Here is a 144,179-nt window from a genome sequence, read left to right on the forward strand (position 1 = left end):
GATTCAGTGCTTCTGCGCATGTGCAGCTGCCGAAACCCGGAAGTAACCTGTTCCGGTACTTCCGGGTTTCGGCGGTCCATAACCCGAAAAAACGCAACCTGAAGCGGCTGTAACCCGAGGTATGACTGTATCCAGAAACACTTCTGAATCTATCCAAGTCTGGCCTGCGAGTGGTTGCAGACCAGATCCAGTCACTTTGGGAAGAAATGGATTTTCTGGATCCATTTCAATCAGGGTTTTATGCCCAGGTTTGGAGATGCCTTCAGGAAGGCCCCAAGGAAGGCATGAAAACCCAGCCTCTCTTACACATGCGTGCACCCATGGACACACATGGCTTAGCATAAATGTGCGAGCCTCCAGACTCCCAGAGAAGGGATTATGGCCACTGCACTCCTCCTGCTGAGCTCCACTGAGGACACACCAGAGGTGGAGTTGAGAGAGCTGTTGCTGTTATTGATAATAATAATAATAATAATAATAATAATAATAATAATAATAATTTATTATTTATACCCCGCCCATCTGGCTGGGCCTCCCCAGCCACTCTGGGCGGCTTCCATAAAAACCAAAAATACAGTAAAATACTGTATTGTTGTATCTTTAGTTTTAGTTTTAATTATTTTTAAAATTGTGATTGTATTCTATTTTATGATATGTGACCCCCGAGGTCGGTTAAGGTGATTTGGCACTGGCTGTGGCTCTCCAGAAAGGGAGTTGTCCTCAGCCTTTCATGGAGATGCTGAGGACTGAACTGGGGACATTTTTCAAGTAAGGGGGTCCGGGGGGGGGACACAAAAACACACACCCAAAAGCAAGGATCTCCCCCCTCCATTGCCCTTCCCCATTGCAGGATTCCTGTCATTAACCTATACTGCTATTTTTCCTTCAGCAGTCTTAGCATGTGGGCCACATCTCACCTGCCTAGAAATATATTTTGCCCCTTAGGTTCCATCCCCTTATGGTGAGGCATCTAATCATAAGCTTGCATTTTTATTAAAGCTTATATGTTTAATCAGGGCTTGAATTTTAAAAATGAGCTTAAAATGTTTCATGCCAGGCAGAAGAGCAGCTGCCTAGAAGAACCTTGGCAAGATGTTTTTCTCCTAGACAAGGGGCCCCCCTGATTTATAGCAGAAAACAATTCTCAAAGTTGTAAAAAGGGAATTACAGGCTGACAGCCAAGGTTACACTGACCCTACAAATTAAGGGTGGATAAATAGTAAAATGAGCCATATCTTCTTCCTAAGGTTAAGAAGGTCAAGAGCAGTGAAAAAAGACAACTGGTCTGGCTGGCAGAAACAGAGCATTTTTGGGAAGTCTTTTCTAAAGCTGTTTCTTTCTTAAACTAAGATCCTTTTAAGATTTCTTTTCCTTTTAAAAGGTTATTTATGTATTAAATATATTAGTTTAAATATAATTATGCAAAGGATTTAAGAAATGCTAGATTCTTATTTCATATAGTTGGAAGAGATCACAGGGGCCATCAGGCACCAGCCCCCCCTTGCCAAGACAGAAGACGCCATCGAGCACTCCTGATATATGGTTGTCAGGCCTTTTGTTTAGAAACCTTCAAATGAAGGAGATCTCTCAATGTTGATGTGAACTCAAAATCCTTGACAGATGCTTAAGATAAAAATTCAAGATTAACCATCTGTTTTGGAAGGCAATAGGGCAAGGAGGGCAAGAGGTGAGCTGGTAATTAAGATTCCTTGTTGAGACACATGTAAGATATATTACTACTTATTTGTCATTTATAGATAGAAGAATATATAGCTTTTTGATTTCCATAAAAGGGCAAGAGGAAATGGGTGTATCTTTTGTGATTGGTTCTAGCAAACAGCCAATAGGAATTTCAACCAGGCTGATTGGACAGAGGCAGCCACAGGAGGAGCAAGGGGGCTGGATTAAGGAAATATAAGTGCTGGCCAGAATGGCAAGAGGCCAGGCCAGAGCTTGGTAACCATATACCACTGTGCCTCATATTTATTTGTCTGACAAATAAATTACTATTTTAATTTCTCTATTGCTGCGTTGAATATTTCATTCCAGCTAAGTGTTAACCACAAGCAGGGTGCTACAGTGGTAGAGCTGCATATTCCTGCACTGCAGAGGGTTGGGCTAGATGATCCTCAGGGTCCCTCCCAGCTCTGCAATGCTACGATTCTATGACTGTGTGCCATCCACACCATTACTGGCTCCACCACTCTCTGCACACAAAGCGGGTGCTCTCCCACCTTCCCCTAAATTTGATATACAGTGGTACCTCTGGTTACAGACGCTTCAAGTTACAGATACTTCAGGTTACAGACTCCGCTAACCCAGAAATAGTACCTCAGGTTAAGAACTTTACCTCAGGATGAGAACAGAAACGGTGCGGCAGCAGCAGGAGGCCCCCTTAGCTAAAGTGGTGCTTCAGGTTAAGAACAGTTTCAGGTTAAGAACGGACACCTGGAACAAATTAAGTACTTAACCCGAGGTACCGCTGTATATGAGATTGAAATGGGAACAGTTTTGATATTGCATTTTCAAGTATCTTCATGTTTTGTGTGGTTTATTACCATTTCCCCCCCCTTTTTTTTGGGGGGGGGAACAAAGCCTCCAAGAAAAGAACTGTTTTGTCCCGCAATAAAAAGTGCACTGGCTGCTTCCCGTTTTATATTATTGTGTTTCTTGTGTGTGAAGCCATTGCTGATGGCCACATTCAGACTGACAGGCGACTGTGCAAGTACAGAAGTAGATAAAAAGGGCACCTGTCACTCCCAGGATTATTTTATTTAAAAAAAACCCACCCATCTTCCTTTGGGTCCAGCATCAATTCCCCAGCCTGAGCCACCTGCCCACGGCCCACTTTCTGCTAAGACCTGGAGCTCACATCTCCGAACTCATCCCTGCGACATCTGGGGCCAGCTGCCAGCCTGAGACACTCCCCTCTCATTACCAGAGCCAGCGGGGAATACAAGACCCCTGTTTCCCTTCACTCTCCCTTTATGAATGGGTTGTCGGGGCGGGAGGAACACTTGATGGGCAGGTGGGGGAGGCAGGAAGAGGAGGCGTCCCACCCAGAGCATCATTTTCTCAATGGAGGGATGAAAAGGCCTGCAGGCTGCTATTCATCCCGACTCTTGTCTCGTCCCCTCCCCATTCTTTAGGGCTGCCATTCCAGCTGTTATTGCTGTCTAACCCCGCTGACCTCTGGTGTGTCCTCAACCATGGGAGGAACTCGGCCGAGGGAGACGGGAGTCTGCTCCTCCTACTGTTTCAACGCCAGTCTTATTTGCTACCCATCGACTTGGCTGCCCAGGGTTCTATCCTGACCCACAGTTCGGTTGCCAAGGTAGCTTGGCCATGGGTGCCCGGCCAGTCTGTGAAGCCTGGTTGCAACCGTGATGGATGGGTTGGTTTTTTTTTTGGGGGGGGGAATAAATCTATTTGCTTATTTAAAGGTACAGTGGTACCTCAGGTTACATACACTTCAGGTTACATACGCTTCAGGTTACAAACTCTGCTAACCCAGAAATAGTGCTTCAAGTTAAGAACTTTGCTTCAGGATGGGAACAGAAATCGTGCTCCGGCAGCACGGCAGCAGCAGGAGGCCCCATTAGCTAAAGTGGTGCTTCAGGTTAAGAACAGTTTCGGGTTAAGAATGGACCTCCGGAACGAATTAAGTACTTAACCCGAGGTACCACTGTAAAGGTAAAGGGGCCCCTGACCATTAGGTCCAGTCGTGACCGACTCTGGAGTTGCGGCGCTCATCTCGCTTTATTGGCCAAGGGAGCCAGCGTACAGCTTCCGGGTCATGTGGCCAGCAGGACTAAGCCGCTTCTGGTGAACCAGAGCAGTGCACAGAAACGCCGTTTACCTTCCCGCCGGAGCAGTACCTATTTATCTACTTGCACTTTTGACATGCTTTCAAACTGCTAGGTTGGCAGGAATAGGGACTGAGCAACGGGAGCTCACCTCGTTGCGGGGTTCGAACCGCCGACCTTCTGATTGGCAAGTCCTAGGCTCTGTGGTTTAACCCACAGCGCCACCCGTGTCCCTATTTGCTTATTTACATGTGCACAAATCTCCCTTTGTGTACTTTGTAACTCATGGAGATTCACCAGTGCCGAAGCAATGATTCTTCAACATCAACTTCGTTGGACTGGTCATGTTGTGTGCATGCCTGATTATTGTCTTCCAAAGCAACTACTCTATTCCAAACTTAAAAATGGAAAGCGTAAGGCTGGTGGTCAACAAAAGAGTTTAAAGACTCTCTCAAGGCAAATCTTAAAAAATTGTAGTATAAACACCAACTATTGGGAAACACTTGCCTGCGAGTGCTCCAACTGGAGGACAGCCTTTACCATAGGCTTTGAAGACATTTGAACTCAGGATGCAAGGGAGAAACGTGCTAAGAGGAAGGCACGCTTGGCAAATCCTCACTGTGATCAACTCCTGCCCAAAAACCAATGTCCCCACTGTGGAAGGATATGTGGGTCCAGAACTGGACTCCATAGTCACATGGGCTCACTGTTAAGACAGTGTTTATGGAAGACAATCTTACTCGGCCACGAGTGATTGCCAAAAAGAGAAGAGAGACAAATGTACCGTAAAAAAGACAACCCACTAATAAAGAGTGAACTCCATCTTTGGACTGGCAAGCTCCTGTGACAGCTGGGTCCATCTAGCTTACTATCTGTGAACCACTCTGAGACCTGCGGGCATAGGATGGTATACAAATAATAATAATAATAATAATAATAATAATAATAATAGAACATGGAGCCTTCTGCATGCAAAGCAGGGGTGCTCTGTCACTGAGCTAGGGTTATTCTCTTGCATGGAAGGGTTGTGTACCTTGTCTGGGGGCTGGGGGTGGGGGCTGGGGGCAGGGCAGGGGCTGGAGAAGGCAGTGGCGTAGCGTGGGGGTGCAGGGGGGGCCGGCCGCACCGGGCGCAACATCGGGGGGGGGCGCCAGGAGACCCTCTAGGGAAATAGCATGGGTAGGTTCTGATCTCTCAGCACCAGCAATTCCTAACCGTGGTGGAATACCTGATTCCAGGCCACAGGGAATTCAACTCGGGGGCCTTATTTCCCTCTTTTAACATTTTGACATTATCATTTTTTTTTGTTTCCCCCCCAAAGCAATATTTTAACTCCAAAGTTCACCTGCTAATCCTTAAAGCTGTTGAGACACCAGAATCAATAGGATGGGATTTTGCGATTCTCATTATTGTTATGTATTGTTCTTGCTGAGCATTCTGTATTAATATTTATAAATGCTTGGGAAGTTATATATATGAAATTTATATGAATAGAAATGAGAGGGGGGCGGCGGCTTCCTTTCTACAGAGAACTATTGTATCCAATATACTTGATTACCTTTTTGGACAATGGCAAGGAAATGAAATGATTTGCTAAACAATCTACTTGATGCTAGGCGGGGTTGCTGAACTGGGAATGTGTTTGGGTGCGGAGGAAATGAATCAAAATGCTTCAGGTAGGTTGATATGATAAGTAGAGACCTGTAGCCCAGTTAGGGTGGCTATATATGCATCACCCAAAACAAAGGCAAGGCACATTTTCATAACATTTAGATATGCTAATTTCTGCAAACTGATTTCTGTAAATTAACTGGGTGGGGATCTCACCCTACTGGGGAGCGTGACGCTGCCCAAGAGATCTGTGTGTGCCTTCTCAGCCTGTAGGTCAGGTGTTCACAAGTTGATCGGCAACTTGAATAGCTCCTGCGGGTCTCTAACAACAACAACAACAACAACAACAACAACAATTTATTTATACCCCGCCCTTCCCGGTTCAATAACCAGGCTCAGGACGGCTAACAACACATTTAAAACACTTTAAAACACTTAATTATAAAAGCAGCATAAAATACAGTATACAAACATGAATAACAATAAAATTCAAAAATCAAAATCAGACAATCCCCAGGGCTAGCTGGCTGAATTGGTCCTGCTTGGGCCAGCGAGGAGGCCAGGGGAGAATTAGCTGTGGGGTCTCAGAGCGGGTGATCTTCATAAAAGGGGAGGGGGAGGGAAGCAAAGGGAAATAAAAGATCAGGCTGAATTCAAATTAAAGGCCAGGTGGAATAGCTCTGTCTTACAGGCCCTGCGGAAGGAGATTAAATCCTGCAGGGCCCTGGTCTCATGGGACACAGCATTCCACCAGGTCAGAGCCATCACTGAAAAGGCCCTGGCCCTGGTGGAGGATAGTCTGACTTCCTTAGGGCCCGGGACCTCTAAACTATGGTTATTCGTGGACCTTAAGATCTTCTGTGGGGCATACCAGGAGAGGCAGTCCCGTAGATACGAGGGCCCAAAGCCATGGTTATTTCTATTTATATATCAGACTTGGACCAGGCAGCGCTTCATATAGAGAACTGTCCTCAGTAAAGTGGAATATAGGACAAGACTGCAGATGCACAGAAAAATCACCCTAACCACCAACCCCATCACATCAGTTTGGCTTCCTTCTGCCACAATAAAACGAACCAATAAATAAAACAGTAGGGCTGTGTCCCAGATATGGCCGGATCCTGCACTCAGGGGCGGATTTGGGTAATATTTCCTAACATGACACCCTGCGTGGCAAGGCAAAAAATTAGACCTTATCAGTTATGGATCTTCTCAATGTTGCACCCCCTCAACTTGGCACCCTGTGTGGCAGAACCGCCAGCACTGACCTAAATCATGCACTGCATTATTTAGAGCCAGTATGGTGTAGTGGTTAAGAGCAGTAGTCTCGTTATCTGGGGAACCGGGTTCGCGTCTCCACTCCTCCGCATGCAGCTGCAGGGTGACCTTGGGCCAGTCACACTTCTTTGAAGTCTCTCAGCCCCACTCACCTCACAGAGTGCTTGTTGGGGGGGAGGAAGGGAAAGGAGAATGTTAGCCGCTTTGAGACTCCTTAAAGGAAGTGAAAGGCAGGATATCAAATCCAAACTCTTCTTCTTCTTCTACTGCATTTTCAGATCAACTCAGGATTTGGCCAGATCAGGTTAAGGCAGGCCCAGATCCCCCTGGGTCAGATTGTGTCCAATCTGGTGCCCTCCATATATTCTTGAATTATAACTCCCATCAATCCCAGTCATTGGGCATCTTGGCTGCAGGTGATGGGAATGGGATACTTACAGCATCTAGAAGACACCAGTATTGCCTATCGTGGCCAATGCAATATGCATGAACAAATCGAAAGACTTACTGCTGCATTTTGTTGATTCTGGCTTCCTTTACCCACCCCAAGCCTTTGGGGGTGGGAGGGCTACCAATCTAAACAAATAAATCCCGAGCCACCTAAGCCTATGTGGAATGATGGCCTCTTTATGAATATCTGGAAAGCGACCAAGTCCTTTCCGTTGCGGCTACTTCTGCAAATAAATAATAATTAGAAAAGAGATTGAATTTCTGCCGCGAGCACCTTCGCAGTACATGCAAGAAAGAGAATACCTGAATAGTTTAAGCAATAACACACAAGATGGGCTTCGTTTTAGTGTTTTGCCGCCACCGCAGGGGCTGCTAATCTGAAATGATTTTATCCGGAGGAAAATGGGGTTTACCAATGGCTTTGGCCAAGAGCCCGCGATAGGAAATGCCACTCCTCTGGATGGTGGAACAACAAAAGGGGCGGTGGAATTAACTGCCCAAGTGTGTTTTTGTTCTCTTCCATCAACACATTTCCCGTGTTGTCCCTTTTTTTCAGAGGGAAAATTATATAAAACAAAGAAAACACTCTAAAGGAGCTCTTCGTGTTCAAGCTACTTATTTGTTGGGCATACGGCGGCATCGTCAAAGTGATGTTTTCTTTTTTCCAAACCTTTGTGCTTTTCTCCTCTGGTTCAGCGCAGGTAGAGCTTTCCTGCTCACTGAGTCAGAAAACTGGGTAATCAAACCTGGAGTCCTGCCCTGAAGCACTAACCAATACCTGATACTTTAAGCACATTCGTTTCCCAATAACAGCGCCCAGTGATGAGGTCTCTCACTGGGAGCATCGGTTTACCCCCCGAAGCAAAGGGGCTTGATTGCCTTCATTATCGGACTTTGGCGAACTGCAAAAACATTGTTCCTGGCCACCAATGAACCCAGCCCTGCTTTCAAGCCAAATCATCCTCGTTTTGTCTTGAAAGCTGAGTTGTATTGGCTTTCGAGGTGGAGATAACAGACACTCAAATGGGCAGCATCATGCAATGAACTTTTTTTAAAAAATGTTTATTTTGTGGGCGAGGGAGGATTAGCTGTGCTGGAATTCTAAATGGATATTCAACTTGTAAGTTGCATCATTAAATATATATACCGTATTTTTCGCCCTGTAGGACGCACTTTTCCCCCTCCAAAAATGAAGGGGAAATGTGTGTGCGTCCTATGGGGCGAATGCAGGCTTTCGCTGAAGCCTGGAGAGCGAGAGGGGTCGGTGCGCACCGACCCCTCTCGCTCTCCAGGCTTCAGGAAGCTATCCGCAAGCCTTGCAAGCCCGGCGGGAGGTCCCGCGGGCTCGCAAGGCATGCGGGCAGCAGCCTGCAGCCCACAAGCTCGGGGGACAGCGGGGAGGCGCAGCGCTGCCACCCCGCTGTCCCCCGAGCTTGTGGGGCTGCTGATGGGGAGAAGCAAGCTTGCTTCTCCCCATTGCCAGCCCCACAAGCTCGGGGCATAGCGGGGAGGCGGAGCGCCGCCACCCCGCTATTCCCGGACCTGGTCTGGAGGCTGGGGGGGGGGAGCAAGCTTGCTTCTCCCCATCGGCAGCCCCACAAGCTCGGGGGACAGCGGGGCAAGCCGCTGCCCCACGGAGGATAGAGAGGCTGTCCCTGAAGGCAGAAGAGGGAGACGGAGCGCTCCATCTCCCTCTTCTAGCTTGGGGATGGCTGCGCAAACCTGGGGGGGAAATAAAAATTTTTTCCTTGATTTCCCCCCCAAAATACTAGGTGCGTCCTATAGGGCGAAAAATACGGTATATCAACCCACCCTATTCCCTTTATGACATTAAAGCTGGGGGGGGGGGAACTACTTTGGAAAGAGAGCATCATGCCCAATACTTTTTCTTCTTTTTTCTTTGGCTGTGGTGATCTTTGTTTTCGTGTGTGAGTGGGGTGGGTGGGTGTTTTGGATCAGGTTAGCCATATTGATTTGTATGCTGTTTGTGGATTATTGTCATTGTCTTGTTGGGCTGTGTATGTGATAAAGGGGAAGGCATCTTCTTCTGTTCGTCCCCATGTCAGTTTCAGTTTATTGGTTAATTTTTCTAGTAGGGCTGTTTCCCATGCTATTTGGTGCCATTGGTCCATGCTTACTCCTGACAGGTCTCTCCAGTGTCTGGTTATGGTGTTTCTGGCTGCTGAAAGTAGGTGGGTTATGAGTTCTTTGTGGTGTAAATGGGCATTGTTGTCTTGGAAGATGCTTAGCAGGGCCAATTCTGGGGTGATGTCTAATACTTGCTTAGTTATTTTACATATTTCTCGTGTGGCTGTTGTCCAAAATAGTTGGATTTTGGGACACTCCCACCACATGTGGAGGTATGTGCCTGTGGAGGTGCACCCTCTCCAGCATTTTGGTGAGGTTCCTGGGTGTTTTAGCGCTAGTTTTCTTGGTGTTAGGTACCACCTGTAGGTGAGTTTCAGAGTGAGTTCTTTTCTTTTCATTGATATGGATTTAAAGGGGGGGGGTAGACCACATTCTGGTCCATTGAGTGGGGTTAATCTCATAGCCTATGTCATTCTCCCATTGTTTTTTGATTGCGTCTAGGGGGTTTGTGGGATTTTGGAGTAGTATTTTGTATATTGCGGATACCGTCCCTTTACCATTTCCCTTTGTTGTTAGGAGGTTTTTGAAGGTTGTCAGGGGCTTAGACACAGATGTGCTTGGGACAAAGTAGGCTTTGAAATGCTAATATTTAAGAGTTGGTATGTACAGGCAAACAGCCTCCACATGGTAGCAGCTGACACCACCCTCCTTCTTTTTAAAAATATTTTTATTAGTTTTTTAACATATCATTTTCAAGAATAATTAAACATACTTTTATATCTTACACAATTTTTTTATGACTTCCATCAATCACATCTGAAAATTTTCCAATCTTTTGACTTAATTTACATTTCTTACTTTCACTATTACATTTAAGTCTCATAACTAATATCTCTCTTCTTTCTCTACTTTGCAAGGTTTCATATATTCCTCCTTACAAAACTTATTGTAGTCCTACTAGCCTAATTTGTTGATTACAGTTGCTCTTCAAATAATTCGTGTATTTCTTCCAATCTTCTATAAATCTCTGGTCCCGCAGGTTTCGAATCCTTCCTGCCATTTTATCCAATTCTGCATAGTCCATTAGTTTTGTCTGCCATTCTTCTTTCGTCGGTATTTCTTCTTGTTTCCATTTTTGGGCTAAAAATACTCTTGCTGCTGTTGTTGCATATAGAAATAATTTAACATCTTGTCTCTTAATATCCTCACCTATAATACCAAGTAAAAACATTTCTGGTTTTTTTAAAAAATGTATATTTCAACATCTTTTTCATCTCATTATATATTGTTTCCCAGAAGTTTTTGACACCACCCTCCTTCTTATGGGCACCCCAGTGCCTGAGCTTAGCATCGCACACACCCTTTGTTCTTCCAGGACTTTTCCTGAGCTCCCTCCAAGCCCCCCATGTCCTGGGACCTCCTGACTCAGCTCAGGCCACTGCTACACTCAAACTAATGGTAGGGCCGGCCCTGGAAAACATCACAGTTTGAAACCATTGATAGCACCTGGTATTCTGGATCTGTTCTTCTGATATCACCTTTCAAAATGGCTTTTGTTACTCTTTGAGAACCGTTACAGGTGAAAAACAGTATGTGATAAGAAATCTCCGTTGGAAAAATGAAGCGCTCCCCGAGATTACAGATCAGCAGATACTCATGTTAGAATATCTACAATTAGCAAAACTGACGGGATCAGTTAGAGGAATATCGAAACGAAAAAACAACTAGAGAATGGATAATATTTTTTTTTCTTTTGTCTTCTTTCTTCCTTTTCTTTTTTGTAAGCTTTAAAAGTAATAAATATTAATTATTTTTTTTAAAAAAAGAGAGAATGGATAATATTTAAGAATCACGTAAAACTTTATTGCACAAATAACTCCACATTAGCAGAAATTGAGTGATATTTGGAAAGAAAAAGATCAAAGGAATGTATACAAAGCAGAAAGAAATGATATTATATAATGTAAACCTGTAAAAAAGAATGTTATATCAAACAGTATAATTAGAAGGATGGGAAGGATTGTGTCGATGAGTACTTTTACTATGGAAATAATTTTGTCTTTTTTTAGTTCTTTGTTTCTTATCTTTGCTACTTCTTTATTTTTTATTTCTTTATACATTTTCTATTTTATATAGTTTTCTTTTTTAAAACCTGTTAAGAGATAGTACATAATGTTTGTATAGACATGCAATTTTTTTAATCAATAAAGAATATTAATAATAATAAAAAAGAAATCTCCAGGCATCTCACAGAATTACAGAATCTCAGAATTGGGAGGGACCCTCAAGGACCATCTACTCTGACCCTCTCCAATGCAGGAATCTCAGCTAAAGCATCCACGACAGATAGCCATCCAACTTCTGCTTAAAAACCTCCAAGGAAGGAGAACTTCTCCAGTGCAACTTCTGTGCATCGCAGTCGCTTCTGAGGGGAATGTGCTTCTGAGGCCCTCCTTCGTTTGCCTCCTCCTCAAGAGGTCCAGAAGATGAAGACACAAGAACAGGGCCTTCTCTGCAGTGGCTCCCTGTCTGTGGAGTGTTCTCCCCAGGGAAGTCCGCCTGGTGCCTTCATTATACACCTTTAGGTGCCAGGCAAAAAGGTTCCTTTTTAACCAGGCCTTTGGTTGATCTTATTGACATCCAACACCCTTTTAGAATGTGGCTTTGGGGGGGGAAGGTTATTGGGTTATTGCTTTTGGTTTGATTTTATATGTTGTGGTCTTGTTGTCAACCGCCCTGAGACCTCCGGGTATAGGGCGGTGTATAAGTTGAATTAATAATAATAATAATAATAAGGTGAAGAGTTGGTGGAAGAAGATTGGAAAAAATTTAAAGTTTATTTACAGAAACATTGCAAAATTAAGGAATGTTAGAAGGTTGTTGGAATGAAGTAATGTGGTTTTAGCAGAAATGATATAAAGGATTAGGTTAAAATTGATTTATTAATTGGTGAAAGACGAGAATTACAGTATATTAAGATAAATTATTAGGATAAAAACAAAGCTGGAAAGGATTTGCTGAAACATCTAATGGAACTAGAATACAAAAAAGGGAGGTGTGAGGAAGTCAAGGAAATAAGTAAAGGAAAGAAAGCTATGCAAGGGTTTGATCTGGGGTTTTTTTTAATTGTTTGTATTTTTTATGTATTTTTTATTTTTATTTTTTATTGTCTCTCTTTGTAATTTTTAAAATTTGAATAAATACTATTTTAAAAAAAGAAATAATAATAATAATAGAGGCAATGCTCACCTCACACAAGAGAGTGATTAAAAGCTGCTGAACTTAGCAGTTGGTCTCTGAATAGCGAGGAAAAGTTCTGGTGGCTAAACTACAAAAATCGCAGGAGTGACGTCATATGGACACTGGGATCAATTCCTTGGGATGCAGGTCTAGGAGGCTGTCTTAGCAGATCACAAGCTTAACTCGAGTCAACAGTGTGATGCAGCAGCAAAAGAAAGCTAATGCTCTTCTAGGCAGCATCAACGGAAGTATAGTGTCCCCATCAAGGGAAGTAATAGTACCACTGTATTCTGCCACGCGGGTGGCGCTGTGGTCTAAACCACAGAGCCTAGGGCTTGCCGATCAGAAGGTCGGCGGTTCGAATCCCCATGACGGGGTGAGCTCCCGTTGCTTGGTCCCTGCTCCTGCCAACCTAGCAGTTCGAAAGCACGTCAAAGTGCAAGTAGATAAATAAGTACCACTCTGGTGGGAAGGTAAACGGCGTTTCTGTTCGCCAGAAGCAGCTTAGTCATGCTGGCCACATGACCTGGAAGCTGTACGCTGGCTCCCTCGGCCAATAAAGCGAGATGAGCACCGCAACCCCAGAGTCGGTCACGACTGCACCTAAGAGTCAGGGGTCCCTTTACCTTTTATCAGTTCCTTGATAAGTAAGTCGACAAAGTCCATCCGTCAAGAATGAGGAAATGGCCTTTGCCATTTAGGTTGCCCGCTGCGCCCTGGGGCTATAATTTGCCAAGTAATTTCCCTTGAACATCTGCCAGTGCTCTGTGTGGTAAGCAACAGTTAGCCAGCTAGGGATGTTCAACCATACTGGTACATCCCAGTCTACGAGAGGAGCATTTTCTCTCCTCCTCCTCCTCCTCCTCCTCCTCTTCTCTTTCAGTGCTCCTCGCATCTAAAATGAGCTTGTGGTAAATCCTGTCAACTCAACACCTGACAAAAGCGCTTCGACGTCAGATGTAAAGAATGCCACCTACGGCTTAATGTCTGGCTTTAGAAAATACAACTGAGAGAGAGAGAGAGAGAGAGAGAGAGAGAGAGAGAGAGAGAGTCAGAGTGGGGTTGGGGGGGGGGGAGAGACTATCAAACCACTCCCGAACGTTGCAAACAATGAGTCCTTTTGTCTTCCTCAAGCCCAGTTAAGTCAACCGAGTGGAAATGCTACTTCCATCCTTAATCGACAAATGAAATTAAAGTTGTTGAAAGATGCCTGTGAAACCAGGAAGGCCTCGCTTCTTGCTGAGAGCAGAAGAAAAGCTGAAACCCACCAAATATTTTAGCAGCTTTATTAAATTTCCAATTATATCTGGGATCGTTGCTAAGCGCATGCTTGCAGACGCACCGCAAGCATGAGACGCGCAGGTTGGCTCGCAGGAGGGAGATTTAGAGGTTTAAAGGTTTCTTCGGCGCAAAGAAAAAGAAAAAGAGAAAGGAGTGTTAATGAAGGAGGCTTGACAATCCGTGACGTTTGTGCGGAGCCAAGGAAGTCAGAGCGGCGTTTCCATGTGGTTAGAGGAGGAGATCCCAGGACCCCAGCAGCGGAAAGAGATGACAGAACTGGAATGGACATTGCAGTCTGCAGCAGGAGGGAGTCACATATATACTAGGCAAGCAAGAGGCCCTTTAGCTATCTTTGGCACCAAGGTCTGCCTGCAATCTCCTTTCAACCAAGAAGGGGAGAATGAATAACAATAATAATAATAATAATAATAATAATAATAATAATAATAATAATAATTTATACCCCACCCATCTGGCTGAGTTTCCCCAGCCACTCTGGCGGCTCCCAATCGAATATTAAAAACACAATACAGCATTAAACATTAAAAACTTCCATAAACAGGGCTGCCTTCAGATGTCTTTTAAAGATAGGATAGCTGCTTATTTCCTTCACATCTGAAGGGAGGGCGTTCCACAGGGAAGGCCCTCTGTCTGGTTCCCTGTGACCTCACTTCTCGCAATGAGGGAACCACCAGAAGGCCCTCGGTGCTGGATCTCAGTGTCCAGGCTGAATGATAGGGGTGGAGATGCTCCTTCAGGTCTACTGGACCAAGGCCGTTTAGGGCTTTACAGGTCAGCGCCAACATGTTGAATTGTGCTCGGAAACGTACTGGGAGCCAATGCAGATTTCTCAGGTCCCAGTGGCCACATGGGATGTAATGTCCCACGTGGCAAAGGTTATCTCGTAAGTAGTGAATCTTCAGAGCGCTGGCTTGTTCTCATGAGAAACTGGGACAGAGTTGGTTTGGGGCAGGTGGGACAGAGGACTGAGATGAAAAGGGGAAAGCAGATTCTGATAACAACAGCAGCAAAGATTCTTTATTCACAAAAATGGAAGGAAGAAGAAGCTTCCGCTGAAGAAGAATGGATAAACAAGGTGATGGACTGTGCAGAATTGGCAAAGTTAGAGAACCTAAATGATGATAGTTTTGTGGAAGGGTGGAAAGATCCTGGTTTCACAGGCATCTTTCAACAACTTTAATTTCATCTGTCGATTAAGGATGGAAGTAGCATTTCCACTCGGTTGACTCCCTGGGCTTGAGGAAGACAAAAAGACTCATTCGGGTAACTTAAAGAAATAACTACAGTATGATGAATTCGCAAGCAGGATTTGAACTATGAGCAGCAGAAGGAATTAGAGATTATAGTAATGGTGTAAGAGACAGAGGGATGCAGGTGGTGCTCTTGGGCTTGCGATTCAGAAGGTGCAAGTAGATAAATAGGTACCACTCCAGTGGGAAGGTAAACAGTATTTTTCCGTGCACTGCTCTGGTTCACCAGAAGCGGCTTAAGTTAGTCATGCTGGCCACATGACCCAGAAGCTGTACGCCAGCTCCCTTGGCCAATAAAGTGAGATGAGCGCCGCAACCCCAGAGTTGGCCATGACTGGACCTAATGGTCACGGGTCCCTTTACCTTTACCTTTAAGAGACAGAAGATAGGGTGCAGCAAAGGGGGAGAAATGAAAAAAATACCATGGAAAACGGGGTGGAAAGTCAACAAAACGAAAGAAAAAGTTATTGCGGATTGGAGTGTATATGTGAAACTTCTGAAATTTAATAAAATATAACTAAAAAGAGAAAGGGACGCAGGTGGCGCTGTGGGTTAAACCATAGAGCCTAGGACTTGCCGATCAGAAGGTCGGCAGTTCGAATCCCCACGCACGGGGTGAGCTCCCGTTGCTCAGTCCCTGCTCCTGCCAACCTAGAAGTTCGAAAGCACATAAAAGTGCAAGTAGATAAGTAGGTACTGCTCTGGCAGGAAGGTAAACGGAGTTTCCATGCGCTGCTCCGGTTCGCCAGCAGCGGCTTAGTCATGCTGGCCACATGACCCAGAAGCTGTACGCCTCCCTCAGCCAGTAAAGCGAGATGAGTGCTGCAACCCTAGAGTTGCCCACGACCGGACCTAATGGTCAGTGGACTCTTTACCTAAAAAGAGAAAGAAAAACAAATTCCTCTCTACATTTGTTGAGAGGTGGTTTTCTCATCAAGGCATGTCGTTTGCAGAGGACCACTGCATCTTTCATCCCGATTGCCCTTCTGTTGCTAGAAAAACTGTCCTGTGAGCATCACTGCCACATTTTCGAAAAGGCCTGTGAAATCAGCGCCTTGACATCAAATGGAACCCCCTTCATTCTTTGTCCATGCAAGGTTTTTTGTTTGTTTGTTTGTTTGCTGTTATCTGACAGGGAGCCTGCATTTCCAAAATTCAAAGTTGGCATTCCTGCCTCCACCTCTGCAGGAACTGTGGTCGAGGCTGGAACCAGACATCTAGCTGGTTGAGGCCAAGGAGAAGATTGTACCCACTTGTCAATGTTTTTTGTGTTGACTATATGCTATAAGGTAACTGATGGACCTAATAGGTATCTAGAGCCCTCCCACCAGATGTCAACAACTACCAGACTTTTAGAAGACATCTGAAGGCAGCCCTGTTTAAAGAAGCTTTTAATGTTTGATGTATTACGGTATTTTAATATTTTGTTGGAAGCCGGCCAGAGTGGCTGGGAAAGCCCAGCCAGATGGGCGGGGTTTAAATAATAAATTATTATTACTATTATTATTATTATTATTATTATTATTATTATTATTATTAACCTGTGATCACCAGTGGCTGGCATTCAGAAGCATTTTGCATCTGATAGTGAAAGTGGGACATAGCCAGGGCTGGAGTTAGGTTTTATGAGGCCCTAAGCTACTGAAGGTAATGGGGCCCTTTATATGTCCAGCTGTCCTTGGCCAACAACAAATTGTCACTTTTTTGTGTGCTGAATATATGGTATACAGTAATTGATGGACCTAATAGGTATCTAAAGCCATTTGCACATGTTGCCATGGAACCCATCCATGCAGAATGTAGGCACCCTATATATAGAAATGAGCAAACCAGTGATATTTTAGGGAGCAGGCTAGCAGGAAGGGCCCGTTACTTACATCATAAAAGGTAAAGGTACCCCTGCCCATACGGGCCAGTCTTGACAGACTCTGGGGTTGTGCGCCCATCTCACTTAAGAGGCCAGGGGCCAGCGCTGTCCGGAGACACTTCCGGGTCACGTGGCCAGCGTGACATCGCTGCTCTGGCGAGCCAGAGCCGCACACGGAAACGCCGTTTACCTTCCCGCTGGTAAGCGGTCCCTATTTATCTACTTGCACCCGGAGGTGCTTTCGAACTGCTAGGTTGGCAGGCGCTGGGACCGAGCAGCGGGAGCGCACCCCGCCGCAGGAATTTGAACCGCTGACCTTTCGATCGGCAAGTCCTAGGCGCTGAGGCTTTAACCCACAGCGCCACCTGCGTCCCATAGGAGCCTACAGAACACAAAACACTGTTGCTGTATGGAGGTTTCATTTTATTTGTTTTTTATCTTATATTTTGGAAATGTACATCCAGTTCTTTTTCCTTTAAATTTTTTTGGGGGCCCCAAGAGAGCGGGGCCCTGAGCTATAGCTTGTTTATCTTATACGTGAATCCGGCACTGGTCATAGCCATGGGGGCTTATAGCCATTGGTAGCGCTGTCCAGAAGGAGCCATCGCAGGTAAGAGAAACTGACTGCTCTGGCAGTCCAAGTTGACTTCAGCACTGCTAGACCGGACAGCATCCCCATCAGCACAACTGAGGGCAGCAGGGAAAGTAAGACCAGCACACAAAGCTCTGCTTCTCAGGAGGATCATCACAGAGGCTGTTGCCGTTACCCCAGTGCCACCCCAGCTGCCTCACTCTGCTTAATGCAGGGGTTTAAGGGACGCAGGTGGTGCTGTGGGACGCAGGTGGCGCTGTGGGTTAAAGCCTCAGCGCCTAGGACTTGCCGATCGAAAGGTCGGCGGTTCGAATCCCTGCGGCGGGGTGCGCTCCCGCTGCTCGGTCCCAGCGCCTGCCAACCTAGCAGTTCGAAAGCACCTCCGGGTGCAAGTAGATAAATAGGGACCGCTTACCAGCGGGAAGGTAAACGGCGTTTCCGTGTGCGGCTCTGGCTCGCCAGAGCAGCGATGTCACGCTGGCCACGTGACCCGGAAGTGTCTCCGGACAGCGCTGGCCCCTGGCCTCTTAAGTGAGATGGGCGCACAACCCCAGAGTCTGCCAAGACTGGCCCGTACGGGCAGGGGTACCTTTACCTTTACCTAAGTTTAAGATCTTACACCAAGACTTATACAACAGAAACTGCTATTAAGAATCTATTGGACTCCCTTAAAAGGTAAAGGGGGGTGCGGGTGGCGCTGTGGGTTAAACCACAGAGCCTAGGGCTTGCCGATCAGAAGGTCAGCAGTTCGAATCCCCGTGACGGGGTGAGCTCCCATTGCTCGGTCCCTGCTCCTGCCAACCTAGCAGTTTGAAAGCACGTCAAAGGGCAAGTAGATAAATAGGTACCTAACTAATTGAATAATTGAAATAGGTACCTAACTAATTGAATAAGATTTAAGAATACAAATAAGATGATAAATTGCTGGAAAAAATTTATAATGATGTAAGTGGGAGCGGGAGACGTGAGGGAGTCCAAAGAAGTTTTGAAAAATGTGTTATGATACATGTTATATTGTTTATTATTTTTGCATTTTGTATTTAAAAAAATCTCAATAAATATTTATATATATATAAAAAAGATAAATAGGTACCGCTCCGGCGGGAAGGTAAATGGTGTTTCCATGCGCTGCTCTGGTTCGCCAGAAGCGGCTTAGTCATGCTGGCCACATGACCCGGAAGCTGTACGCCGGCTCCCTTGGCCAATAAAGCGAGATGAGCGCTGCAACCCCAGAGTCTGCCACGACTGGACCTAATGGTCAGGGGTCCCTTCACCTTTTTATAGGGAAAAATTAAGATTTTCAGAGGTGAATATGCTCTTGAACTATACAGTGGTACCTCGGGTTACATACGCTTCAGGTTACATGCGCTTCAGGTTACAGACTCTGCTAACGCAGAAATAGTGCTTCAGGTTAAGAACTTTGCTTCAGGATGAGAACAGAAATCGGGCTCTGGCGGCGCGGCAGCAGCAGGAGGCCCCATTAGCTAAAGTGGTGCTTTAGGTTAAGAACAGGTTCAAGTTAAGTACGGACCCCCGGAATGAATTAAGTACTTAACCCGAGGTACCACTGTATACCCATTGTATGGGAATTGACAACAGGGCAGTGAAAATGGATTCTGTGTGCTGAGGCTGAAACTGATGAACTGGAAGAATAGAGAGATGATTCCCCTTCATTGATGGCTTGACAACATGGCAACAGCTTATAGACCCAGACTTTCTTTGGATAAATGCAATGATATTTGGAATGAGTTTACACATTAGGTTATTGGCAATTATATGTGTATTATTAGGATACACATGTATGGTAAGGGGGGGAGTCCTCCCCCCTTTTTGTCATTCTCACTCACTTTTTTTTCTTTCGTTCTCTCTCTCCTACCCCCACCCCTCTTTTTATGAATGGTATTCTCTTAATGAAATATTAATACTTAATGCAGCAGTGATGAACCTCATTCCTAGCAGCTGAATTCAGCCTCCTGGGCCTCTCAGTCTGGACCCTGGGACTCTCCCTAGCCAAACCCCTTCTCCACAGGCCACAACAACCCTGTGAGGTAGGTCAGGTCAGGATGTGGCCATTGTTGGTCCTTTCAACAGCTTTAGATACCATCGGCAATTGTATCCTACTGGAGTGGCTCTGTGGATTGGGAATTCGAGGCAAATAGTTTGATTGATTGTCTCACGGTTTATTCATCATCATCATCAAACCTTTTATTGGTATCACATACAAACATCCATAGCAAATCAATGCAGAATTCCCGCCTTCCTAGTGACACAAAACATTTGTGAAATGAAAGAGGCAAAGCAGTCTAACATGAACTCATGGTTTATTGGCTGCAGACTATGGTTAAGCTGTGGTCCGAAGCCATGGTTTGTGGCTGGCTGAGGAACCTTTGATTTGTTCCCACAATGGCTTGGCATTCTGGGCAAGCCCAGGGTCCTTTGTGAATGATCCCCAACTCAAATCTCACTTCCGTCACGAACTCGGCAGGTAACCTTAGGTTAGCCTTTGTTATCTCTCAGCCTCAGTTATCCCCATCTGTAACATGGGGATAATAAGAAACACGTAATTTATTTCAAAAGAACTGAAAGTGGTACTTTGCATGAATGTACACTGCAGTCTTGCAGTGACTTTCAGGAAAGTAGAAATCGCTGGTTTTTGAATTGCACAAAACTTTGACTAAATAGAGGCAAAAGTAGAACGAGTGCACACAAACATTTCTTTCAAAACACCTTCAGCTCTAAAAGGGAGAAGCTATCTCCAGGCTAATATGGACTGACCTTACAGGGCTATTGTGTCATTCTTGTCTCAGTCTTCAGGCAACGCAGATGAACAAACTAAACGCCTGTATTCTAAAGAGACAGTGAGGTGCAGTGGTTAGGGTGTCAGGTTAGGCCTAGAACCCTCGTACCTACGGGACCACCTCTCCTGGTATGTCCCACAGAGGACCTTACGGTCTTCAAATAAAAACATCTTGGAGGTCCCGGGCCACAGGGAGGTTAGGCTGGCCTCAACCAGAGCCAGAGCTTTTTCGGCTGTGGCCCCGACTTGGTGGAACGCTCTGTCACAAGAGACTAGGGCCCTGAGGGACTTGACATCTTTCCGCAGGGCCTGCAAGACGGAGCCTTTGGCCAGGGCACAGTCTGACCCCCTCCTTCTGTAATCCTCACAGAACTCTAGCCCAATGGTTGCCATTAATTTGATTCTGAATTGGTTTTAAAATGTATTTCAATTAATTGACTGTGATTTTATGTAAGTTGTGCTATTTTTACTGTTGTTAGCCACTCTGAGCCCGGCTTTGGCTGGGGAGAGCAGGATATAAATAAAAAAATTTTATTATTAAAAAGGTTCAGATTCACACTCAGCCCTGTTGCTCGCTACGCTGAGCTTGGGCCTGTCACAACATCCCATCCTAACGCACCTCACAGGGTTGTTATGAGGATAAAATGGGGAGTGGAAGAACCATGTACACGCCATCCTCTGCTTCTTTGGACCTGGGAAACCAGGGTTTGAAACACTACTCAGCCACAAAGGACTGACCTTGGCCAGTTGCGCTCACTCAGCCCAATCTATCCCACACAATTATTGTGTGGATCAGATGAAGAGGGGGAGACCCATGTATTCCACCTTGGAAGAGGAGGAGGAAGATGAAGATGAAGATGAAGATGAAGATGAAGATGAAGATGAAGAAGAAGAAGAGTTTGGATTTGATATCCCGCTTTATCACTACCCGAAGGAGTCTCAAAGCGGCTAACATTCTCCTTTCCCTTCCTCCCCAACAACAAACACTCTGTGAGGTGAGTGAGGCTGAGAGACTTCAGAGAAGTGTGACTGGCCCAAGGTCACCCAGCAGCTGCATGTGGAGGAGCGGGGAAGCGAACCCGGTTCACCAGATTACGAGTCCACCGCTCTTAACCACTACACCACACTGGTGAAAGGAGAAGAAAGATGGCATATCATATCACAGAATCCTAGTTGGAAGGGACCCCAAGGGTCATTGAGTCCAACCCCCAACAATGCAGGAATCCTGCCCACAGTTGTCTCTGGGTGGGCTTGAACCACCAACCTTCTGCTTAACAGCCAGATGCACCAACCCACTGAGCAGAAAAAACTTTCTGACAGTAAGAGTTGGAGGGTAGGACTCGAACCCATGGCTTCAAGTTACAGGAGATTCCTGCAAAACTTCAGGAAGAACTTTCTGACAGTAAGAGCTGTTCGACAGTGGAAGAGTCTCCCATGAGAGGTGGTGGACTCTCCTTCCTTGGAGGTTTCTAAGCAGAGGTTGGATGGTCATCTGTCATGGCTGCTTTAGCTGAAATTCCTGCATTTCAGCGGGCTGGACTAGATGACCCCTGAGGTCCTTTGCAACTCTACGATTCTATGAGCCATGATGGGCTGGAGGACAGCAACCATTAAATAGAATGGCAACAATTAAAATAAAAGAAATAATAACTTGGAGAAAAGCAGGGGGAATAACTGCAGTCATAAATAAATGCATAAAATCTAAACGCCAAGTTTCATTACGCATATATCTAGTTGGGTCAGGGCCAGATTTAGGTTGGATGAGGCCCTAAGCTACTGAAGGTATTGGGGCCCTTGATATGTCCAGCTCCTCTGTCAACAACAAATTGTCCCTGTTTTTTGTGTTGAATATATGCTATATGGTAATACAGTGGTGGCCAAACTTGGCCCTCCAGCTGTTTGGGGACTACAACTCCCATCATCCCTAGCTAACAGGACCAGTGGTCAGGGATGATAGGAACTGTAGTCCCAAAACAGCTGGAGGGCCAAGTTTGGCCATCACTGACCTAATAGGTATGTATCTAAAGCCATTTGCACATGTTGCTATGCAACGCGTCCATGCAGAATGTAGGCACCCTTTATATAAAAATGAGCAAACCAGTGGTATTTTAGGGAGCAGGCTAGCTGGCAGGGCCCATGACTTACATCATAGGAGCCTAGGTAAAGGTAAAGGGACCCCTGACCATTAGGTCCAGTCTTGGCCGACTCTGGGGTTGCGGCACTCATCTCGCTTTATTGGCCGAGGGAGCCGACATACAGCTTCCAGGTCATGTGGCCAACATGAATAAGCCGCTTCTGGCAAACCAGAGCAGCACACGGAAACGCTGTTTACCTTCCCGCCGGAGTGGTACCTATTTATCTACTTGCACTTTGACATGCTTTCAAACTGCTAGGTTGGCAGGAGCAGGGACCGAGCAACAGGAGCTCACTCTATCGTGGGGATTCGAACCACCGACCTTCTGATCAGCAAGTCCTAGGCTCAGTGGTTTAACCCACAGTGCCACCGCGTCCCTTAGTAACTGTATAGCAAACAAGAACTAGGGACTCCTGTGGAGAAACCAACATGGATACTTGGCGTAAGGAAAGCAGCATAGCATACTTGGTGCTCATTTGACTTCTTTTCTTTGTATTGTGGTGTTTCTGGTGGGGAATCTGTACAGTTGGAAAATCTGCTTTAAAAAACAACAAAAAATAACCTATCAAAAAATAACCTATTTATCTACATGCACTTTGACGTGCTTTCAAACTGCTAGGTTGGCAGGAGCAGGGACCAAGCAACGGGAGCTCACTCTGTCGTGGGGATTCTAACCGTCGACCTTCTGATCGGCAATTCCTAGGCTCTGCGGTTTAACCCACAGCGCCACCCGTGTCCCTTCATTGGAGCCTACACAATACCAAAAACACTGTTGTTTTATTTTATTTTTTATCTTATATTTTGGAAATGTACATCCAGGTTTTTTCCTTTAATTTTTTTGGGAGCTCCTAAGAGAGTGGGGCCTTAAACATTAGCTTGTTTTAGCTTATACGTAAATCCAGCCCTGAGTTGGGTATTTGATAAAAACCAAGGAACTACCTTGAGAGTCCCATGGACTGCAAGAAGATCAAACCTCTCCATTCTGAAGGAAATCAGCCCTGAGTGCTCACTGGAAGGACAGATCCTGAAGCTGAGGCTCCAGTACTTTGGCCCCCTCATGAGAAGAGAAGACTCCCTGGAAAAGACCCTGATGTTGGAGAAGATGGAGGGCAGAAGGAGAAGGTGACGACAGAGGACGAGATGGTGGGACAGTGTTCTTGAAGCTACCAGCATGAGTCTGTCCAAACTGCGGGAGGCAGTGGAAGACAGGAGTGCCTGGCGTGCTCTGGTCCATGGGGTCACGAAGAGTCGGACACGACTAAACGACAAAACAACAACAACAACAAAGGAACTACCGGCGTGTCTGTGTGTGTGGATTGACATTTCTGCTTCCCCTTGCCTTCCTGGGTCTTTAAAAGGTGGTCTATTCCCTTTCCCGGTTCTCACCATTAGAAAAAGAAAAAGAAAAATCGGGCGAAGAAGGAGATGCAAGAGCTCGTTCTAGTGTGACAATTAAATCCAACCATTTAGCAACTTGCATCTGTAAACAGAGGAGAGCGCGCCTCCAAAGGCGTCTCCAGCGTGCCGGCGAGGAGAAGGGAAGTTTTAAATCTGACGCCCGCATTCTGAAACACATTCCAAAATGTAAATACGCACACGCAAGCATGCGGCTACATATTTTGAAGGAAACAATTGCAAGGCTGCCTCTGTCAAAGATGCCCCCACTTTTTTTTTTTTTTTTGCAAACGGAGAGAGATGCTCCCCAGGTCTTCTCTGGCCTGCCCTCTGCTGGAGAGAAGCCGCAAGCACAGGCCACGCTGCCTCCAATTAAAATTTGGCAGCTTCCGCTCGCATCTGCTTTAGGAATCCAAAGCGTGAAATTTGGAGTAGCAGGTTTAATATTTGATCCAGCCAAATAAATTTTGCTACAAGGACTTACCTATGGTAGGGGTTTTTGGGGGGGGGGCGAGGGGGGGGAGTTATTATTCTTGGTTCTCTGCGGTTTTTTGTTTTTTGCTTTTTTGTTCCCTTGCCACACAGCCTGTCCAAACTAAAAAAAAAATCTGTCACCAAAGTAAATACGTGGCAGGCATAATTTCATGGCTGTGCAAAAATTTGTTTAATTTCCCATCCGGTACAAATAATTACTTAGCATAATACCACTTAAAATGTGGGCTCTTATCAGGAAACCGCTGATGGCACATTAGGGGGAAAAAGAGAGAAAAGAAACAAAAAATATATAACTTGAGAAATAATTATGGTATCTTGGCAGGGCGGGGGGGGGGTGAGGTTTGCACTGATCTCCTACAGCGAGGGTCAACCTGACAGCGGACACCAAGTAATATGCAGCTAGCACGCCGGCCCAGGTTTGACCAAAACAACCATGGAGTCATAGAATTGTAGATAGTTGGAAGGGACCCCCAAAGGCCATTTAGTCCAACCCTCTGCAGTGCAGGAATCACAGCTAGATGGCCATCCAGTTTCTGTTTAGGAAACTCCAGCGGAGGAGAGTCCACCACCTTCCGAGGTGATCCATTCCACTGTCAAACTGCTCTTGCTGTCAGAAAGATCTTCCTAATCTCTTTTCTTGTAATTTGAATCCTTTGATTCAGGCCCTACTCTCTGCAGCAGTTGAAAACAAGCTTGCTCCATCACCCGTGTTCTTCAGATATTTGAAGACAGCTATCACAGCTCCTCTTTTCCAGGCTAAACATACCCAGCTCCTTCAACCGTTCCTCATATGGCTTGGTTTCCAGACCCTTGATCATCTTGGTCGCTCTCCTCTGCACATATTCTAGCTTGTCAACATCCTTCTTGAATTGTGGCACCCAGAATTGGATACAGGACTCCAGGTGTGGTCTGACCAAGGCAGAATAAAAAGGTAAAGGTACCCCTGACCATTAGGTCCAGTCGCGGACGACTCTGGGGTTGCGCGCTCATCTCACTTTATTGGCCAAGGGAGCCAGCGTACAGCTTCTGGGTCATGTGGCCAGCAAGACTAAGCCGCTTCTGGGAAACCAAAGCAGCTCATGGAAACGTCGTTTACCTTCCCGTCGGAGCAGTACCTATTTATCTACTTTGACGTGCTTTTGAACTGCAAGGTTGGCAGGAGCAGGGACCAAGCAACGGGAGCTCACTCCGTCGTGGGGATTCGAACCGCCGACCTTCTGAGCGGCAAGCCCTAGGCTCTGTGGTTTAGACCACAGTGCCACCCGCGTGGCGGAATAGAGTGGTACTATTACTTCCCTTGATGGGGACACTATACTTCCGTTGATGCTGCCTAGAAGAGCATTAACTTTCTTTTGCTGCTGCATCACACTGTTGACTCAAGTTAAGCTTGTGATCTGCTAAGACAGCCTCCTATATCCTTTTTCACGTTGTGTTCAACCCACATCTGATGGTCTCCAGCTATTGAGCATTTGCCTGGTTGTTCTTTGAGCACGTGGTTGCTCACTGCTTTGAGCCATGGGGAAGATATTGAGTAGGATCCAGACAAAGGCTGCAATCCTAGCCCCACTTACTATGGAGGAAGCCCTATTGAATTGAATAAAGCTTACTTCTGAGTAGAATCACACTGTACGTTGCTTCCACTGAGGTCCCACTGAAATCAATGGGGACTGAGGTTGATTCACGACTGACTTGTCCCATTGTAAAAATTCTGTAGTTCAAGAAAGTTTGGGTCTAGCTCATGGCAAATGGATAAATGCTACAGTCTAAAGAGCCCTGTGGGAAAAGACTGTAGCTGCCAGTCAGTCTACTTTGATGTTGCATAAATTTCTCCAAGCAGATATTATTTCCAGGTCCTGCTATTCAAGATCTTTCCACCTGGAGACACTGGGGAACAAACCAGTGATCTCCTCCATGTTGGCTGGTACCCAGGGGAACTGGTAGGGCAGGAGGCAGGGAGCCCAACAGCAGGGGGCGCCAGAGCCAATGGCAGGCTGAGTCAGCTATTTCTAGCTTTGTCCCCATCCGTGTCATGGACTGGTTGGGTGTAGAGGAATGGTGGGAGGAACCAGCTGGAGAACCCAAAAGGAAAGATGGCTCAGCATGGTGGTGGGACAATGATGAACGGTCAGAAGGAGAATACTGGGAAGAGGAGGAGTCAGAAGCAGAAGATGTAACAGGGCTTAGTGAGCAAGGAGAATCCATGGCAGAGAGAAGTTCGGAATCAGAGGCAGAAGCTGAAGCAGGAGAGGAGAAGGAGAATACTGGGAAGAGGAGGAGTCAGAATCAGAAGATGTAACAGGGCTTAGTGAGCAAGGAGAATCCATGGCAGAGAGAAGTTCAGAATCAGAGGCAGAAGCTGAAGCAGGAGAGAAGGGAGGCCAAGAGGCAGAGATGAGTCAGGCTGGTGAAGAGGCACAGGTGTCTCCCCCTCCTGCTGCGACAGGCTCCCCGTCCCCGGTCTCCCCAGGACCAGAAGAGGCATGAAGAGAGCAGAGAAATGTCGGAGGAGTCTCAGATTGCTTGGGAAGGACCAGGTGGAGCAGGAGGCTTAGGCAGTGGACCTTTAGTCTTGGCAACTGCTTCATAGGGTCAAGACCTGAGTAGCAGCGTTGACTAGGCCTGACACTCCTGTGCAGATCCCGATTTTACCCACTGGATAAAGGAAGCTGCCTTATAAGAGTTGGCCCTTTTCCTTTTAGACATTGCCCAACCAAGTACATAAGAAGAACCTGCTGCACATCAGATGCCAGCCAGGTGCTCGTGGGAAGCTCTTAAGTTGGAGCTGAACACAACAGCCCTCTCCCCTCCCTCCTATTTCTAGCAACTGGTATTCAGTCTTGTCCAGTCTCAGATAGTGCTGGCAGAACATATACATTGTGGCTGCAGCCAGTGCTGGCCTCATTCTCCTCCTCTTCTAAAGTCATCCAAGTTGGTGACCATTCCATAGTCATGGTGAGTCTTCCAACATTCAGCTTCCCTGGATTCCCCCCGAGTTCTGATATTAGAGACAGGAAGAACAACTTTTCTCTGTTCACTTTTCCTACATACAATGAATAATTTTACACACCTCTGTCACATTGCGTTGATTTAGCAGGTGGCAGGTGTAAACCTTTCTCCTAAGGCATCCTTTAATCTATCAAGCAGTCTGCTTTTCAAATGCTGTCGCTGGAGATTTTACTTTGGCTCAATAAGCAGTTGAGAAATATCTTAAATAGAAAGATCAGTGAGAATTTAAGTGCAAATACTTTTTTTACACACACACACACACTTACGATCTAGATGCCAGAATTGTGACTGTACTGTCATAATTATGTACGCTAAGGATCAACTATTAAGACATTGTGTGAATTATATTATATATTTATACTCTCAATGTAAAATAGTTTTTAAACATTTGAAAATAGTGTTTTATACGGCAGGCCCCTTATATTGTCTAATTAGTTTAACAAGATAATAAAGTTGATGAGACTTTTTTACGTAGACGTTTACATTATATACTATGTTTTAGAATAGTATTCTATTACAAAGAAAAATGAGCAAAATAATCTAACAGCTTGCCCAGTGGTGAGTTTATATGCTGAATATTGAAAAATGTGACAACAGTACATTTACGTAGAGCAGATTTTCACAGCATCCTGAAAAATCACAGAGATTGGTGGTTCTTAATTGTACTCGAAAAAAACGCAAGACATTTTGTCAGGAGGGAAATGAACATAATTATCTTGGTGCCAGATTTATTTGTGTTCCATTTCCATAAAAGAAGGGCACCTGTTTTTATCTTCTGAATCAATATTGGGTCCTAAAATGGCCACCCCAGCATGCTTACTCGTGAGCATGTCTGCCCAAACTCCTTGGGACTGAGCAACTGTGAAGGCTGTGGAACAGCACCACTGCCTTTTAAAAGTAGGTGTCTTTAAAGGCAAACAAACGGTTGCTTAACTTCGCATTAAAAAAAAAATTATTACCAAGTACTAAGCAAGCTCTCTCTTTCTGTCTTTCTCTCTCTCCCCCTCCGATAATGCTTTTGTAGACAAGAGCGAAGGGGTGGGGAAGAGGAACGACTTGTGATTTCTTCTTGGCCCCTTCCCATGGAGAAGTTACTTTCAAGTCAGCGAAAGTCCTTAGCCTATGATTAAAAGTCTTTGCCAATTAGCGCTCGACAACTCCTATTCATCCCCTACCGGTTCAAGATGAGTAGGAGACTAATAAGGCCGTGTGATAAAAGGGCAAAAGGCACCGAGACAGCCAAAAAAGGTCTTAATGAGCCCTCCTTCGTTTATTTGTCCCCCTAACAGCTGAACTGTTGCGCCCATTGATGCTGTTCAAAAGGCCGTGCTCTGAGCCCGGCAGGCTCCAGTGGGCATCTTCAAACCGCCAGAGAAAGGGAGCGCAGGATTGTCTCCCTTGGTGTCACGCCAAGACCAATAAAGCCCTGGCCGATCAGTCAACGAAACTCCAGCCCCCACCATTAGCCCCACTGCCACCACCCTCTCCCAGCCCGCCCCCCTCCCCTCTCATCCATCCCCCTTTGAGATTTATTTCCTGGCTGCAGCGGACAAGGAGGCAGATGGAGGGTTTGGGGATTGTGCAGTAGTCAAGACCTCGTCAACGGCTGTCACAGGAACCCTTGTTGCAGAGCAAACTTGGTGACGGGCACCTCTTGGTCTCAAGAGAAAAAAAGCTCCCTATCCCATCATACAAACCTCAACGGCTTATGACATCACAAAGGACACTCCAAAACAGGGGCCCGCAATGGCATCCTGTAGCACTTTTAAAAGAGAATTAGTGGTTTTAATTATGGCCGTCGTCTGAAAGGGAGCCCAGTGGAGTTCACCAGGAGGCCTTTTTGATCAAGGACCTTGGCTAGAACAATGGTGCGGAACTGTGACTATTCCTCGTACGGAGGAATAGTCGGGGTGGGGTGGGGGGGCTCTCTCCCCCCTCCGCCCCTGAATAGCTCGCCAGTGATCTTTGAATGCCAAGCGAGCTCCTAAAACCTTCCCTCTTCATTAAGCGGACATTTCTATACAGGGGCCTGCGTAAGTGCTCTAGAGTCTAGCGGCTACACAATTGGAGCAGGGTGCAGGGGGGCCGAGAATCCCTACAGATTCTGGCTACTACTTACCCAAGTGCTGAAGGGCCCTGAGTGACTTAATTCATTAAAACAGGTTGCTATTAATTAACTGTCATAATCAAATAAAGAGCCATTATTTGCATTTCTTAACGCCATTCCCTTTTAGTCCGCAAGCGAGGAGGCGGTGCGTGGAGTGGGGGGAGATTCTTTTAACAAAAAATAAAATAAAATCAGGGGGGGAGGGTTTAAGAAAAACCCAGCACACGCACACAAGAGAGAGAAAAAAAGAGGGTGAAAAGAAAAACACTCTCCCCCTATTCGCTTTCCACAAATTCTCCTTTTCAACATGTGAGCAGCAGGACCGGCAGCTAATTACAAGGACCAGATCTGCAAAAGGAACAAACAGGGGAGGCAAAACGCAAATAGGAAAGTAATTAGGAAAATGCAGAAATGTGTTTACTTGGCAACCGGTTTGTGCAACTGAGACGAAGGGAACAAGGACGGCCCCTGGTTGTTTGAGAAACTCGGGGAGGCCGGTGGCCCCAGGAGGACCGCAGGAATTAAACTTCTGCCCATTGGCTTCCTTCGAGCACCGCGGCCGCTGCAAGGAATGAGGAGGCCTCACTCTGGACGCGCTGGGTGGATGTTTGGTGGCAAGCGGAGCTTTGCTTTCCAGAGGGCAACCAGGGTCGGGCAATCAGTTCGGTAACGAAATAAGGGTGGGGTTACTGGGAGACTCAGGCACCTGGTGACATTCTACAGGGAACCAGACAGAGGGTCTTCTCGGTAGTGGCACCTGCCTTGCAGAACACCCTTCTGTCAGATGTCAAACAGATAAACAACTACAGATGCTTCAGGCTGCATTTTTTCGGGTTATGGACCGCCGAAACCCAGAAATACCGGAACAGGTTACTTCCGGGTTTCAGCGGTCACGCATGCACAGAAGCGCTAAATCGTGCTTTGCGCATACACGCCGAATCGCAACCTGTGCGTGTGCAGATGCAACGCTGCGGGTTGCGAACACTGCGAGTTGCGAATGTGCATCCCGCACGGATCACGCTTGCAACCCGAGCGTCCATTGTATTTGACTTTTAGGAGACATCTGAAGGCAGCCCTGTTCAAGGAAGTTTTTAATGGCTGGTGTTTTAATATGGTTTTAATATTTTGTTGGGAGCTGCCCAGAGTGGCTGGGGCAACCCAGTCATAAGGGGGGGGGCATATTATTATTATTATTATTATTATTATTATTATTAACCCTGTTTCAAGAGACTCTGGCCCTTTCCCTGCAGGCAGTGTTTTGGGAGCAGGACACTTTGCCCCAAGGATGGAGTTTCCAGGTGTGGGTAAGAGGGCGAGGGGCTGTTCAGGTGGGCCTTTTGTCCTTGCACCAGAATTGTCCCTGGACTCCCAACTCGCATCAGCTCCAGCATGCATGGGCAACAGGCAGGGACAAAGATGGCGGTCATTCCCCCTCTGGTCGATGCTATGGATAATCAACCTGTTTGCAGGCACTGCAACTGTCTATTCACTCTAAGCGATTTTGCAGCGGCAAGAGGATGCTACAAAACAGGCAGGAAAACAGGGTAATTTATCTGTTTATTCGATGAACAATCGTGCACCCACAGGTTAAGAAAAACACCTCCCAGAGCAGCTAACACAATGAAAAACGAAAACAAAATGGCAATATACACATAAAAAAAGGAAATGTAGAGGAGCATTAGAAAATTGCCCTTCCAAAAGAATGAGGGAGGTGTTCACAGTGAGATCCAGCACCTCTTTTTCTGGAAAAATAGCACCGGGTTCAACTAATTCTAGTTTTTGTCTCCATCCTCCTCCCTGCTGAGTTCTACAAGGGCAACTCTGAGATTAAGGAGGAGGAAGCTAACAGGCACTGGAGATGGATGTAAGAGACAAGTCAGGCAGGTTGGGGATGTTTAAGAGTCAAAAACAGCACCCTGAATTAGCCCACTTACCCACCAACCCAAAAGAGATGGGGAGCTAGTACAGCTGTCTTAAAACAGCTGAAATCCACCCAGTCCCAGATAGCAACCTAGCGGGTGCGTTTTGTACTAACCACAGTTCCCAAACTCAACAACAGCTCCACATTCAGTGCATTATGAGCATATGAAGCTGCCTTATACAGAATTAGATTATTTGTTCATCTAGCCCAGTATTGCCTTCTCTGGCTGGCAGTAGCCATCACCATAAGGATAATGAATTTTGTATTGATGGTGAGTAAGCCTGATTGAAGACCAAAGGCCAAAATTCACAGGAAGATATAAGCTGCTTTATACCATGCCAGGCCAATGGTCCATATAGTTTAGTATTGTCTGCACTGACTGGCAGCAGCTCTCCAGGGTTTCAGGCAGGGGGCATTCCCAGCCCAACCGACAGATGCTGGGGATTAAACCCGGGACCTTTTGCATGCAAAGTGGGCGCTCAACCACTAGATTTATAGTCCCACCCCTTTGGATAATTACAACAATCCTGGGATGCCACCAGAAAATTTGCAACTTTTTTTCGGAGGCTGCAAATGGTGCACGGAAAGGAGCGCTGTGCCGATGAGGCTGCTGGGCTCTCCAAATAACGGGCTGGATTTAGTGGCCCACAAGAGACTCCGTTGAAAGTTTGCATCGACTCGTTTGCAGGGGACTTATTTGGCAATGAGCACGGCCCCTCCGATCGCTGCTGATCTGGCCGAGGGGTGTTGGCACATCTTCCCGTCAAGTCTCTCCTTCGCTTCAATTCTCAATGCATTTTCCTGTTGCTTTTCTGACTGCAAAAAGGCTGTTCCTTTCTGAAAGTGGATTTGTTGCACTTGGGCCGCAGAACACTTTCATCCGTTTTAAACGCATGCCCTTGAATTTGTGCACAAACTACTGAGAGCATTGGACGACTAAAGGTTTCAGTAACATAAAGGTAAGGGGTCCCCTGGCCATTAGGTCCGGTCGCGGAGGACTCTGGGGTTGCGGCGCTCATCTCGCTTTATTGGCCGAGGGAGCCGGCGTACAGCTTCCGGGTCATGTGGCCAGCAGGACTAAGCCGCTTCTGGCGAACCAGAGCAGCACAAGGAAACACCATTTACCTTCCTGCCGAAGCGCTACCTATTTATCTACTTGCACTTTGACGTGCTTTCGAACTGCTAGGTTGGCAGGAGCAGGGACAGAGCAACGGGAGCTCACCCCGTCGCGGGGATTCGAACCGCCAACCTTCTGATCGGCAAGCCCTAGAATCTGTGGTTTAACCCACAGCGCCACCAGTACTATTGGCAAAGAGAGAAATGCTTCCCTGTCTACTTTCCCGGCTTGCACATTGTTTTGGTTTGTTTGTTTGATGTCATTTCATAAAGCCTCTATCATTTCACCCCTTTCTTAGACCCTCCCCCAGTGCCAGATTTATGTATAAGCCAGCAGTTCGAAAGCACGTCAAAGTGCAAGTAGATAAATAGGTACCGCTCTGGTGGGAAGGTAAACAGCGTTTCCGTGCGCTGCTCTGGTTCCACATGACCCGGAAGCTGTACGCCGGCTCCCTCAGCCAATAAAGCGAGATGAGCGCCGCAACCCCAGAGTTGTCTGCGACTGTACCTAACGGTCAGGGGTCCCTTTACCTTTAAACAAGCTAGAGCTTAGGGCCCCACTCTCTTGGGGGCCCCCAAAAATTTAAAGGGGGAAAAACTGGATGTACATTTCCAAAATATAAGATAAAAAACCAATAAAATAAAACCTACATGCAGCAACAGTGCTTTGTGTTGTGTAGGCTCCTGTGATGTAAGTCATGGGCCCCGCCTGCTAGCCTGCTCCCTAAAATATCACTGGTTTGCTCATTTCTGTATCAATTACCTTGATAAAACACATATTTTGTTGTGTGCAAATGGCTTTAGATACCTGTTAGCTCCATCAATTACCATATAGCATATATTCAACACAAAAAAACAGCGGCAATTTGTTGTTGACAAAGGACAGCTGGACGTATAAAGGGCCCCATTACCTTCAGTAGCTTAGGGCCTGATCAAACCTAAATCTGGCCCTGACCTCCCCCCATTTTTTTAACAAAGTAAGCAACCAAGAGGTTGACTTTGCTTCCACCCATAGACTGTTCAACTTACATTTTCTTCTTACATTTCATTATTTCCCCAAGAGTTATTTTCTATGTGTTGTCCACAGCTCCTTCACTTTGTGCCTTGCTGAAAAGTCTCCCGGCCCTTTTTCATTTGTCTCAACCCCCGAAGTTCCTTCTTCAGGTGTTTCACGGCTAGCAGGATGCTGCCCTGCTGGGGCTCGTCTTCCGCTTTCTCCGTGTAAAGGAGGAAGTGCTTGATGGCTTCTGACAGCAGGAGTTCCGGGTCTTCCCTTCCCAGCTGAAGGTGCAACATCCTCTCGCAGGCAATCGCGTAATTCTTGTGCCAGTTGACCGGGTGCACTTTGTGGGTGCTGACAATCTCCTTGTACAGCTGGGGAAAATGGGGGAGAACTCAGTTTTGAAGGCTCTTCCGAACAGGGTGGTGATTTAAATCACTAGTCAAATATTTACAACCAGATGAAGGTTTCATTTTGGGAATAATAAATCTTCATAGTAGTTTTTACAGTTACAGTGGTACCTCAGGTTACGTACTTACCGTAATTCGTTCCGGAGGTCCGTTCTTAACCTGAAACTGTTCTTAACCTGAGGTACCACTTTAGCTAATGGGGCCTCCTGCTGCCACCGCTGCGCGATTTCTGTTCTCATCCTGAAGCAAAGTTCTCAACCTGAGGTACTATTTCTGGGTTAGGGGAGTCTGTAACGTGAAGCGTCTGTAACCCGAGGTACCACTGTATATCAAAAATTACTGATTGGGTTATACTGTCAGAAATACATAGACCGATCATTATGAAATTATTGTGAGGTTTAGTAAGTTACCGTAGACAGTGGTACCTCGGGTTACATATGCTTCAGGTTACATACGCTTCAGGTTACACACTCCGCTAACCCAGAAATAGTGCTTCAGGTTAAGAACTTTGCTTCAGGATGAGAACAGAAATTGTGCGACGGTGGTGCGGCGGAAGCGGGAGGCCCCATTAGCTAAAGTGGTGCTTCAGGTTAAGAACAGTTTCAGGTTAAGAACGGACCTCCGGAACGAATTAAGTACTTAACCCAAGGTACCACTGTATACCCGAGTATAAGCCGACTTTTTCAGCACATTTTTTATGCTGAAAAAGCCCCCCTCGGCTTATACTCAAGTGAGGCGGGTGGCGGCTGCTGCGCTGTGACCCTTCCAACCGTTGCCGCCACCACCCATAGCTGTCAATGTTTTCCTTTTTTGAAGGGAAATTCCCTTATTCCGAATAGGACTCCTCGCAAGAAAAGGGAAAAGTTGACAGCTATGTCACCACCAGATTTGTGGTGTGGTGAACCAGCTTATACTCGAGTCAATAAGTTTTCCCAGTTTTTTGTGCTAAAATTAGGTGCCTCGGCTTATATTCGGGTCGGCTTATACTCGAGTATATACAGTAACTGTTTATATTTGGACAACTTTTCCGCTGCACTTTATTGGAAGGAGAAAAATAATCATTTCCTTAATAACAATTTAAACAATTTATTTAACTAAAACAAAAACATTATAGCATATGTATCCATGTTTGTTGACTAATGTGGTCAAACTTTTTTTTTTAATAAAAAAAACTTAGACTGAGTTATAGCACACATGAAAAACTTAAAACAAATTCTTATTTCCTGATGAATAGCCTTTGGACAATAATGTAACTTAAATAGAAAACTATCCTTAGAAATATTTTTTAAGTTAAAGAATACAAGGTGCCTACCTTGTAAGCGTATGTATAAAGCTGGGCTTTTACATCCATAGGCACACGAGCTGTTTCCGCTAGGTCAAAAATGAAGAAGGCTGTCTTCATCCTGCAAAAAAGTGGAAGCTGTTAGGAGCTCGTCTTACACTCGAGTAGGACCCTGGTAGAGACACATGCCCGACTGGCATGTTCTCTCTCTCCTGGTCGATTGTTCGGGAGCTTCAAAAGCTTTTTTCAGCCCGAACATCACAGCGACCAATGCCAACCGACACCGACACACTTAGGGATCCGCAGAGTTTGCGCATCATGCGTAACAGACCTCAGGAACTCAGCATTTTGGCTAATCTACTTTATTTACCTATAAACACACACGGAGCACTGCAACATGGCTCCCTCTCTCTCTAGCATCAGACAGCAAAGAGAAAGGACAAAGGACAATAGTCCCACTTCGCGGAACACAGGAACACAAACATCCTGTCTCTGTCAATTCCCACTCTGTGGAGTCAAAACATACACCGTCATGTGATAGACAACAATCCCATGACTGCAATCACGGAGGAGGAATTCTAACAGAAGCACATTACTGTCAGGGTTAAGGGTTCTTCAAATACCAGCTGGTGCCCCTGAACCAGAGTTGGCTGAGGACATGGAGCCAGATAAACCATGCCACAGGTGTGGTGCCCAAGATGGTGGCAGTAAAGAATAATAAAATTCCTGAGTTGGAAGGGAACTCCCAGGGTCATCTAGTCTAACCCTGTAATGGTTGTAAGGGGGTTACTTGTGCGTAAGTTGCCTTCAGTTTTAGTTATATTGCCTGGCCAACCATGCTTTGGCTGACAGCTCACACTCCGTGGCCGGTCAGTCACTTGCAGAATCCGTCAGTGGGCGTTTCTTGAACCTCTTCCAGCATAAGAGCTGTTTGACGCCTAGTCTCCTCCTACTTTCCCTGCGCGGAACTCGTCTGCGCAAGTACGGGGAAGGCAGGGGCGTGTCAGCGCTCTCTCCACTAGTCTCTGGTGAAGGGTCTTGGAGAGCTGTCTCCACTTCCTCCATCTCCCTCTCTTCTCTACTGGTGTTACGCTGAATTCCTTCCCCCCTGCTGGTCCCCTCTCCGGCATCGCTCTGGAGCCCTGCCTCCACCTCTCGCTCTGATGTCAGTTCCCTGACAAACCCACTGCAATGCTGGAACCTCAACATGCAGGGGGCCCCATCCAATTTGAAACCGTACAGGACCCTGCTTAGCTTTGCAAACAGGCTAGCAGTTGTATTGCTGTATTATTGCTGGGCTGGGGCTAAGCAAAGGAGGCTTCCAAGCAGCCTTCCTCTACTTGACGGTGTTGGACTACAACTCCCATCATCCCTAGTTAGCAGGACCAGTGGTCAGGGATGATGGGAGTTGTAGTCCAAAAACAGCTGGAGACCCAAGGTTGTGAAACACTGCTTGAAAGGATTATTTGCGTTCACAAAGGTTCACGCCGACACTATTTGCATCTGGTTGCAGGTCACCAAATGCTACTTCCTATATTTCTCCAATGCCTTCGTTGTATCACCTGCTTATTAATTACAGAATTGCAGAGTTGGAGGGGACCCCCATGGCCATCTAGTCCAACCCCTGCATTACTGGAATCTCAACACGCGGTTCCCCCATCCAATTTGAAACCATACCGGACACTGCTTAGCTTTGCAAATGCCTAAGTACCGTATTTTTCACTCCATAGGGCGCACTGGACGATAGGGCGCACCTAGTTTTTAGGGGGGGAAATGAAGAATAAAAATTATTTCCCCCCCTCCCAGCCCCAAAGACCAAAGAAGCCAAGACAGCCAGTGGGATCCATCCCGCTGGCTGTCTTGGCTTCCTCTTTAGCCACGCACAACCTCTCCAGCTGGGAGAGGCTGCGCGTGGCTTTGTCTTGGCTTCGTTTTTAGCCGCAGGGCTGGGCGGGGGAAGCCCCGACCCCAGTCCCTAGAACATGTCTGGGAGCGGCGCCAAGTTTGCGCGCAGCCTTGCCGCCGCTCCCGGAGCTTGTGGGGCTGGGGGTGCGCTCCGAAGGCATGCGGATAGCTGTCTGAAGCCCATGGAGCGCAGCGGGAGTTGGCACTGCGCTCCCTAGGCTTCGGGCTGCAATCTGCAAGCCTTCGGAGCCCGGCGGGAACTCCCACCGCGCTCTGAAGGCTTGAGGATAGCTCTCCAGGCTTCAGCGAAAGCCTGCATTCGCTCCATAGGACGCACACACATTTCCCCTTCATTTTTGGAGGGGAAAAAGTGCGTCCTATAGAGCGAAAAATACGGTAGTTTTACTGCTGCAGCTTGTGACGCAATTATCACAGGAAGATAGGAAGCTGCCTTATGGCCAGACCAATGGCCCATCTAGCTCAGTATGGTTTACACTGAACGGCAGCAGCTCTCCAGAGTTTCAGGACAGGGGATCTGGAGATGCAGAGGATCGAAGCTGGAACCTTCTGTGTGCTGCACCACTGAGCCATGGCCCTCCTCTTAAAGGAAGCAACTTTACACTGCGTTGGGCCATTGGTCAATCTAGCTCAGGATCGCTGTCACTGATTGGTGCTGGTTCTTGGGGGGGGGGTTCAGGAAGGGGCACTCTCAGCCCTACCTAGAGATGCTGTTGGGGACTGAATCAAAGACCTTCTGCATTCAAAGCAGGTGCTCTGCCACTGAGCTATAGTGATTCTTCAACATCAACTTTGTCGGACTGGTCATTTTGTTCAGATGCCTGATTATCGTCTTCCAAAGCAACTACAGTCATACCTCGGGTTACAGATGCTTCAGGTTGTGTTTTTTCAGACTACGGATCCGCCAAAACCCGGAAGTACCGGAACGGGTTACTTCCGCGTTTCAGGGGTCACGCATGTGCAGAAGTGCTAAATCGCGCTTTGCGCATGCGCAGAAACACCGAATCACAACCCACGCGTGCGCAGACACACTGCTGCAGGTTGCGAATGCTGCGGGTTGCAAACGTGCATCCCGCACGGATCACGTTCGCAACCCGAGCGTCCACTGTACTCTGCTTAAAAATGGACTACATAAAAATGGAAGCGTAATGTTGGTGGTCAAGAAAAGAGGTTTAAAGACTCTCTCAAGGCAAATCTTAAAAAAATGTAGTATAAGCACCGACAACTGGGAAACACTGGCCTGCGAGTGCTGCAACTGGAGAACAGCCTTTGCCAAAGGTGTCATGGGCTTTGAAGACACTGGAACTCAGAACACAAGGGAGAAACATGCTAAGAGGAAGGCACACTTGGCAAACCCTCACCGTGATCAACTCCCATCTGGAAACCCATGTCCCCACTGTGGAAGGGCGTGTGGATCCAGAATTGGCCTCCACAGTCACTTATGGACTCACTGCTAAAACCCTGTTTTGGAAGACAATCTTACTCGGCTACAAGTGATCGCCAAAGAAGAAGTAGTCGTTTCCCAACTGAAGGCCCATGTGGACACCATGGTGTCTCCCTTCCCTTTAGAACCCATTCAGAAGGGGAAATGTGGGGGGGGGGGTTGGGGGCTCTCACCTGGCTTGCCACATCTCTTCGTTTGCCACCAACTCCCATGAAGATGAATCGAACCTTTAAGAAGTGAACAACTGGAGCTGATTAACTGGATCATCAGACATGAAAAGGTCACAGAGAGACTGAGAGTATTAAACGCTGTACAAACACTGGAATTTGGCGCTCAAAGACATTCTGCTTCGGGGACAGCAGAATTCTGTGGGGGGCCTGAATCGTGGGATGTCGAGCGCATTTGCACACCATGTCTCATTCTGCAAAGCATTCTGGTTATGATGGAACAGCAAAGAGCAACATAAGACCAAAAAAAACCAAAAAAAACCCTCCCTCTAATTCTTATTTAGTTGCCACTCCAGCTCCTGAGATTTCAGCAAGCACAACCCACGTACGTGCCCACAGGCATATCTTCACAATCAGAAGGATTAGAAGCTTGATTTTTAAAACGCCTTTAATGTTTTGCCTGTAACATAGCCCTGTAGATGTTGCTGGGCTACAGTTTCCATCACCCTTGACCACTGGACCATTCTTGCTGGGGCTGATGGGAATTGTAGTCCAAAGCTCCCGGGAAAATCTGGTGTAACGTACCATATTTTTCGCCCCATAAGACGCACCTGACCATAAGACGCACCTAGTTTTTAGAGGAGGAAAGGGGGAAAGACCCATTTGGGGGGGGGGATCTGCTCAAAGTTGTTGAGCTTACTTTGCAAAGGGAAAAAAATCCTGTTTTTATGGGGTTCAACTCACAGTTCTGCAGCTTCTTTAGGAAAGGAAAGGGAGCAGTTTCTACAGTTTCCAGACAGATAATCAGCCAGTCATATGTTGCTGGGGAAACATACGGCCTCCTTCCGCAGAACATTCAACAGTGGAGGCCTGGGCAAGGGGGCGGGGCCAGAAAGGGAGCCAGCGACCGACCACACATTCACTCCATAAGACGCACAGACATTTCCCCTTACTTTTTAGGAGGGAAAAAGTGTGTCTTATGGAGTGAAAAATACGATATAAACCACCCACCCCCCATTTCTGAGGCCAACATCATGGCTCAAGAGCTAAGGTTGCCAAGGAAGATTGGGGGCAACTAGGCCAGATGTAACTGCACCCAAGTTCCTCATCCAGGTTTGCGAACTTTCAAACCCTGCCACCAGTTCTGCTGTTCTCACCTCCCATATTCTTCACTCCAGTTATAGAGGTTTCTGGTTCTCTCAATCCACTCTCCGGGGTCGAAGGGAGTTTCCGAAGGCACCAGCTTCTCGCAAGAGCCCCACGGCCAAAGGGAGTGGCTTTTCTTCCAGGTGGGGTCACCTTCGTGGAGCCCAATGCAGACAAAGGTTTCTTTGCTGTTGCAAACAAGCCACACAAAAAAACAAAAAGCAAAATATAAATGGGAAACTGGTGCTGCAAAAAGAAATCATCACCACCAATATTATTTATTAATTTATATTCAAGATTGGATTTACTGCAATGCACTCTGTTAAAGCAGCAATTAAAACATTCCCAACAGGGGGTTAAAGTTAAGAGAACAGGGGGAACGCTCATCTAAACATGGGTACTTTAAGAACTGGCAGAATGCCAATACTGATGGAGGCCTCTCGTATGTCAACAATGTAGCTTGGTTCTGGGTAACAAGGAAACCACCACATGCAGAAGGCAGAGTTTACTGTTAAGAGAGCGATTAATTAGGCTAGACCTCCCACAGCAATATAGAATCTGTGGAGATGTTGCTGGACTAGAGAAACCTTTAGTCTGCTCTCACCATAAAATTAAAGACTCAGAGGACCTTGCAGGTCATGTGTTCCAACATTGAACACAACTGACACCCACCTTCCTGTAACTTACGGTCACTCTGGAGCAACACAGAACATATATTTTGCCTTCTGCTGTACAATAAAAAGGTGTACCATCTTAGGATCACTGGGGAATGAGGAGAGGGCAGAGAGATGATTTGCCAGGTACTCTGGTCACATCCTGACTTTAACGGCCAAAACTCAACACTTTGAACTGAGCTCAGAAAAAGACTGGTAACCAATAGGTACACAGCCCTATACAGAAAACCAAGGATATAACTATTCTTATTAACAGACTAAAAATACGGAAGAACTTTCTGACAGTAAGAGCAGTTTGACAGTGGAACGGTCTTCCTCGGGAAGTTGTGGACTCTCCGTCCTTGGAGGTTTTTAAGCAGAGGTTGGACGGCCATCTGTCATGGATGCTTTAGCTGAGATTCCTGCATTGCAGGGGTTGGACTAGATGACCTTTGGAGTTCCCTTCCGACTCTATGATTCTGTTAAGACTTCTTAGTTCTTTGTTATGCAAATGTCTCCAAGCAACTGACAGCACACTTAGAAAACATGGCCATAAATACATTACACCAACAAAAGAATTTGTACAAAGTACCCACAACTCATTATTTTTAAGGACCCACATTATTTCTGAAATATTAAGTTGTTTTAAACTGTTTTCAATACTCCCAGTACATTTCCAAGCACAATTCAAAGTGTTGGTGCTGACCTTTAAAGCCCTAAACGGCCTCGGCCCAGTAGACCTGAAGGAGCGTCTCCACCCCCATCGTTCTGCCCAGACACTGAGGTCCAGCGCCGAGGGCCTTCTGGTGGTTCCCTCACTGTGAGAAGCAAAGTTACAGGGAACCAGGCAGAGGGCCTTCTCAGTAGTGGCGCCCGCCCTGTGGAACACCCTCCCATCAGATGTCAAGGAAATAAACAACTATCTGACATTTAGAAGACATCTGAAGGCAGCCCTGTTTAGGGAAGTTTTTAATAACTGATGTTTTAATGTATTTTTAACCTTCTGTTGGAAGCTGCCCAGAGTGGCTGGGGAGACCCAGATGGATGGGCGGAGTATGTATAAATAAATAAATAAATAAATAAATAAATAAATAAATAGTTTTGTTGTCACCCACCCTTGGACATTAGGGTGAAGGTAAGTAATGAATTATAATCACAACAAAAATGTAAACATGACTGTTCAGGAGGAAAGCTGTACTTTGGATTGCAAGTTCAGATGCTATAGAAAGCAAAGGTGGTTAACTTTATTTTTTAATGAGCCCAGGAAGAATCAGAGCTTTATGTGTGGTGATACCAGAAGTCTACTTTGTATTTAAAAAATTTTTTTGCCGCTGCTATCAAACTTGGGGCGGTTGAGTAGTTTTGGGGGACACACAAAAACGCTTGGACGGTCCCAATAAGGGCCCCAGGTGGGAGATTAGCCTTCCCTAACACAGAGCAATTTGAGAATGCAGCTGATGCAATTTTTATGGGGAAAAGGAATGTCATTATGTGAACAGGAATGCTTACTGTTTATTTACTTTGAGAAAGTGATAGAGATTAAATGTGGTCGTCCCATCGGGCAGCGTCCCTTCCAGAGGATTCCACCGGTTCCCAGGAAAAATGACGCCAGGCAAATGTTTTGACATCTTCAGTAAGTACCAGTGGTAAGTCATCATCTAGCGCAGGCAAGATGAGATGAAATTAAAGACGAGGCCTGTGGGCTTCTCCGACCCGAAGCACCATCGATGTAAATAAACATACCTAAAACCTGACACTAAGGCTGCTGTGATGGCCTGGGATTCGGACTCGGAGGCTGAACCTGAGAAATCCCAGCCTGCAAAGGAGTCCCGCCCTCCAGAACCAGCTGAGCCGGGGCTGGGACTTGAGCCTGAAGGGTCCTCACCTGTGCTAGATCCTCAGGTGCAGGCATCAGCTGAGTCTGCTCTGGCTCCTGAGGAGCTGGAGGACCAATCATTGCCTGCAGGTGCTCCACTCTCAGCCCCGTCAGGGGAAGCTGAGGTTGTCTCTGGGTCCGGTAACCCTCCAGCCTCTCCTGAGCTGCAGAGGCTCAGGGCAGAGAGGAGGAGGGAACTAAGTTCCCACAGGAGGAGTGCTTGCCTCCAGGCCAGGAGAGGCGAGTCACCAGAGGATCGGTGCTTTCCCATAGAACGTAATGCAAAACGGATTAATCCGTTGCAGACTTTTAAAAACAACCCCTAAAACATTGTATTTCACTATTAATATACTTCTTCTTAATCGTATTTCAGTTCAACAATTACTTTGATAAAATACATTTTTTTGTTATGTCCAAATGGCTTTAGATACCTATTAGGTCCACGAATTCCCATATAGCATATATTCAACACAAAAACCAGTGGCAATTTGTTGTTGACAAAGGACAGCTGGACATATAAAGGGCCCCATTACCTTCAGTAGCTGAGGGCCAGGAGTGTCACCTGCCTGACCTGAAAATCTGGTTTAAACTGCTCTCGGCATCAGCAAGACTGAGCTACATGGACCAACGTCTGGCCAGCACAGCAGCTTCTCGTTTTCCCATGCCTTGCAAGAAACTGTCATCCCACACTCTGTAAAGCATGCAGACCTCGCTTTCCACCTACTTCTTGGTCCACCAAGGTAACGTCAGGTCTCACTCCCTCACAATAATGGAGGTAACGGAGAGAATTGCCGGGCAAGTCCCCTCTCAGCAGCACGATGGCATCCGGAGGCATGGAGGTCAAAAGGTTCCTCGCAAAGCGGTCGACGACGTAGTTGCGGCTTTGGTCGCAGACGCTGGGCGGAAAGAGATAATGGGAAAGAAAAGGGAAGGCTGTTTTGTGTTGCTTTTAGTCCATCCCCAAGTAGCTAAGCTAGATAAACAGGAGAGAGAGACACAGCGCGGCTTTGAATCCCAGGATTTGTAGCATTTGCAAACACTTCCAAGAGCAATGACAGGCCACCGGGCAGCTTAGTGTTTGTTTATTAAGGACCTGACATTCTCTACATGCAATGCAATAATAATAATAATAATAATAATAATAATAATAATAGTAATAATAATAAATATTTTTTTATTTATACCCCATCTTTCCTGGTTCAAAAACCGGGCTCAGGGCGGATAACAACAAATTTAAAACACTTAATTATAATTATAAAAGCAGCATAAAATATAGTATAAAAACATGAATAACAATAAAATTCAAAAATAAAAACTCAGATAATCCCCAGGGCTAGCTGGCTGAATTAGTCCTACTTGGGCCAGTGAGGAGGCCAGGGGAGAATTAGCTGTGGGGTCTCAGAGCGGGTGATCTTCATAAAAGGGAAGGGGGAGGGAAGAGAAGGGAAATAAAAGATCAGGCTGAATTCAAATTAAAGGCCAGGTGGAATAGCTCTGTCTTACAGGCCTGACGGAAGGAGGTGCTGCAGCGCCTGCAGGGCGCTGGTCTCATGGGACAGAGCGTTCCACCAGGTCGGAGCCATCACTGAAAAGGCCCTGGCCCTGGTGGAGGATAGTCTGACTTCCTTAGGGCTTGGGACCTGTAAACTATGGTTTTTCACGGACCTTAAGGTCCTCTGCAGGGCAGACCAGGAGTGGCGGTCCCGTAGAAAAATGACACAGGCCCTGCCCTCAGGTGTATTATCTGTAAGAGGCAAGGAAAAAGGAATGTGGAGGGCAGAGGAAGAGAAATTTACAAAACTTCCCTGACGTTAATTTCCATAAGAATATATATAGAGTCTGCTTGATCAGGTCAATGGCCCATCTAGTCCAGCATCCTGTTCCCACACCAGCTGAATGGTTGCCTGTGGGAAACCAGGAGTCAGGATTCGACCTCAAGAACAGCAGAAACTGGTATTCAGAATCATTGCTGCCTCCAGCAGTGTAGGGCAAAGCATAGCCATCATGGCTGGTATCCATCAATGGCCCTCTCCTCCATGAATGTGTCTTGCCCTGGTGATTATCTAATGTTTATTGGATGGATTTCCCCCCTAAATTGATTTTTGAATCCTGAATTTATTGTTATTCACGTTTTATATTGTATTTTATGCTGTTTTTTTGTTGCATCAATTAATTGTTTTAAATTTGTTGTTAGCTGCCCTGAGCCTGGTTTTCTGAACCGGAAAGGGCGGGATATAAATAAAAATTTATTATTATTATAATTATAAAAGCCAAGCAAATTGGTGGGCATCACTACTGAATTTATTGTGGGATGTATCTTAATTTATTGATCGCTTGTTTTATGCATTGTCTTACTTGTATGATGTTAGCCGCTCTGAACCCGGCTTTGGCTGGGGAGGACGGGATATAAATTATTATTATTATTACTTCCTCTGGCAAAGGAGTTTGCAAAGGAACAAGGCTCCGCATCCCTTCAGCAGGCAGAGATGAACTTGACCAGAAATGGAGGACTTCTTGGAGTCGATCTCGCAGCAGGTCCAGCCAGCATCTGATGTTGGGAGTGGCATTTAAAACATAGGGAGGGGCAAAGATTCCATGGCCTAAATAGAGCCAATCATCTCATTCAGCAGACGGCAGCTTTGAATGATCAATGGCGGAACTAGTTTTGATGCCCTGATGCAGGGCTGGGTTTAGGTTTGATGAGGCTCTAAGCTACTGAAGGTACTGGGGCCCTTGATATGTCCAGTTGTCCTTTGTCAACAACAAATTGTCACCTTTTTGTGGTGAATATTTGTTATATGGTAATTTATGGACCTAATGGGTATCTCAAGCCATTTGCACATAACAAAATATGTATTTTATCAAAGTAATTGTTGAACTGAAATACAATTAAGAAGAAGTATATTAATAGTGGATGGATGCGGCTGGCACTGTGGGTTGGCGGTTCGAATCCCCGCGACGGGGTGAGCTCCTGTTGCTCGGTCCCTGCTCCTGCCAACTGTTCAAAAGCACTTCAAAGTGCAAGTAGATAAATAGGTACCGCTCCAGCGGGAAGGTAAACGGCGTTTCCGTGCGCTGCTCTGGTTCGCCAGAAGCGGCTTAGTCATGCTGGCCACATGACCTGGAAGCTGTACGCCGGCTCCCTCGGCCAATAAAGCGAGATGAGCGCCGCAACCCCAGAGTCGTCTGTGACTGGACCTAATGGTCAGGGGTCCCTTTACCTTTTTATATTAATAGTGAAATACAATTAAGAAGAAGTACAGGGTGAGTCTTTTAAAAGAGGCCCCATGAAACATGTGTACTCTATCCACGGGACCTCACCCTGTATATTAATAATAAATTAATTATTAAGCTTTAACTTAAAATTTTTTATTCATAGCAAACTTAATGCAAACACATTGGCATTTGGCAATAACAAAAGTTCCTTTAGAAACAAAATTTCCAAAGACTCATAATTTTTGGGGGGCCCCAAGAGAGTGGGGCCCTATGCTATAGCTTGTTTAGCTTATATGTAAATCCGGCACTGCCCTGATGCAGCGTTTTTGCTAATAATAAGGTCCCAGGTGGCACGTTTTTTGAAGACGCTCCCATCCTTTGCCCAAGCAGTGCAAAGTCTTAAAGGGTTCTAAGCAAGAGCTAGCGTAGCAAGATGTCTGGACTACAAGCAGGGAGACCTGGGTTCAGATCTACGCTAGGCCCTGTACACCTGAAGGAGCATCCCCACATTCATCGTTCAGCCCGGACTCTGAGGTCCAGCTCCAAGGGCCGTCTGGTGGTTCCCTCACTGCGAGACGTGAAGCTACAGGGAACCAGGCAGAGGGCCTTCTCGGTAGTGGCGCTCACCCTGTGGAACGCCCTCCCGTCGGTTGTCAAACAGATAAACAACTATATGACTCTTAGAAGACATCTGAAGGCAGCTCTCTGTACAGTATAGGGAAGTTTTTAATGGTTGATGTTTCATTGTGAATACAGTGGTACCTCGGGTTACATATGCTTCAGGTTGCAGACTCCGCTAACCCAGAAATAGTACCTCGGGTTAAGAACCTTGCTTCAGGATGAGAACAGAAATCAGGCTCCAGCGGCGCAGTGGCAGTGGGAGGCCCCATTAGCTAAAGTGGTGCTTCAGTTTAAAAACCGTTTCAGGTTAAGAACGGACCTCCGGAACGAATTAAGTACTTAACCCGAGGTACCACTGTATTTTGTTGGGAGCTGCCTAGAGTGGCTGGGTACGAATAAAGAATAAAAAAAACTGTAGTAGTATTAGTAATAGTAATAGTAATAGTAATAGTAATAGTAATAGTAATAGTAATAAATAGGCCAATTGCTCTCTTTCAGCCTAACCTATCTGGCAAGGGTGTTGTGAGTAGGGACATCAGACAATTTCAATGGAAATGGAAACGGAAGGGAAAATGGCTGATGTTTGCTTACATGCCCCATGTCCAGAATGGAAATCAAACCAGTTTGGGATTTGTTGCTGTTCCTGCTCCTTCTGATATGTAACTGATTACGTCCCCCTCCCTGTTTGCATTCCCTTTCCTTTGCACAGGGTGGAATGACATGTAGCAGCAGGGCAGCGAGATGAATAACGTAGCATTTCGCAAAAGGTGAACTGCAGTGGAATGGAAGCGGCGCTGCATGCGATGGATACAAGGCAGAACAGAAGACGGTGCCTCCTTACAACACGAGTTGCGTGGCTAAATAAGGAAGCGGGAAGCAGGTGTGGCTGCCCTGAACCACTTGAGGGAACAGTGGGAAATGAACACGACGCTAATTGGACTTTTAAGCACACTCTGCAAAGCTGAACCCACTGTGCTCTTTCTTGCAGTTACCTGTAATTAGAGTAGATTTGCCCGGTAACCAGAACGGCAGCAAGAAGCCATTCCAGGCAGCGAAGCACTCGCCTGCTTCCAGCTAACCCCTCTGCAAAAGAGAAAAGCGAGGAGAAACCGAGGCCAGCTAGAACAGCAACCACCGCATTGCTCTGCATCCAGAATCGCTCGACCTGCAAAAGGACAGACAGACAGTGTTTCCCCAACTGTGTAGAAATGTGATGGGTATTAGACTCATAGAAATGCAGAGTTGGAGGAGACTACGGGGGTCATCTAGTCCAACCCCCGCAATGCAGGAATCTTTTGCCCAACGTGGGGCTCATGCTCCACCAACTGAGCTACCCTAGGTATTATAGTAAGGATATATTAATTATAACTGATTCTCTAGAGACCCCTGTGTTTGGATTAACACAAAATGGCTTGTGCCTGTTTTTAAAATGCAGGGCTTGCACCTAAAGAGACCCAGTAGTGGAGTTTAAACCTTACTGTTAGGCAGATTTACTGACGCCTAAGAATAGGTTTTTAAACCTTTTTAATACATCCCAGCTCTTGAGGCACCTGGCCTTAAGACCACAGACTGCAAGGTAAGTTTAAAATGTTTTACTTACAGTCGCTAGGTCTCAGAGTTGAACTTTCCTTAGCAGCAACAATAAAATGCAGGTAAATGTGCTTAGCTGAAATATATACAGCAAAGCAGCCTCAGATACATATGAGAGGAAGAACAAAGTTGATGTATTTCTGCTTCCTTGCTTGCAGCGTGATAGACAGAGAAAGGAACAGGAAACAAGGCTTACTTCCTCCCTCCTTGGAGCAGAAGGGATGTGACATCACAGAGGTTACTCTAGTAATTGAGAACTCTGTGGTCCTTAACCCCTTCACATACTAACTAGCACTGTTAGATTTGACTGCAAATCTCCCACATAATGCATGTTTGCAAAGCACTGCATGGAGTTCAGCTTTGGTGAATATAGACCTAGGAGATGGTCTTTTGATTTTCCGAAATCTAGAGGAAGGGCCATAGCTCACTGGCAGAGCATGTGCAGAAAGCGCGAGGTCCAGTCCCTAGCATCACCAGCAAAGAAGGTAATCTCTGCCTGGGACAGGTGGAATTTTCAGGTTTAAATTTTAGTTGCATGTCATTTTAGTTACAGCCTGGCATCATTTTTCATTTTGCAAGTTTATAAGGAACAGGCATAAAACAATAAAAAAAAGGGAACACATCAACATTATAGAAAAAAGAGAAAAGTATAATGTATGCTGAAAATTATTAGGTTTTCTCCAGTCCTCAGTAAAGTCAAGCAGAGATACAGCACTCATGTCCATAACATGTTTTCTGCGAAAAAGGGAAGGACCCTTTGAATACTATAAATTTAATCAGTCTCATTATCTGAGGTATCACTATCAGTTTCTCTTTTTGCTTCTTCGTATTTGTCACCGTAGCTATCACAGACTTTCTAAAAGCTGAAAGTTTGCCCTGATTGAAACAAACCTCTACAGCCTTTCACATGTCACAGTGCTTTTTCTTTTTCATTCTTTTCCAGAACCCCCCCCCCCCCAAAGAAATGGGCTTTGGGGAGAAATGGAAAAATGCTTCCACCCCCCCCCCCCCCAACTTTTCTCTCCCTCCCCCAGGCATTCATCTCTCTGCTCAGATATCGCAGAGCTATTTCTAAATCCTGAAATAAGCTTTAAATTAAAACCATGTATTTTTGTTTTTTTAAAAAAACAACAACACAAATAGCAACCTTGAAAGCAAACATACCACTCCTTTAAACAGCGGCTTTGAAATATCCAGATTTGCTCTCCAAGCAAAGAAAAATGAATAGGCAAGGAGCATTGAAGTGAACAGCCAGACTAAATTTGGCTTCTCCACCTTGGGCCTAGAAGAGGAGGAGAGGGGAGAGAGACTGCGATTAAGAGAGCGTTTAAGGTGAAAAAAATGCAAAAGAAAAACTGTGTTTTAAGTGAAGGACGGCAGAAGATGCAGCACACACAACTAACATCACGAAAGGTGCATCAGAGATGTGATTCCAAAGACAGCCAGGCGAAAGGTGGTTGCTGTTGGCTTAAATCATTATTTTTAATGTGATCGTTAAAACTACGCTTCAAACAAGGTTCCCAGGGTGGAATACAAAGACTGCAGTGAAATAAAATAAATCAGCTACACAGCCATAAAATCACTAATCGGTACAATAAGGGAGGGGTCCAAATGCCCCACGAAGGCCTGGGTTTTAGCAATGCACAACGGAGGATACGAGAACAACTTTTTGAAGAGTAAACCCACAAACAAAAACCTGCAGCTACCTCACTGCTGCACACAAACACGCGATGATCGCAAGAGCTTGGGTGATGGCGGAGAGCTCTGTCCTCATGTCAGACACTTGGAAACTGCAAAGGCATCAAAAGTCAAAATATTAGTAGTGCAATAGCTAAAAGCAGGTGTTTGCAACAGCCGTCAGATCAATGTATCCACAAATCACAGCAGTACAACCGCTGGTAGAAAAATTACGGGGTCTCAGGAGCCATGGAGTGGAAGTCATGATGTCCTATTCTGACAATTGGGAAGACTAGGTTATGCAACAAGGCAGGCTGGGGCAGTTGCTGGGGCCCTGCATGGCCCACACTTGACACCTGCCCTGGGCCACCCTTTAAAGACGTATTTTGCCCGAGGTTCCAATGAATATTTGGCCGCTGGTTCCCACGGTGTTTCAGGGTGAAGTGACTCAGCCTGCGTCAAATTCAACTGTGGTTTCCCAGATATCTACACCGTCCAATTGCCATATTCATCTGCACATTAAAGGTAAAGGTAAAGGGTAAAGGGACCCCTGACCATTAGGTCCAGTTGTGACCGACTCTGGGGTTGCGGCACTCATTTTGCTTTACTGGCTGAGGGAGCTGGCGTACAGCTTCCGGGTCATGTGGCCAGCATGACTAAGCCGCTTCTGGCGAACCAGAGCAGCGCACGGAAACACCGTTTACCTTCCCGCTGGAGCAGTACCTATTTATTTACTTGCACTTTGACGTGCTTTCAAACTGCTAGGTTGGCAGGAGCAGGGACCGAGCAACAGGAGCTCGCCCTGTCGCGGGGATTCAAACTGCCGACCTTCTGATCGGCAAGTCCTAGGCTCTGTGGTTTAACCCACAGCACCACCCGTGTCCCCATCTGCACATTAATCCTCTCAAAAATGTGTTTAAAGATTGTTAAACTCATTTTTTTGAAAAGCATCTTCTTTCAAAACATGCATGTCCAACGTTACATCAGTATTTTCATTTTTAAATATAGTGGATGCTCGGGTTGCCAACACGACCCGTGCGGGATGCATGTTCGCAACCCGCAGAGGCGCATCTGCGCACGCGAGGGTTGCGATTCGGCGCTTCTGCGCATGCACAAAGCGTGATTTAGCACTTCTGCGCATGCATGACCACCGAAACCCGGAAGTAACCCATTCCAGTACTTCCGGGTTTTGGCGGGTCCGTAACCCGAAAAAACGCAACCTGCAGTGTCTGTAACCCAAGGTATGACTGTACATTCCAATGCACTTCCCAAACGTTTTGACGTGTCAGATGTAAGAGACCAGTGGATAATGAAGTTCCAATCTGCACATTGGTTCCAGGAGGTATGAGAATTCATGAGAATTCAACCCTGCTGAGCATCCCTGCCCTGGAACAATGTTACAACAGCAGTATTGTGGGAAGTCCAAATGCTGCTGCCTGCTGCAGCCGAATAATCCCCAGAGCCTTCTGTGTGGCTGCTCCAAAAATTTGGAACTCCCTCCCTTGAGAAGCCAGCCTGGCTGCCTCCTTGTTATCCTTCTGCCGGAAGATGGAGACCTTTTAGTTCCAATGCGCTTTGGGGAACGGACCATTTTTCATGAAAGGATTAGTGTGCCGTGCTGCTTTTATTAAAATTATTTGTATGATGTGTGTGTGTATATAATTTTATCAACGTTTAATTGGATTTTAAATGATTTTCCCTATGTTTTTAGCAGCTCCTGCTTTTATCAATTGCCTTGAGTCCCTAGCAGTGAAAAAGGAAGGATATGCATATAATACACAGAATAATAATAATAATAATAATAATAATAATAATAATTTATTATTTATACCCCGCCTATCAGGCTGGGTTTCCCCAGCCACTCTGGGCGGCTTCCAATAGAATATTAAAATACAACAATCTATTAAACATTAAAAGCTTCCCTAAACAGGGCTGCCCTCAGATGTCTTCTAAAAGTCTGGTAGTCGTTTTTCTCTTTGACAAAGAAGAAGGAGAAGAAGAAGAGGTCACCAGTGTAGGATTTTGTTATGAGCCCTCCCAGACCAAGAAATAAATTAAATGATTCACTTACAGCAATATATCAGCCATACTCGATCCATTCTCTAATTTTGCCTACACAGAAAAGAAAAAAAACTCAACAAATGCTGCAATAGGTTCCTGCCCTCTTTTTCCAGAGGTTAACCCCAGGATTTTTACTGGAGTCCATCGCTACATATTGTCAGAGCCAACTCAATGGGTGGAAGTACTTTATTTTCCCTGTCCTGAATTTGCCAACATTCAGCTTGGTCAGAGGGTCTAGAAAAGGAGGGGGGGGGAAATCCCCATGCACCTTCTTCACGCATAAATTTTTGTGCCACTGCCATGTCCTCCCTTATCGCGGACTTTCCTCAGAGTCACTTGCTGCTGGCCCCAGTAACATAAGGAGAGCATACAGGATCAGGCCAACGGCCCATCTAGTCCAGCATCCTGTTCTCACAGTGGCCAACCAGAAGCCTGTGGGAAACCAGGAAGCAGGATTCGAACACAGGAGCCCTGTCTCCTCCTGCAGTTTCCAGACAAGGCTCAGAAGCACTGCTGCCTCCAAGCGTGGAGGCAGAGCCAAGCTATCTTGACTCATAGCCCTTGATAGCTTTATCCTCATTTTCTGGAGCGAATCCACTACGTTTTCGGAAACTGCTAGCGGCTGGATATCAGTTGGAAACCCCCCTGCCAAGGGCACCTCCAATCATAGCTGTCAACTTACAGATTTGAAAATAAGGGACCAGTAGCCTCGGAAATAAGGGATCAGCAGCCAAAATAAGGGATTTTGCAAGCACAGGTATGTTCAACTTCTGAGCCCCTCCGAGCCAAAGGCAGAAAGCCCAGTCAGCAGCCAAACGAAGCCTCAAGCGGTGGTTCCCACAGCGCAGCAACCCAGCAAAGGGGATGCAGCAAGGAAAACCACCGTCACCTCTCCGCTGGGAAGCGCTGAGCAAAGGGGAGTCCCCAGGCAACGCGGCCGATTTGATCGGCACAAGGCATGGAAACTCCACCCCCCAGTTGTTCTTAGACTCCTTATTGGGTGAGCAACGCAGCCAAGCAATACAGTTGGAGCCTCCCTCCTCCCTGGCCGGCAGGGAGGGAGGGAGAGGAGCTGCTTCCTTTGAAACCCGGGGAATTTAAGGGACATCATCAATAAGAGACAGCAGCGGGACACAGCGCTGGGATAAGGGACTTTCCCGCTAAATAAGGGACACTTGACAGCTATGCCTCCAATTCATTGCATATGTTCAGCCTTCCCCTTCCACTGACACGAGCAGAGCAGAGTGTCACACCGCAGCTGTGACGGCCTCACCGGCCTGCTCATTTTCCCTTCGGAACAAAATAACTACGATTAAGCGGCACGAGGGAGATCGCATTTATTTCTCTAGCTACCAAGCGGTTTAGCCATCCCGAAGAAGAAGCACAGGGGCTACGAAACCGCTATTTGAGAAATAACAATTTTTAAAGCCCTTCTGCTACGAGGATCCCAGGCTGTGAGTCTAAAAGATTCGGAGCCATACGGACTCAAGATACAGAAGAGAAATCTTGTTCTCCGAAAGACAGCCCCTCTCTCCCCCAACCCCCGGTTTACCAAATTGAAGGTTCCGTATTCTTCCCTGAGAAGATGAGTCGTAAATCCCTTAACGGTTGTCTGGTCTCCCCAGGTCCAGCGAGCTTTGTTGAGGTAGGAGGAGACAGGTAAGTAGAGATACGGCAGCCAGCCAGCCAGGAAGCAGAAAGTCAACTTTAGCATGTGGCCTAGGGTCAATTCCTGCACCAAAAAAATAAATTAAATAAAACGTCAAATTGCACCATGGTGATTATTTCGGTGGGGTCGTGCCGGAACTTTGCCATCGGACATCAAGGGTTGGGGAGGAAAGGCAAAGGAAACATATGGATATATATATATATATATAGACACACACAGAACTGATCTCTCAATTTGCACGTTAAGTCCCCGCGAAAAGGCGATGTTGAAAACGGCACCATCTCCGTGGATTACTCGGGGGAAATGACATCGCTCTGATCTCTTCTGCATGGCAGGATAAATTTTTAAAGTGAAGCGAATAATATTAGAGGCTGCCCAAAAGATCATGTTGGTGGCGCGTTTCGCCACTGAAACTGTGCCATGGGTGGTAGGAAACGCTGCAATGCGGAGATAAACCACTTTGCGATGATCAGAGTTGGCTGGTTTTCCACCTGCAACCCCCTTCGCCCATAATTAAATTAAATAACTAAGGCTTGTCCCCCACCCACCCACCCACAACATGCTCTTCGTCAATAGCTTGATCCCATTTATTTTTCTAGCTCTGGAGTGCCAGGACGCAGCCGCACAGAAGGATTCAGAAGAGAATGGGTGTATGTCTAACTGTAAAAGACAACAGTTCTTTTTGCATGTCACAGTAAACCATGGTTAGCGGTTTACAGATTGTTCTCCCTTTGCTCCTCCCCGCTGGGTGAGAGGAACCACAAACCACGGCCTGCAGCTTGGCGTTTAGTCTGAAGCACTGACTATCATTTCTTTTGCTCACACCACAATTAGTAAGTAAAGAACAAATCTTGGCTTTACATTATGGCTTTTTTAGGAGCAGAGGAACCCACAATCCCTGGTTCAGACATCCCACTAAGCCTAACATTGGCAAACCACAGTTTACTGTGACAGGAAAACACAGCTAACAGGGCGACTGAAAGGATTATTGCATTCTTTCTGAGGCTAAAGTTAGACAAGCTCTTGAAGGAAGATGTTTATCAATAACTATTAGCAAAGCAGAACCTCCATGTTCAGGGGCAACAGACCTCTGAAAACTGGTTGCATGGTTGTTGTTGTTTTGTTGTTTTTTTAAAAAAACTGCACTTTAATACATAACAAGCAACCCATTCTAGATTGTAAGGTCCTTGGGAACAGAGACCTATTTTTTTGCTGTTTGAAATGATAATGGGGATGATGATGGTGGTGGTGATTTTATTATTTGTCCCCTGTCCATCTGACTGGGTTGTCCCAGCCACTCTGGACAGCTTCCAACAGATATAAAAACATAAGGGCTATATTTTTATACATGGTTTTAATATGTGGAAAAAACCTTTTCAAGCAGTGTATAAAAAAACTAAAACAACAAATAATGTTACAAAAACACAGAATAAAACAACAACAACAATAATAAATTATGTATACCCTGCCCTCCCTGGCCAGAGCCGGGCTCAGGGCGGCTAACACCAATAAAATTACAGTAAAAACATAATAAGAAAAAAGAAAAAGAAAAAAAAAACAATTTAAAATGCAGGTTAAAATGCAATTTAAAATGCTGCCTCATTTTAAAAGTCAAAACCATAAGGGGAGGGAAACATAAGGCTCAGACTGAGTCCAAACCAAAGGCCAGGCGGAACAGCTCTGTCTTGCATGCCCTGCGGAAAGATGTCAAGTCCCGCAGGACCCTTGTCTCTTGTGACAGAGCATTCCACCAGATCGGGGCCAGTACTGAAAAGGCCCTGGCCCTAGTTGAGACTAAACTAACCACCTTGTGACTTGGGACCTCCAAAATGTTGTCATTTGTGAACCTTAAGGTTCTCCGCGGGGCATACCAGGAGAGGGAGTCCCGCAGGTACGTGGGTCCTAGGCCACATAGAGCTTTAAGGGTCAAAACCAGCACCTTAAACCTGATCCTGTACTCCACCGGGAGCCAGTGCAGCTGGTACAGCACCGGGTGAATGTGATCCCATAGCGAGGACCCCGTAAGGAGTCTCGCCGCGGCATTCTGCACCCGCTGGAGTTTCTGGGTCAGCTTCAAGGGCAGCCCCGCGTAGAGCAAGTTACAATAATAAAACCATTAATACTAACAAATACGGACTACTCCCAGTTCTTTCTCCTTCTGAGACACCTGTCAGCTTCCTGGCTCTCACCCAAAACTCCATGCATCTACCTTGGCTCTCTCCCAGGACAGAAAAAAAATCACAAAACCACCCCCTCCTCACAATAATGGGGGTTCCTGGAACCAACTGGCAAACCCCCTAACCCTTCACAGTTGGCTTGCTTTTATGGGCAGGTCCCAAGGGGGATAGCACTTCCTCAAACCACCCAGAGATGTCTTCCATTTTGCACTCGCTCAGTTGCACTGCACAGGACCAGTTCCAAGTCACCTCCTCTAAGCTATTAGAATCTCCCTCCTGCAACTTTGGGTGGCAAGCTCTGCCCCTTTCTGCATGCCTAGGTAAAAGGTAAAGGACCCCGGGACAGTTAAGTCCAGTCAAAGGTGACTCTGGGGTTGCGGCGCTCATCTCGCTTTACAGGCCGAGGGAGCCGGCGTTTGTCCGCAGACAGTTTTTCTGGGCCATGTGGCCGGTAGGACTAAACCACTTCTGGCACAATGAAACACTGTGATGGAAACCAGAGCGCACGGAAATGCTGTTTACCTTCCCGCTGGAGCGGTACCTATTTTTCTACTTGCACTGGCATGCTTTCGAATTGCTAGGTTGGCAGGAGCTGGGTCAGAGCAACAGGAGCTCACTCTGTCGGGGGATTTGAACCGCTGACCTTCCGATCGGCAAGCCCAAGAGGCTCAGTGGTTTAGACCACAGCGCCACAGAGAGAAGGCTGCGAAGAGTGTCTGGCCACGCTCATCCCTGGACTCTCTCAGCCACCCAAGTCTTCTTTCCAAAGAGCATTGTGGGTACTCACCCTCTCCCTGAGCAAGCAGGAGAAAACCCACAGCGCGACACAAATCACATAGATGACGATGGTGTGCTGGTTGCATAAGCTGAGGCCGCAGCAGAAGGCGCCCGATTTGCAGATCTGCAAAAAGGAAACGAAACGAGCATCTAATTGTGGCTTTTAAAATTGTTTTTTCAGAACGTAAGAAGAACATGCTGGATCTGGCTAGTCCAATTTCTTGCTCCCACGGTGGCCAACCAGATGCTTGTGGGACTATTTTATTTAGAAATATAATAGTCAGATGGGTGGCCTATAAATAAATTGCTATATTCTTATTAGTACAGTGGTACCTCTAGATACGAATGGGATCCGTTCCGGAGCCCCATTCGCATCTAGAGATAAATGTAACTAGTGATGGCAGGTCTGCGCATGCGCACGTTGCTTTTCACCGCTTCTGCGCATGCGCGTAACGTCATTTTGAGCGTCTTCGCATGCGCAAGCGGCAAAATCCGGAAGTAACGCACTCCGTTACTTCTGGGTTGCTGAAGAGTGCAACTTGAACGCGCTCAACTCGAAGCGTATTTAACCCGAGGTATGACTGTAGCAGTATTGTTGTTGTTATTATTTCTGAAAAGACATTTTCCTAATACAATGCATTTCTAATTCCCCCCCCCCAACTAATCTGTGCATTTTTATACACACTATGCTTTGCTGGAGAACTGCATTGCACATTTCAGAGAAGTGCAAATTTCAAAGGATCACTGTGTTTTGGTTACCAAAGTCCGGGGACATCCAACTCCCAAGGGACTGCGATCTACTCACAAAAAAAAATATGGCAGTGATCAGAGTTGTTGAGATTTGGTCAAAGTTGTTGAGCTTTTTGCGGGAAGGAAAGTCAATGTTGTTCACCTTTTTTTTAGAGGGGCAGGTACAGAATTTTGAGCTTTCTTTAGGAGGAAAAGGGAAAAGACGCACACCAAACTATCAATCAGGAAACAAACAGCCTCAGAGCGAAAACTCCGTCTTCCGATCATGTGTAAATGGAGGACAGCCCAAAGCTGGATCCTCTTTTTCGTCCGCAAAGGAAAAAGAGCCTGTGATCGACTCTAACATCCTGGGAATCGACCAGTCGATCGCGGTCGACCAGTTGGACAGCCCTGCCATAGTGTTTCTGAAAGTGTGAATTAGGTAAAATCGCTTTCAGAGGTGAACTGAATTGAATTTTGCCCCCAAAATAACCAGGGACTGAGATTAAATGGGATTAACAGGGAGAAGACTGTTGTTTTTACCGGTTGGCCACTGAGGGAAATAAGACTAAATTGGCCTTTGGTGTGAATATCTCAAAAATTAAAAACGAGGACAGCCTGAAAGCTGTTGAGATTTTTGTTACAAAAATACCAAAAAAAATATGTAATTTTTTGATTGACTTGCCTAAGATCCAGGACAAAGCGCTACCTTTCAGAAATTCTTACAGTGGTGCCCCACAAGACGAATGCCTTGCTAGATGAAAGAGTTTTCCGTTTTGGAGGTGCTTCGCAAAACGAATTTCCTGTGGGCTTGCTTCGCAAGACGAAAATGTCTTGCGAGTTCCTGTGGGTTTTTTTTCCTCCCCCCCCCTTTTTCTAATCCGCTAAGCCGCTTATCAGCTAAGCCGATAAGCCGCTAAAAGCCGCTAAAAGGCGCTAAGGCGCTAATAGCGCTAATCCGCTAAGCCGTCAATGGTCTTGCTTCGCAAGACGGAAAAACCGCTAGACGAAGAGAATCGCGGAACAGATTCTTTTCGTCTTGCGAGGCACCACTGTACATGCTTAAGTCTCTTCTCTCAACTGTGAGATAGGCTACAGAGATAAACTGTTGGGGCAGTATCATCTCAACTCATGTACATTTTTCATTAAATATATATATATATATATCCCACCACCTCATTTTCTCTATAATCAGAGAAATTAATTAGAAAGAGAGAGAGAGAATGCCTCTCATTGGTGCAGCACATATATTATCGTTTATTAATTTATATACCATTTATATGCGAAAATGGCTTCTACACTGTTTACAGCTATAAAATAAATTTATATTTAAAACACACAACATTAAAAAGATACTTAAAGTAAACAATGAATCGTTTTTTAAAAACAAAATGCATAACAAGTAAAACAAGTAAAAATAAAACAAACAGCTGAAACAATAAAACAAGAAATTCTGCTCAAGGGAAGGCTTGCGTCTTCAGGAGACGGCGGAATGCCGACACTGATGGGAGTCTCTCATATTTCAGCAGGGAGGGAATTCTACAGCACTGGTGCCACCTCCCAGCAATCTATGGGTTTAGAAAGAGGCTCGGGTAGCAGGTATTGTGGAAGTCTCTGGGAATAAGAGCAGGGATGATGGGATAGATGGGCTTTTGGCCAGATCTGGCAGCCGAGCTCTTCTCATGTTCACAGGAGTTGCTGCCTGTCCGAGCAGACTATACTGGGCTAGATGGACAAGCAGTCTTAGGCAGTTGGAAGAAGTCTCCCGCGTTCCTACAGGAACAAATCCGGGTTTAGTGGAAGAGCATCTGTTTTAAATGCAGACGGCCCCAGGTTCAAAATTTGGCAGCACCTCCAGGTAGGTCGATCTGAACCTCAGGAGTGCTGCTGGCAGTCAGGGCAGGCAATATTGAGCTAGATGTCCAATGGTCTGACTCAGTAGCAGACAGTTTCGTCTGTTCCAGGTGTCTTAAACCATTGTGTGCTGTTCGGCCCGAGATAAACCTTCCCAGACTCAGCTTCTTCCAGATGTTTCGGACTACAACTCCCATCACCCCCAGCCATCACGGCCATGCGCTGATGGGGTCTGTAGTCCAAAACATCTGGGAAGGCTGAAATCCAGAATGCAGCAGCCAGACTGGTGACTGGGAGCAGCCGCCAAGACCATGTAACACCGGTCTTGAAAGACCTACACTGGCTCCCAGTACATTTCCGAGCACAATTCAAAGTGTTGGTGCTGACCTTTAAAGCCCTAAACGGCCTCGGCCCAGTAGACCTGAAGGAGCGTCTCCACCCCCATCGTTCTGCCCAGACACTGAGGTTTAGCATCGAGGGCCTTCTGGCGGTTCCCTCACTGCGAGAAGCCAAGTTACAGGGAACCAGGCAGAGGGCCTTCTCGGTGGTGGCGCCCTCCCTGTGGAATGCCCTCCCACCAGATGTCAAAGAGAAAAAGAACTACCAAACTTTGATAAAACATCTGAAGGCAGCCCTGTGCAGGGAAGTTTTTAATGTTTGGAAGCCGCCCAGAGTGATTGGGGAAGCCCAGCCAGATGGGCGGGGTATAAATAAATTATTATTATTATTATTATTATTATTATTATTATTATTATTAATTGTAGGCTTGGGTTGCTTCCATTAATGGTGTAGGTGGGGAGGGAAATAATCTATCGTGATGGCTTTTGATCCCGAGCGGTCTACCTTTGATCTCTCCTTGGCGGTCGCAGCCTCCCGGAAGCGCACACAGAGAGCCATCAACAGCCCCACGAACAGATTGTTTAAGCTGAAAACCTCTGCCGTGATGGACCACTGCCATGTGAGGCGAGAAAACGAAAACATCCCCACAGCAAAGATTCCTGCAGCATGCTTGCCAGAAAGCCTGCAAACACAGATAACAAGAAAATGTACCGTCTCCTCCAACAACTCATAGTACACACCGCACCCCTCACACGTAAAAACAAAATTGAAGGAGCCTTCGTTGTCCTTCTGGGCTGCCGCCCCCACCCATCTGGAAACCCAAAACAGCAGCAGCAAAATATACCTTTCTGGGGGGACGCACCCACTGCAAGGCTTTTCTTGTTTTGGGTTTGGGGTCTTTTTAAAAACATGCCTTAATCTGGACTTCTGGATCAGTTCTTGATTACAAGCGTTCAGCTTTGAAATGCTTGGGGGAAGCAGGACGCATTGGTTGAGAGTTCAGAGACAGCAAGTGAGGGCTGGAGACTCTGTGCATGCGCAGGAGTGCTCTCTCTCTCACGCACACACACACACACAAAACACCCGTTGCAATAGCTTTCACATCAGTTTCCAAGCATCCTGCAGCAGCCCTGGGTTCAGCAAAAGTGTTGTTGAGAGGACTGAGGATGAAACTGGACTGCGGTTCTAGATTCAGGTTGGTAACCATGTTGGTCTGACGCAGTCGAAAATAAATTTTAAAATTTTTTAAAAATTGTCCAGTAGCACCGTAGAGACCAACTAAGTTTGTTCTGCATGCACACTTCTTCAGATACGAACTGTGGTGGTGGTGATGGGAGGGGGGGTCTCCCATTGGCACGGTTGAATACCATAAACACAGGGGCCTCAATTTCCACCAGGACTGCTGAGCAGACAAAGGTTTAAAGTGCTTTCAGAGCATATGATTTTTGAAGCCATTATGTACCTTAACCTTCTCGTACGCTAGGTAGGCGTGCCATCCATACCTATTGTCAAAACTTTCTAGATTTAAAATACTAGTGTTTTCCAATATAATCCATTCTTTTAGCCACGCCAGACATTCTGCTTCATAGTATAATTTTAGATTTGGTAATGCCAGTCCTCTTCTCTCCCTTTTATCTGTTAATAGTTTATACTTTATGCGTGGAAGGGAAGTAGGGGGTGGTGGGTTTTATAATTAAGTGTATAATCATGCAGCTGTTGTAATTTAGATATTATATATTATGTGAGGGAATCATTGGAAATTTGGTTATTATGCATATATGTTAAGTTTCAATAAAGATCTTTGGGAAAAATTTTTTTAAAAAGTTTAAAGTGCTCTCACCACGATCTTGGTCCATCTCTGGCCCTCCCAATGCAAGGTCTTATTTTTATTTTTCAAAACAAAAAATCAAAAAACCCTTACGCCTTAAGGTTGCGTTCAAACATGACTTGACAGGCCTGCACAAAACATTAATGACAGTTTATTGGTATTTTTATATGAGAGAACAGGGACTCGGGGTTGTTTTTCCGCCATGGGCAGGCTGGCTCTGTGCCAAAAACCAGCCCCAAAGCCCTGTGGTCCTGTTCGCAGGCTGTTAGGTGTAATGTTTCGGAGTTTTCCGAGGATGAAATTCACTGACCCCTCCCGGCTACGCTAACGCAGCTTCCTCCTGAGGAATATTCTGAGAGAAACAAAATGGCGGACCGCCACACCAACAGGGACCCAGTTGATAGCGTGTCCACATGTGGCTTCCTTCTGGAGCATTCCAAAATGGCAGCTAACCGCTGAAATGTTGGTGATTGTTGCTCTCTGCCCCCTCCCTGCACAAAAAAAATGACGTAAAGTAAGGGGTCCTTGCACCGCACTTCCTCCCCTCAAATATCAGCCAAAAGGTTTTGCTTTTTTAAAAAAAGCGACTCCAAAACTTTTGACCCAGGCACACATTAATGCTGCTGTTCAAACAAGCACAGACAAAAAAAATGGGGGTCAGCTATGAGACCGCGTTGCCCCCCACCATAACCCTTTTTAAGGCCTGGACTACACAACAGCACAAACAACAACAACCACAGATATCTGACCGGGAGGCTCAGTTTAATGGACTTTGGCACAGGTAGGTAAGGAAAGGTAAAGGACCTCTGGACGGTTAAGTCCAGTCAGTCTGTCTCCACATCTGGGATGGGGAAAAATCAGAAAGGGTGGTAGCAATGCTTGCTTCATTTTGCTTTGTTGAGTCAACTACCTAATTTATATACCACTTCATGGCAAAAAAGGACTTCTAAGCAGTTTAAAAGTATGCAAACAGAGGCATTAAAATATAAAAGACCTGTAATCAAAATATGTAATTAAAAATACACAGTAAAACAGCATTGAAATATGCGATAAAGCAATGTAATATGTTGTAATTTTTCTGCGCTCTTCCCAGGGAGCCAGCTCAAGGTCTTATTTATAAAAAATATTTGCACATCACTATATCATAAAATATATCAAAGCGGTTTACAACAATGTCTATATGTAATAAGCACACGTTGAAAAAATAAAAAATCACGTTCCAACATTATAGCCACTACGACACGCCAGTGGCGCCTTTTGCCCCCATCCCTAAATAACACAAAAGCCCTATGCATAGACAACATCCCTCTAGATCAGTCACCAATTCTAGCCTGATCCAGAAAAGTTTTACAATCAGTTACCAATAAGGACACTGTGATGGGGGAGACTCCATCAGGCAAGGCCTCCTTCCACCTGCCTTGCTCCACCTTCTAATCTCTGCTTCTCAATTTGTATTGCATTATTTTATGTACTGTGCCGTTGTTATATCGATTATAGTTTAGAAATTATTTACTGTAACTGTTGAGTGGATTTCTCTTCAACTTTTATATGTTGATACTATTATTTTGTACTATTCCAATAATTGTTGAATGTTACTGTATTTGATCTAGGTTGCTTATTTTAAAGTTTTGTTTTATTATCACATTTTTGTATTGCGTTAGATTGTTATAAGGTGTACATTTTTGTTTCTTCTGCTTGTAAACCACCTTGAGTATTGTAAGATAGAAAGACGGTACACAGTCATACCTCCCTCGGGTTGAAGTTGCTTCAGGCTGAGCGCTTTCAGTTGCGCTCCATGGCGACCTGGAAGTAACAGAACACCTTACTTCCGGGTTTCGCCGCTCGCGCATGTGCAGACGCTCAAAATGACGTCACGCGCATGCGCGAAAGCGGCAAAACGCGACCCGCGCATGCGCAGTCGCGTGTTAAGTTTACTTCAGGATGCGAACGGGGCTCCGGAACGGATTCCGTTTGTATCCAGAGGTACCACTGTATACAAATAAAAAATGATGATGATGATGATGATGATGATGAAGACACTCTGCTGCATCAGGCCAGTGGTCCCTCTGGTCCAGCCTCCTGTTCTTGCAGTGGGAAACCAGATGTTGTGTGGCAAACCCACAATCAGGACTCGAACCCAAGAGCCTTCTCCCCTCCCGCAGTTTCCAGCATCTGGTATTGGAAAGCATTGCTGACTCCAACTGTGGAGGACAGAGTGTAGCCATCCTGGGAAAAAGCCATCAATGGCTTCTCCTTCTCCATGCATTTGTCTAATCCTCTGTCAGGGAACTGCCATCGGAGCCCAAGGCGGTGGCAGGGCTCCCAGATGCAGGGGAGGGAACTAGCAGGGAGAGAGGGAGAACTTCCGCTGAGGAAGGAGAGGAGGAGGAGGGGGCGTCGGAGGGAAGGCTCAGGGACGCTTCCAGCGAGGGCAGCGGAGAGAGCTCAGGACCTCCCATTGGGACGCCCACTCTGCGCAGAAAGTTGTCGCGCAGGGAATCTAGGCGGAGACTCACTGTCAAGGAGCTTTTATGTTGGAAGAAGTTTAGGAAACGCCCACTGACGGATTCTGCCAGTGATTAAGACAGCAACGAAGTAAGGGCTGTCCGGTTAGGGAAAGTTTTAAGCCAAACACTCTGCTTGGAGCAGGTTTGCGCTTATGCACAAGCAACCCCTTATCCCTTTACATCCTCTTTTAAAGCCGTCTAGATCTGAGGACATCACTACCATCCTGAGTGAGAGAGTTCCACAGTTTAACTAGGTGCTGTTCGATGAAGTCCTTTTTTTATCTGTCCTGAAAGAGAGGGTCTCTTTCCTTCTCACCTAAAGTGAACAATGATTAGCACCTGTACGAATAAAACCAACCAACCAACAAGAATTGGGGGCTCTCCCACTATTTAAAAGAAATTCTTTCAGAAGTCTAAAATGAGCAGTAGCGGGAAAACATTTCTCAAGAGCTACGAAGCGCTGTGGGCCAATGTGTGAGATGGCTCCAGAATCACGTTTATTTATTCGTTTTGTTTTGGAAGATTTATTCAACCACTCAGTCAAAAAACTTTCTAAGTAGCCACACAGAGACTAAAACTGCAGATCAAACACAGGTGAAACCTACATGCAAAAATAATTATCGTGAAAAGACACAGATAAAAATTGGTAGAAATTGGTTAAAATAAATATGGGTGCCTAAAAAGCACCTCCGGGTGCAAGTAGATAAATAGGGACCGCTTACCAGCGGGAAGGTAAACGGCGTTTCCGTGTGCGGCTCTGGCTCGCCAGAGCAGCGATGTCACGCTGGCCACGTGACCCGGAAGTGTCTCCGGACAGCGCTGGCCCCTGGCCTCTTAAGTGAGATGGGCGCACAACCCCAGAGTCTGTCAAGACTGGCCCGTACGGGCAGGGGTACCTTTACCTTTACCTTTAAAATTGCACGCCTGGACAAGCTTGACGAAATAAAATGTTTATCGCTATTTGCAAAGCTGACACCATTTATTTAATACAGCCGTTCCCAATTAACTAAGTACTGTTTTTCAAAAGCCAAGCCACGGACCCCCTACTTTTGAAAATTTTGATATCTGTTTGGTTGTTTTTGTTATGTGAACGGTGCTATGGACCCCCCCTGCTGACCAGCAATCAGGAACCATTGATTTAATGTATTACTAATTTATTTATTCTATATATTTATATCCTGCCCAATAACAAACGTTTTCAGGAGAACTCACAACTACCCTGAGAGGTGAGTTAGGGTAAGTATGATTGACCCAGTAAGCTTCATAGCCAAGAAAAGATTTGAGCCGAAGTCTCCCCTTTGCATGTTGCATTTTCTCACTTCTTGAATTGGGCCCCAACCTTTAAAATTTGGTGGGGCTATCAGATAAAATTCCCTTGGGGGCTGTTGCATCTGCGCAGTGAGGACAGGAAGCTACTTCATACTGAGTTGGACCACAGGTCAGCATCGGCCAATGTCACCTACTCTGACAGGCGACAACTCCCCAGGGTCTCTGACACAGAAAAGTCTCCCCAGTCACCTGTCATCTGAGATCCCTTTAAAAATGGAGGTGCTGTGTGGATTGAAACATGCATTCACAACACGTGCTCTACTGTAAAGTTATGGGCCCTCTGATGGGCTAACAGGTGGACACCTCTGAACTTCAGATCTTCAACTATCTGAAGGGCTGTTACATGGACATCTTGCAGGACATCTCTGGGAGAAGAAAAGGCTAAGGCAGGGGTCAGCAGACTTTTTCAGCAGGGGGCCGGTCCACTGTCCCCCAGACCTTAAGGGGGGCCGGACTATATTATTGGGGGGGGGGAATGAATGAATTCCTATGCCCCACAGATAACCCAGAGATGCATTTTAAATAAAAGCACACATTCTACTCATGTAAAAACACAATGATCCCCAGACCATCCGCGGGCCGGATTTAGAAGGCGATTGGGCCGGATCCAGCGCCCAGGCCTTAGTTTGCCTACCCATGGGCTAAGGATACGATATGATAATCTTTATTGTCATTGTCCCATACAGAACAACGAAATTGAAAAATCTACATCAGACATTCAAAAAGCAACAAGCCTGCTATCCCAACTATCCCAGCCTGGTATGCCCCTAAAAACTCTGATACCCCATAATTGAAGACAATATACTCTCATAGAGACTACTTTACACTGCATTTAAAACCAAGATCGCATTTGGATAGAAACTGTTTCTCAGGTGGCTAGTCCTAGTCTTTATTACCCTGTACCGTCTTCCAGAAGGCAGAAGCTGAAAGAGATCAAGAGATTTGATCCAAGGTGGGAAGAGTGCACCCTGTTATTCTCTCCGCAGTCTTTTGTTGCTGTTGTTGTTTAGTCGTTTAGTCATGTCCGACTCTTCGTGACCCCATGGACCAGAGCACGCCAGGCAACCCTGTCTTCCACTGCCTCTCGCAGTTTGGTCAAACTCATGCTGGTAGCTTCGAGAACACTGTCCAACCATCTCGTCCTCTGTCGTCCCCTTCTCCTTGTGCCCTCAATCTTTCCCAACATCAGGATCTTTTCCAGGGAGTCTTCTCTTCTCCTGAGGTGGCCAAAGTACTGGAGCCTCAGCTTCAGGATCTGTCCTTCCAGTGAGCACTCAGGGCTGATTTTCTTAAGAATGGATACGTTTGATCTTCTTGCAGTCCATGGGACTCTCAAGAGTCTCCCCCAGCGCCATAATTCAAAAGCATCAATTCTTCGGCGATCAGCCTTCTTTATGGTCCAGCTCTCACTTCCATACATCACTACTGAGAAAACCATGGCTTTTACTATACAGACCTTTGTTGGTAAAGTGATGTCTCTGCTTTTTAAGATGTTGTCTAGGTTTGCCATCGCCTTTCTCCCAAGAAGCAGGCGTCTTTTAATTTCGTGACTGCTGTCACCATCTGCCGTGATCATGGAGCCCAAGAAAGTAAAATCTCTCACTGCCTCCATTTCTTCCCCTTCTATTTGCCAGGAGGTGATGGGCCCAGTGGCCATGATCTTCGTTTTTTTGATGTTGAGCTTCAGACCATATTTTGCGCTCTCCTCTTTCACCCTCATTAAAAGGTTCTTTAATTCCTCCTCACTTTCTGCCATCAAGGTTGTGTCATCTGCATATCTGAGGTTGTTGATATTTCTTCCGGCGATCTTAATTCCGCCTTGGGATTCATCCAGCCCAGCCTTTTGCATGATGAATTCTGCATATAAGTTAAATAAGCAGGGAGACAATATACAGCCTTGTCGTACTCCTTTCCCAATTTTGAACCAATCAGTTGTTCCATATCCAGTTCTAACTGTGGCTTCTTGTCCCACATAGAGATTTCTCAGGAGGCAGATGAGGTGATCAGGCACTCCCATTTCTTTAAGAACTTGCCATAGTTTGCTGTGGTCGACACAGTCAAAGGCTTTTGCATAGTCAATGAAGCAGAAGTAGATGTCTTTCTGGAACTCTCTAGCTTTCTCCATAATCCAACACATGTTTGCAATTTGGTCTCTGGTTCCTCTGCCCCTTCAAAATCCAGCTTGCACTTCTGGGAGTTCTTGGTCCACATATTGCTTAAGCCTGCCTTGTAGAATTTTAAGCATAACTTTGCTAGCGTGCGAAATGAGTGCACTTGTGCGGTAGTTGGAACATTCTTTGGCACTGCCCCTCTTTGGGATTGGGATGTAGACTGATCTTCTCCAATCCTCTGGCCACTGCTGAGTTTTCCAAATTTGCTGGCATATTGAATGTAGCACCTCAACAGCATCATCTTTTAAAATTTTAAATAGTTCAGCTGGAATATCATCACTTCCACTGGCCTTGTTATTAGCAGTGCTTTCTAAGGCCCATTTGACTTCACTCTCCAGGATGTCTGGCTCAAGGTCAGCAACCACACTACCTGGGGTGTACGAGACATTCATTTCTTTCTGGTATAGTTCCTCTGTGTATTCTTGCCACCTCTTCTTGATGTCTTCTGCTTCTGTTAGGTCCTTTCCACTATTGTCTTTTATTATGGCAATCTTTGTACGAAATGTTCCTTTCATATCTCCAATTTTCTTGAACAGATCTCTGGTTTTTCCCATTCTATTGTTTTCCTCTATTTCTTTGCATTGCTCGTTTAAGAAGGCCTTCTTGTCTCTCCTTGCTATTCTTTGGAAATCTGCATTCAATTTCCTGTATCTTTTACTATCTCCCTCGCATTTTGCTTGCCTTCTCTCCCCCGCTATTTGTAAGGCTTCGTTGGACAGCCACTTTGCTTTCTTGCATTTCCTTTTAATTGGGATGGTTTTAGTTGCTGCCTCCTGTATAATGTTACGAGCCTCCACCCATAGTTCTTCAGGCACTCTGTCCACCAAATCTAATTCCTTAAACCTGTTTCTCACTTCCACTGCGTATTCATAAGGGATTTGACTTAAATTGTATCTTACCGGCCCAGTGGTTTTTCCTACTTTCTTCAGTTTAAGCTTGAATTTTGCTATAAGAAGCTGATGATCTGAGCCACAGTCAGCTCCAGGTCTTGTTTTTGCTGACTGTATAGAGCTTCTCCATCTTTGACTGCAGAGAATATAATCAATCTGATTTCGATGCTGCCCATCTGGTGATGTCCATGTGTAGAGTCGTCTCTAGTGTTGTTGGAAAAGAGTGTTTGTGATGACCAACTTGTTCTCTTTGCAGAACTCTATTAGCCTTTGCCCTGCTTCATTCTGAACTCCAAGGCCAAACTTGCCAGTTGTTCTTTTTATCTCTTTACTCCCTACTTTAGCATTCCAATCCCCTATAATGAGAAGAACATCCTTCTTTGGTGTCATTTCTATAAGGTAAGTCTTCATAGAATTGGTCAATTTCAGTTTCTTCAGCACCAGTGGTTGGTGCATAAACTTGGATTACTGTGATGTTAAAAGGTCTGCCTTGGATTTGTATCAAGATCATTCTATCATTTTTGAGATTGCATCCCAGTACAGATTTTGCCACTCTTTTGTTGACTATGAGGGCCACTCCATTTCTTTTATGGGATTCTTGCCCACAGTAGTAGATATGATGGACATCCGAACTGAATTCGCCCATTCCCGTCCATTTTAGTTCACTGATGCCCAGGATGTCAATATTCTTGCCATCTCATTTTTGACCACATCCAACTTACCAAGGTTCATGGTTCTTACATTCCATGTTCCTATGCAATATTTTTCTTTACAGCATTGGACTTTCCTTTCGCTTCCAGGCATATCCGCAACTGAGCGTCCTTTCGGCTTTCACCCAGCTGCTTCATCATCTCTGAATCTACTTGGACTTGTCCTCTGCTCTTCCTCAGTAGCATGTTGTACGCCTTCCGACCTGAGGGGCTCATCTTCCAGCGTCATAACTTTTATATGGCTGTTGTCTTTGTCCATGGAGTTTTCTTGGCAAGGATACTGGAGTGGCTTACCGGTTCCTCCTCCAGGTGGATCACGTTTGGTCAAAACTCTCCACTATGACCTGTCCATCTTGGGTGGCCCTGCACGGCATAGCTCATAGCTTCTCTGAGTTATTCAAGCCCCTTCGCCATGGCGAGGCAGTGATCCATGAAGGGGCTCCGCAGTCTTTACAACCTTGTAAAGTAAACCCTACACAAATCTGGAGTGGACTCCCTAAGGCAGTTGGATGTGGCACTTAGTATGTCTCCTTCCAGCAACTCCTGCAGCCAAGCTGGTGCCAAGCATATTGCTCTGCTTTCCTTTGGACCACATCAGTGAGGCTGACAGGGGGGAGGGTCTTGTCGTCTGGGGGCAGCCCAGCACCTCCATACACACTGCCTAGGCTTGTGCCATGGGGAGGTCACTAATGCAGCAGAAACAATACAGGAGGCAGCAGTTATGAGTTACTTCAACCACAGCAGGTGCTGGATTCTCCAGCAGTGTGACTTCAGCCCCGGAGGTGAACTCCGCTGTCTCTCGAAACAGATGGACACAAACAACAACGCCACATGGAAGGTGTTTTTTCCTGCTCCAGAAGAATGTAGGACCCAAGCTAATGGATTCAAATGACAAGGAAGGAGATGCCGACTCAATGTCAGGAAGAACTTTCTGATGGTGAGAGCTGTCCAACAGTGGAAGGTGGTGTAGTGGTTAAAAGCGGTGGACTCGTAATCTGGTGAACCGGGTTCACTTCCCCGCTCCTCCACATGCAGCTGCTGGGTGACCTTGGGCCAGTCACACTTCTCTGAAGTCTCTCAGCCCCACTCACCTCACAGAGTGTTTGTTGTGGGGGAGGAAGGGAAAGGAGATTGTTAGTCGCTTTGAGACTCCTTAAAGGGAGTGATAAAGCGGGATATCAAATCCAAACTCCTCCTCCTCCTCCTCTTCTTCTTCTTCTTCTTCTTCTTGGAGGTTTCTAAGCAGAGGTTGGACGGCCATCTCTCAGGGCTTCTTTTAGCTGCGATTCCCGCTCTACAATTCTACGATTCTCAAACAGGCTCCCTCGTGGTAAATCCCAGGGTGTGGCCTGAAGGCAAATGAGCAAAAACTTTATTGTTTTATTGTTTGTGGGGCTGAGAAGGACCATAACACACTGATGCACACGGAGTCAGACTATCTAGCTCAGTAGAGCCTGCACTGGCTGGCAGCAACTCCCCAGGGTTTCAGCCAGAGGTGTGCTACTGGAGCCTTTCACCTGGAGATGGCGGGGGCTTTCTGAATGCCAGGTGTGTGTCCTCTGCCACTACACTACAGTCCTTATGAGGAACAGCTAAGGGAGCTGGGCATGTTTAGCCTGGAGAAGAGGAGGTTAAGGGGTAATATGATAGCCATGTTCAAATATATAAAAGGATGTCACATAGAGGAGGGAGAAAGGTTGTTTTCTGCTGCTCCAGAGAAGCGGACACGGAGCAATGGCTCCAAACTACAAGAAAGAAGATTCCACCTAAACATTAGGAAGAACTTCCTGACAGTAAGAGCTGTTCGACAGTGGAATTTGCTGCCAAGGAGTGTGGTGGAGTCTCCTTCTTTGGAGGTCTTTAAGCAGAGGCTTGACAACCATATGTCAGGAGTGCTCTGATGGTGTTTCCTGCTTGGCAGGGGGTTGGACTCGATGGCCCTTGTGGTCTCTTCCAACTCTATGATTCTATGATTCTATGATTCCATGGTATACTGACGACTGGTGTCAGAAAGGTACAAAACACACACCTGATGCTGCCTTGGTGATGGAAAGCCAGGCAGGAAGCTGGAGGAGGAAGAGAAGGAGCACTTCACCCACTGAACTTTGACATTACCCAGAAGGGGCGACTGGGATGACAGGGCAATGATGCAATACTCCTCTGCGAGGTTTTCCCTGCCAGATTTTGCTTTCTCAAAAAGCCTTGTACACGCCATACACTTAAAGCACCTCTCCTCACCCCAGAGATTGCTGGGAACTGTTGGTTGTTCCTCACAGCACTACAATCCCCAGCAGCTGTAACGAACTACAGTTCCCAGGATTCTTGGGGGGGGGGAGGGGAGCAATGTGCTTTAAGTGCATTTTAAATGCACGGTGTGTGACAGGCCAAAATATGCCTCCTGTCCACTTTACGTAGGACCAGCTTAGAACCCTTTTGGATTGGGGCACCGGGGGCAGGAGGAGAAGGCGGCTGGTGAACTGGTCACCCAAGCACTGATCATTCACTGGTGACAGCATGTCAGAGGGCAATTTACATTTCAGAATAAGAAATAAGTCTGGGAATTATCCCTGAGGGAAAGCAGCCTTCCCTCCCATTAGTGATTCCTCTCCTGGGTTTTCAACTCCTCCCTTTGGAGACCCTAAGGCAGTGGTTCTCAGCCTGTGGGTCCCCAGATGTTGTTGGACTACAACTCCCATCATCCCTGAGCTCTGGCCTTGCTAGCTTGGGGTGATGGGAGTTGTAGTTCAACATCTGGGGACCCACAGGTTGAGAAAGGCTGCCCTAAGGCAACTGAAAACCTGAAACTTTAGGTCAGATCTTGGGATCTAGCCCCTTTAAGATGCCTAGCTAGCAGAAGCAGTGGTCAGGGATAATGGGAACTGTAGTCCAAAAACAGCTGGAGTTTGGGGAACCCTGCATTAGACCAAGAGGTCTAAATATCCCACCCACTTCTAAAAGGCCACAGATAGTTAAAGGCCAAAGGCTAGGTTACAGAGGGATGTTTTTGCCTGGCACCTAAAGATATGTAATGGAAGCACCAGGTGAACCTCCCTGGGGGAGCGTTCCACAAACGGGGAGCCACCGCAGAAAAGGCCCCGTTCTCATGCTGCCACCCTCCAGGCCTCTCACGGAGGAGGCACACAAAGAAGGGCCTCAGGTGATGATTGCAGAGTCTGGGTATGTTCATACGGGGAGAGGTGGTCCCTGGAGTTCTGCGCTGTTTAAGGCTTTATAGGTCAAAAACAGCACTTTGTATTGGGCCCAGAAACTAACTAGCAGCCAGGGCAGTCGGGCCAGGTTTAGTGCTCAAGCCATCTTGTGTTGGTGAGCAACCAGGCCATGGAATTCTGCACCAGTTGAAGTTTCCAAACCAACTTCAGAGGCAGCCCAGTGTGTGTGTGTGTGTGTGTGTGCGCGCGCGCACTGCAGTATTAACTTAATTAATGCATTACCTGACAAAGGCTAACTGAACGAGGACACGATCCAGAAGCTTACAGAATCGCAGCTTTATAGAGCTGGAAGGGACCCTGAGGGTCCTGCAGTCCAACTCCCTGGAATGCAGGAATTTCAACCAAAGCATCCATGATAGATGACCATCCAACCTCTTGTGCTAACTATGGAAACTTGGCTGAGAATTGTGGGCAGTTGCCGTCACCACAGCCTCACCTATTTACATGGGGAAGTAATGGGTGGTTGTTGTTGTTGTTGTTGTTGTTGATGTTGAGTCTTTTAGTCGTGTCCGACCCCATGGACCAGACCACACCAGGCACTCCTGTCTTCTACTGCCTCCCGCAGTTTGGTCAAACTCATGCTGGTAGCTTCGAGAACACCATCCAACCATCTCGTCCTCTGTCGTCCCCTTCTCCTTGTGCCCTCAATCTTTCCCAACATCAGGGTCTTTTCCAGGGAGTCTTCTCTTCTCCTGAGGTGGCCAAAGTACTGGAGCCTCAGCTTCAGGATCTGTCCTTCCAGTGAGCACTCAGGGCTGATTTCCTTCAGAATAGATAGGTTTGATCTTCTTGCAGTCCATAGGACTCTCCAGAGTCTCCTCCAGCACCATAATTCAAAAGCATCCATTCTTTGGCGATCAGCCTTCTTGATGGTCCAGCTTTCACTTCCATACATCACTACTGGGAAGACCATGGCTTTAACTATACGGATCTTTGTTGGCAAGGTGATGTCTCTGCTTTTTAAGATGCTGTCTAGGTTTGGGCGGGTTACAAAGGAGGATTTCTGGTGCCCCAATCAAAGGCTTGATCCTATTTAGAACAGATCAAGTCTCTCCCTCTTTTCCAATTCTACCAATGAAACCTGGTGAAAGTTCAGCAGGTCCAGTGATTAGAAAACACTTGCTTTGGAGTGACAGTTCTGTGGAAAGTTTGAAGACGGCGGAGCTCCTACGATTTCTCTAGCATGAGAAGTATTACGTGAAAGCAGCCACACAGTGCAAACACACTCCAAAGGGCACTTTCCTCCAGAAGTTGCAAAAATGGTGTCATTAGAAGTTGCACCTAACTCTACGGTGGGCGGCTATCTCCTTAAGGCAGCCAGGGCTGACGTTACGACCCAATCACACTTTTTTCCAAAAAATCTCTCTATATACATACTTTTTTTAAATAAATAAAAAACCAACCTGCACTTTATTACAGCTTCAACCGGTGTAGTTTAAGCAGAGATGCCCGGATGCCAAGTGGTGGAATGGAAAGTTAGGGGTATGGAATAGGAAGGAGGGAGGGAGGCTGGAGGGGGGGAGGGAGAAAAATAAAAGAGGAAACTCTGCAGGAAACAGATTTAAGCAATTTAAATGTTTTATAAGTTTTTTTGTAATTGAGGAAACTTTTCATAATCTGACATTTGTTAAAAAAAAAAAAAGAGCCCACTTATTAGAAATTATGCAGCAGAGAGGGCTGTGGAAATATGAGCTCGCTTCACAATTATGAAGGCAGGCTAGGAAGCCCTCCTCTATTGTGTGAAGTGGCATAAACCCCACAGAGGGGCCTATCAGCTCACTAACAGGCGGGGGGCTGCGCCTTTCAAAGTGAGAGATACAAGCTTCAGGGCAAAAACCTGCCAGCTCCCTTCTGACCCCGCAATCCCCTACTGGTGACAGATCCAAGCTCCATAGCAAATTAGACCTTCTAACATTACAATTGCAGAAGACAGATTCCATTAGCGGTATCTGAAATTGAGTGGAGAGCAGCCGCGTTATCAGACCTGACTCATAAGCGGTGCTATTAATCAGAGCTATGATAGCATTTATATATTTCAAGCTATCTGCCTCGGCTGTGATATTCGGCTACAAAGGGTTGATGGGACTTAGGGACGGGGACAATGGAGCTTTCTTGGAAAAGCAGAGTAAATCAAGAAAGTCTATGACTTCCGCACATTCTGAAGGGATTGCGGTTTACATAAATTTTCTCCCAATTGGAGATTGAGCTCTTCCCCATCTTACACATGGGATTTAGTTGTCACTCAATGGGAACAGCTGTGAAAAGGTGAAGCAGCCCACCGTTCAGAATACTGCCTCCGCTTTTAAAGCAATTAACCCGTGAACAGGAGGATACCTGGCGATATCAAGAGGATTAGGCCAGGCAGCGCTTTATGAACATTTCCTTGAACTAATTCTAACTCTGACTAGCTGTCACGAAAGACTCCTTTTTTGGGGGGGGGAGAAAATTAAGGGTGGGAGGGGGTGCGCTGGCCTGCTTTTTTCTTTCCACCCCCCCCCCCGGCTCCCAAAAATGAAGCATGGATCCTTGAGTCTAACCAAAAAAAAACCCAGCACCTGCTAAAAAAAATTTTTAAGCAAATGCAAATGAGGGAAATCAGTTAAGGTCCCTATAAAGTCTAATTCAATGCAACTTTGCTGCAAGTGAGGGGGGGGGATATCTCTCTGTGTGTGTGTGTGTGTGAGAGAGAGAGAGAGAGAGAGAGAGAGAGAGAGAGATCAATTAGCCAAGGGGTCATGGTAGATAGTCTCCTAAAAGGGAAATTAATACAAGAGCTTTCTACAGCCTATTATTCCACACCCCCACTTTGCTAAAACTTAGAAGCTACTTGTTACTTAAGTATTAGCTGCTCCCGAAATTATAAAGAGCCTTGCAAGAACCGCAGACAAAGGGGAATAGTCTAATCTGGGAGAAATGTACCCAAATATACCTTAAATCGGAAGATTCCGCACTCCCTTTTCAAAGCGCGGCGTTTTAATTTTCTGCTCGTCGCTGAATGGGATGATGGTCAGAGATACAATGTTTGAAGAGAATAAGCTCTGGGCTTAAAGAGTAAAGTCTCCATTTGCTCCAGGCTGGCATATGAAAGCAAGGGAGACACCCGAGCAGGTGGAAAATCTGATCAATTAATTTGCCTGACAGTAGGCAGGTAAGGATTCTTTCGGGATTGGGGGGAATTGATACAGCGGCCTCACCAGGCCATAGAAGGAAGGAGTCAAAACTGCATGGTTAAACAAAGGCAAGCACCCTCCAATTTGGCGAAGAAAGCCGCACAATTCCTCAAACGAGCCACATTTATAAAAGATCGAGAGGCGGGTGGGAAAGGGAATATAAATCCAAACTGTGAGTCAACTCGCCCCATTTAAACTCAGCATCCGAGAGCTGCAAAATGGGTGCATTGCAAACTCGCAGCAAAGAGCTAGCCTTTCGCTTTAGCAGACTGTGACTTGAAACCAAATTTACCTTCTGATTTCCACAGTTCTGGCTTAACTTTGGAGAAGCCACCTTCGCCGCCGCCCCCTCGCCCCCTCCACGGCATATTTAAGATTCCTTTCACTTCAGGGTAAGGGGGGGGGGAAATGTCAGTGCTGTTCTGTGACTTTCGGCTGCGGGTGCAAACAGGCAGGCAAATCGATGTGGCTTCTCAGCTGCCCTGCGGACGCCTTGCTTTTATTTTAGATGAGCCAATATGTCGTGGCTTTCGCTTCAAGAGTTTCCACACGCCAAGAATGAAAGCTAAAAATTAAGGGAAAAGGGGCAAAGCTTCCTCTCACTATGTATTTCTACCTAGAAAAAAATGTAAACGTGTCCTGCCATAATATCAACAAGAGAGAATTCTGTAGTGCTTTCCCCCTTCACACACACAAGCAAAAAGTTAACGTTTGCTTTTAATTTATGCTCTTGTCCTCTCCTGTGTTTCTCTGAATACACACACAGGCAAAACAAACATGAGGGTGGCCTTATAGCCTAACACCCATCCTTTCAAATATGGATGGAATGAATTATAACTTTCCACTTTGGGAATGCTGGTTAATGTGAATTTATTTCTTTTCGGCAGTCTTGGGAGAACGCAACATTCTCCAGTACAGTTGCAAAACCTTAGGAAGAGGCATTTTGTAAAAGAATTACATCCCAGGTCTGCAGATTTCTGCTTTTTTCCCTTTCTTCCTCCATGTGCAATGCAGCACATTTCACAAGTGCTAAAATGAGTATTGCTAAACACCCTATAACTCCATCCCTGCTTAACGGAAAGAATGCAAGAATTTCACTTAGGAGGAAGAATAAGCAAATATTATGGCTCATCTAAGATTCTATAGAATTTTTGCTTTCAATGATGTTGGAACTCACAGGTAGATTAACACTTTTGTTTTTCCACTTATTCATTATTTGCAAAGGGAATCCTGGTATGAGTCAATACTTTAATTATTCTTTTGGAGATGTGCTATTATTTTGTACTTTTCCCCTTCCACTTTATGTTTTACATTTCTGATTCCTCGCTTACTTTATTTTCGTTGTTTGCACTTCCTGACAAATAAATAAAAATATTTTTTAATAAATAAATAAATAAATAAATAAATAAAATAAACGAGAGAATGAATGCATATGGATTCTATTCAGCAACCGTTGCAACATTTGTTTTGAAAGGGCTGAAACTTTAGCATACAAAACATAAAAAGTTCCCCCCTCCTCAAAAGGAAAAGGGGGTGGGGAACCAGCACACCCACGCAAACCAATTCTGTCGAAAGGATATCTTAAAAAATTTAACTGGCATTAAAAAAACACCAAAAAGTTAAAAGATGGAAAATTCAGGAGCTGAGTCGTTTTAAACCTAATCAGTAACAGCTGTTAAAAACAGAGGTTTTCATATCAAATCTGCTCACGCAGAAATTGAAGTGATAAAAATTCAGGAGATGACTAAAAGAGATTTTTCTGGGAGGGAATTCCTATTTCAGGCAAGAAGTATAGATGGAAACTGGAAGGCGGTTGTTTTTTTCATTCACATAAAAAGTGGGGGGGGGGGAGTCCTAAATACCTGGCAGAATTCAAACCATGATTAGAAGAACAAAGTGTCAGAATACAGTTAACACTAATCCCGCATGTAGAACAATGTCCTCTTAAGTGGGAATGAATGAAACTATTGTACGAATCAAAAAGCCTCCTTCAATTAAGCATTAAAATGAAACTATCTTGACCCGAAAACGAAGAGGAAAACTTGGGGAAGATGCCTCAAAACACAACGCTGGACAAAGGACCAGAATCTGTTAAAAGAACTGATTTACATAGCATATATAGAGAGGAAATTGTGGAAAGTGATGATGGGGGGGGGGGAGAGATGGTTGGTTGGTTATAAAACAACAGAACCAAATTAAAACAACACACAAAAAACAAACAACAAAAAATGCCAGCGAGAAGCCAAGCGACGATTCTTTACTGTACTCAACTGTCAGCGCTGCAAACAGCCTCCGTGCGCTTATATGCACACGGAAGGAAAAAGGTTTCCAGAAGGTTAAGTTCAGGTCAGGCAACAAATGAAATTGTTAACAACCCCAACTGACACTGTATAATGTCTTCTTCTGCCAAATCAATAGGCCGCTCTCGGCTCCAGATTACCATAGAGATGGTCTGCTTCTTTCTGAAGGGTGCCTATTGTCTGAGGGGGGAAACAGATTTGCCACTTGAACTGCCGTTGTTCCCTGGAGGATCTGCACTTCATTAATTATTTGCTGCCTTAAAAAGCAAAAAGAAAAGCGACAGACTTTTCGTATATTTGCAAGCACCTATTGGGTTACAGAAGGTATTTGAGATATATATTTTTCTTGTTTCTGAGCCCCGCCACCCAAAAGAAATCCCGGAAGACTTTTTTAAAGGTCACTCTACCCCATGCAAATATAGGGGGTTGATATCGTATTTGGAAACTCCTCGTGGGGCATCAGGAACTCAGTGGCACCCACTCCCACTACCCTGAAATGATATACCTTGGAATTCTGCAACCTGGTGCACGGCCAGATGTTTGGGACTGATGGGAGTTGCATTCCAAAACATCTGCAAGGTACCAGGTCAGGAAAAGCTGCTGTAACTATTTCCTGAATCTCTTTGGGTAGAGAAGCAAAACGCAAACTCTTTAGGCACTTAAAATAAATTTAAAAAGCAAGACTGTCCCAAAGGGACTTCAAGCATTTCTGTGGCTGTTCTACAGAGTGTCATTTAGACTTAATTTCACTTTTTTTAAAAAAAAAAGAGTTTATCACGGGGTGAGCGAATGCATGTAAACGACAGCTGAGGTACATGTGGTCTGCAACCCACAGTGACAGCGCAACATCACAGTGTACAACATCCTGCAAACATTGCTGGAGTGGAACACTTCTGTGGCTTATTGTCAGAGCTGGCTGTACAAATGTTCCGCGCTGGAGGTTGCGATCTATGTCTGCCTTTGGTGTGCAAGGCCCATTAACGTGGCAGGAAAGCGCTGTCCTCAAACTGCAAAACTCCTGAGAAGGCCTACTAGCTGCAGTGAGCTGGGACAGAGTGGGTGATGTATAAGAAGTTGCGACTGCACCCCTCCACTGCTGTTCCGTGGGTGTATTCTGCAACGTTATCGCTGATGCAATAAAAATGCATCACCGGTGGGTTTTATAGAGGACAGTCCAAGCACCCTTGAGTTAATAGTTGTTCTATAATACTTCCCAAGGCATGCGAGTGGCGCTGTGGGTTAAACCACAGAGCCTAGGGCTTGCCAATCAGAAGATTGGCGGTTCGAATCCCCACGACGGTGTGAGCTCCAGTTGCTCGGTCCCTGCTCCTGCCAACCTAGCAGTTCATAAGCACGTCAAAGTGCAAGTAGATAAATAAGTACCACTCCGGCAGGAAGGTAAAAAAAAAATTAAAAACCTGGAACATTCGTGGTTCATTCTGCAGGAAACTACATGACACACACAGATTGGAAACAAAACACTTGGATTTATTGGGTATATGAATAATTATTGTAAAAATGTGAGGACGCTAGCAGGACTGATATTAACTCTGCGATGAAAAATCGTAAATTCTAAAACCTTTTGACCAAAGAGACAGAGTTGACAATAAGGATATAAAGGTCAGAGGTGGAGGATATAAAGTGTGATACAAAGACTTGAAAATAAAAAAAAACCTGTTGAAGGGATGGAGGGAAGTCACGAGCTCAGTAGAGCAAAGAATTTATTTGCTTTGTTATCGGTATTTTGAAATACTGTGTTAAAAAGAAATGTATTTTTAAAAAAGGAAACGAAACAGTTTGTCTGCCCCAAAACGTTTTAACGAAACAGTGATTGCCCCAAATACTGTCATAAGCAGAAATCATCATGAATGCACACTAAAAAGGACAGTTAAAAGAGCCTTATTGACATGTTCCTATAAGACTGGGTTTGTGGATGTGGTGTATAAAACAAAAAAACGGTCTTCAAGATGTTTGAATGACACATTTGGCCACTCTTTTCCAGTAAATACATCCCCATATATTATACAGAGTTTCAAATGCCTGGCGTCTGAGGTATGAATTGTTAATGGCCTAAAAAAGATGTGTTTTTTTTAAAAAAAAACCTCCCAAAATTAGCTTGCCATTGCGATTTTATTTTCAATTTACCTGTTTATTATTTTTCTCTTTCTGTTGTAGGACAACAACAACCACAAAAAAACCCGCACGCAAATGTAATTCCTTCGTAAGGCTCCATCCTGTGATGTTTAGAATAAACAGAGGATGAGGACGTATCCTTACAAAGAAAGGCATTACTAGGAATGCATTAGAGATTAATATAAAATAAAATGTATAGACGAGGGGATTTCTGCCCCCTCGCCCCCCTGCGCCACCACTAATGGAACTTGGGAGTATTATTATTTATTCTTCTCCAACATTAGGCTCAACGCTGCTCCCAGCCGATATGACAAAAGCACTCTTTGCCTTGAGAATTCGCGCTTTATATATTTCCCTCCGAAAAGCTTTGGGGCCCTTTCCCCATATTATTGCTATTAACCCTACTCCTTTAACGACGCTGAAAATTAGTTAAGGATGAATTATCTGATAGGGGAAGCCCCTATTCATGAAATATTAGAGAGGTGTACTTAAGCAAATAAGGCACTGAAGGCGGCTCTGCCGGAAGGCACACAGTATGTAAAACATTTTTCACAGCCTAGGAGCAGCCAGCCAGCGAGTCCACAGCCTTGCATCTCTTTCAAGGAAGCCTGGCAGGAGTGCTTGGCGGAGCTGGTCTGGGTTTCAAGCAATGTTAATTCTTATTTGGTAAAAAGAAAATGTGTAATGAGGATCTTCAAAAGAGGCTGGCTGCTCCCCTCTCTGCTTGCAGGAAGCTGTTTGCGCACAAGCCCCGCAAAGTTCCCTTTCCCTTGAAATTTCACTCGTAAGGAATTAAAGGGTGGCTGATCTAAGGTGGCCGGTCTGCCTCCGAAACAAGTCGTCTGCAGAAAGCGGCGTTTGGCATTTCCCTAGGAAAGCCCCAGAGCCATAAAAACGAGCATGGCTACACTGCTGGCATTTGAATGTGGGCGGCTTGGGTTCAGCGCATCACCCAGCCATGAAATTTTTCATTGAATATCCCGGGGCAACTTGGTATCGGTTGGCCTCAGTTCCATGCCCATTAAACGGGATTATTAAGGGTGGGTGGTTTCTGCCCCCGAAAAAGGAATGGAATAAGGATTGTCAAAGCACTCCTGAGCTTTGAAAACAATATAGGAATGGTTAATAATGAATAACTGGGGTTCAAAATAAGAGGAGCCACCTTTGACAAAACCTGCCCACGGGCAGTTGGGTAAGGCCAACGCATTGCCATCAAACTAAATAATTTGCTAGCATGATAGGGTTGGGGAGCAGGGAGAGAATGTTATGCTTTATTTGAAGTATCTTCGAAACAGCCCCTGTACAGAAATACTCATAAACCTTCAGTTTCAGTTGGAAAAATGATTGGTTTACCCGCACACCCGTACCAGCTCCCCCAAGTCCAAGAAAACTCTCTTGGCAGAGTGCTCTCGGTTATAGCCAAAACAAAAGCTGCATTTTTATGTGGGTGAGACAGCCTTTGCCGATTTGGCACAGTCCCATGACAGGGCTTCTTAAAAATTGCCTTGACGCTGGTCTTGTTCGCATGTAACACTAAGTCATGGTTTGTTCAAGAAATCACGTCCCACAGATGATCAAACAAACGAACACTGGTTTCACCAAAAATCTGGTTTGTTTCTCAGCTGCTCTTGCATTGGTGAGGGATGAGGTGGAAAAATGAGCAGTGGTTAAGGAAAGTTCTTGGGTTCCACACAGCAGCCAAGCCACAGTTAGAACAAACCAAAGTTCATTGGCACAAAAAAATCACTGTGCCAACAACAAACCATGGTTTCAGGCCGTGGTTTGTTGGCAGGAAACATACTATTGTTAAGCTGCTCTCCTCTGCAAAGTCATACAAAAATAGATCACCAAAGCAACTACTCCAGAGTAAGAAGTGTGGACAAGCAAACAAATAAATCGCAGAAATAAATGTGATTTCTTTCTGTGATTTATTTGTTTGCTTGTCCACAGTCCTTACTCTAGAGTAGTTGCTTTGGTGATCTAGTTTGGTATGACTTTGCAGTGTGCCAGTATATCACTGGCCTGTATATTGTTTGTTGAAATGCTCTCCTTTGCAGCATTTATCTCCCTTATACCAGGGGCGCCGACTTATAAAAAATATTGGGGGGGCGGGGGCCCATACCAACTTATAAAAAATATTGGGGGGGGCCCAAGACCTCCAAACCGCTGCTGCTGGGGGAACGAAAGGGGCGAGCCCCGGGCTGCCCCGACCTTAAGTGAACCTGCGAGGGCCCGCCCTTTGCGGCAGCTGATTGGCTGCCGCCGTGGACGGTGAATATTAATGAGCTAGGGGGAATCCCCGCTTCTCGTGGGGCTGACGCCAGCCCCGCGAGATTGTTGATGGGTCGAGAGCCCGCAACCCCACCCCCTCTCTAGATCGGGAGTGGCTTTGTTTTTCTTAAATTACTGGGGGGGCAGAGCCCCCCCAAACGAATTTTTGAGGGGGCTCGGGCCCCCTCAGGCCCCATGGAGTCGGCGCCTATGCCTTATACTGTTATCCCCAAGTCATTAAATAAGCCCTATTTCTCTGACCCTTGTCAAACAGAACAATCCTTCCACAAGAAGCCACAGAGGTGTGGATGCTGCTTCTCCTGTGATGCAATCCTGTGTCTACTTTATGCATGTGACTGCCCAGGTGGGTGAGGCCTGTCATTTGGGTTTTCCCCACCCAGCTGATGCCCAACTGAGAGAGGGTGATAGGAAAGACTGATACGACTGGCCTTGGGCCCTAAGACTGTGGCCAGCGTGGTTGCATATTGCAGCTACAAATCGGGAAGTCACCAGTTCGAATCCTCTCATTAACTCAACAGGTGACCTTAAACAAGCATGCCCTTAGATAGAAAAATAGACAGACACCCCTCAGTCCTTCCACCTGTAGCATGGGCGATGTTGATTTATCTTACAGGGTTGCTGGAAGACTTATAAGTAGACAGTGCGCTCAAAGCGCTTTGAGCACTTGAAAAAATGGTATTAATTGTAATAAAAAGATGATAATAAGATTAGAAAGGGAAACCGAGTAAGGTGGGAGATACAGTGGTACCTTGGGATGCGAACGGGATCCATTCCGGAGCCCCATTCGCATCCCGAACAGAATGCAAGATGCGACCACGCGTCTGCGTGTGCGCGGGTCGTGTTTCGCCGCTTCCGCACATGACATCATTTTGACCTTCTGCACATTTGCGAGCGCTCCGTTACTTCCGTGTCGCCGCGGAGCACAACCCGAAAGCGCTCAACCTGAAGCATATTTATCCCGAGTTATGACTGTATAAGCATCCTGAATAGGAACACCACCACGCTGCAACATTTTGCTGCAGCGCCAATTTGTTATCAGCCTCACCAGCGTACGTAACAGGGGCCACTCGCAGTCTTACGCTGGTCATTTGGGAAAGACCCACATGGCTGCCCTCCCTAAATATATCACAATTGCCTGGGATCACTGTAGGGAGGGAGAAGGGGTCAGTCTCCCACCCTCCTGGAAGCGAGGGTGAAAAGGGCCTCAGGTAGCCGGCACCAATTCAGGTGTCCACCAGATGCTGGAATCCTCTCCAGCAGAACATAGCTGGCATCACCAGTGACAGCTTTTAGATGCCAGGCAAAAAACTTCCATCCGCCCAGGCCTTCTATGGTTAAGCTAGCCCAGGGGTCAGCAACCTTTTTCAGCTGTTGGCCGGTCCACCATCCCTCAGACCATGTGGTGGGCCGGACTATATTTGGGGGGAGGGCGGGAACGAATTCCTATGCCCCACAAATAACCCAGAGATGCATTTTCAATAAAAGCACACATTCTACTCCTGTAAAAACACCAGGCGGGCCCCACAAATAACCCAGAGATGCATTTTAAATAAAAGGACACATTCTACTCATGGAAAAACACGCTGATTCCCAGACCATCCGCAGGCCAGATTTAGAAGGCGATTGGGCCGCATCCGGCCCACGGGCCTTAGGTTGCCTATCCCTGAGCAAGCCTCTACAGCTGTGGTCATCTTTGAGCAGAGCCACGTAAGGCTTGTCCTTACTGTGTTGTTGGCTGAGAATTTGGAGAATTGTGCGTTGTACGTCGTTGGTTACACTTCTGGCTTCTCGGCGATTTTATCAGTTTGTATGTTATCTTCTTGAGTCACCCCGAGACTGAAACAATTAATATAAACTCCTGTGAGCCCCTGACATCACAGCCAGCGCAGTCCGAACTCTCTGGAGGCCACTGGGCTGGTTGAAGCCGGCCCAAAATGAAATGGTCCAAAATACCATTTCTCACCTGTGAGTTAGGATACAGAAAGATGGGGGGGAGGAGCTAATGTAGTACCATTATTTAAATGTATTTTTGAATTACTGTAGCAGCTGCCACCCTGGGCTCCTTTGGAAGGAAGGACAGGGGTATAAATTTAACGAATAACCAAGCCAGGCCAACCCAAAATTCTTTCTCTTTTGCACATGGTTAGAAGCAGAGAATCCTGCAATGCAAAAAAAGGGAAAGACTGTTCATATTTTCTTGTAAGTCGGTATAACCTGAAAATTTCCCGACACACACACACTTCCAACTGATGATCTCCCATTGCCACTGCGGCCCCTGCCAATCCAAGCTGCATCTCAATATTATTTGGTCAGTACAGTATTCCAAGTCACTGTACTGTACACACAGGTGGAATAACGCAAATGAAGCCATCAGCAGGCAGCTGCCTTCCCTTCGTAACGCCAGCAATTAAAAGTTTGCCAGTACAGTTGATGCGTGTATTGTTAACTTATTAAAAAAAAGACATCTGTGTCTTTTTGTAATGACAAACATTGTTACTTCTGGTTAGATAAACCTGATCAGCATCAACAAGACTGAACAATGTTGCCACTCTTTTGAAATAAATTAGTTGGGGTTTTTCCGGCCGGGGGGGGGGGGGGGGTTGTGTGTGTTGTATGTGCCTGTGTTTTTAACTTTGTGAAGACTCCAAGTCCCGATACAAAATTTAAATTATATAAACTGTAGCCAGATGAATCAATTAGCAGTTTGCAGCAAGCGCTGGGGTGGATACTGAAAATTCGGCAGCCGTGACGATTCAGCTGAATGTTGTTTTTGACTTTAATATAGAGTTGTACTGCTAAACCAAAGGAGGGAAGGGCTTTTAGTATATAGCAGATATTTCCTTGTGTGCGCCGTTTGTTTAAAGCAAAACAGTTCACGGAATGTATCCCAATTAATTTAGATTGATTGCAGATATTATTATTGTTTTAGAAGGCAATTTATGAATGACGTTTTCCCACTAAGGATATGACTACGAACTACAATAAGGTTAAGAGAAAGGGAGAGAGAGGAAGTGGGTATAGAAGGGAGGGAGGCAGAAACAAGCAGGAAATTGAGAGGGGAAAGGAAGGGGATACAAGATTAATAACTAGATCAGCTGCTTACTTCTAAAATCGGGGAAAAAAGGCCGTAGCTCAGAGGCAAAACATCTGCTTTGCATTCAGCAGGTCCCAGGTTCATCCCCAGGCTTCTACAGGTAGGACTGTCAGAGACTCCCTGCCTGAAATGCTGGAGAGCTGCTGCCAGCCAGTGTTGACAATACTAAGCTAGATGGACTCAGCAGAAGGCAGCAGCCTATGTTCCTAAGATCATGCCCCAACGCCCCCAGAAATTCAGTCCAAGGTACGCTCTTGCAGGGATGTTTGAAAATGAAATGCTTTATGCTTGGGGATTTGCGGGGCCAGCACATGCACATGCCTCGGCTAAATGCACATCCAGGGCGCATGCTGAGCTCTGCCGGCCCCCAAAGACTCCCCTCCTTCATAGGCAGGCAGTGCCAGCTCTGCTTAGGCAAATGGAACACGCCACGGAGAAGCAGTCTGAGTGCAGGGACTCCAAATTCAGGCAATGGGTCCTCTGCCTAGTATACCCCATTTCCCCACAGGCGAGAGTGGCAACCAGGATGAGTGCAAAAGCTGTACAATCTGCATGGCACACTTTGCCCTGCTGATACATGGGCTGGGCGATATCCAGTTTCCAACATCGCGATATATCACCAGCTAAACACCGCGATATATCACAGTGTCTAAAATAAGGATGGAGCTACGCAGAGGCATCGGCTGGCGTCACGGTTTTTCCTACATTGTGATTTCTGCGTGGCAGACACACCCACACACCACAGTTCACAATATACAGCCAGGTCAAAAATGAATGCCCATCACGATTCGCGATATCTTGCCGGGTCCAGAACAATGAAATCTCTATCACGATATGGACTTCAAAAACCGGTTTAGGGACGATATATCAATACAGAGCTTCCCAAACCTTGCATGCTGGTGACACACTTTTTAGACACTCGCCCTTTCGTGGCACAGCAATTAAGTCTTGCTAGCAAACCACCGGGCCGCTCGCTCCCTTTCCAGACCGCAGGGAGCGCAGGGAGCGTTTGCACGACATAGCTACACACTGCAGCCGACACACGGACGTGTCGCGATGCATCGTTTGGAAAGCTCTGTGTCAATAGATTGCCCAGCCCTACTGATACAGTGGATTTCCATTTCCCAAAGTGTCTGGTTTGTTCCGTAACCCCAAACAGGCAGCTTCCACAAGGAAGCATCCACCAGCTTCCGCTTCTGGAATGGAGCCGAGAGCCGAGATGCATCAGGGCAGAGCGAAGTTAGTTCTCTGGTGCTCTGTAGTTCTTTCCACAATCGACTGAGCTTGGGATCCAAAGGCCAGCTTAGACTCATGCAAGGGGCCTGCGCTAACCATGCACAATTTTCGACGTCCCCTGTCCCCGCCGCTTTCCCAAAACTGAATCCCCCAAACACCCATGTTACAAACTGTTCTTGAAACTCCTTCGGTGTTTCAGAAGCCGTTAGCCGCTCCAGGAAAGCAAGTGAGGTGAGGTGGGGGGGGGTGAGGAGTCCTCCCTTGGACTCACACAGAGCTAGCGTCATGTCCTGTCAAGGCCTGCCTTCGCCCGGAAAATTTTGTTCGGTTCTGCATGCACAGCCTGTCACGGACAGCAGCCGCTGCCGCCGCCACCGCCGCTGCTTTTGTGTCGGGGAGAAGCTCATCTCCACAATTAAAAGATTCTACCCAGTAACTGCAGATCCCGGAAAAGCAGGGGGGAAATATATACCAGCAGCATCTACTTTACCTGGCCACGGTGTAAAAGAAAAACGGTGCTGCGGCTGCTCCGAGCACAGCGCAGAGCAGGTTCACGCGGAAAGCGACCGAGCCGAAAGGGAGCAGCTCAACTGCCAGTTTAGCCAAAAGAGTGAAAAGAGGATAGCCTGGGGGGTGAGCAACCTAGGAGGGAAAAACAAACAGAGAAGGCTTTGCAGTGAAGATGTCAAACAAGGGCTGTCTGATGGAGAAATAAGTGCCTTATCTGCCTCATAATAAACACACAAGTCAGAGCACAGTACCTTTTTTAAAAAAGCAGATTTTCTCCCCCACCCCTTCTCATCTCGTCTCTCTAAAGTGGCAATTCTAAACTTTGCAGAAATATTTGCCTTAGTGGATTTGCTACACTCATCAAGGAGATGAATGCACCACTTAGAGATGCGGTGGGACTCATCGCCATTGTCCTTTAAATGGCTTGAAGTTTGGGTTCATAGTATATTAGGGTCATTCAAAAGGCTGGGATTCCAAATATATATACATACACATATACGATTCAACCAAAATAGAGAGAAAGAACAGATTCTGAACTATTTTATTGGTTAGCAAGCTGAAAGACCACACTGCTATCGGATTACCACCGCGATGACAGTCCTAAGGTCTCGCCTAAAGGGGATCACACGCCGTAATAAAAGTTTATTAAATAACAAAACTTATTAAAATTGTTAACCCGATTTATTTTATTCTCCCCAGCTTATACAAAATTTGGGTTGATAATAAGCCAACTACTGTATATACAGTAAAGCCTTTGCTTTATAATTTAGTTTAATTGGATTTAAAACTTGGGAGTAAATTGTCGCGTGCTGTACTTATAAGTTAGCAAAAACTGTGGTTTGAAAATAAATTAATCTACTTTAACTCCATGCTTAATTAAACTTCCTTAATTCCTAAAACTGTTAATGAGAGCATTGATTAAACAATAAAACTAATACTTACTCCAAGCTCATAGGCGGCTGTGATCAGCTCCCCTGTGAAAAAATAATGTAAAACCAATAATTACTATTAGGGAACGACACTCCTCCCAAGTTTTGAAAATCCAAACCCTTGCGTTGGGGGTTTTGCATTAATTTGACTGGATAAAAGTGTAAATCTGTAGAGATTTAACAGCATGAAATTTTTCCAAGAATATTTTCTTCCCCCACTGATGTCGTTGCACAAAATATCTTTTGTTGCGTGTGTTTTTTCTCGGCACTTCTATCAGCAGATAAATGAAGGTGCATTGTAATAATAATAATAATAATAATGATGATAATAATAATAATAATAATAATAATAGAACTATTCGGGTTACGCAAACACTATTGCAGGAGGGAATGCGAAATAACCATGCAAACTGCATTTCCACAGCAGCTCGGCTCAATACCGATTTGCCGATATCGTTCCTTGTCTCCCAAAATATCTGCAGCTTCACATTTTGGAGCAGAGAGACCGCCCTAACATGGCCATATACCTGTGGCAGTGTATTCCCAAGGGACTTGTGAATTCTCTGCTGCGTTGCCATTATATTTGGCCTCAGTTTATTGTGTACGAAAAGCCCTGTTCTGAATTATTTTTCCACCTTTTTTGCAATTTCTTTTTAAAAAATGAAAGAAAAGAGTGGTGTCAAGAATGTTCGTTCGGCCGGTTGCATCTTCAAAGCATTGTACATGGGATCAGATGCACTGTAAGATATGTCAGATGGCATTAGCCAAATCTGTTTCACATTACTGTAAGGATAGTACTTTTGGGCAGGCCTGAATTAAACACGAGAGTCCAAAGCAAGGCATTCCCATCGGCCCAGCACCAATAAATATTTGGAGGTGCACCTGACATATTATTTAGGTGGTTTTCATCATAAGCCTGAAGACACACCTGTACCATGGCTTCTGAAACATGTGATACGTTTTAGGACCAACCCTGGGCTCTCTCGACTGTCATTTGTTGTAAACCAATCTTAACTTTTTTATATAAAAAAAAAAAATGTTGCAAACCGCCCTGGGACCTTACTGGGAAGAGCGGCAAGAAATCAGATTATCTACTTATCGAGCTAACTGGCTGTGAAATGGATACCAATCCTAGCACTGATGGCATTTTTGCTTCGTGCTACGTTGCATGAAACCCCCGGAGTCCAACGGTATCTGGAGGGAATCAAGCCAGCTATTTATAAAACCATACAGTTTAAAATAAAATAAAAGCAAACTTGAAAGGTTTAAAGGCACTTAAAAAGCACCAAGCAGTGGCGAATTTCAAACTTGCCAGGGCCAGTATCTACCGGCCATCAAATGCCTGGGTAAGCAAGGATGCCTTTATAAATTTCCACTGGGAGCCAATAATGAGGGAGACAGATGCAGCTCACTGGGGAGGGCAGGGAACAAACATGGAGCCACCACCGAGAAGGCCCTGCCATGGGTCAATGCCAACTGGGCAGTAGCAGGAAAAAGCACCAACACTGGGTTTCCCCTGGCCAAGTGTAGGGCCCAAGGTGGTTGTTACTGGGAAAGTCGCTATTTTAGGTACTTGAGTCTCACACTATTTAGGGCTTTTTACTCTAGCACTAACACCTTGGTCTCAGTAGCTCACTGGCAGCCAGTGCAGGGCTGCAGCGTCTGGACCAGCTTCAAGGGCAGCCCCATAAAGAGCACACTGCAGTAGTCTAAGTGGGAGGTCACTGCGGCATGGGCAACTGAGGTCACGCTATCCCAGTCCAGGGGCATCCACAGCTGGCAAACCGGCCTAAGCTGGGCATAAATACTCCTGGCCAGAGACACCAAATAATAATAAATAAATAAACTATTATTATTATTATTATTATTATTATTATTATTATTATTATTAATATCCCACCCATCTGGCTGGGTTTCCCCAGTCACTCTGGGCAGCTTCCAACAAAATACTAAAAATACAATAAAACATCAAACATTACAAACTTCCTAAAAGAGGGCTACCTTCAGATATCTTCTAAAAGTCAGATAGTTGTTTACAGTATTTGCTTGACATCTGGTGGGTGGGAGTTCCACAGGGCGGGGGCCACTACCGAGAAGGCCCTCTGCCTGTTTCCCTGGAACTTCCCTTCTCGCAGTGTGGGAACCGCCAGAAGGCCCTCGGCGCTGGACCTCAGTGTCTGGGAAGAACAATGCGGGTGGAAACGCTCCTTCAGGTATACAGGACCGAGGCTGTTTAGGGCTTTAAAGGTCAACACCAACACTTTGAACTGTGCTCGGAAACGTACTGGGAGCCAATGTAGGTCTTTCAGGACCGGTGTTATATGATCTGAGCAGCCACTCCCAGTCACCAGTCCAGCTGCCGCATTCTGGATTAGTTGTAGTTTCTGGGTCACCTTCAAAGGTAGCCCCACGTAGAGCGCATTGCAGTAGTCCAAGCGGGAGATAACCAGAGCATGCACTATTCTGGCGAGACATGAGAGTGTCTGGTGCAGAATACTCCCAGATCTGTGCAGCCCCTCCCAGAACACACCTAAGACTTTATTTCCAGACATGGGAATCAGCCACCCACAGCTCCCCACTGCTTCCAGGGACTGGTCTAACGCCTTCACAGCCTCTCCTGATTCAGAGGGAATGGAGAGATAACAGCTGCTTGTCCACAGAATACAGATGACATCGTGCTCCAAATCCCCAAATGACAGCTCCCAAGGGGTTCCTATAGATGTTGAACAGCATAGGGGGCAGAATGGACTAATTTTCAGGACCCAACAACTCAAACGCCATGGGGCCAAGCAACAATCTCTCCTAGGACTAATTTCTGATCCTATTGACTTCCCAATATATTCCAGGCAAGACTACCTGAGAGAGAAGAGAAGAGTTTAGATTTGATATCCCGCTTTATCACTACCCGAAGGAGTCCCAAAGCGGCTAACAATCTCCTTTCCCTTCCTCCCCCACAACAAACACTCTGTGAGGTGAGTGGGGCTGAGAGACTTCAGAGAAGTGTGACTGGCCCAAGGTCACCCAGCAGCTGCATGTGGAGGAGCGGGGAAGCGAACCCGGTTCACCAGATTACGAGTCTACCGCTCTTAACCACTATACCACACTGGCTGTTTGTCTGTCATACATTTCTATACTTGGGGGACAATTTGCTTAAAATACCGCTCCATCTTGCTTGTACTGTATGTGCAAATCACAAAACGTTGCTACTGTAGAGTGCAACTGCATTTTCAGGGTGGGACTGAACTGAGAAAAACAATTGCAAATTATACTTTCAGTATTTGCGGAATCCACACTCTGCAACAGTGACGTAACGCTAAAGTATCTCAGCAGCCTAAACTGCAATCCTATAAAGGCACCACTGAAGGTATAAGCTTGTTATCTGGTTAGGGAGGAGAGAGCCAAACCATAAATCCTGGTTCGGATGACACTCTGAGACAAACCTTGGTTTAGCTTAGCACGGCACGGCAGTGGAAAGGACCAGGGAGGAGCAAAGTTCTGCTAAGGGAGACTGACGTTTGCACAGTCCCAGTAACGACCCTGACAGATGAATGGCTGGCACTTGCAAATATAGCATTAGTCAATCTGAGCAGTTTCAAAATGTCTTTGTTTAGTAAGCATGAGCGAAGCAAACATGCTAAACTATTACCACTCTCCGATGCAGCGGGAAATTTTCCTGGTGCAAACTGAAAAATTTCTGATGTACGGGGGGCAGGGCAGAGAGAGAATCTGATTCAAACTTTTCCAGGAAATCCATACTTGGCAATGCCGCAGTGATGTGCATAATGCACAAAACAGAGAGCGCCTCCATTTTTCCAAGACCCACTTCTCCCATCCCATGGCATGCAAGATCAGTATTGCTGCAAAGGAGTGGGTATCAGCCGGCTTAGTTGAATCCCAAGGTCAGATTTAAGGTAAAGGTAAAGGGACCACTGACCATTAGGTCTAGTCACGGATGACTCTGGGGTTGCGTGCTCATCTTGCTCTATAGGCCAAGGGAGCCAGCGTTTGTCCGCAGACAGCTTCCGGGTCATGTGGCCAGCATGACTAAGCCGCTTCTGGAGAACCAGAGCAGCACACAGAAACACTGTTTACCTTTCTGCTGGAGTAGTACCTATTTATCTACTTGCACTTTGACATGCTTTTGAACTGCTACGTTGGCAGGAGCAGGGACCGAGCAACGGGAGCTCACCCCATCGCGGGGATCCGCGATTCTGATGGGCAAGTCCTAGGCTCTGTGGTTTAACCCACAGAGCTCCTCCGTATAAGAGGATGTCATCCTATTACATTGAAGTGGGCCTGGTGAGGGATAAGAGGCTGCAGGGGCAAACACCAAGGGCTTATGCAGACTTCTGATTGTCCCACTGCTTCCCCACCCCCAGAAAACCCAATTGGCACAAACGTCAACCAGGTGTTCCACAGATAGACGTTTGCTCCGATTCAGCACTAAAGAATGAGTTTTCCCAGGGGAAACAGTGGGGCAAACAGAAAACCGCTCTCATCTGTGCCTACAAAGAATGGACAAGCAGAAGTGAAGATGATTCCTGAGAGTGGTAGCAGAAGATCCCTAGGAATCTGGTGACAGAGCTTAGTGACAGAGCACCTGCTCTGCATGCAGGAGGTCACGGGTTCAATCCCCAACATGCCCAGGAAGGGATGAGGAAGACCCCTGTCCTGGAAACCCACTGCCGGTGTCAATGGCAGTCTGTCAATGTAGACTATATTGAGCTAGACCGACTAAGCGTCTAGCTTGCTATGAGGCAGCTCCCTGTGTTTCTCCATGTGGTTTTTACTCCTTAGCCTGAGGCCGGATGGGCATCTTTGGCTCCCAGGGATGGTGCACACTGAACAGATTTCCTTCAGCTGCCAAGCTAGCTTAGCCTAGCTTCATAACTCCCACAGGGAGTCCCTAAGTGTGAGCACCATGGACCCTGACCGACAAAGGCCAAATGGCAAGCTTTGACATGCTTTCGAACTGCTAGGCTGGCAGGAGCTGGGACCAAACAACGGGAGCTCACCCCGTTGTGGGGATTCGAACCGCCGACCTTCTGATCGTCAAGTCCTAGGCTCTGTGGTTTAGACCACAGCGCCACCCGCGTTTGTACAGAAGCACAAAATACCTTCACGAGGAACTCCCCCAACAGCCCAATGAGAAGCAGCCATAAAGGCGTAAGAAAGAACCTGCTGAATCAGACCAGTGGCCCATCTACTCCAGCAGGCTCACAGTGGCCGACCACCAAAATCAGGATTTGAACATAGGAGCCCTCTCCCCTCCTGCGGTTTCCAGCGACTGGTGTTCCAGAAGCATTGCTGTTTCCAACAGTGAAGGCAGAGCATAGTCTTCATGGCTAGGAGTCGTGGAAAGCTCTCTCCTCCCTGAAGGTCTAATCATCCATGCTATGGGTAGGCAAACTAAGGCCCGGGGGCCGGATCCGGCCCAATCACCTTCTTAATCCGGCCCACGGACGGTCCGGGAATCAGAGTGTTTTTACATGAGTAGAAAGTGTCCTTTTATTTAAAATGCATCTCTGGGAACTCCTATTTGGGAACTCCTACTTCCCTGGCTTTTTTCTGGCCCACGTAGGACCAGTCTGGATAGTTAGCCTTGGTGAAGACTTGACGTTTTCACCCCCCTAAAAGTTTTTGAGTTTCTGCTGAAATGAGGCTGCATTTTAATGTTGTATTTTAATCTTGTTTTTCAAGTTGTATTTCAATCAATTGTTTTATATCTGGTGTTAGCTGCCCTGAGCCCAGTCTTGGCTGGGGAAGGCAGGGTATAAGTAAAATTATTATATTATTATTATTATTATTATTATTATTATTATTATTATTATTATTTGTGGGGCCTGCCTGGTGTTTTTACATGAGTCGAATGTGTGCTTTTATTTAAAATGCATCTCTGGGTTATTTGTGGGGCATAGGAATTCGTTCTTCTTTTTTCCCCAAAATACAGTCCGGCCCCCCACAAGGTCTGAGGGACAGTGGACCGGCCCCCTGCTGAAAATGTTTGCTGACCCCTGGACTCTAATCATCCAAGCCATCTGAGTTGGTGGCCCCCACTGCCTTCTGAGGAAGGAAGTTCCACAGTTCAACTATGTCCTGCATGAAGGGATTTCTCTCATCTGCCCCTAATCTTTCAACATCCAGCTTCGTTGAAAGCCCAGAACTTCTAATGCTATGAAAGGAGAAAAACTTTTGTCTATCCAATTTCTCCACGCCATGCAAATTTTGTAAACGTCTAACAGGCACTGCGCTACACAGGGAGACTTTCTTGAGGAGTGGCTTTCCTCTGCCCTTTAGAAGCTCGCGGGGCCTTCTCTCTGGTAGCCCCAAAGTTGCGGAACTCCCTCCCCACAGACATGCTTCTGGCACTTTCCTTATAAATTCACTCCGGCTTTTGACACATGAGGTGTATAATTTTAGAACTCACCCTATTTCCATGACTCTAAGCTGTTTTAATGTGTTTTAACATGTTTAATTTCTTGCAACTCTGAGAGCAGGAGGTCAGGTGATGATGATGATGATAATAATAATAATAATAATAATAATAATATAAAGTGCTTTAAATGTATGCAGTGGATGTGAGTTTTGAACCTACCAAATGGGCAGTAATAGTGACCTCCTTAAAATGCTTTAAAGTAGGGCTGAGAATTCTTGATTTAATTGTTTTATCTTTTCGTAAAACGCTTTGGAGGGGTTTTTGTTTTTTACAATCAAGCGTTGTATAATTTTTATGAAAGTAAAGAAAAATCCATGTATTTAACTGTTCTTCAAAAGGTCTGAATATGCTGCTATCCTGTCTTACTGTCCAAGAAGTCAAAGCTTCAACCCATCGCAGTCACTTGCCATAGTCTTGGCCAGCGCAACCTGCCTGCTTTGAACATGCATGCCCTGCGCATGACGGCTCCAACATCTAGAGATGGGTGTACAATGTGGCCCATGGCTGACTCAGCTTGGCTTAGCTCAACGCTTTTCAGAGGAGGAGCTACCATTACACATGTTCAACTGCCAAATGTTGTTGTGTTATTTAGTCTGACTCTTCTAGTTGTGTCTGACTCTTCATGACCCCATGGACCAGAGCACACCAGGCACTCCTGTCTTCCACTGCCTCCCGCAGTTTGGTCAGACTCATGTTTGTAGCTTCGAGAACACTGTCCCACCATCTCATCCTCTGTTGTCCCCTTCTCCTTGTGCCCTCCATCTTTCCCAACACCAGGGTCTTCTCCAGGGAGTCTTCTCTTCTCATGAGGTGGCCAAAGTCTTGGAGCCTCAGCTTCAGGATCTGTCCTTCCAGTGAGCACTCAGGACTGATTTCCTTAAGAATGGATAGGTCGGATCTTCTTGCAGTCCATGGGACACTCAAGAGTGTCCCCCAGCACCATAATTCAAAAGCATCAAGAAGAAGGCGGCGATCAGGCTTCTTTATGGTCCAGCTCTCACTGCCAACTGCCAACTGCCAACTATTGAAGTGCAAAGAAACAATGGAGGGACCTCTCTGGGCATCTGTATTTGGGGGGGGGGTCGTTCCATTTGAAGTCCTCACAACAACAACCCTCTGAGGTAGGCTAGGCTGAGAAGAAGAGAGAGGGTGGGTTTTTGAACTGGCAGGGTCAACTCCAATCCATATCCAACGCTTGAGCAACAGCGCCATCTCTTCTGAACCTCGGAATCATAGAATTGGAAGTGACCGTCGCAAGAAATAACCCAAAAGTGTCTTCTTAAAATAATAAAAATAATAACCATGCAATTATATATAGAAAGAGAGAGCACCCACCATTGCCCAGCAAAAGCAAAGCTCCACTTAGCGATGCCAGGTGTATGAGTTTTTATTCTATTCTACTGCGGTTTTAACTTTCTACGTTTTAATTGAATTTAATTTGTTTTTTTTGTGATACTTTTATTGCTTTATATTTCTGTAAAACCGCTCTGAGGTGCGTGTTTCCCCCCCACCTACAATTTTCACATTTTTATTGCATAAAATTTATACGCTGCTTTTTTTTATTAAAAAAGGGGCGGTTACTAAAAGGTAAAGCAGCAAAAACTGAGTGTGGGGTGCGGTGGGGAAAATCACAACCCTGTTTTTAAACCTACAAATCTAAAGTACTGAAACAGATTAAGGTCACCTCCGCTTTCTAAGAACCTGGGTAAGCAAGGCTTGTCTGAAGAGGAATATTTTTAGCTGGCGCCCTCAATAGGCAGGGAGTTCCAAAGTTGAGATGCATAAATTTTATGAAACCAATAAATATAGAATAAAATGTGTAATACATAATAAATAGAGGGAGAAGGAGAAAGGGGGGGGGACACAACCCGCACAAACCAAGGAGGCTCCATATTAACATAAATTAGAATATGCAAATATATGCAGATTTTGCCGGGAGGGTCCCGCCCCTCGCCCCGCGCTGCATCATGGGGATAGGAGGAGGGGGACGGGTACGTTACCAGAGTCTCCCCCGGGCACGGAGAGGGGCAGGGCCGCCACGTACAAGGCCGCCACCCCCGCGCCCACCGCGCCGGCCCCACTCAGCGGCCCCATGGATCGGAGCCGCGCATGCGCGCGCCCAGCCGCTCTCGCCTCCCGCTCGCCTGCTGGCTTCCGGGTTGTGGGCGCGGCCAACGCCGGCCTGTTCCATTCCCCGAGGGCGCGGAGGAGGGAAGCTTCCTGCACCCCCTTCGCGGTGGTTGCGCCCACGCCGGAGCGCTCTCCGCTTGCCTGGCCTGGCTGCGGCGACGCGCTCCCCCGCCCGGCGGGCAGCGGTACTGCAGGCACGAGAGGACCCGGGAGATTGCGGGGAAACGAGGTCGCTAAGATGGGGAGCCTTTGCGGAGGCGTGTAGTCCCTTGAGGGGTTCCTTGAGGCCCCAGATCGCCGCATCGAGGGCAGTCCTCCTTCTTTGCACTTCCTTCCCGCGTGCCACGCCGGGGCAAGCCTCACTTTACTACTGAGAACGCGCAAATGAAGCTCCCAATTGCGCCTGGTGCGCAGTTCTGTTGCTGATGTTGTAGTTCCTTTCTTGTGCCTCTGACCACTCATCATTGTCCCACCACCATTGCCCAGGCTCTGAGCCTTCTTACCTTAGGGGTTCCCCAGCTGGTTCCTCCCACCATCCCTCTGCGTCCATGACACCATGTTCCTTATTTGTCATACAGATCTATCATCTTCTCTATCTATCTATCTATCTATCTATCATCTATTTCTCAACCTGTGGGTCCCCAGATGTTGTTGGATTACAATTCCCATCACCCCTAGCTAGCAAGGCCAGAGCTCAGGGATGATGGGAGTTGTAGTCCAACAACATCAGGGGACCCACCGGTTGACAACCGCTGAATGATCTCTATCTATCATCTATCAATCATCTATCTATCATCTATCTACAGTATATATCTATCAATCTATCATCTATCTATCATCTATCTATATCATCATCTCTCTATCTTGTATACTGCTTTATACCTTTTGCTGCATACCTCAACAAAAATCAACAGATATTGCTTAAATTCCACATTCAGTACAGCTGCTCCTCTTTGACATCCAGGGTCAAAAATCACAGCAGAGCAGCCGGTGTCTGTAAGAGCAAGAGAACACAAGAAGCGCTGTTCTGGATCAGGCCAGTATCCTATCTAGTTCTTTTCTCACAGTGGCTGACCAATGGGTGAAGCTTGCAAGCTCAGACATGAGCACAAGTGCCCTCTCCCTTCCTAAAATTTCCAGCCACTAGTATTCAGAAGCAAATGTGGAGACACAGCACAGACATCATGGTTAAGTAGACATTGCCAGCCTTATCCTCCATTATTGGAAGCCATCCAAATTGGTGGCCATTCCTGCCTCCAGAGGGACACAAGCAATACACTAATGGCAGGACAGTCAAGTCACATTCTGTTGTTGTTTAGTCGTGTCCCAACTCTTCGTGACCCCATGGACCAGAGCACGCCAGGCACTCCTGTCTTCCACTGCCTCCCGCAGTTTGGTCAAACTCATGCTGGTAGCTTTGAGAACACTGTCCAACTATCTCGTCCTCTGTCGTCCCCTTCTCCTTGTGCCCTCAGTCTTTCCCAAATCAGGGTCTTTTCCAGGGAGTCCTCTCTTCTCATGAGGTGGCCAAAGTCTTGGAGCCTCAGCTTCAGGATCTGTCCTTCCAGTGAGCACTCAGGGCTGATTTCCTTCAGAATGGAGGATTTCCTTCAGAATCTTCTTGTAGTCCAAGGGACTCTCAAGAGTCTCCTCCAGCACCAGAATTCAAAATTCTCCTTCATGGATCACTGCCTTGTCATGGCAAAGGGGCTTAAATAACTCAGAGAAGCTATGAGCTAGGCCATGCAGGGCCACCCAAGATGGACAGGTCATAGTGGAGAGTTTTGACTAAACGTGATCCACCTGAAGCAGGAACCAGCAAGCCACTCCAGAATCCCTGCCAAGAAAAATCCGTGGACAAAGACAACAGGCATATAAAAGTCACATTCTACGTGCTTTTAAACATGTGGTTTCTAATGGATATAAACTGCAGCTCTACAGTCATACCTCTCTCCCAACATCAGGGTCTTTTCCAGGGAGTCTTCTCTTCTCATGAGGTGGCCAAAGTCTTGGAGCCTCAGCTTCAGGATCTGTCCTTCCAGTGAGCCCTCAGGGCTGATTTCCTCCAGAATGGAGAGGTTTGATCTTCTTGCAGTCCATGAGACACTCAAGAGTCTCCTCCAGCACCACAATTCAAAAGCATCAATTCTTCGGTGATCAGCCTTCTTTGTGGTCCAGCTCTCACTTCCATACATCACTACTGGGAAAACCATAGCTTTAACTATACAGACCTTTGTTGGCAAGGTGATGTCTCTGCTTTTTAAGATGCTGTCTAGGTTTGCCATCGCCTTTCTCCCAAGGAGCAGGCGTCTTTTAATTTTGTGACTGCTGTCACCATCTGCAGTGACCATGGAGCCCAAGAAAGTAAGATCTCTCGCTGCCTCCATTTCTTCCCCTTCTATTTGCCAGAAGGTGAGGGGACCAGTGGCCATTATCTTCATTTTTTGATGTTGCGCATTTCTAGCAATGGTTTATACCACCACACCCTGATTTCAGGTCTGCGGCCAGCCTGTATTATCGCCGTAAATTCATGCAGCGTGCACATAACGTGGGGAGAGAATGCATGCGTGTACACACATCTGCACCAATTCTCTTATGGCAGGGGAGATTTCGCTTGCGCTCAGGCCCTTTGCCAGCTTCCCATAGATCTCTGAGTGGCCAATGCGAGAACAGGGTGGTGGACTAGATGGACCACTGGCCTGATCCAGCACACCTCTTTTTGTGTTTAGACATTCAGCTTCATTGAATAGGCCTGAATTCTACTATTTATGGGGGCTGTCTCCCCAGCTACTTATTCCACATGCACAATTTTCTCTTCTTGTGCCCAATCTACCAATCTACTGAAAATCAGCTTTCTATATTTACCTGAGTTGCATCAGGGATGGAGGGGGAGTGGAAATCCCAGGTAATACTCCCCAAGTAATATTAATGAGCATTTCAAGTATCGCAAAACAATTCACATGTGTTGTCTAGTTCAATGTGATGCTCTCCAGGGTTTGCTGAACTACAACTCCCCTCATCACTGTAAAAGACAATACGGTATTATACCCATTTAGCAGATGGGAGGACTGAGGCTGAGAGACTGACTTGCCTAAGGGCCCCTTTTGAGTACATAGCACAGAAGAGATTCAAAACGCAAGACTCAATGCACCCAAGAGCAGATCTAATGTGACTTCTAAGTGCAAACAAGCTGGAATTTGTGAAGGATTGCTTGGAAGGGAACATTAAAATAATAATAATAATGCAGTTATGACTTCTTCCGGGAGAATTAACAAGCCTTGAAGGTGCACAGTACCCCACCCACCCCTTCCCTTTGTCAACCAGTTTTGTTGCATAGCTGAAATAGCTGTCACGATACAGAATAATGCTAAAAAGGTAAATTCAGCAGGAAGCAAATTCGGGCAAATTGTGAGGTGGGAGGCTGGGGAGACAGAGAGAAAGAGCAGGAAGTAAAGGGCTAGAGTGAAATGTTCAATATCCAAATTCACTCCCGTCGGAAGCAGTGATGGCCATTAACATAGATGGCTTAGAAGATGATTAGACAAATTCATGGAGGAGAGAGAGGGCTGTCAATGGCTGTTAGAATTCCTGGTCCATGACTGCAGTCATGGGATTGTTGTCTTTCACATGACGGTATATGTTTTGACCCCACAGAGTTGGAAGTGACGGAGACAGGATGTTTGTGTTACTGTGTTCCGTGAAGTGGGACTATTGTCCTTTGTTCTTTCTCTCTTTGCTGTCTGATGCTAGAGAGCCATGTTGCAGTGCTCCGTGTGTGTTTATATGTAAATAAAGTAGATTAGCCAAAATGCTGAGTTGCTGAGGTCTGTTACGCAAGGTGCGCAAACTCTGCAGATCCCTGAGTGTGCCGGTGTCTGTTGGCATCGGTCGCTGTGATGCTCAGGCAGAAGAAAGCTTTTGAAGCTCCCGAACGATCGACCAGGTGGGAGGGAACATGCCCGTCAGGCATGTGTCTCTGCCAGGGTCCTACTCAAGTGTAGGCTGAACTCCTTTTTTTTAAAAAAAAATATTTATTAAAATTTTTTGAATACAAATGCAAAAATAATCAACAATATAGATATCATGACAAATTTTCAAAACCTCTTTGGACTCCCTCACATCTCCCGCTCCCACTTACATCTTCTTAAATTTTAACCAGCAAATTATCATCTTATTTATATTCCTAGGTCCCATTCTTTTAAACATTGTCTAATCGTTCTCCAAATGGTTTATATTTTCCTCGATCTACTTATCATCCTAATTCCATCTAATTTAGTGGTGGTCAATTATTTATGATCTAGCATCCTTCTTAACATTCAACCAAATTACAATGCTTTTTTAAATAAATCTTAAATTTCTTCCAGTCTTCTTCAACCTTCTCTTCTCCCAGGTCTCGGATTCTGCCAGTCATCTCGGCTAATTCCATATAGTCGATCAGCTGCATCTGCCATTCTTCCAGTGTGGGTAGATCTTGGGTTTTCCAGTGCTTAGCGATAAGTATCCTTGCTGCTGTTGTTGCATACATAAAAAATGTTTGGTCCTTCCTTAACACCTTCTGGCCGACAATACCCAAAAGGAAGGCCTCTGGTTTCTTAGTGAAGGTATACTTAAATACCTTTTTCAGCTCATTATATATCATTTCCCAGAAAGCCTTCACTCTAGGGCAAGTCCACCAGAGGTGAAAGAATGTTCCTTCATTTTCTTTACATTTCCAACATTTATTATCAGACAAATGGTATATTTTGGCAAGTTTAACTGGGGTCATGTACCATCTATATATCATTTTCATTACATTTTCCTTCAAAGCATTACATGCAGTGAAGTTCAACCCAGTGGTCCACAACCTTTCCCAGTCCTCAAACATAATGTTATGCCCAATGTCCTGTGCCCACTTTATCATAACCGATTTAACCATTTCATCTTGTGTATTCCATTTTAACAGCAAGTTGTACATTCTTGAAAGTATCTTAGTCTTAGGTTCTAACAGTTCTGTTTCCAATTTTGATTTCTCCACCCGGAACCCTAACTTTCTGTCATAAGTGTAGGCTGAACTCCTGACATGCTAGCCATGGTGGCTGCGCTCTGCCTCCACGGATGTTTCTGAAAACCAGTCAGTGGAAACCACAGGAAGAGCGATGGCTCTTGTGCTTGGGTCCTGCCTTCAAGCTTCCCCATGGATCATCTGGTTGGCCCCAGTGAGAACAGGATGCTAGACTTAGATGGGCCATTGGCCTCATCCAACAGGCTGTTGGAAATCTGAATACGTGCAGCTACCCACACAGAGTCAGTTAGGGTTTGGCCGACAGCCAAGGCAATGTGAAGGAGTAAGTCTGCCTGGTGATACAGAGGCATGGAGACAGCTCCATGATTGGTCAAGCTGTCTCACGGGAATAATGATTAATGGCCTACTAACTGGAATGTACGGGTTTGAGTGTCAGTTCAGTGTAATAATAATAATTTATTTATTATTTATACCCTGCCCATCTGGCTGGGCTTCCCCAGCCACTCTGGGCAGCTTCCAAAAAAAATATTAAAATACTGTAATACATCAAACATTAAAAGCTTCCCTAAACAGGGCTGCCTTCAGATGTCTTCTAAAAGTCTGGTAGTTGTTTTTCTCTTTGACATCTGGTGGGAGGGCGTTCCACAGGGAGGGTGCCACTACTGAGAAGGCCCTCTGCCTGGTTCCCTGTAACTTGGCTTCTCGCAGTGAGGGAACCGCCAGAAGGCCCTTGGTGCTGGACCTCAGTGTCTGGGTAGAACGATGGGGGTGGAGACGCTCCTTCAGATATACTGGACCGAGGCCGTAGGAGTTGTGAGTTTTGTGAGAGAGAGTTAGTCAAAGATCCATGTTCTGTTCTGTTCCTGTAAATAGTCTACTGTATATAATAAACACCTAACTCTGCGTTTTCTCTGCTAGCTCTGGCTAAGGTCCTGCAACTAGTCAGAATGTTGCAAAACACCAACAGGTTTTGCCAATAGTCCTTAAGTTCTTTGGACTAAAGTTAGTGAGACATTGCTTCATTTTCTGTAATGGACCAGCTTCTACTTCTTGCAGAATTGTCCTGCAGCTAAGCCCCTGCTCCCTTGCAGCAAGGACAACATATGCATGTGATTTATATGTAAAAACTGTTGGGGGGTTGTGTGTGTGTGTTTCTCTCACCTGAATTCCCATTTTCAGACACTGGACTTAGTGCATCGTATGGAGGATGTTTGTATGCGAAACAGAAGGATATCCCAAGAAAAAACACACAGAGAGAGAGAGAGACGCAAATCTGGCCGAGGATTGTAGTAAAGGATATTATTTTATTTAAAAAAAACAGTAGTTCAACGCGTGGCAGTAGTTTAGAAAGCAAATAGAGTACAGGGAAGTATTGATAGAAGAATAAAACACACATTCACAGAAATCATTATGGGATTGTAACAAAAGACTAGAGAAGCTGTACCTGGAGTACTGGAGGAGATTAAAGAAAGGGTTTTGAATACAAATGGAGAGGGGGGGCTTGAGAGATATAGCGGAGCACATAACCGGGATGATAGAACAGTCATGTGGATTAAATCTAAGCAGAGACGTTTGGGAAATTAGGTTTGCATTTCATTTATTTTATTTTTTTTAAGGAAAGGGGGGAGTGGGAAAAGAGAGGAGATTAAGGGATGGCTTGATTGAAATGTTGCATATCAAATTCTGAGCAGGTGGGCAATCGTGGGCCATCTAAGGTAGCCACCCCGGTTCAGAGGTCTGGGTGTGCTCATGTTTGGTGTGTGTGTCCCCCTCCCCTCCACACCTTTTCAATGCACATAATGTTGCTCCGTATAGTTAAAGCCATGGTTTCCCCAGTAGTGATGTGTGAAAGTGAGAGCTGGACCATAAAGAAGGCTGATCGCCGAAGAATTGATGCTTTTGAATTGTGGTGCTGGAGGAGACTCTTGAGAGTCCCATGGACTGTGAGAAGATCAAACCTCTCCATTCTGAAGGAAATCAGCCCTGAGTGCTCACTGGAAGGACAGATCCTGAAGCTGAGGCTCCAAGACTTTGGCCACCTCATGAGAAGAGAAGAATCCCTGGAAAAGACCCTGATGTTGGGAAAGATGGAGGGCACAAGGAGAAGGGGACGACAGAGGACGAGATGGTGGGACAGTGTTCTCGAAGCTACCAGCATGAGTTTGACCAAACTGCGGGAGGCAGTGGAAGACAGGAGTGCCTCGCGTGCTCTGGTCCAGGGGGTCACGAAGAGTCGGACACGACTAAACAACAACAAATGTTGCTCCCTCCATTGAAATGAATGGAAGTGCTGGCGGGGGGGGGGGTCAGATTCAAGCTGGATGGTCAGTGATTTGTGTTTTCCAGGAAATGTTGGACTTGAACGATTTTCTGTGCAAGTCAGGTCATTTGCATGGGGTAATTGACAGTTTGCAAAAGGAATTCTGATGCCATAGAGAGTGATCTAATTTACCGTGTTTTCCTTGCATTTAGGAAACGATGGTAGAAACTTTTGGGGGGGGTGTAACAAATGTTTATTCACTTTCAGTATCTAACATGGAAACAGATACATTTACAGTAATTCCTTCTCCCCCACCCACCCATTGAACAGATCAGATTAATAAATTTTGTGAGAGTCTTTTGTGACAATCTTCAGGGTTATCATCAGAAAACTTTATGAAAGGACAAAGTTAGAAACTTTGAAAATGTCAAGCTTGCCTAGTATTGTATTTGCAACTTGCATCCATTCATTGTTACTAACAGTCTTACGAAAGGGACATTTTTATGTGGAAAAATAAGCACTACAAGTTTTTCTGAAAAATCTTTCATTCTGGGAAATTTAAGATACACATGTGCACAGACACCACTGGGGAGGAGTGAAACAGAAGCGATCTGGCTAGATCCACTAGCATTCTGCTCTAGTCTATGATTTATTATACCAAATTTCTTGTCTCACAAATAATCAGTGCCTGTGAAACTGGCGCCCTCCAGGAGATTTTGGACTACAATTCCCATCAGCCCCAACACCACAGTGTTGCACTGGATGATGGGAGTTGTAGTCCAAAGGATCTGAAGGACACCCAGTAAGTGAAGCCTAAGTCTGCATTTAGCGGGTTTTTGGAAAATGAGATGGACATGACATATTCAGAGGTGTGCTTTTTTTGTTAACCTTATTTGATTCAATTAATATATTTTGCTGTAGGTGTGGATTGGTGTTTTCTGTAATTTTCTATAATTAAAGCGTTTTTTGTTTATAAAAAAAAAAAAGCTGAAGAAAAAACAGGAAAATACTTTCCGCTTCTAGGTATAGAGCTAGTCCTGAGATTAAGCTTTAAGTTTCTAACACTTCACCTTTCACTGTAACTCTAAAACTTGTGACACTTGAGCATACTCTAGTGGAGAGTCGGCGAAACAGAACTGGAGGAATCTGGGGGGAAAAGGATCAGTTTAAGGAACGGCCAAAGCTACGACCCTGAACAAGTCAAGAAAAAGTCAAGTATCTTTTAGAAAGTCAGCAAGAGATGCAAGAAGGGACTCGAGAGCATCAGAAATGGGGAAACGCAACAGCAGGAAGAAAATGAGGTGGCGAGGGGAGAAGAGGTGGGCCTGAAAGCAAGGAAGCCCAGTATAAACTCAAAATTGTGATATGCCAAATGCACGTTGCATTGAACAGTGGAGTGTAATAGATTTAGAAAACCTTTCCACGCTGCTATCGGTTAGCCGGAAAGCGTTTTCTTTTTTCCCCTTTTAAAAAAAATAATTTCAACATAACAATTTATCAAAAACCTATCATCCCACCCCTGCCCGAACTTCCGTCAGCTCCTCTCTCTGGTTTTTCAGCACATGTTATGCATATTATAAAATTGTAAAGATCCTTAAATTATCTGTCTATATGTTACCAATAATAAATTTGTGTTTGTTTATTGAAAGCCTGCCAAGGAGTCCAGTTCGTTTTGTTGTTTCTTTAAGTAATTTGTACTTCTTCTTTAAAGTCACAGTTGTCCTTATCACGGAGTTTGTGCTAAGAGGCAAGGGGGCAGCAGGATTGGGACCTGGAGGTGTAAAAAAAAGTCTTTGAAAAGCTGTCATCACTGAATTGAGTTCATCAGCTTTGCTGGGTTAATTAAACCGAATAGTTTTAACTGGATTTTGGTTAAACGTGCAAATTCATTGTTACTGTTTTGAACTTTATGAGGTTATTTTGCTCCTTAACAAGCCATGCAAACTGCTGTTTTGAATAACAGGGTATTGCATAGGGTAGCATACCCTCCAACATTTCTCTGATGAAAATAGGGACATCCCTATTATTATTATTATTATTATTATTGTTATTATTATTATTACAGCCCACCCGTATGACTGGGTTGCCCCAGCCACTCTGGGCAGCTTCCAACATATATAAAAACATAATGAAACATTAAACATTCAGCAAACTTCCCTATATAGGGCTGCCTTCAGATGTCTTCTAAAGGCTGTATAGTTGCTTATCTCCTTGGATCACGGGTTGAATAACTCCAACATCTCTCCTATGAAAATAGGGACGTCCTAAGGAAAAGCGGGACATTCCAGGATCAAATTGTAGCACCCTGCTTGTGGTTAACGCTTAGCTGGAATGAAATATTCAACGCAGCAATAGAGAAATTAAAATAATAATTTATTTGTCAGACAAATAAATATGAGGCACAGTGGTATATGGTTACCAAGCTCTGGCCTGGCCTCCTGCCATTCTGGCCAGCACTTATATTTCCTTAATCCAGCCCCCTTGCTCCTCCTGTGGCTGCCTCTGTCCAATCAGCCTGGTTGAAATTCCTATTGGCTGTTTGCTAGAACCAATCACAAAAGATACACCCATTTCCTCATGTCCTTTTATGGGAAACAAAAAGATATATATTCTTCTATCTATAAATGACAAATAAGTAGTAATATATCTTACATGTGTCTCAACAAGGAACCTTAATTACCAGCTCACCTCGCCCTATTGCCCTCCAAAACAGATGGTTAATCTTAAATTTTTATCTTAAACAGATGTCAAGGATCTTGAATTTACATCATCATTGAAAGATCTCCTTCTCTTGAAGGTCTTTTAAACAAAGGCCTGACAACCATGCTCTAATGATGTTTCCTGCTTGGCAGGGGGGCTGGGCTGATGGCCCCTGTGATCTCTTCCAACTATATGAAATAAGAATCTAGCATAAGGATTTAACATTTCTTAGCTTCTAATTCCTTTGCATAATTACATTTAAGCCAATATATTTAATACATAACATAAATAACCTTTTAAAAGGAAAAGAAATCTTAAAAGGATCTCAGTTTAAGAAAGAAACAACTTTAGAAAAAGACTTCCCAAAATACTCTTTTCCTTTCTGCCAGCTAGATGCTTTTCCATTGCTCTTGACCTTTGAACCTTAGGAAAATATGGCTCAAGTTTAATGGGAGGCACATGGTTTTATTTTACTATTTACCCACTCTTAATTATGTTTTTCTCTGCTTTTTTATCTTCTGTAATATGTAGGGTCAGTGTAACCTTGGCTGTCAGCCTGTAATTCCCTTTGACTTTGAGAATTGTTTTCTGCTATAAATCAGGGGGGCCCCTTGTCCAGGAGAATAAACATCTTGCCAAGGTTCTTAGGCAGCTGCTCTTCTGCCTGGCATGAACATTTGAAAATCTTTAAGCTCATTTTAAAATACAGGCCCTGATCAAGCTTCAATAAAAATGCAGGCTATGATTAGATGCCTCAACTGAAGGTAATGGGGGGGCCTCTGTATGTCCAGCTGTCCTTTGTCAACAACAAATTGTCGCTTTTTTGTGTTGAATATATGCTATATCATAATTTATGGACCTAATACAGTGATGGCCAAACTTGGCCCTCCAGCTGTTTTTGGGACTACAACTTCCATCATCCCTAGCTAACAGGACCAGTGGTCAGGGATGATGGGAATTGTAGTCCCAAAACAGCTGGAGGGCCAAGTTTGGCCATCACTGACCTAATAGGTATGTATCTCAAGCCATCTGCACTTGTTGCCATGCGAACAGTCCATGCAGAATGTAGGCACCCTATATATAGAAATGAGCAAACCAGTGATATTTTAGGGAGCAGGCTAGCAGGCTTACATCATAGGAGCCTACACAACACAAAACACTGTTGCTGTATGTAGGTTTTATTTTATTTGTTTTTCATCTTATATTTTGGAAATGTACATCCAGTTGTTCTTTCCCTTTACATTTTTTTTTTGGGGGGGGGGCCAAGAGAGCGGGGCCCTAAGCTAGAGCTTGTTTAACTTATACGTAAATCCGGCACTGGTGGGAGGCACCGGGGATGAGTTTATCTACAGTTTATCTACAGTATGGGAATGTCGGTACTGGATATGAGGACTTGCTTTAACCCTTAGAAAGTTCATTGCACACGGGCAAAATTTGAATCCGGGACTTCCTGCTTTATGGCACCGCCTCTCTCTCTGTACGATGCCCAACTCTCTCTCTCTCTCTCTCTCGCTCTTTTGCCTCCTTTCCCCTTCCTGCTCTGTATTAGCAAGTACACAAGGTGGAAAGAGAGCAGGGAGAAAAATAAACAAGATATTTGTAAAGCAATCTCAAACGCAGCTGGAGCAGGCATCTCCAAAACCAACCGAAGCTGTGTGTACTCAGCGAGGTGCCTCTCCTGCCGGGGTCTGTTGCAGCTTTTCTCCTGAGAGGCCTAGTTTAGAGGAGAGGCAGGAGATAACGGAAGGGAGAGAGAATAATACTTAGAGCAAATTCTCTTCACCCATGGCATTGTCATTACAAACTCCAATGAGCACAGTTATTGCAAATAAATAAAAACAATGGACCAGAACCAGTTTTACATAAGAAAATACAGAAATGCCATCCAATTAGGCCTAAGCTTCCGTTAAACCTTTTCTTTCACCCATCAGGTGATAAGGTTAATAGGAAAACACTCAGAGGCACTTTTTGGGGTGGGGGTGGGGGTGGGGGCAGGAGACAGGCGAGTCATTAAAAAGAACTAACAGGCTGATCATAAGACAAAACAGTATTCACACACTTAAACTGGCTTAAGAGTTAGGGTGGCCATGTCCCCCACTCTGCAGAGGGCAGTCCTCTATTTGGAGAGATAAGAACATATTAAGAGACCCGCTGGATCAGGCCATCGGCCCATCTGGTCATCTAATGCAACCCTCTACAATGCAGAAATCTTGCATTGCAAGAATCTTTTTGCCCAACGTGGGGCTCAAACCTGCGACCCTGAGATTAAGAGTTTCATGCTCTACTGACAGAGCTCTCCCTCATCTTCCGATGTGATCTATGCCGCCATCTTCCCATAACGCCCTTCTCCATGAACCATACTGTCAATTACAAGCTTGATCAGGAGAGATTGTGGGTTTCTAATCTCTGATAGCTTGCTCAGTGACACAAGTTGTCCTCTGACATTACAGTGACTGAGCAGTGCCTATATTTACACAGCTATTGAATGCATTTGACAGGACCAGGGTTCACTGGTGGAGCCTCTTTTCCCCCTTCACGAGGTCTCAGCTTGAAATCCCCAGCGTCTCAAGTTCCGGGAGAATGTTTAGTACTTTGTCAAATGACAAGTCCCAGGATTCTTTAGAGGACGTCAAGACAGAAAAGGGGATATAAAATCAACAGCTCAACAGGGCAGAATACCGTTGTCATGTTATGCTGCTGCTGAAAAACATTGCACTAGCTGCCAACTAACCACTGGTCTCAGTTGAAGGTGCACACATACCTTGCTCTCCAGTTGAGAAGATGGCCTGAGTGGTTGTGATGTTGTCAGCTCCTAGGCCCATCTTCTTCCCATCTGACAACAACATCTCGTAAGGCTATCTCTGCGAAAATGCCAGTAGTAACTGGGCAATGATGAAGTTTGCAGCTGGAAAGATTCCCAAAGGTCCACATTCCTATCGTGCACTGGCTGGATGCAGAGGAATGGAGGCAGGCACCAGCTGGGAAACCCCCAAGGGCTCAGTGGGAGAAGACTAGAAGGAGGAGGTGTCAGAAGCTGAAGTGGCAACAGGTTGTAGTGAGCAGGGAGAGCCTGTGACAGAGAGCAGCCCAGACTCAGAGGCAGAAGCAGAGGCTGGAGAAGAGGGGGGCCAAGAAGCAGAGATGAAGCAGACTGGTGAGGAAGCCAGGTTCTCTTCCCTTCCTGCTGCGACCAGTTCCCTTCCCCACTGGTCTCCCAGGACCAGAAGAGGTATGAAGAGGGCAAATCAGAGACAGATAGGGAGACAGAATCTCAGATTGCTTAGAAAGCACCTGGGAGAGGAGGAGACATAGGGAGCTGTGGGAAAGTGGGGACCTTCAGCCTCCACAACTGCCTCATTGGGGCAAGATCTGGGAAGAGTTGCTGTTCTCACATGGCCTGGCCTCCCGAGCTGTCTTGTTTCTTTGACTAACGAGTTAACTTCACGGACGCCATGTGAGTTATTACTGATCCTCTCCTGGCACCTGCCCCGGACCATTCCCTTTTGGGCAACATTTTGGGGACCACATGCCAGTGATGGACATGGCTAGAGGCAAAGGTGGACAAAGCAACGGGTGCTAATTTTACCTTTCTAAAGCAGGTTCGTTTCTACATATACACCAGTGTGTATGTAGCCAGTGTGGTGTAGTGGTTAAGAGCGGTGGACTCGTAATCTGGTGAACCGGGTTCGCTTCCCTGCTCCTCCACATGCATCTGCTGGGTGACCTTGGGCCAGTCACACTTCTTTGAAGTCTCTCAGCCCCACTCAGCTCACAGAGTGTTTGTTGTGGGGGAGGAAGGGAAAGGAGAATGTTAGCTGCTTTGAGACTCCTTCGGGTAGTGATAAAGCGGGATATCAAATCCAAACTCTCCTTCTACCTCTCTATTCTCTACCCAGGAAGGCAAGAGGTATGATCAGAGTTCAAGGATACATTCTAGCCTGGTACTTAAGGAGGGTGAGGAGCAGGACAGGTAAGTGGGGGGAAACTGGCTGTAGGGGAGATGTGGTTTGGCCAAGGGCCAAACGGAGATCCCCAAAGAGCCGCGCTTGGGTTTCCCCACCCCGAGCCAAATTTTGGTCCTCCAGTCGTAGCCACGGCCTCCCTGCCCACCAGTCATGAACTGTCTCTGTAATCCGTTTCTCCACAATCAGTTTCATAATGGCTCTCAAATCTTTCTTTTTGCACTAATTGGAGTTGGGGGGGGGGAGCAGAAGGGAAGTGATGTTCGGAGCGTAATCTAGTCTCCTCCGTTGATCTCCACGTATTTGGCTGGTCCCCTTTCGCTAATGCATTGTTTCGTAAACATATGTTTTGTCGCCAAAGAGAAAAGGGGGACGCTGCGGCCCTCTCACGCTCTGTGCCAGTTACAGGGACTAATGCCTTAAATATCACTTTTAATACTAATGTCAGATTATTAAAAACATAATCCATTCTGCTGATTGGAACTGGCGAAAGCAAAAGGATAAGAGGGGTTCTATCCGTGCATTAACACATTTCATGGAGTGCAAAGCTACTTTCTTCCGACTGAAACATAAGGTTGTGAACTAATAGATTCTGCACTTTGAGAAGAGTTAAAACAAAAAACAAAAACATAACCCCAACACATATACGCACACATATGCAGTTTAGTGGAAATCTTAATCTATTGCAATTTATTGTGCCGCTGAGCTGCGTTGTAAACAAGACTCAAATGGGGCATGTCTCCAGTTCGCTCTTAGGCAGCCCACCCCCCCTCCTCCACCCCCCCCCCCAAATGTGCTTTTAAAAACATTTTTATATGTTTAAATAGAAACAGAAAAGGAGACTAAGAAGCACTCAGCCCAAAGCAGCTTTGCAGAAATGTGTTGGAAGAGACTAAAATAAAAAGTAAGCTACCAAATCTCTCAAAGATGGGCAGATAAAAGGAAGAGGGAATCCAGATGTTTCCCCCCTCCGCCCCCCAAAAAACATGGGCACTTTCCCAAGGATGAGATCGGTTCCAGAGCAAGATGACGTCTTGGTCCCTTTGTCCTGAGAGTTAGGAGCACTTCTGAACACGAGCAGGTGCATCGTCCCTGAACCTTTGCATCATCCCAGACACTGCTTTATAGTGAATCACAACATTGCTCCATCTAGCTCAGTATTGCCTACACGGACTGCCAGCAGCTCTCTGGGGTTTCATGCAGGAGACATTGCCATGGTGGACTGAACCCAGGACCTTCTGCATGAAAAGCAGAGGGGAGAGCACTGGGCTTCCATCTATCTGTAGTTTTCTTCTGCCAGCCCTGAGGGGAGAATGACCAGAGGCCACAGCCCAGACGGAGTGGAAGGCTGGACCAGCAGGAGCTGGGGGGGGGGTGAGAGGCAGGGCCAGGAGACCCAGACCAGCTGGGCACCTGTCCAGAGCTGGGTCGGTAGGGATAGGCATTGTCCACTGTTTCTGAAAGGGTGTGGCGGCAAGATTCGTGGACAATCAAGGAAACGTTTGAACAAGGCATGAGACTCTTAATCTCAGGGTTCAAGCCCCAAGTTGGGCAAAAGATTCCTGCGTTGCAGTGGGATGGACGACATGACCCTCGTGGTTCCTTCCAACTCTACAATTCCATGATTCTATTATTTCAGTGTAGTCTAGAAGAAGAAGAGGAGGAGGAGGAGGAGGAGGAGGAGTTTGGATTTGATATCCCGCTTTATCACTACCCTAAGGAGTTTCAAAGCAGCTAACAATCTCCTTTCCCTTCCTCCCCCACAACAAACACTCTGTGAGGTGAGTGGGGCTGAGAGACTTCAAGAAGTGTGACTGGCTCAAGGTCACCCAGCAGCTGCATGTGGAGGAGCGGAGACGCGAACCCAGTTCACCAGATTACGAGACTACCGCTCTTAACCACTACACCACACTGGCTCTATACTCTATACTCACTGTAAAGGTAAAGGTCCAGTCGTGACCGACTCTGGGGTTGCGGCGCTCATCTCACTTTATTGGCCGAGGGAGCTGGCGTACAGCTTCTGGGTCATGTCTCCAGCATAACTAAACCACTTCTGGAGAACCAGAGCAGCACATGGAAATGCCGTTTACCTTCCCACTGGAGTGGTACCTATTTATCTACTTGCACTTTGACGTGCTTTTGAACTGCTAGGTTGGCAGGAGCAGCGACCGAGCAACGGGAGTTCACCCCATTGCGGGGATTCGAACCGCCAACCTTCTGATCGGCAAGTCCTAGGCTCTGTGGTTTAACCCACAGCGCCACCCGCATCCCCTATACTCACTGTAGTATAGCATCAAAATAATTTTGGGGGATGTACCACCAAAAACATGATCCCTGCCTCCCTTCGAGAGCGTTGGCTATTCTTCCGCAGTTCTCCACAACATATTGTTGTGAGCAGCACTTTTCAAGTCTGACAAATATGAAAGATCAGGAGAGAGAAAGGCTTCTTTGTGTTGATGAGGAAACGAAAGTTTTATTTGTCCCAAATTAGATCTGATGTAAATGAGATTGCCCGGCAAAAGCAAGTTCACACCTTTCATTGAGTTTGTGTACATACTTAAAGTACATATGTAAGAGGCTCGTTTATAATTATATTTTGGAAATGATTGGTGTTCTCTTTTAGCTGCTTTATACTTTCTGGATATCCTGTGATCGTATTATAAAGTAATTGTGTTCTGCGTTATAAATCAAGCACTGCTAGGTGTTGTTTCTTCTTGTTTCCCAATGTATTTCTTATCAATAAAAAATTCGGTGTGGCATGAGCAAATTTTTATTCTGAAAGTGGCCCAGAGGGAAAAAAAACCTTGGAGAACCGCTGGCATAATCTACAGCTAGACTGGTTCCTCATTCTCCTTCCGCCAGCAACTGAAGACTGTTTTATTCTGCCAGGCCTTTGGGAATTGACTGTTTTCTTAAGAAATTTGCTTCAATAGTGCCATGCTTTTCTTTTGATCTGTATTTCAATCCATTTGTTTTTATATTGTTTTGATTCTATTAAAGTTTACCGGTAATTACTTTTTGATGAGTCTCTTTTATAAGTGTTTTGCTTTTTGCATTTTACCGGTGTTGCTTTAATTTTTGCAAGCAGCTTTTCTGGGGAAAAGGTGGAATATAAATTGTTGTCGGCGGCATCCGTCTGTCTCAGGAGTCAATGGAGGAGTGACTAAATACAATAATCGTAATAAATCTATATACCCATGAGGGGTTTTGAGCAGGAACTCGGGGGAACTAAGTTCCCTTACCTTTTTAAAATTAAATAATTGTTTTTTGTTGGGGGGGGCTGGAGCAGATGTATGCCCAAAGCTGATTATCGTCTTCCAGTGCAACTACTCTATTCCAAACTTAAGAATGGAAACCGTAATGCTGGTGGTCAACAAAAGAGGTTCAAAGACTCACTCAAGGCAAATCTTAAAAAAATGTATAAGCACTGACAATTGGGAAACACTGGTCTGCGAGCGCTCCAGTTGGAGAACAGCCTTTACCAAAGGTGTCATGGGCTTTGAAGACACTCAAACTCAGGACGCAAGGGAGAAACGTGCCAAGAGGAAGGCATGCTTGGCAAATCCACACCGTGATCAACTCCGGCCTGGAAACCAATGTCCCCACTGTGGAAGGGTGTGTGGATCCAGAATTGGCCTCCACAGCCACTTGTGGACTCACTGTTAATACTGTGTTCATGGAAGACAATCTTACATGGCTACAGGGGTTCGCCAAAGAAGAAAGAAGTAGTGTTAGTGTAACACTCGGGTATCTGATCTTCTGTTGCCTATCTTTGAAGAAAAAGTTAGAATGGTCACTACTGCTAAATGTGTTTAGAAAGCCATTTATTTAGAAAGATCAGCTGGTTTGCTTAAGCACAGCAGTTCTTTCCATTGTGTTCAAGGATGGTCTCCAGAAAACCTCACCGACTTCAGAAATCCAGAGTACGGGGAGCCAGAGACAAGGACCACTTGGCAGCACCACCCAACCACCTCTGCCAGCTTCTGCCAATCTCCTTCCTGCCAACTTCCCCAGGCCTGTCTCACTATAGGGCAGCTTCCCACAACCCTATGTCTCTTGACCCTCAATCTTTGTTGTTGTTTAGTCGTTTAGTCGTGTCTGACTCTTCATGACCCCCTGGACCAGAGCACACCAGGCACGCCTGTCTTCCACTGCCTCCCGCAGTTTAGTCAAACTCATGTTTGTAGCTTCGAGAACACTGTCCCACCATCTCGTCCTCTGTCGTCCCCTTCTCCTTGTGCCCTCCATCTTTCCCAACATCAGGGTCTTTTCCGGGGAGTCTTCTCTTCTCATGAGGTGGCCAAAGTATTGGAGTCTCAGCTTCAGGATCTGTCCTTCCAGTGAGCACTCAGGGCTGATTTCCTTCAGAATGGAGAGGTTTGATCTTCTTGCAGTCCATGGGACTCTCAAGAGTCTCACCAGACCCTCAATCTCAGGAATTTCCAGTGCCAACATCAAATTTGTTAGGTTTATTGCAACGGCATGAAGTTCCAGAATAGAGAGACAGGTATCAGGAAATGGGTGGGTGGGTTTGGTTACAGAAGAGTGATAGAAGACAGAAGGGATCTTGTTGCAAATATGCAACTTGGTGGGAGGGGCTCCCCGTCATATTTGAAAGTGGATACTCTTTAGCAGATCAGGGAATTTTGAAAAGAAAGGGGTCCAAAAGCTAATTATATGGAAATATTTCTATTTGCACATTACACTGGAAGGCAGAGTGGAGTGGGCAACTAATATCTGCACAACTGACAAGAATATTAAGTTCCCCATCCCTTTTCACCCTGCCTGCCTTACCTTCCACAGCAGGGATTCTGTCCTAGTTCCTATTAAGGTGAGCCCAGATTCAAACTCATTAATGGGCTGCATTTTAGATATGATAAGAATTTAGTGGCTGGTGTTAATTAAACTACAAAACAACTCCTCTCGCTGTGATTTGCATTCCAAGTTGGAGCAATTAATTCGCTCACTTAAACTGATCAAGATTTAATTACCATCACTCTGTGCAATTACTCCATAATTAAAGTAATTTGCTTCTTTCCACTCGCTGACACTGTCATTGAACAGCCATTCAGGGTACCCAAAGAAGTGATAATTAACTTAAAGAACAGCTCAAGGCAGTTTTCTTCCACAGATATTTTCTTTCTCTCTGTGTAACTCAAGGCTCTTTCAAAAGTAGTCTTTGGCACCGCAAAGCCAGGGGCAATGGCGGGGGGGGGGGAGAGATGATGTCAGCAACTCTCTGTAGGGCCTCATTCCCACTGTATCTATGATGCAGCACTTTAAACTGCACCTGGAGGCACACAGAATTAAAGGATCCACCTTTTCAAAATACCCTTCCATCTCAGCGAGGTGCTTTCTACTAGTTTTCTGTGATTTGTGGAAGGGCCGCAGCTCAGAGGGAGAGCATCTGCTCTGCATACAGAATGTCCTAGATTCCATGCCCATCTCCAGGCAGAGCTGGGATATACATCCTGCCAGAAAATCTGGAGAGTCACACTGCCAGGCAGTGTATACCGTACAGAGCCTGCTGGATCAATGGTCTGGCTCCGTACAAGGCAGCCTCCTATGTGTCAGAAGCAAGCCAGCAGTAAACCACACAGAGTAAGTGAAAACTCTTCATCAGAAGAAACAGGATCTGCTCGAGAGTGTCAGGCCTAATGAGCACAGCAACTCTTCTTCAATTAGTTTGGCCCCTCCGAGGCAGCTGCAGAGTCTGAAGGTTCTTCCTCTCCTGGGACTTTCCCAAGCAATCGGAGACTATGCCGGCATGCCTGCCTTTGCTCTTCCCACTTCATGCCTCTCCTGGTCCTGGGAGACTGGGGAGAGGGGAGTTTGCTACCAGGAAGTGGGGCAGGGGACTCTTCACCAGCCTGACTCACCTCTTCCTCTTGGCCTCCCTCCTTGCCTGCTTCAGCTTTGGATTCTGGGCTGCTCTCTGCCACAGACTCTTCCTGCTCACTAAATCCTGTTACATCGTCAGCTGCCAACAACTCCTCTTCCCAGTCTTCTCCCTCTGACCACTCATCATTGTCCCACCACCACGCCCCAGGCTCTGAGCCTTCTTACCTTGGGGGTTCCCCAGCTGGTTCCTCCCACCATCCCTCTGTGTCCATGGCACCATGTTCCTTATTTGTCATACAGATGGATTATCTATCATCTTATCTATCTATCTATCTATCATCTATCAATCATCTATCTATCTATGTGTCATCTATTTCTCAACCTGTGGGTCCCCAGATGTTGTTGGACTACAACTCCCATCACCCCTAGCTAGCAAGGCCAGAGCTCAGGGATGATGGGAGTTGTAGTCCAACAACATCTGGGGACCTACAGGTTGCACCCGGGGCAAGGCAAGTAATTTGCGCCCCCTAACCCATGGATTTGCGCCCCCTAACCCGTGGATTTGCGCCCCCTAACCCGTGGATTTCCCTAACCCCCAGATGTTGCGCCCGGTGCGGCCGGGCCCCCCCTGCACCCCCCACGCTACGCCACTGACTGTGAGTTCAAAGAAGAATGGGAACCTTTCACAAAGTACTTAAAGAAACAACAAAATGAACTGGACTCCTTGGCAGGTTTTGAATAAACATACACAGACTTTTTATTGATAACATATATATAGATAACTTAAGGATCTTTATAATTTTATAACATGCAGAGATTAACATGTGCTGAGAAACCAGAGAGAGGAGCTGACGGAAGTCTGGCGGGGGGGGGGGGCTTTTTTCTTTTTGGGGAGGGAAAAATGGGGGGGGGGATGAGGATGATGTATTTTTGACTGACCGTTATTCTGAAGCTCCTAATAAAAAAAATATTTATTTTTTTAAAAATGAAAGTTGCAGGATTCAAGGCCGTGCACAATTTGGAAACAAGGATGTTTGTCTGCTCTGAACATTTTGCGGGTGCAAACAATATTTAAAGCTGGATCAGATAACGCCACCCTGATAGCTTTAGTGTGGTGTAGTGGTTAAGAGTGGTAGACTCGTAATCTGGGGAACCGGGTTCGCATCTCCGCTCCTCCACATGCAGCTGCTGGGTGACCTTGGGCCAGTCACACTTCTCTGAAGTCTCTCAGCCCCACTCACCTCACAGAGTGTTTGTTGTGGGGGAGGAAGGGAAAGGAGAATGTTAGCCGCTTTGAGACTCCTGAAGGGGAGTGAAAGGCGGGATATCAAATCCAAACTCTTCTTCTTCTTCTTCAGGAGCACAAATTACCATGAATGCACAATAAGAAGGGCATCTACAGAGGCCTGCTGTTTGACTGCAGAACTTTGGCAACTTTTGCAAATGGTTTCATGGCAGTGGGGGAGGCAGAGATCAGTTTGGGCCTCCCTGCTTCTCCCATCAAAATTCAGGAAATGGTTCTCTGCCACTGAGGGGGGTGGCACATCTAAAGCGTTGCCTCCCTGCACCCTCCCCAAAGGCAAACGGAACAGCTCTTTCCCTACTTGGAGCGGCCTGGCCATGTGCTTCCCTTGCACTCATGTTAATCCCTCGTTAATGGACACTTTCTCCTAAGCCAGCGGAGATCCAAGTCACTTTGCAGCCAACTTCCGGCAGATTGCATTACTTGCATCGCCTTGTTTTCGTTATTTGGAGATTTGAGGATTTGGTCAGTTACATTTAGATGGATTCTCTCTGAGGCCGGACTTGTGGAAACGGGAGCTTGTGAGATTGATCTGGAAACAGAAGCCTTTTCAAGCTGCGCCGGCGGAGGCAGGAAGCTGGGGAAGGGCTGTGGGGCAGTGTTAGAGAGCGTAGGCCTTGCATGCAGAAAGTCGCGGGTTCAATCCCCGGGATTTCCAGCCAGGGCTGCTGCCAGTCAGTGTAGACAATACTGAGTAAGATGTCTGACTCAGTATATGCTAGGGCTGGGCGATATTGTTGTGTATTTAGCAGATTAATTTCGGTGCAGAAAGCATGCCAGGGAGACCACACGTTCAGTAAACAATGAAGAAACACAAAAGTATCTGACAGCATCTTAAAAAGCAGAGACATCACCTTGCCAACAAGGTGTATAGTTAAAGCCATGGTTTTCCCAGTAGTGATGTATGGAAGTGAGAGCTGGACCACAAAGAAGGCTGATTGCCAAATAATTGAGAGTCCCATGGACTGCAAGAAGATCAAACCGATCCATTCTGAAGGAAATCAGCCCTGAGTGCTCACTGGAAGGACAGATCCTGAAGCTGAGGTTCCAATACTTTGGTGACCTCATGAGAAGAGAAGACTCCCTGGAAAAGACCCTGATGTTGGGAAAGATTGAGGGCACAAGGAGAAGGGGACGACAGAGGATGAGATGGTTGGACCATGTTCTTGAAGCTAACAGCATGAGTTTGACCAAACTGCGGGAGGCAGTGGAAGACAGGAGTGCCTGGCGTGCTCTGGTCCATGGGGTCACGAAGAGCCGGACACGACTAAACGACTAAACAACAACAAAATTAAAAAAAACCCAAAAACTCCTTTTACATTAAATCTATAAGTATGACCCATCCATTCACCAGGGAACTGAAAGAGGTACATGCTGCTCTTTATATACTATACCCAACTGTTGACACAGCTTAATTAACACAACTTAACAGCACCTGCTATACAGTACTGCTTCACACCTGTAAAACTAGGTCATGTTATTTGCTCTGGCCTTTAAAGAGATACACATCTTGTGAAACAATAATGCACCTTAATATTTAAAGAAACCATATTGTCCAAAATCGGTTTGAAGTTCACATTGTGATAATTGTTTCATAATATTTGAGCTGGCAATATATCGCAAATCACAGTGTGTGTAACGGCTAGGCCTGCTGGCAGTCCCAGATTATTTGTATTCACTATGACTCATTGCCATACTTTGGATTGTCTTAAATACCACCATTTGGTAAAGGTAAAGGGACCCCTGACCATTAGGTCCAGTTGTGTCCGACTCTGGGGTTGTGGCGCTCATCTCACTTTATTGGCCGAGGGAGCCGGCATACAGCTTCCGGGTCATGTGGCCAGCATGACTAAGCCGCTTCTGGCAAACCAGAGCAGCATACGGAAACGCCGTTTACCTTCCCGCCGGAACGGTACCTATTTATCTACTTGCACTTTGACGTGCTTTCGAACTGCTAGGTTGGCAGGAGCAGGGACCGAGCAACGGGAGCTTACCCCGTCGCAGGGATTCAAACCGCCGACCTTCTGATTGGCAAGCCCTAGGCTCTGTGGTTTAACCCACAGTCCTGTTGGGATGTATTTGGGCTTGCCTGCTGCTGAAAGTAACCATGAGGTGATAATATCATTTTTCAGTTTTAGATCTTTAAGTAGTAGCAGTTGCCAGGACATTGTCCTGTTCACCTCTGTGTAGTTCCTTCCTTTAGCTGGTGATTTATCGCTATATTGAAAACCAGTTATCACCCAGCCCTAGTACAGTATATGACAGCTTCCTATGTCTCTGTGCACATTCCTAATGCGCATGCCAGGTTCCAACTTTGGACCGGGGTGGGGAAATCTCTTCAGCAGTGTGTCGTGCAAATGTTCCCCACTCTCTTCCTGGAAAGGGGCTAGTTTAACCTCTGTTTTGCAGGAAACAAGAATTGATGGAAGCGTGGGATTAAAGAAGGTGGTTTTTTTCCACATGTGGTGGTCATGCGATAAGGTAAAAACATTTTGGGAAAGTATATACAGTGAATTAAATAAGATCTTTAGGTACACATTTCTGAAAAAACCAAGGGCATTCTTGTTGGGAATGGTGGGAGAGGATATTGATAAGAAGGGTCAAAAATTGTTCCTATACACAACAACAGCGGGGAGATTACTGCTGGCTCAGGTGTGGAAACAACAACAATTGCCAACACAGAAGAGTGGCAGTACAAGGTCATGGAATATGCAGAAACAGCCAAATTAATGGGGAAAATCTGACAACAGAGCGATGAAACATTTCAAAAAGAATGGGGAAACTATGTTATACGTAGGTTAAGGTGTGGATAAAGTTGAAAGAAGAACAACAATATACAAAATCGATAAAGACAATGAGAAAAACATAAAAAAGCCAGAAGGAGGAAGGAGCGAAGTCAACTCTTAGGAGTAAATGTAAATGTAAAGTAATGTGTATATGTATAGTATGTAAATGGTTTTCCCAGTAGTGATGTATGGAAGTGAGAGCTGGACCACAAAGAAGGCTGATCGCCGAAGAATGAATGCTTTTGAATTCTGGTGCTGGAGGAGACTCTTGAGAGTCCCATGGACTGCAAGAAGATCAAACCTCTCCATTCTTAAGGAAATCAGCCCTGAGTGCTCACTGGAAGGACAGATCCTGAAGCTGAGACTCCAGTACTTTGGCCACCTCATGAGAAGAGAAAACTCCCTGGAAAAGACCCTGATGTTGGGAAAGATGGAGGGCACAAGGAGAAGGGGACGACAGAGGACGAGATGGTGGGACAGTGTTCTCGAAGCTACCAGCATGAGTCTAACCAAACTGCGGGAGGCAGTGGAAGACAGGAGTGCCTGGCATGCTCTGGTCCATGGGGTCATGAAGAGTCGGACACAACTAAACAACTAAACAATAACAACAACAATAGTATGTAATCATAAAATCAATAAAGATTATCTTCCAAAAAAAAAGTTTAAACTCTGTTTTGCTAGTAAAACTGAATTACTGTGTCACGAAATGATGCACGGCTAAAAAGTGTGTCACCATCGTGAAAAGTTTGGAAAAGCTCTGGTTTAGGGTGTGACAATCATGACACACACGGAGCGAGTTATAAAGTTTGCCTATGCCGTGGTTAAAGAAGTTATTTTATCTGTCCTGAATCCTCTAACAGTTATTGGAGTTACTGTTTCTGTAGATGCCAATCTTCCTGTACATGATTATTGGTTGTGTGTTTTGCAGAACTGAGAATTGAGGGGAGTGATATGGTGGGTGCAATGAGAATGTGGTTGTTGAGCAGTTGTGGGTGTCAGCACAGCTTCTGAATTCCTGGCTGTATTACATGTTATCCTAGGGGGGGCATCATTTATGAGATTATGCTGTAATTACCTTGCATTTTGATGCTGCTGTGTTTTGATGTTTGGTGTATTATTTGCCTCTGTGCCTTTTGTTTATTTATGTCCTTCTGTACATTGTTTCAAGATTTATTGTTGTGCAATTATGTTACTTAAAATGTGGGAATAATTATCCCCCCAAATGGTGCAGCAATACAACCAACAGCACAGTTGCAAAGCTAAGTAGTGTCTGGTATGTTTTCAAATGAGATAGGGGACCATGTGTTGAGATTCCTGCATTGCAAAGGTTTGGACTAGATAACTGTTGAGATCCCTTCCATGATTTTAGAATTGCCATTGTTAGTAGTAATACTCAATGCGGAATTTGTATTGTTTTATTTTTGTTGATTTTCCCAGTAGTGATGTATGGAAGTGAGAGCTGGACCATCAAGAAGGCTGATCACCGAAGAATGGATGCTTTTGAATTCTGGTGCTGGAGGAGACTCTTGAGAGTCCCATGGACTGCAAGAAGATCAAACCGATCCATTCTTAAGGAAATCAGCCCTGAGTGCTCACTGGAAGGACAGATCCTGAAGCTGAGGTTCCAATACTTTGGTGACCTCATAAGAAGAGAATACTCCCTGGAAAAGACCCTGATGTTGGGAAAGATGGAGGGCACAAGGAGAAGGGGATGACAGAGGACGAGATGGTTGGACGGTGTTCTCAAAGCTACCAGCATGAGTTTGACCAAACTGCGGGAGGCAGTGGAAGAAAGGAGTGCCTGGTGTGCTCTGGTCCAAGGGGTCATGAAGAGTCGGACACGACTAAACAACAACAATTTTTGTTGATATATGTAAACGGCTTGGAGATTTATGTTGAAATACAAAGCTGTATACAAGTTGAACAAACAGACAGACAGACAGACAGACAGACAGACAAACCGTTTGTCCCAGAAATCTCTTTTTCCTTTTGGCGCTGTAACTCTGTGCTTGCTGCTGAGTCAAATGTCACCATCTGGTTCCATCTAGTGGGGAAGGTTAGGCATTGCATGAAGCGTGGACCAAAGCATCCCTAAATAACTTGTAGCCTACTGGGAAGAGATGATAGAAAGTCCTCTGCCAAATCGAGCTTCTTGCAAACCCCTTTGGGTCAACTGGAAAAGCAGGAAAAGGAGTAAAGCTCAGGAGCAGACCACATGCATTGTATGCAGAAGACTCCAGATTCAATCCCAGGTTTATCTCCAAGAAGCCCTGGGAATGGCCCTAGGAGAGCTGCTGCCAGTCAGTGTGGGGCATAGTGACCAATGGTCTAACTCAGGGGTCAGCAAACTTTTTCAGCAGGGGGCCGGTCCACTGTCCCTCAGACCTTGCAGGGGGCCGGACTATATTTTGAAACAAAAAATAATCAAATTCCTATGCCCCACAAATAACCCAGAGATGCACTTTAAATAAAAGCACACATTCTACTCATGTAAAAACATGCTGATTCCCGGACTGTCCGCTGGCCGGATTTAGAAAGTGATTGGGTCGGATCCAGCCCCCGAGCCTTAGTTTGCCTACCCATGGTCTAACTCTATATAATGTGGCTCCCTATGTTCCTGTGAGAATTTTCTGCCTTGGTATCAGGTAGCTTCCTAGATTTCTACCCTGAGAATTAAAGATAGTGGTGATTTCGAGTCCCTTCTGGGGCCTTGGCGTGGTTTTAATTGTTGGCGTATGGGGTCTGTATGCAACATCAGAACTTGAGTCGAGCTATGAATCCTTGCTTGCATCGTGCTTTCTACCTGAAATTGATCATGTTGAGACTTCAGGTAAGAAAGTGAGAAAGCTGCTGTTTACCCCAGGAAATACATATTGGGTAGTAAAGAATTCCTATTCTAACTAACCTAAGTTGGGGGCCCTGCTTGCTGTTTGATTTCTGCAGGAGAAGGAGACAAGGGGAAGATGTCTCCTCTGGAGAAAGGAACAGGAAGTGAGGTCCGCATCTCTTAGATGCGGTTACAGGGTTACAGGGAACCAGGCAGAGGGCCTTCTCGGTAGTGGCGCCCGCCCTGTGGAACGCCCTCCCTTCTGATGTGAAGGAAATAAGCAGCTATCTTCTTTTTAAAAGACATCTGAAGGCATTCAGGGAACGTTCAGGGAAGTTTTTAATATTTAATGCTATATTGTTTTTAATACTTGATTGGAAGCCGCCCAGAGTGGCTGGGGAAACTCAGCCAGATGGGCAGGGTATAAATAATAAATTATTATTATTATTATTATTATTATTATTATTAAGAATATCCGTCTAGCAATTGCTGAGAGGTCTGCACAGAGATCAAGGGGCAGTGAGACAGTTTAGGAAGCTCAGCAGTTCTTCTATCTGCTTTTCCCCCATGCAAATCTACCAGCCCTACTATAAGCCGAGTTGCATCCCAGCACTACCAACACTGATTTCATTGTACTGAGCTTTGGGAGTGGGCAGGGGGCTACAATCATGGGGAAGGGGCTTCAGCTCAGCAGTGGACACCTGATTTGCCTGCAGACAGTCCCAGGTTCACCCTATAGCATAATCTCCCAGTAGGGCTGGGAAAAGACTCCTTGCCTGAAACCCTGGAATGCTCCTGCCAGTTAGTGTATTTACTGTATTTTTTGCTCTATAAGACGCACCAGACCATAAGACACACCTAGTTTTTGGAGGAGGAAAACAAGAAAAAAAATATTCTGAATCCCAGAAGCCAGAACAGCAAGAGGGATCGCTGCTGTTCTGGCTTCTGGGATAGCTGCGCAGCCTGCATTCGCTCCATAAGACGCACACACATTTCCCCTTACTTTTTAGGAGGGGGAAGTGTGTCTTATAGAGCAAAAAATATGGTGAACCAGGAAGTGACCTCTCCAGACAACGATATTTCTGCGGCTGCAATCTCCTGGGTGAAGCTGATGCATTTAGGCAATTGAATGTGCATGCGTACTCCATCCGTTCCCTTCCCCACCCTGCTCTGAGTGGCCCCGGGAACTGGCAACCCATGCTACACCACTGTTTTATCCTCACAAGAACCCTGTGAAACAGGTTAGCCGGAGAGGCAAGGACAGGCCCAGGGTCACCCAGTTGAGCTTCAAGGCCAAGTGGGGATTCGAACCCCCGGTCTCCCCGGTCCTAGTCCAACACTCTAACCACTACACCACACAGGCTCATGCAACACTGTAGGACATACTGAGCTAGGTAGAGCAACAGTTTGCAGAAGGTAAATTCCTCTGTTCTCATCATCTGTGCCCTGGCCAAGGGGGACAGTCCATGGGACGTCCAGTCGCCTCAGCCGCTTCCGGCGCTTGTGACGCAGGTTGGCTGCCTACTGAAAGCGAAAGAAAGGTATATATTTCTGCCATATATAATCTGGAATATTGATACCAGAAAGACTTGTGGTTAAAAATAGGGTCTGTTTTCCAGATGCTGCCGTATTCCCAGATTGCCAGCGTGCGGCGAAGACTGAGCGCACTTAGGCCTTGATTCAGCAAAGCCCCAGAACGTGTGCTTAACTTCCAGTGCGGTAATCCTTATGGAATGCCTCCCTCGAGAGTCTGATTAAGAGCTTTGGGGGCTATATTGGGTAGTTGGAGCAGCAGGGACCTCCTGCTGCACGGCAGCGACCTCTGCTTGTCAGATCGCGGCATGACAATCTCCCATACTGCTTTTCTGAGATGTGAGCTTGTCGCCTTTGCCATCCCTTTTATAAATCCTATATTCGTCACTGCTAACTTGGAACAGGGAGCTTTTCCTGAGATGCTCCAGCAAAACACCTTTTTGTTTTGTTTTTTTTGCTGAGGGCTGTATTTGGGGTTAATGGGGTCCAGGTGCGAGAAGAGACGGAGGCTCTAGAACAGAAATGGGCAGCCTGCGGCCCTCCAGGGGTTGTCAGATGCCAATCACTTCTGCCTCGAGGCCAGCAATGAAACATTAAAATGCAGACAGTTCCACTGTCAAGCAGCTCTCACCATCAGAAAGTTCTTCCTGAAGTTTTGCTGGAATCTCCTTTCTTATAACTTGAAGCCATGGGTTCGAGTCCTACCCTCCAGAACAGGAGAAAACAAGCTTGCTCCATCTTCCACAGGACAGCCCTTGAGATGGCTACAATATAAGGCAGTTTCCTAGGTTCCCACGTTCCTAATAATAATAATAATACCTTTATTGTCATTGTACAACCTGTGTACAATGAAATTAAACGAGCCTCCCCCCCCCCCAAACACTCAATCTCTTATCAAACAACACACCACCTCGCAAGTCAATTTTGCTATGTTATTTTTCATTCAACAGCCTAACAGCCCATGGATAGAAGCTATTTTTTAGCCTGTTGGTACGGCCGATTATACTGAGGGCAGAAGATTAAAGAGGTGATGGCCGGGGTGTGAGTCATCCCTGATCATTTTTCTCTCTCTCCTAAGGCAACAATCCGTTGCGATGTCATCTAGCGGACTCAAGGGACAGCCTATGATATCATGTGCTGTATTCACCACCCTCTGTAGAGACTTTCTGTCCGTGGCTGTCAGGCCAGCATAGCACACTGTGACACAATATGAAAGTACACTTTCTATTGTGGATCGGTAAAAGGAGTTCATCAGTTGTTGTTTAAGAAGAAGAAGAAGAAGAAGAGGAGGAGGAGTTTGGATTTGATATCCTGCTTTATCACTACTCTAAGGAGTCTCAAAGTAGCTAACATTCTCCTTTTCCTTCCTCCCTCACAACAAACACTCTGTGAGGTGAGTGAGGCTGAGGGACTTCAGAGAAGTGTGACTAGCCCAAGGTCACCCAGCAGCTGCATGTGGAGGAGCGGAGACACGAACCCGGTTCACCAGATTATGAGTCCACCGCTCTTAACCACTACACCACATTATTCCTTTGCAAGACCCTGAGGAAATGGAGTCTCTGTTGTTCCTAATGCACATTCCAGAACTCAATGGGGAAAGCCAAGTTGAGTGGGGGACATCTCATGCTCCTCTATTTAACATGGACTTTCTGAATCCTCTGGGGGTTCACAGAACAGCCTGCCCCACCTAGGAGGATATGTTGGGAAGGGCTGTAGCTCTGTGGAAGAGCATGCACTCAGCAAGCAGAAGGTCCCAGGTTCAATATATTCAATTAGGACTGTGCTCTGATTTCATGCAAGTACAGGATTCTGATGAGGCACTACAGATCCTCCAGTGGGGGCTGCGTGACGACAGCCTTACATTTCTATGTATATAGGAAGATTAATACACAGCTTCTGTGTGCAGCTGAGTGCCGGGGCCTTCTTGGTGGCTGTTCCCAGACACTGGAATGCCATCCCTGGAGAAGCCAGACTCGCTCCCTCCTTGCTGTCCTTCTGCCACCTGGTGAATACCTTCTTGTTCCAACAGGCTTTTGGGAACCGACTGCTTTTAATGAAAGGGCTGGTGCCGTGCTGTTTTTAACTATAATTAAGTTTTGTATGTTTTAAATAGATTTTATATATTTAAATAGTTCAATTGATTTGTAATTATTGTTTTCCCCCCTATGTTTTTAGTGGTTCTTATTTTTGCTTATAAGCTGCCTTGAGTCCCATCAGGGGAAAAGGCAGCGAATAATAATAATAATAATAATAATAATAATACAGTGGTATCTCGGGTTAAGAACTTAATTTGTTCTGGAGGTCCGTTCTTAACCTGAAACTGTTCTTAATCTGAGGTACCACTTTAGATAATGGGGCCTCCCGCCGCCGCCGCCGCCGCCGCCGCACGACTTCTGTTCTCATCTTGAAGCAAAGTTCTTAACCCAAGGTACTATTTCTGGGTTAGCGGAGTCTGTAACCTGAAGCATCTGTAACCCGAGGGACCACTGTAATAAGACTCTGCATAAGGCATAAAAATGATAATAGTTTAAAACATTCCAAGAAAACATTAAATCATCTATAAGCTAAAAACAGATTAAAACGCATGATAACATTCTACAACATCAGGATAGGTTTGTCGACACAAAAATGCCTTAATCAGGCACCGAAAAAATGTACAGTAAAGGTGCCAGCCTCATGTCAATAGGCAATAGTGTGGGAGCTGCCACACTAAAAGACTGGTTTCTTAAAAACATGGAATGAGTGTTACGTGGCACCCTTTTATAATGATACAAGCATCCTCCCTGTTTTCTCTATCTAGCTGTACACACACACATCAATATCAATATTTGTTGCAAATGTTGATGGTTGAATCTTCGATAATTCCTGAGAGGTCCCAGAGAATAAACAACAGGGACATCAATTCATAATTAGAAGCCTCTTTTTCTTGCTGGTATTTTCGCACTACGCATCGGACCAACCTCCTCTTTCTGCTTTTCTTTATAATTCCGCCCCTGTGCTTCTATTGTTATTTACTCTTTACAGATCGCGTAAGATCTTAATAAACCACGGAGCACGTCAAAGTGGCCCTACTCTGCCCCCCAGGCTGTGACATTGTCTCTCCCCCCCCTTCTCATTCGTCCTTTGCGAGATATCATACTTCTTTTAAATAAAATAAATAAATAAGAAAGCATGTCTTAAACCTTGTGCAACAATCAATTCAAGCTATACAAGTTTGGCTATTCAAATTACTTTTCCAAAAGTACTTTAAAATGCATTAAGTTATTAATTGCCTGCTGGTACTTTAATCAAATGGGGAAATTGACATAGCCAGAGGCATGTGTCTTTTCTGTGGAAAGGAAATTTATTTAAGAAGGAACAGCAGCTCTTACTGCTTAATTTAAACTGAGAAAACTGTGGAAAATCAACTGCTATGGAAAATTAATAAAACATTTCCAGCTGCAAACAGTGACTAATTGTACAAGACGAAGACTGTCTGGAATTAATAACTTGCAATCTTCTGTGTGAAGAACCCCCTACCAGTTCAATTTACTGGGAGATTAAATTACTTCTAAGTTTGCCATATTAAAACAGAACATGAATCAAATGTTACTGAAAGAACATCTATTATTTACTGTCTGTGATATGGATATAATTATTTCCAAACAACCACAATGTAACGTGACCGGTAATATTTAAATGACTCTCCGGCAAACGTCGCTCTCGACTCTGTGGGATCCTGGGAAATGACAGCTCTGGAGAGGCTGGCTCAGATTGGGCTCTCCTCTTCTGGCCCAGAGGATCATTTGCAAGTTTCAGGAATTTAGCAAGAGACAAGTAGTCTCGCTTCTCTGTTTTTGCAGCAAGGGAGATACAGAAACACACCCCAACGCCCCCAAAGCAGAGACTCCAGGTACTAACATTGCTAAGAATGGTTTTTTAAAAACAGTATCTAAGAAGCACCTCGCAGGGTCAACCAAGACTTACGTTTCCTGGAACATGGTTTTTATTTTATTTTTAAAATAATTTTTATTCATTTTAAAGCATATTAATAATCGTACATACCACAAAATTTCACATCTTATATAGTCTTTTTGGACTTCCATCAGGACCTCTGATGATGCCCCATTTTTATCATTTCTTCTGCATTTCTTAAATTCATATTGCCTTTAATTATCTTAACTAGCATCCAGTGGCGTAGCGTGGGGGGTGCAGGGGGGGCCGGCCGCACAGGCCCAACATCTGGGGGGCGCGCGCTCGCGGCCTCTGGAGTCGCCAAAGAGCCTCGGGCGCAGGCTGTAGCAGAGCCCCATGGCAGCAGCCCAGGCAGCGGCAAGAAGAAGCTGGCAGCGGCGGCAGGTTAGGGGTTAGAGGCGCAAATTACTTGCCTTGCCCCGGGTTAGGGGGCGCAAATTACTTGCCTTGCCCCGGGTTAGGGGGTGCAAATTACTTGCCTTGCCCCGGGTTAGGGGGCGCAAATTACTTGCCTTGCCCCGGGTTAGGGGGCGCAAATTACTTGCCTTGCCCCGGGTTAGGGGGCGCAAATTACTTGCCTTGCCCCGGGTTAGGGGGCGCAAATTACTTGCCTTGCCCCGGGTTAGGGGGCGCAAATTACTTGCCTTGCCCCGGGTTAGGGGGCGCAAATTACTTGCCTTGCCCAGGTTAGGGGGCGCAAATTACTTGCCTTGCCCCAGGTGCTGACAACCCACGCTACGCCGCTGCTAACATCTTCCTTTTTATCCAATTATGCAATAATTCAAATTATTCACCTCACAAACCTACAAATGTAATCTGATCATCACAATTACTTTTCTAATAGTCCGTAAATTTACACCAATCTTCTGTGAATCTCTGGTCCTGCCGGTTTCAAATTCTTCCTGTTAGTTTGTCTAATTCTGCATAGTCCATCAATTTCATCCTCCGATCTTCTTTCGTCGGTAATTCTTATTGCTTCCATTTTTGTGCCAACAATATTCTTGCTGCCGTCACTGCATATAAAAAGAGCTTACAATCTTTTCTATTTACATCATCTCCTACAATGTCCAGCAGAAATGCTTCTGGTTTCTTAATAAATGTATATTTCCTGCCTGGGACACGGTTTTTAAATGTGTGCATCAGAAGGAAAGCTTGCAAGGTTGGGGTATTTTTATTTCCGCAAAGAGGGAAGAAAGAGGTGGCATGACAGAAGTGTGTAAAATTATAAAACCATAGCGTTTTAGAATTGGAAGGGACCCAAGGGTCATCTAGTCCACCCCCCCTGCAAAGCAGCAATCTCAACTCAAGCATCCATGACAGATGGCCTTCCAACCTCTGCTTGAAAACCTCCAAGGAAGGAGAGTTCTCCACCTCTCGAGGGAGACCGTTCCACCGATGTGTTTAAGGGTGACAAAAAGGTGGGATTTGATGACAAAAAAAAATAAATCAAAATTTCAAATTGAAATATTAGAAAGCAGGTCCAAATTACTATCGAAAATGTACAATTTCTTGTTAGAATGGAACACAAAAGATGAACTGATAAAAGAGGCAATGATAAAATGGACAATAAATTTTGGGCATAATACCAAGTATGATGTATGGGTGAAACTATGGAACGAGAATTTAAAATTCACTACTTTAAAAGTGAATGTAATGAAAATGATATACCGCTGGTACCTAGCACCTGTCCAACTATCAAAAATGTATAGGATGAGTAGCAAAATTTGTTGGAAATGTAAAGAGAAGGATGGAGAATTTTTCTCATGTGTGGTGGACATGTGAAAAAATGGGGGGGGGGAGGGAATTGATCTACAACGAACTAAAAAAGATGCTTAAATATACTTAAAAGCTTTTTTGCTAGGTTTGATGGGGGAGGATATTAAGAAGGATGACAAAAGATTGCTCATGTATGCCACGACTGCTGCTAGAATCTTGATAGCCCAAAAATGGAAAGTACAGGAATTACCAACTGTAGAGGAGTGGCAGACAAAGATGGTTGACTATGCGGAATTAGCAAAACTGACCCACAGGATCCGCAACCAAGAGGAAACAAAGTTCCAAAGAGAATGGAGTAAATTTATGGACTATATAAGTGTGTACTGTAGAAATCTGAAGACGCTGTTGTTGTTTAGTTGTGTCCTACTCTTCGTGACCCCATGGACCACAGCATGCTAGGCACTCCTGTCTTCCACTGCCTCCCACAGTTTGGTCAAACTCATGCTGGTAGCTTCGAGAACACTGTCCAACCATCTTGTCCTCTGTTGTCCCCTTCTCCTTGCGCCCTCCATCTTTCCCAACATCAGGGTCTTTTCCAGGGAGTCTTCTCTTCTCATGAGGTGGCCAAAGTCTTGGAGCCTCAGCTTCAAGTTCTGTCCTTCCAGTGAGCACTCAGGACTGATTTCCTTAAGAATGGAGAGGTTTGATCTTCTTGCAGTCCATGGGACTCTCAAGAGTCTCCTGGGTTGAAATAAATCTTATGAGGTAGACTAGATATTATCAATGAACTGTGGACTAGAGATTGGAATAAGAAAACCTGCTAGAGGGAGGGAAGTCAGTGCTCACTAGAGCAGGATGAAAGATAGTTGTAAAAGGATATGAAATATCAGTGTATTTTGTTTGTTTATATGAAATGAAAACCTAATAAAAAGTATATCAAAAGAGAGAGAGAGAGACCGTTCCACTGCCAAATAGCTCTTACTGTCAGAAAGTTCTTCCTGAAGTTTTGCTGGAATCTCCTTTCTTGTAGCTTGAAGCCATGGGTTCGAGTCCTATCCTCCAGAGCAAGAGAAAACCAGCTTGCGCCATGTTCCATGTGACAATTCTTTGAGATATTTGAAGATGGCTATCACATGTACTCTTTTTCCAGGCTAAACATACCCAGCTCCTTCAAACACTCCTCATCAGGCTTGGTTTCTAGACCCTTGATCGTCTTGGTCGCCCTCCTCTGCGCATGTTCCAGCTTGTCAACATCCTTCTTAAATTGCATGGCATGAGGGAAGTGGCTAGAGAAAAGCTTTTCTCCTTCTCTCGTAACACGACGAGTCAGGGCAGCTGAATGTTGGATGTCAGGGTGGACAAAAGAAAATACTCCATGCAAAGTTAAACTGTGAAACTCCTTCCTGCAGCGGGCAGTAATGGCTTTTAAAAAGAATTGGATGAATTCATGAAGGAGCAAGAATCCTGCTTGATCAGAAGAAAAAGAAGAAGAAGAGTTTGGATTTGATATCCTGCCTTTCACTCCCTTTTAAGGAGTCTCAAAGTGGCTCACATTCTCCTTTCCCTTCCTCCCCCCCCCCCAACAAACACTCTGTGAGGTGAGTGGGGCTGAGAGACTTCAGAGAAGTGTGACTAGCCCAAGGTCACCCAGCAGCTGCATGTGGTGGAGCAGAGACGCGAACCCGGTTCCCCAGATTACGAGTCCACCGATCTTAACCACTACACCACACTGGCTCTCAGGACAAGATTCCTCCTAACCAATATTTCTGTTTCAAACATCACACGTCCGTGTGCTGCTGTTCAGGGAAGTTTTTAATACTTAATGCTGTATTGTTTTTAACACTTGATTGGGAGCCACCCAGAGTGGCTGGGGAAACTCAGCCAGATGGGCGGGGTATAAATAATAAATTATTATTATTATTATTATTATTATTATTATTATTATATAAGTTAACCCCCAGAGCATGAAGGCAAAGGCCTTCCTTGCTGTTTGCTCTCCAGCAAGTGATATTCGCAGAAATACTGCTCCTCAGCATGGGGGCTCCATTAACCAGCACAAGTAATAGCCATTTCCTTCAAGCAAAAGAGGGGGAGACAGAAGGGAGAAGGCTCAAATGCTAGAGCTGCCGGCTTCAAGAATAATGGCTGCCTGCACACTTCTTGTGGGGACATTAGCAAGCTCTAGCAATCACTTTGCGGGCAGAGCTGGGAAGTGGGGAGCCCACACAGAGTTGGAGGAGAATCTGGTATTTGCTGGCTCTTCAGATGGCAACAGGGACGCGGGTGGCGCTGTGGTCTAAACCACTGAGCCTAGGTCTTGCCGATCAGAAGGTCGCGGTTCGAATCCCTGCGATGGGGTGAGCTCCCGTTGCTCTGTCCCTGCTCCTGCCAACCTTGCAGTTTGAAAGCACGTGCAAGTAGATAAATAGGTACCAGTCCGGAGGGAAGGTCAACGGTGTTTCTGTGCGCTGCTCTGGTTCGCCAGAAGCGGCTCAGTCATGCTGGCCACATGACTCAGAAGCTGTACGCCGGCTCCCTCAGCCAATAAAGCAAGATGAGCGCCACAACCCCAGAGTCGGCACAACTGGACCTAATGGTCAGGGGTCCCTTCACCTTTACCTTTACAGATGTCAGCACTAGATTCCTTTCAAAACTGTTATCTGGTCCAGGGCAGTAGTAATAATAATTTTATTATTTTTACCCTGCCTATCTGACTCGGTTGCCCCAGCCACTCTGGGCAGCTTCCAACTAGTATAAAAGCACAATAAAACATCAAACATTAAAAACTTCCCAATACAGGGCTGTCTTCAGATGTCTTCTGAAAGTCAGATAGTTGTTTAGCTCCTTGACATCTGATGGGAGAGCGTTCCATAGGGAGGGTGCCACCACCGGGAAGGCCCTCTGCCTGGTTCCCTGTAACCTCACTTCTCGCAAGGAGGGAAGTGCCAGAAGGCCGTCGGAGCTGAATGATGGGGGTGGAGATGCTCCTTCAGTAAAACACTAGTCACCTGCTGGCAATCCTGCCAAACCCCTTTGGAACAAGGGTGATAAAGCTCAGATTTTATTGTGCTACCAGCTTCCTAGAGACCTAGGGAATAATGAGCATTTTGCCTTATACCACATGAGACCATTGGTCCACCTATCTCAGTATTGTCTGCACTGACTGGCAGAGGCTCTCCAGAGTTTCCTGCCATTCCTGGAGATGCCAGAATTTGAACCTGGGACCTTCTTCATTCAAAGCACAGGCTCCATCACTGTTCTATGGCTTTTACCGCTACCACTTCCTATTACCACTTGCAAGGGACGCGGGTGGCACTGTGGGTTAAACCACAGAGCCTAGGGCTTGCTGATCAGAAGGTCGGCGGTTTGAATCCCTGCGACGGGGTGAGCTCCTATTGATCTGTCCCAACTCCTGCCAACCTAGCAGTTTGAAAGCACACCAGTGCAAGTAGATAAATAGGTACCTCTGCGGCGTGAAGGTAAATGGCGTTTCCATGCGCTCTGGTTTCCATTGCGGTGTTCTGTTGTGCCAGAAGCGGTTTAGTCCTCCTGGCCACATGACCCGGAAGCTGTCTGCGGACAAACGCTGGCTCCCTCATCCTGAAAGCGAGATGAGCACCACAACCCCATAGTCGCCTTTGTCAGAACTTAACCATCCAGGGGTCCTTTACCTTTGCCACTTGTATGGGCTACTGCAATTTTCTTGCCAAGATAAGTGAGGGTGTGGAACATGGGACAAGTCAGATGCATCCGCCCCCTCACCCACGGGGTGGGGGGGCCATGATAGGTGAGGATAGGTCCGGAGTTTTGGGCTGGGTTGCCATCAGTATGCTGATGACACCCAACTCTATCTGTTGATGGATGGCCATCCTGACTCGGCCCCAGACACACTGGCGAGATGTTTGGAAGCTGTGGCTGGATGGTTACGTGGGAGCCGGTTGAAGTTAAATCCTTCGAAGACAGAGGTCCTCTGGCTGGGACGGGGCGATATGGGATTGGGGGGGCAACTCCCATCTCTTGCGGGGGTGCAATTAGTGCCAGCATCGTCCGTTAAGAGTTTGGGTGTAATCTTCAATACCTCCCTCTCCATGGAGGCGCAGATTGCAGCTATTACAAAGGCGGCATTTATTCATCTCCGCCAAGCTAAGCAGTTGGCTCCTTACCTCTCTCGCCCTGACCTAGCCACTGTAATCCATGCGACGGTCACCTCCAGACTGGATTATTGTAACTCGCTCTACGTGGGGCTGCCCTTGAGACTGACCCAAAAACTCCAGCGGGTGCAGAATGCCGCAGCGAGACTCCTTATGGGGTCTTCGCTGCGAGATCACATTCATCCGGTACTATACCAGCTGCACTGGCTCCAGGTGGAGTACAGGATCAGGTTTAAGGTGCTGGTTTTAACCTTTAAAGCCCTATATGGCCCAGGACCCTCGTACCTATGGAACCGCCTCTCCTGGTATGTCCCACGAAGGACCTTGCGGTCTGCAAATAAAAACATCTTGAAGATCCCAGGCCACAGAGAGGTTAGGCTGGCCTCAACTAGAGCCAGGGCCTTTTCGGCCGCAGCTCCAATCTGGTGGAACGCTCTGTCACAAGAGACCAGGGCCCTGCGGGACTTGACATCTTTCCACAGGGCCTGCAAGACAGAGCTGTTCCACCAGGCCTTTGGTCAGGGCGCAGCCTGACCCCCCTCCTCTGGCAATCTGCACAGAATTTTGCTTATTGGTTGCCATCAAATTGATCTTAATTAATTTTTATAATGAAATGTTTTTAGAATCGTTGGATTATTTTGATTGTTGTTAGCCGCCCTGAGCCCAGCTTCGGCTGGGGAGGGCGGGGTATAAATAAAATTTAATATTATTATTATTATTATTATTATTATTATTATTAGGATGGGGATGCATCATCAGTCAATGTGAAGCGGCGAAAGCACACAAGTGAGTCAAATAAGATGTTTGAGGCTGTTTAATGGATCAAATAATAGGCAGGGCATGAATAACTTTGACTGAACAAATTGAGAAGGTTATTAAAGATAAAAAGGCCATCAAAATGGAGCAGTATTATTGAGAAGCCAAGTACCGTATTTTTCGCTCCATAAGAAGCACCTGACCATAAGACGCACCTAGTTTTTAGAGGGGGAAAGCAAGAAAACAATATTCTGCGCAGAGCATGTAAGCGGATCTCGCTTTTCTTGCTTTAAACCCATCCGTCCCTCCTCCCTCTTCTCTGAGAAGCCAGCAGAGCAAAGCGGGATGAGGGACGAAAGGGAGCCTTTAAAGGGAGCGCTGAGCAGAGCCCGGCAGTGGCATTTGCTGGCTTTTCCGGGAGGTGTGGGAAGGGACAGAGGGCAGCCCGTCAGCCCCCTCTCCCTCCTCGGGGAAAGCCAGCAAGAGCCGCACACATGCTCTGCTCACACTCATTAAAGGGAACGCTGAGCAGAGCCTCCTGCCTGCATTCGCTCCATAACGCACACACATTCCCCCTTACTTTTTAGGAGGGGAAAAGTGCGTCTTATGGAGCGAAAAATACGGTAAGCTAAGTAGGGCCTGTTCTTTTCTCACTGTATGGTAGGAGTGGCTGCGGCAACTCAGCCAGATGGATGGGGTATAAATAAGAAATAATAATAATAATAATAATAATAATAATAATAATAGTATTAGTATTACAGTGGTACCTCGGTTTCAGAACAGTCCTGTTTACGAATGCTTCAGTTTACAAACTCTGCAAAACTGGAAGTAGTGTCTTGGTTTGCGAACTTTACCTCAGTCTAAGAATGGAATCCGAACGGCGGAAGGGCACCAGCGGCGAGAGGCCTCATTAGGGAAAGCGCACCTCAGTTTAAGAACGGTTTCGGTTTAAGAACGGACTTCCGGAATGGATTAAGTTCATAAACCAAGGTACCACTGTAGTATTAGTATTATATCCTCCTTACCCCCCCAAAAAGACAATAAAATTACGTTGCACAAAAGCTAGAACCCAATGCATACAAAACCATGTATATTAGGGGGAAATTGCATTCCAGTGCTGATGAGTTTCCCTGAGGAAAAAGAATATTCACAAGCCAGTGGGGAACTGAATTAAAAATTAAAAATGAGAAACCGAGGGGAATTGAAATGGACAGATTTGGCCCTGGCTGGAGCAGAGTCTTCTGTCAGGCAAGGAGTGAGGAAATGAGCTCCTCGTATCTGTGTTTTCTTTGGCTGATGGACTGGCCTCTCCGTTGCCTTGATGCTCTTCCTGGGAGGCCGGGGTGCCATGTCCATGTGGCTCCTGGTCCCTTAGCATCACAGGACTGGCGGCCTCAAAGTGCTGCAAGGCTGGGGGTGGGGGTGGGGTGTCAGCAATCCAACAACATCAGCCGCAGAGAAGCTGACGAACAGCAACAAAATTCAGAGCTGACAAGGTCCGCTTTTCCTTGTTGCCGTCAAGTTTGTGGCTAACGCCAACTCTAGGCAGGTGGGCCTGGGAGGATAGCTGAACACATTTCACATTAAAACAAAACGAAAAAGCTAATGAGGACAAACTGTGTCGTCCCAGAGCCTGAGCCTTTAAACCTAAAGTTCTTTCCCCTGGGAGATCTTTGGAGCTCAAAAGCCCAAACAAGCGTCCTGCTTCTTCATCCAAGTTGAGCAAATTGAAAGCCACCAAGAGGCTTGCCCCCGGGCTGGGCTGGCAATCTACTTCTCTTTGTTTCAGCGAGGACAAAATCCGCCTTTTGAAGTCCCCCCCCCTCCACTTGTTACAAGGGGAATTTCTTCTGTTTAATCCACTCCAGCTTTTAATACCCGACCTGGATCAATCTCCTTGCTTAGATCATGATGGGGCTCACGCCAGCATGGTGGTAGCCTAAAGGTAAGCCCCGCCTCGCTCCCCCCTCGCCCCCCCTGGTATTAATGGTCCCAGAGTCTCCAGAATTATCAGCATCTCAACTTCGAGGTCATCTTCCACTTTGAACCCATCACCTGCCCTTTTCCTGAAGAGAGAGGGCACCAAAAACCTGTCCAAATATCAAACAGGTTTAATCCGATTTCAGGAGTCTTAACCTTAAACGGGACTTTCTGTGTTCGGTTAAAATACCAAGAAAAGGTTCCGCATCTTTTACACGTAGTCTGAGATACTTCCTTTCTTTGTAAGCATTAAAAAAAACACCCAATGCTTCAGAATATAAGCGAAATTCATGGATGTTGCTCTTTGTTCAGTGGCAAAATCTCCCATGTCAACAGGGCACATATCAGTATATATGCAATCGTATCCAGTTTATTTAGCTACACTAACCTTATACGAAGGGGATGCAGGTGGCGCTGTGCATTAAACCACAGAGCCTAGGACTTGCCGATCAGAAGGTCGGCGGTTCGAATCCCCACGACGGGGTGAGCTCCCGTTGCTCGGTCCCGGCTCCTGCCAACCTAGCAGTTCAAAAGCACATCAAGTGCAAGTAGATAAATAGGTACCACTCCAGTGGGAAGGTAAACGGCGTTTCCGTGCACTGCTCTGGTTCACCAGAAGCAGCTTAGTCATGTTAGCCAATGACCCGGAAGCTGTACGCCGGCTCCCTCGGCCAATAAAGCGAGATGAGCGCTGCAACCCCAGAGTCGGTCGCGACTGGACCTAATGGTCAGGGGTCCCTTTACCTTTACCTTTAACCATATCCGAAAACTTGGTTGTGTTGTGTCCTTGCACAACTACCAAGAAAAACACTTCCAGTGTGGTGTAGTTCTTAAGAGTGTCTGGCTAGAACCTAAGAGACCAGGGTTCAAATTCCTGCTCAGCCATGAAGCTCACTGGGTGACTTTGAGGCAACTGCTGCCTCTCAGCCTAGCCTACCTCACAGGGTTGTTGTGCGGATTAATTGAGGAGGGCACTGAACCATGTACAGTACTTTGAGCTCCTTGGAGGAAAAAGGTGGGGTAGAAATGCAATAAATAAACAAATCATCATGTCCTCTGCATCTGAGTCCCAGTGCCACCCTGAGCAGGAATAGTATTTGGGAGAATCACAGGTCACCCCACTCAAAACTGTCTTCCACCCCAGGAGGGGAGAAACTCAGGTATTGAGGCAGAATGTGGCCCCAGGCCACACCCCTTCTCTGGAGACTACACACATCAAGTGTATTTGTCCAACTGAAGTGTAAACTCTGTTAAAGCCTCTCACTTGCCTGGATGGAGAGAGGGGTGTGTGAGAGTAGAACTAGCCAATTGTACAAACAAAAAATTATACTTGCCCTTTTGCCTCTGGTCCTGCCTGTCATTGATGTGAGGCTCTCAGTAGGTAGGGCAGAAGGCAAAGCATCCCTTCTGCTGAAAAAGTTTCCCATGCAGATCAGGACACTGGACAGCTCCTCATGAGCTGAGCTATGGAAGGTGTTGTCACAGCAAAAGGCCAAAATTGTCTGAAGAATAGTGGGGTCTTCGCTTCTGTCCCTCTTGAGTCATTCAAGGTTCCATAGCGGATCCTACAGATTCCATGAAGGCAGAGCAGGAGAAGCTACACCAGAGTAATCTGAGGATGATGAGGGAGGCCGAGATGGTATAGAACAGGCTGTGACAACCTCTTCCACAGCTCCGCATAAAGCTGTCCAGGGTGCTGATCTGCCATGCCTTGACCTGGCCTGATTCTGCTGGAATAGGCTCTGCTTATAACTTCTCCTTTGCTTGTAAGTCCCAAACATAGCAGCCAACTCCTAGAGGCCGAAGGGACCCCGCCCCCACTAAAATATTTGAGGGGGCTGAGACCCCCCAAAAAGTTAATGGGCATTATTAGTCAAATAGTGTGTGTGTCTCATAGCATGTGATCAATTATGGGGGGGGGGGCAATATTTTATTCATGTTGGAACCCCTGAACCCAGACCTAAACCCAACCCAACAATATTCAACGCAAAAAAAACTTTTATGACTTGTTAGTTGCCAACAAAGGTCCGTCTAGTTCAAGCTATGGTTTTCCCAGTAGTGATGTATGGAAGTGAGAGCTGGACCATCAAGAAGACTGATTGCCGAAGAATGGATGCTTCTGAATTCTGGTGCTGGAGGAGACTCTTGGGAATCCCATGGACTGCAAGAAAATCAAATCTATCCATTTTTGGGGAAATTGGCCCTGAGTGTTCACTGGAAGAATGGATCCTGAAGCTGAGGCTCCAATGCTTTGGTCACCTCATGAGAAGAGAAGACTCCCTGGAAAAGACCCTGATGTTGGGAAAGATGGGGGGCACAAGGAGAAGGGGATGACAGAGGACGAGATGGTTGGACAGTGTTCTTGAAGCTACCAGCTTGATTCTTACCAAACTGTGGGAGGCAGTGGAAGACAGGAGTGCCTGGCGTGCTCTGGTCCATGGGGTCACGAAGAGTCGGTCACGACTAAACGACTAAACAACAACAAAGTCCACTTAAAGCAGAGTTGAGCTCTATCACCAGATCCCTAGGGATCTTCTGCTACCACTCTCAGGACTCATCTTCACTTCTGCTTGTCCATCCTTTGTAGGCACAGATGAGAGCGGTTTTCTGTTTGCCCCACTGTTTCCCCTCAGAAAACTCATTCTTTAGTGCTGAATCGGAGCAAACGTCTATCTGTGGAAAACCTGGTTGACGTTTGTGCCAATTCAGTGGTAAAGATTGGGTTTTCTGGGGGTGGGGAAGCAGTGGGACAATCAGAAGTCTGCATAAGCCCTTGGTGTTTGCCCCTGCAGCCTCTTATCCCTCACCAGGCCCACTTCAATGCAACAGGATGACATCCTCTTATATGGAGAAGTTACAACAGGATATTGTGTGGGATGCATCTAACCAGCCCCATCAGCAGAAGACCTGCACAAGGACTTCCATGTAAACAATGGGGCTTTCCCCCTCCCCTTCCCCTACGTATCCCCCATATCCTCTGGTAGCATTGGGGGGGGGGATCAGAACAGTGTGTGAAGGGTGGAGAGAAGGGGGAATGATTCAACTTGGCAAAGAGGAATGCTTGTGCAGACGGCTTGTTTGTTGCGGTTCGATGGTCTGGCGCGATGGCTAGAGTGTTGGTCTTAGGACTTGGGAGACCAGGGTTCGAATCCCCGCTTGGCCACGGAGCTAACTGGGTGACCTTGGGACGGTTGCTGCCCAACCGTGCTGTTGTGAGGAGGGCAAGAAACCTGGATATGCCACCTTGAACTCCTTAGAAGAAAATGTGGGATAGAACTGCCATTATATAAATAAATGGCCCCACAGATCTTCTGCCTCTGGTCCTAACCCCTATTGGCATGAAAGTTCCCTATGGGACAATGGGGCCCTCGGGTGAGGAAAGTTCCCCATCCCCTGCCCTAGATGTTTCTGTAGATGTGGGGAGTGCAGGGAGGTTAGTAAATAGAGAGGTTAACAACAACAAGATCCTTCTTTGGCCCATTGGCTTTTGCCCTTTTCCCTCGAATTCTCAATCCTGGCAGAGCTTCCTGTCAGCTGTTGCCGAAAGAAGACTTTTCTGCCCCCGGCTGTTTCGCAAAGCCTCTCCATTTGGCCCGCAGGAGGCATTGGTAAGTAAATGAAGAAGCGCCTTCCGACGGCGTGAAATTAGTAACCCTCCATTAGCTCCAGAAATAAGTCTGCGATTCATGAGGGTCATTGCACCGCCATTTATCAAAATGAGCTTTTCCTCGAATTAGCTTCCCTGCGCCTCCTTGACAATTGGAACTCTCCTAAATATCGAAATAAATTCAGTAGCCACTCAGAACTCGGCATTCCTAATGCATCCTTCGAAACCCGCTGGCTGGTTTGAAACGCTCTTCCCCCCGCCCGCCGCAACACCCCCGTCCTTCTTATTCTTAACTAAATACCTATTATATTAATGTTTAAAATCCATTTAAGTTCATCAGGGGTGGCATTGCCAAAGGACCATGACTTTACTTGGTGTAATTAGATGATGCATTGCCCCCTAGTGGTGGCTCATGCTTGCAGGGGAAGCTGTGACTTAAATTGGATGATCCTTTGGTGGGGGAAGACTGATTGCAAAACAGAAGGGGAATTACGGTTGCTGGTGGGGAGCTGCGAGATAGAGAGACGGAGATGTATATATGCCTGCATGTTCAATGTAAACATGCCCAGGCTAAGCAGCAGCTGTTTCTTGTAGAAGGAAAAGCAGATTAAGGCCAGCCAGCAGAATAGCATCATTCAACAGGGATGACGGTGGCTCCTGACTTAGCAGGAAAGCGAGGAGCACTTCGAACTGTAGATCAGTGGCAGAGCATCTCCAGCTAGGGAGAACCCCTGGCCTGAAATATCAACAACCTCAGATATGCAGATGACACAACCTTGATGGCAGAAAGTGGGGAGGAATTAAAGAACCTTTTAATGAGGGTGAAAGAGGAGAGCGCAAAATATGGTCAGAAGCTCAACTTCAAAAAAACGAAGATCATGGCCACTGGTCCCATCACCTTCTGGCAAATAAAAGGGGAAGAAATGGAGGCAGTGAGAGATTTTACTTTCTTGGGCTCCATGATAACTGCAGATGGTGACAGCAGTCATGAAATTAAAAGACGCCTGCTCCTTGGGAGAAAGGTGATGGCAAACCTAGGCAGCATCTTAAAAAGCAGAAAGTAGTGATGTATGAAAGTGAGAGCTGGACCATCAAGAAGGCTGATCGCCGAAGAATCGATGCTTTTGAATTATGGCGCTGGAGGAGACTCTTGAGAGTCCCATGGACTGCAAGAAGATCCAACCTCTCCATTCTGAAGGAAATCAGCCCTGAGTGCTCACTGGAAGGACAGATCCTGAAGCTGAGGCTCCAAGACTTTGGCCACCTCGTGAGAAGAGAAGACTCCCTGGAAAAGACCCTGGTGTTGGGAAAGATGGAGGGCACAAGGAGAAGGGGACGACACAAGGAGAAGGATGAGATGGCTGGACAGTGTTCTCGAAGCTATGAACATGAGTTTGATGTTGGGAAAGATGGAGGGCACAAGGAGAAGGGGACGACAGAGGACGAGATGGTTGGACAGTGTTCTCGAAGCTACAAACATGACCCACCAAACTGCAGGAGCCAGTGGAAGACAGAAGTGCCTGGCGTGCTCTGGTCCATGTGGTCACGAAGAGTCGGACATGACTAAACGACTAAACAACAACAACAAAATGTTTGTTTTGTTTGTAAAATTGAAAATTCAAAAAAAAAATCTTTTTAAAAAAGCAGGTCTTCATGCAGTGCATAGTTATACTGTGGAACTTGCTCTCACAGGAGGCAGTGATGGCCATCAACTTTAATGTTTGGTTATGCACCACCCCAATTTCCACAAGCAGAGCTTGCTTACCAGAGTCTGTGTTCCCTTTGGGAACAATGAGGCAAAACAGCGACTGTGGTGTCTTTATGATATTTGCTTTTATTGTATCTACAACCTGCACCTAGATTGAGGGATTGCAGGGAAGATCTGAAACCAGGAAGATCAAGTATTTTCTAAAGACTAGACTAAATTAGCAATTTATTTAAAAGACCACTGTAAACAGATAAAATCTTTGGCATGGATGTAAAGACACTTGTGATGTGAAATTTGTTATGGCAATTATGGTTATATAACAGATAGATAAGGGTAAAATGCAGTAAATTTAATCTTAGATGGAACCCAGGGAGGGAGGGAGGGAGGGAGGTCTAAGTGTTTGAAATAACTTTGGATTTTAATATTTGAAATGGTTTTGTTTATTACGTATAATTTTTTTAGGAACTGCAGAGCATTTACATCTTATGAGGGTCTGGCTTCCCCATTAAGGGCAGCGTTGGATTCACAGGACAGCAAAGAGCCGTCTTTGTGTCTCTTTGTTCCAGCTTATCACAGAATTGTAGAGTTGGAAGGGACCCCAAGGGTCATCTAGTCCAACCCCCTGTAATGCAGGAATCTCAGCTGAAGCATCCAGAACAGATGGCCATCCAACCTCTGCTTAAGAACCTCCAAGGATGGAGAGTCCATAACCTCCCAGGGAGACCATTCCCCTGTCAAACAGCTCTTACTGTCAGAAAGTTCCCCCCTATAATAATTGGAAACCAGTTTTGAGAAAGGGTAAGGATTTGCTGTATTTGATTGAACAAAGAGGAACACAAAAAAGGGAGGTGTGGGGAGGTCAAGAAAGTAAGCTACGTAAACACGAATCTAAAAATTTGAGTTTTTTCTGTTTAACCTTTTTTTTCATATTTGATCTATGTGTGTGATTGATTATGTTGTTTTGTATTTTTCTGATGCTTTTTTACTTTTTATTTTTTCTCTTTTTTGTTAAAAAACAAATAAATATCTTTAAAAAAAAACACAGAAAGTTCCCCCCTATGTTCTTGTAACTTGAAGCCCTTTGTTCGTGTTTTCCCCTCCAGAGCAGGAGAAAACAAGCTTGCTCCATCTTCCATCTGGATGTTTATTGTTTGTTTACACATAGTTGCCTTGGTGATATTATCTTGTGAGGATTGTAGTAGTCACTGCATCGCCACCCTGTTCTTTGCTTTATTGCCATCTTCCATGTGACTGCCCTTGAGATATCTGAAGATGGCTATTTTATCTCCTCTCAGTCTCCTCTTTTCTAAACATACCCAGCTAAACATACCCAGCTCCTTCGACCGTTCCTCATCAGGCTTTGTTTCCAGATCCTTGATCCTCTTGGTTGCCCTCCTGTGAACATGTTCCAACATCCTTCCTAAATTGTGCTGCCCAGAATTGGACACAATATGCCAGGTGTGGTCGGTCATTGCCAGCTCACTTGGCGTTCTGCCTCCCACCTTCTCCTTCTTGCTGCTAACTGCTTCCAATGGCCTCTCCCCAGCCTACGTCATTCAAAGTTGAAGAAGAAGAAGAAGAGTTTGGATTTGATATCCCGCCTTTCACTCCCTTTAAGGAGTCTCAAAGCGGCTAACATTCTCCTTTCCCTTCCTCCTCCACAACAAACAACCTGTGAGGTTGAGGCAAGGAAGGAGGGCTACCCCTATGCTATTCATATAATCAGTTATCAGAAATCAATATATTCATATATGCTCACACATAATCGAGGCTTACAGTGTTTGAAAATCCATTTTGAATCAAAGGGAAGCTGTGCCTTAGCTAACTGCATATTGCTTGGAACAGCAAAGTTAAGAACCGACCTTTCCCCTACTACTTCTGTGAACCCTGGACATGGGGAAGACGTGAATCAGAGATTCTGGTACAAAACCCCCTCAGATACAGGCTAAATTAGTCCACAGAACAGGAAGAGCAAAACCACAAAAACTCCAAACTCCCTGTCCTGTCATAACTAGGGGAGAGGTTAGACAGAGCGTCACTACAGGCATCGGAAAGCAGAACTTGAACTCGGTGTTTGACCAGTGCTTGACCAGGTGCTGGACGCATGGCCAGAAGCTCGCTAATTGGTTATT

At 45.9% G+C, this 144,179-nt stretch overlaps 1 protein-coding gene across 1 annotated transcript; it reads right to left on the bottom strand.

Moving 5' to 3' along the window:
• Positions 1-33,433: 33,433 nt before the first annotated feature.
• Positions 33,434-95,962, bottom strand: TMEM260 (transmembrane protein 260). Its single transcript, XM_079994217.1, has 16 exons — positions 95,832-95,962; positions 87,409-87,440; positions 86,447-86,598; positions 59,571-59,748; positions 56,155-56,268; positions 53,074-53,253; positions 51,532-51,572; positions 49,490-49,573; positions 48,948-49,065; positions 47,186-47,358; positions 43,081-43,252; positions 41,990-42,138; positions 39,839-40,015; positions 38,688-38,741; positions 35,178-35,268; positions 33,434-33,829 (listed from the first exon to the last, which is right to left on the bottom strand). Exons 1-16 carry the CDS (start codon positions 95,923-95,925, stop codon positions 33,548-33,550), a joined length of 2,091 nt encoding a protein of 696 aa, XP_079850343.1. The 5' UTR covers positions 95,926-95,962; the 3' UTR covers positions 33,434-33,547.
• Positions 95,963-144,179: the final 48,217 nt, after the last annotated feature.

The sequence above is a fragment of the Podarcis cretensis genome (genome assembly GCF_951804945.1).
Source record: "Podarcis cretensis genome assembly, chromosome: 1".
Classification (NCBI taxonomy): Eukaryota; Metazoa; Chordata; class Lepidosauria; order Squamata; family Lacertidae; genus Podarcis; species Podarcis cretensis.

Coding starts and splice junctions, on each gene's coding strand:
- TMEM260 (XM_079994217.1), bottom strand. CDS start 95,925: ATGGGGCCGCTGAGTGGGGCCGGCGCGGTGGGCGCGGGGGTGGCGGCC. Junction 86,599..87,408: donor CAGCCGCCTATGAGCTTGGA/GTAAGTATTAGT, acceptor TTTCCCTCCTAG/GTTGCTCACCCCCCAGGCTA. Junction 42,139..43,080: donor TTACCTTGGTGGACCAAGAA/GTAGGTGGAAAG, acceptor TGCCTGCGCTAG/ATGATGACTTACCACTGGTA.